Source organism: Mytilus galloprovincialis, chromosome 12 (genome assembly GCF_965363235.1).
Source record: "Mytilus galloprovincialis chromosome 12, xbMytGall1.hap1.1, whole genome shotgun sequence".
Classification (NCBI taxonomy): domain Eukaryota; kingdom Metazoa; phylum Mollusca; class Bivalvia; order Mytilida; family Mytilidae; genus Mytilus; species Mytilus galloprovincialis.
In genome coordinates, this window is record NC_134849.1 from 17,657,503 (window position 1) to 17,780,915 (window position 123,413).

The 123,413-nt window shown below is 34.2% G+C and overlaps 1 protein-coding gene across 10 annotated transcripts; it reads right to left on the reverse strand.

The window, feature by feature from the left end:
- Positions 1 to 65,054: 65,054 nt before the first annotated feature.
- On the reverse strand, positions 65,055 to 117,188 carry LOC143054852 (fringe glycosyltransferase-like). Of its 10 annotated transcripts, XM_076227911.1 has the most exons (16): positions 117,002 to 117,116; positions 111,672 to 111,792; positions 110,573 to 110,650; positions 103,686 to 104,995; positions 103,058 to 103,150; positions 101,212 to 101,277; positions 94,292 to 94,460; positions 90,331 to 90,379; positions 87,168 to 87,210; positions 83,333 to 83,392; positions 80,787 to 80,934; positions 80,376 to 80,461; positions 79,866 to 79,936; positions 73,167 to 73,261; positions 72,487 to 72,557; positions 65,055 to 66,876 (listed from the first exon to the last, which is right to left on the reverse strand). In XM_076227911.1, the coding sequence occupies exons 7-16, from the start codon at positions 94,316 to 94,318 to the stop codon at positions 66,810 to 66,812; spliced, it is 717 nt and encodes a 238-aa protein (XP_076084026.1). In that variant the 5' UTR covers positions 94,319 to 94,460; positions 101,212 to 101,277; positions 103,058 to 103,150; positions 103,686 to 104,995; positions 110,573 to 110,650; positions 111,672 to 111,792; positions 117,002 to 117,116; the 3' UTR covers positions 65,055 to 66,809. The 10 variants fall into 10 exon arrangements, with proteins under 10 accessions (XP_076084026.1, XP_076084022.1, XP_076084021.1 ...); XM_076227907.1 differs by lacking the exon at positions 94,292 to 94,460 and having other exon boundaries at positions 117,072 to 117,188; XM_076227906.1 differs by lacking the exon at positions 94,292 to 94,460.
- Between the last annotated feature and the right edge of the window lie 6,225 nt (positions 117,189 to 123,413).

Here is a 123,413-nt window from a genome sequence, read left to right on the forward strand (position 1 = left end):
TATATCATCTGACTGTGATAGATTGACTCTGACACTATGTATGTTGGCCACAGTACCACTAGTAGTACAGGATAAATCATCTGACTGTGATAGATTTACTCTGACGCCATTTCTATTGGTCAAGGTATCATTATTGTTACAGGATAAATCATCTGACTGTGATAGATTGACTCTGATACCATGCCTATAGGTAACAGTATCATTATTGTTACATGATAAATCATATGACTGTGATAGATTTACTCTGACGCCATTTCTATTGGTCAAGGTATCATTATTGTTACAGGATAAATCATATGACTGTGATAGATTGTCTCTGACATCATGTCTATAGGTGACCGTATCATTATTGTTACATGATAAATCATATGACTGTGATAGATTGACTCTGACGCCATGTCTATAGGTCACAGTATCATTATTGTTACATGATATATCATCTGACTGTGATAGATTGACTCTGACACTATGTCTATTGGCCACAGTACCACTAGTGGTACAGGATAGATCATCTGACTGTGATATATTTACTCTGACGCCTTTTCTTTTGTTCAAGGTATCATTATTGTTAACAGAATAAATCATCTGACTGTGATAGATTGACTCTGACACCATGTCTATAGGTCACAGTATCATTATTCATACGGGATAAATTATCTGACTGTGATAGATTGACTCTTACACCATGTCTATAGGTCACAGTTTCATTATTATTACGGGATAAATCATCTGATTGTGATGGATTGATTATGAGACCATGTCTATAGGCCACAGTACCATTTTTGTTACAGGATAAATCATCTGACTGCGATAGATTGACTCTGACACTATGTCTATAGGTCAAAGTATCATTATTGTTACAGGATAAATCATCTGACTGTGATAGATTGATTCTGACAACTATGTCTATGGGTCACATTATCATCATTGTTACAGGATAAATCGTCTGACTGTGATAGATTGACTCTAACATGATGTCTATAGGTGACAGTATCATTACCGTTACAGGATAAATCATCTGACTGTGATTGATTGACTCTGACACTATGTCTATTGGCCACAGTACCAATAGTGGTAAAGGATAAATCATCTGACTGTGACAGATTTACTCTGACGCCATTTCTATTGGTCAAGGTATAATTACTGTTATAGGATAAATCATCTGACTGTGATAGATTGACTCTGACACCATGTATATAGGTCACAGTATCATTATTGTTACGGGATAAATAATCTGACTGTGATGGATTGAGTCTGACACCATGTCTATAGGTCACAGTATCATTATTATTACGGGATAAATCATCTGACTGTGATAGATTGACTCTGACACCATTTCTATTGGTCAAGGTATCATTATTGTTACAGGATAAATCATCGGACTGTGATAGATTGATTCTGACACTATGTCTATAGGTCACAGTATCATTAGTGTTATATGATAAATCATCTGACTGTGATAGATTGTCTCTGACATCATGTGTGTAGGTGACAGCATCATAATTGTTACAGGATAAATCATCTGACTGTGATAGATTAACTCTGACACCATGTTTATAGGTCACAGTATCATTATTGTTACAGGATATATCATCTGACTGTGAAAGATTGACTCTGACACTATGTATGTTGGCCACAGTACCACTAGTAGTACAGGATAAATCATCTGACTGTGATAGATTTACTCTGACGCCATTTCTATTGGTCAAGGTATCATTATTGTTACAGGATAAATCATCTGACTGTGATAGATTGACTCTGATACCATGCCTATAGGTAACAGTATCATTATTGTTACGGGATAAATAATCTCACTGTGATAGATTGACTCTGACACTATGTCTATAGGCCACAGTATTCTTATTGTTACAGGAAAAATCATATGACTGTGATAGATTAACTCTGACACCACGTCTATAGGCCACAGTATCATTATTGTTACAGGATAAATCATCGGACTGTGATAGATTGATTCTGACACTATGTCTATAGGTCACAGTATCATTATTGTTACAGGATAAATCATATGACTGTGATAGATTGTCTCTGACATCATGTCTATAGGTGACCGTATCATTATTGTTACATGATATATCATCTGACTGTGATAGATTGACTCTGACACTATGTCTATTGGCCACAGTACCACTAGTGGTACAGGATAAATCATCTGACTGTGATATATTTCCTCTGACGCCTTTTCTTTTGTTCAAGGTATCATTATTGTTAACAGAATAAATCATCTGACTGTGATAGATTGACTCTGACACCATGTCTATAGGTCACAGTATCATTATTCATACGGGATAAATTATCTGACTGTGATAGATTGACTCTTACACCATGTCTATAGGTCACAGTTTCATTATTTTTACGGGATAAATCATCTGACTGTGATAAATTGACTCTGACACTATGTCTATAGGCCACAGTACCATTATTGCTACAGGATAAATCACCTGACTGTGATAGATTGACTCTGACACCACGTCTATAGGCCACAGTGCCATTTTTGTTACACGATAAATCATCTGATTGTGATGGATTGACTATGACACCATGTCTATAGGCCACAGTACCATTTTTGTTACAGGATAAATCATCTGACTGCGATAGATTGACTCTGACACTATGTCTATAGGTCAAAGTATCATTATTGTTACAGGATAAATCATCTGACTGTGATAGATTGATTCTGACAACTATGTCTATGGGTCACATTATCATCATTGTTACAGGATAAATCGTCTGACTGTGATAGATTGACTCTGACATCATGTCTATAGGTGACAGTATCATTACCGTTACAGGATAAATCATCTCACTGTGATTGATTGACTCTGACACTATGTCTATTGGCCACAGTACCAATAGTGGTAAAGGATAAATCATCTGACTGTGACAGATTTACTCTGACGCCATTTCTATTGGTCAAAGTATAATTACTGTTATAGGATAAATCATCTGACTGTGATAGATTGACTCTGACACCATGTATATAGGTCACAGTATCATTATTGTTACGGGATAAATAATCTGACTGTGATGGATTGAGTCTGACACCATGTCTATAGGTCACAGTATCATTATTATTACGGGATAAATCATCTGACTGTGATAGATTGACTCTGACACTATGTCTATAGGCCACAGTACCATTATTGCTACAGGATAAATCACCTGACTGTGATAGATTGACTCTGACACCACGTCTATAGGCCACAGTGCCATTTTTGTTACAGGATAAATCATCTGATTGTGATGGATTGACTATGACACCATGTCTATAGGCCACAGTACCATTTTTGTTACAGGATAAATCATCTGACTGCGATAGATTGACTCTGACACTATGTCTATAGGTCAAAGTATCATTATTGTTACAGGATAAATCATCTGACTGTGATAGATTGATTCTGACAACTATGTCTATGGGTCACATATTCATCATTGTTACAGCATAAATCGTCTGACTGTGATAGATTGACTCTGACATCATGTCTATAGGTGACAGTATCATTACCGTTACAGGATAAATCATCTGACTGTGATTGATTGACTCTGACACTATGTCTATTGGCCACAGTACCAATAGTGGTACAGGATAAATCATCTGACTGTGACAGATTTACTCTGACACCATGTATATAGGTCACAGTATCATTATTGTTACGGGATAAATAATCTGACTGTGATGGATTGAGTCTGACACCATGTCTATAGGTCACAGTATCATTATTATTACGGGATAAATCATCTGACTGTGATAGATTGACTCTGACACCATTTCTATTGGTCAAGGTATCATTATTGTTACAGGATAAATCATCGGACTGTGATAGATTGATTCTGACACTCTGTCTATAGGTCACAGTATCATTAGTGTTATATGATAAATCATCTGACTGTGATAGATTGTCTCTGACATCATGTGTGTAGGTGACAGCATCATAATTTTTACAGGATAAATCATCTGACTGTGATAGATTAACTCTGACACCATGTTTATAGGTCACAGTATCATTATTGTTACAGGATATATCATCTGACTGTGATAGATTGACTCTGACACTATGTATGTTGGCCACAGTACCACTAGTAGTACAGGATAAATCATCTGACTGTGATAGATTTACTCTGACGCCATTTCTATTGGTCAAGGTATCATTATTGTTACAGGATAAATCATCTGACTGTGATAGATTGACTCTGATACCATGCCTATAGGTAACAGTATCATTATTGTTACGGGATAAATAATCTCACTGTGATAGATTGACTCTGACACTATGTCTATAGGCCACAGTATTCTTATTGTTACAGGAAAAATCATCTGACTGTGATAGATTGACTCTGACACCACGTCTATAGGCCACAGTACCATTTTTGTTACAGGATAAATCATCTGACTGTGATATATTGACTCTGACACTATGTCTATAGGTCACAGTATCCTTATTGTTACAGAATAAATCATCTGGGTACAGATGCGCATTAGTTTTTCCATAGGCCGTAATGGTAACGTTTTCTTCTGTTGCTCAGTCCATATCGTTAACTTGGATATGTGTGATGGCTCGTTTCGAAGCTGAGACATTTTGACATATGTGGTTAAATTTTCGGGGTACGAAGTGAGATTACTTTTTCCGTAAATTAGCAAACCCCGAGTATCCTTTTGTGATGCGGCTCCTCATGGTAAATAATCCCATTTTTAACACAAAAAGTTCTTTGAAAATTTAATACTTTGAACACATTTAATAGCTCCATAGATTTTACACATTTATTCTGTGTTCCCCTACTTTCTAAATTAACTCAAATGGTTAAGCTCAGTCACTTGTTTATCATAGAAAAGTGTCAAATATCACTACACAGAGAATTTGTGTTTACACGTGACTTTTGAGTTCCTCATTTCAAGGCGCATTAGGGATCTTGTCCCATCTGACTGTTATAGATTGACTCTGACACTATGTCTATAGGCCACAGTATCCTTATTGTTACAGGAAAAATCATCTGACTGTGATAGATTGATTCTGACACTATGTCTTTAGTTCAAAGTATCATTATTGTTACAGGATAAATCATCTGACTGTGATAGATTGACACTGACACCACGTCTATAGGCCACAGTACCATTTTTGTTACAGGATAAATCATCTGACTGTGATAGATTGACTCTGACACTATGTCTATAGGTCACAGTATCCTTATTGTTACAGGATAAATCATCTGACTGTTATAGATTGACTCTGACACTATGTCTTTAGGCCACAGTATCCTTATTATTACAGGAAAAATCATCTGACTGTGATAGATTGATTCTGACACTATGTCTTTAGGTCAAAGTATCATTATTGTTACAGGATAAATCATCTGACTGTGATAGATTGACTCTGACAGTATGTCTATAGGTCACAGTATCATTATTGTTACAGGATAAATCATCTGAAAGTGATAGATTGACTCTGACAGTATGTATATTGAACAAAGTACCATTATTGGTACAGGATAAATCATCTGATTGTGATAGATTTACTCTGACACCATTTCTATTGGTCATAGTATCATTATTGTTACAGGATAAATCATCTGACTGTGATAGATTGACTCTGATACCATGCCTATAGGTAACAATATCATTATTGTTACAGGATAAATCATCTGACTGTAATAGATTAACTCTGACATCATGTCTATAGGTCACAGTATCATTATTGTTACAGAAGATATCATCTGTCTGTAATAGATTGACTCTGACACTATGTCTATTGGCCACAGTACCACTGGTGGTACAGGATAAATCATCTGACTGTAATAGGTTTACTCTGACGCCATTTCTTTTGATCAAGGCATCATTATTGTTACAGGATAAATCATCGGACTGTGATAGATTGACTCTGACACCATGTTTATAGGTCACGGTATCATTATTGTTACGGGATAAATCATCTGACAGTGATAGATTGACTCTGACACCATGTTTATAGGTCACAGTATCATCATTATTACGGGATAAATCATCTGACTGTGATAGATTGACTCTGACACCACGTCTATAGGCCACAGTACCATTTTTGTTACAGGATAAATCATCTGACTGTGATAGATTGACTCTGACACTATGTCTATAGGTCACGGTATCCTTATTGTTACAGGATAAATCATCTGACTGTGATATATTGACTCTGACAGTATGTCTATCGGTCACAGTATCATTATTGTTACAGGATAAATCAACTGACTGTGATAGATTGACTCTCACACTATGTATATTGGCCAAAGTACCATTATTGGTACAAGATAAATCATCTGACTGTGATAGATTTACTCTGACACCATTTCTATTGGTCAAGGTATCATTATTGTTACAGGATAAATCATCGGACTGTGATAGATTGATTCTGACACTATGTCTATAGGTCACAGTATCATTATTGTTACAGGATAAATCATCTGACTGTGATAGATTGACTCTGACACCATGTCTATAGGTCACAGTATCATTATTATTACGGGATAAATCATCTGACTGTGATAGATTGACTCTGACACCAAGTCTATAGGCCACAGTACCATTTTTGTTACAGGATAAATCATCTGACTGTGATAGATTGACTCTGACACTATGTCTATAGGTCACAGTATCCTTATTGTTACAGGATAAATCATCTGACTGTGATATATTGACTCTGACAGTATGTCTATAGGTCACAGTACCATTATTGGTACAAGATAAATCATCTGACTGTGATAGATTTACTCTGACACCATTTCTATTGGTCAAGGTATCATTATTGTTACAGGATAAATCATCGGACTGTGATAGATTGATTCTGACACTATGTCTATAGGTCACAGTATCATTATTGTTACAGGATAAATCGTATGACTGTGATAGATTGTCTCTGACATCATGTCAATAGGTGACAGTATCATTATTATTACATGATAAATCATATGACTGTGAGAGATTGACTCTTACACCATGTCTATTAGTCACAGTATCATTATTGTTACATGATATATCATCTGACTGTGATAGATTGACTCTGACACTATGTCTATTGGCCACAGTACCACTAGTGGTACAGGATAAATCATCTGACTGTGATATATTTAATCTGACGCCTTTTCTTTTGTTCAAGGTATCATTATTGTTACAGGATAAATCATCTGACTGTGATAGATTGACTCTGACACCATGTCTATAGGTCACAGTATCATTATTGATACGGGATAAATCATCTGACTGTGATAGATTGACTCTTACACCATGTCTATAGGTCACAGTTTCATTATTATAACGGGATAAATCATCTGACTGTGATAAATTGACTCTGACACTATGTCTATAGGCCACAGTACCATTATTGATACAGGATAAATAACCTGACTGTGATAGAATGACTCTGACACCACGTCTATAGGCCACAGTGCCATTTTTGTTACAGGATAAATCATCTGACTGTGATAGATTGACTCTTACACCATGTCTATAGGTCACAGTTTCATTATTATAACGGGATAAATCATCTGACTGTGATAGATTGACTCTGACACTATGTATATAGGTCAAAGTATCATTATTGTTACAGGATAAATCATCTGACTGTGATAAATTGATTCTGACAACTATGTCTATGGGTCACATTATCATCATTGTTACAGGATAAATCGTCTGACTGTGATAGATTGACTCTGACATGATGTCTATAGGTGACAGTATCATTACCGTTACAGGATAAATCATCTGACTGTGATTGATTGACTCTGACACTATGTCTATTGGCCACAGTACCACTAGTGGTACAGGATAAATCATCTGACTGTCACAGATTTACTCTGACGCCATTTCTATTGGTCAAGGTATCATTACTGTTATAGGATAAATCATCTGACTTTGATAGATTGACTCTGACACCATGTATATAGGTCACAGTATCATTATTGTTACGGGATAAATAATCTGACTGTGATGGATTGAGTCTGACACCATGTCTATAGGTCACAGTATCATTATTATTACGGGATAAATCATCTGACTGCGATAGATTGACTCTGACACCATTTCTATTGGTCAAGGTATCATTATTGTTACAGGATAAATCATCGGACTGTGATAGATTGATTCTGACACTATGTCTATAGGTCACAGTATCATTAGTGTTATATGATAAATCATCTGACTGTGATAGATTGTCTCTGACATCATGTCAATAGGTGACAGTATCCTTATTGTTACAGGATAAATCATCTGACTGTGAAAGATTGACTCTGACACTATGTCTATAGGTCACAGTATCCTTATTGTTACAGGATAAATCATCTGACTGTGATATATTGACTCTGACAGTATGTCTATAGGTCACAGTACCATTATTGGTACAAGATAAATCATCTGACTGTGATAGATTTACTCTGACACCATTTCTATTGGTCAAGGTATCATTATTGTTACAGGATAAATCATCGGACTGTGATAGATTGATTCTGACACTATGTCCATAGGTCACAGTATCATTATTGTTACAGGATAAATCGTATGACTGTGATAGATTGTCTCTGACATCATGTCAATAGGTGACAGTATCATTATTGTTACATGATAAATCATATGACTGTGAGAGATTGACTCTTACACCATGTCTATAGGTCACAGTATCATTATTGTTACATGATATATCATCTGACTGTGATAGATTGACTCTGACACTATGTCTATTGGCCACAGTACCAATAGTGGTACAGGATAAATCATCTGACTGCGATATATTTACTCTGACGCCTTTTCTTTTGTTCAAGGTATCATTATTGTTACAGGATAAATCATCTGACTGTGATAGATTGACTCTGACACCATGTCTATAGGTCACAGTATCATTATTGATACGGGATAAATCATCTGACTGTGATAGATTGACTCTTACACCATGTCTATAGGTCACAGTTTCATTATTATAACGGGATAAATCATCTGACTCTGATAAATTGACTTTGACACTATGTCTATAGGCCACAGTACCATTATTGCTACAGGATAAATCACCTGATTGTGATAGATTGACTCTGACACCACGTCTATAGGCCACAGTGCCATTTTTGTTACAGGATAAATCATCTGACTGCGATAGATTGACTCTGACACTATATATATAGGTCAAAGTATCATTATTGTTACAGGATAAATCATCTGACTGTGATAAATTGATTCTGACAACTATGTCTATGGGTCACATTATCATCATTGTTACAGGATAAATCGTCTGACTGTGATAGATTGACTCTGACATGATGTCTATAGGTGACAGTATCATTACCGTTACAGGATAAAGCATCTGACTGTGATTGATTGACTCTGACACTATGTCTATTGGCCACAGTACCACTAGTGGTACAGGATAAATCATCTGACTGTGACAGATTTACTCTGACGCCATTTCTATTGGTCAAGGTATCATTACTGTTATAGGATAAATCATCTGACTTTGATAGATTGACTCTGACACCATGTATATAGGTCACAGTATCATTATTGTTACGGGATAAATAATCTGACTGTGATGGATTGAGTCTGACACCATGTCTATAGGTCACAGTATCATTATTATTACGGGATAAATCATCTGACTGTGATAGATTGACTCTGACACCATTTCTATTGGTCAAGGTATCATTATTGTTACAGGATAAATCATCGGACTGTGATAGATTGATTCTGACACTATGTCTATAGGTCACAGTATCATTAGTGTTATATGATAAATCATCTGACTGTGATAGATTGTCTCTGACATCATGTGTGTAGGTGACAGCACCATAATTGTTACAGGATAAATCATCTGACTGTGATTGATTAACTCTGACACCATGTTTATAGGTCACAGTATCATTATTGTTACAGGATATATCATCTGACTGTGATAGATTGACTCTGACACTATGTATGTTGGCCACAGTACCACTAGTAGTACAGGATAAATCATCTGACTGTGATAGATTTACTCTGACGCCATTTCTATTGGTCAAGGTATCATTATTGTTACAGGATAAATCATCTGACTGTGATAGATTGACTCTGATACCATGACTATAGGTAACAGTATCATTATTGTTACGGGATAAATAATCTCACTGTGATAGATTGACTCTGACACTATGTCTATAGGCCACAGTATTCTTATTGTTACAGGAAAAATCATCTGAATGTGATAGATTGACTCTGACACCACGTCTATAGGCCACAGTACCATTTTTGTTACAGGATAAATCATCTGACTGTGATAGATTGACTCTGACACTGTGTCTATAGATCACAGTATCCTTATTGTTACAGAATAAATCATCTGACTGTTATAGATTGACTCTGACACTATGTCTATAGGCCACAGTATCCTTATTGTTACAGGAAAAATCATCTGACTGTGATAGATTGATTCTGACACTATGTCTTTAGCTCAAAGTATCATTATTGTTACAGGATAAATCATCAGACTGTGATAGATTGACACTGACACCACGTCTATTGGCCACAGTACCATTTTTGTTACAGGATAAATCATCTGACTGTGATAGATTGACTCTGACACTATGTCTATAGGTCACAGTATCATTATTGTTACGGGATAAATAATCTCACTGTGATAGATTGACTCTGACACTATGTCTATAGGCCACAGTATCCTTATTGTTACAGGAAAAATCATCTGACTGTGATAGATTGACTCTGACACCACGTCTATAGGCCACAGTACCATTTTTGTTACAGGATAAATCATCTGACTGTGATAGATTGACTCTGACACTCTGTCTATAGTTCACAGTATCCTTATTGTTACAGAATAAATCATCTGACTGTTATAGATTGACTCTGACACTATGTCTATAGGCCACAGTATCCTTATTGTTACAGGAAAAATCATCTGACTGTAATAGATTGACTCTGACATCATGTCTATAGGTGACAGTATCATTATTGTTACAGGATAAATCATCTGACTGTGATAGATTGACTCTGACACAATGTCTATTGGCCACAGTACCACTAGTGGTACAGGATAAATCATCTGACTGTGATAGATTTACTCTGACGCCATTTCTATTGGTCAAGGTATCATTATTGTTACAGGATAAATCATCTGACTGTGATAGATTGACTCTGACACCATGCCTATAGGTAACAGTATCATTATTGTTACAGGAAAAATCATCTGACTGTGATAGATTGATTCTGACACTATGTCAATAGGTCAAAGTATCATTATTATTATTACGGGATAAATCATCTGACTGTGATAGATTGACACTGACACCACGTCTATAGGCCACAGTACCATTTTTGTTACTGGATAAATCATCTGACTGTGATAGATTGACTCTGACACTATGTCTATAGGTCACAGTATCCTTATTATTACAGGAAAAATCATCTGACTGTGAAAGATTGATTCTGACACTATATTTTTAGGTCAAAGTACCATTTTTGTTACAGGATAAATCATCTGACTGTGATAGATTAACTCTGACACTACGTCTATAGGCCACAGTACCATTTTTGTTACTGGATAAATCATCTGACTGTGATAGATTGACTCTGACACTATGTCTATAGGTCACAGTATCCTTATTATTACAGGAAAAATCATCTGACTGTGAAAGATTGATTCTGACACTATATTTTTAGGTCAAAGTATCATTATTGTTATAGGATAAATCATCTGACTGTGATAGATTGACTCTGACGGTATGTCTGTAGGTCACAGTATCATTATTATTACAGGATAAATCATCTGACAGTGATAGATTGACTCTGACACTATGTATATTGGCCAAAGTACCATTATTGGTACAAGATAAATCATCTGACTGTGATAGATTTACTCTGACACCATTTCTATTGGTCAAGGTATCATTATTGTTACAGGATAAATCATCGGACTGTGATAGATTGATTCTGACACTATGTCTATAGGTCACAGTATCATTATTGTTACAGGAGAAATCATCTGACTGTGATAGATTGTCTTTGACATCATGTCTATAGGTGACAGTATCATTATTGTTACAGGATAAATCACATGACTGTGAAAGATTAACTCTGACATCATGTGTGTAGGTGACAGCATCATAATTGTTACAGGATAAATCATCTGACTGTGATAGATTAACTCTGACACCATGTTTATAGGTCACAGTATCATTATTATTACAGGATAAATCATCTGACAGTGATAGATTGACTCTGACACTATGTATATTGGCCAAAGTACCATTATTGGTACAAGATAAATCATCTGACTGTGATAGATTTACTCTGACACCATTTCTATTGGTCAAGGTATCATTATTGTTACAGGATAAATCATCGGACTGTGATAGATTGATTCTGACACTATGTCTATAGGTCACAGTATCATTATTGTTACAGGAGAAATCATCTGACTGTGATAGATTGTCTCTGACATCATGTCTATAGGTGACAGTATCATTATTGTTACAGGATAAATCACATGACTGTGAAAGATTAACTCTGACATCATGTCTATAGGTCACAGTATCATTATTGTTACAGGAGATATCATCTGACTGTAATAGATTGACTCTGACACTATGTCTATTGGCCACAGTACCACTGGTGGTACAGGATAAATCATCTGACTGTAATAGGTTTACTCTGACGCCATTTCTTTCGATCAAGGCATCATTATTGTTACAGGATAAATCATCGGACTGTGATAGATTGACTCTGACACCATGTCTATAGGTCACAGTATCATTATTGTTACGGGATAAATCATCTGACTGTGATAGATTGACTCTGACACCATGTCTATAGGTCACAGTATCATTATTATTACGGGATAAATCATCTGACTGTGATAGATTGACTCTGACACCACGTCTATAGGCCACAGTACCATTTTTGTTACAGGATAAATCATCTGACAGTGATAGATTGACTCTGACACTATGTCTATAGCTCACGGTATCCTTATTGTTACAGGATAAATCATCTGACTGTGATAGATTGACTCTGACAGTATGTCTATAGGTCACAGTATTATTATTGTTACAAGATAAATCATCTGACTGTGATAGATTGACTCTCACACTATGTATATTGGCCAAAGTACCATTATTGTTACAGGAGAAATCATCTGACTGTGATAGATTGACTCTGACGCCATTTCTATTGGTCAAGGTATCATTATTGTTACAGGATAAATCATCGGACTGTGATAGATTGATTCTGACACTATGTCTATAGGTCACAGTATCATTATTGTTACAGGAGAAATCATCTGACTGTGATAGATTGACTCTGACACCATGTCTATAGGTCACAGTATCATTATTATTACGGAATAAATCATCTGACTGTGATAGATTGACTCTGACACCAAGTCTATAGGCCACAGTACCATTTTTGTTACAGGATAAATCATCTGACTGTGATAGATTGATTCTGACACTATGTCTATAGGTCACAGTATCCTTATTGTGACAGGATAAATCATCTGACTGTGATATATTGACTCTGACAGTATGTCTATAGGTCACAGTATCATTATTGTTACAGGATAAATCATCTGACTGTGATAGATTGACTCTCACACTATGTATATTGGCCAAAGTACCATTATTGGTACAAGATAAATCATCTGACTGTGATAGATTTACTCTGACACCATTTCTATTGGTCAAAGTATCATTATTGTTTTAGGATAAATCATCGGACTGTGATAGATTGATTCTGACACTATGTCTATAGGTCACAGTATCATCATTGTTACAGGATAAATCATATGACTGTGATAGATTGTCTCTGACATCATGTCTATAGGTGACAGTATCATTATTGTTACATGATAAATCATATGACTGTGATAGATAGACTCTGACGCCATGTCTATAGGTCGCAGTATCATTATTGTTACATGATATATCATCTGACTGTGATAGATTGACTCTGACAATATGTCTATTGGCCACAGTACCACTAGTGGCACAGGATAAATCATCTGAATGTGATATATTTACTCTGACGCCTTTTCTTTTGTTCAAGGTATCATTATTGTTACAGGATAAATCATCTGACTGTGATAGATTGACTCTGACACTATGTCTATAGGTCACGGTATCCTTATTGTTACAGGATAAATCATCTGACTGTGATATATTGACTCTGACAGTATGTCTATAGGTCACAGTATCATTATTGTTACAGGATAAATCATCTGACTGTGATAGATTGACTCTCACACTATGTATATTGGCCAAAGTACCATTATTGGTAAAAGATAAATCATCTGACTGTGATAGATTTACTCTGACACCATTTCTATTGGTCAAGGTATCATTATTGTTACAGGATAAATCATCGGACTGTGATAGATTGATTCTGACACTATGTCTATAGGTCACAGTATCATTATTGTTACAGGATAAATCATCTGACTGTGATAGATTGACTCTGACACCATTTCTATAGGTCACAGTATCATTATTATTACGGGATAAATCATCTGACTGTGATAGATTGACTCTGACACCAAGTCTAAAGGCCACAGTACCATTTTTGTTACAGGATAAATCATCTGACTGTGATAGATTGACTCTGACAGTATGTCTATAGGTCACAGTATCCTTATTGTTACAGGATAAATCATCTGACTGTGATATATTGACTCTGACAGTATGTCTATAGGTCACAGTATCATTATTGTTACAGGATAAATCATCTGACTGTGATAGATTGACTCTCACACTATGTATATTGGCCAAAGTACCATTATTGGTACAAGATAAATCATCTGACTGTGATAGATTTACTCTGACACCATTTCTATTGGTCAAGGTATCATTATTGTTACAGGATAAATCATCGGACTGTGATAGATTGATTCTGACACTATGTCTATAGGTCACAGTATCATTATTGTTACAGGATAAATCATATGACTCTGATAGATTGTCTCTGACATCATGTCTATAGGTGACCGTATCATTATTGTTACATGATAAATCATATGACTGTGATAGATTGACTCTGACGCCATGTCTATAGGTCACAGTATCATTATTGTTACAGGATATATCATCTGACTGTGATAGATTGACTCTGACACTATGTCTATTGGCCACAGTACCACTAGTGGTACAGGATAAATCATCTGACTGTGATATATTTACTCTGACGCCTTTTCTTTTGTTCAAGGTATCATTATTGTTAACAGAATAAATCATCTGACTGTGATAGATTGACTCTGACACCATGTCTATAGGTCACAGTATCATTATTCATACGGGATAAATTATCTGACTGTGATAGATTGACTCTTACACCATGTCTATAGGTCACAGTTTCATTATTATTACGGGATAAATCATCTGACTGTGATAAATTGACTCTGACACTATGTCTATAGGCCACAGTACCATTATTGCTACAGGATAAATCACCTCACTGTGATAGATTGACTCTGACACCACGTCTCTAGGCCACAGTGCCATTTTTGTGACAGGATAAATCATCTGATTGTGATGGATTGACTATGACACCATGTCTATAGGCCACAGTACCATTTTTGTTACAGGATAAATCATCTGACTGCGATAGATTGACTCTGACACTATGTCTATAGGTCAAAGTATCATTATTGTTACAGGATAAATCATCTGACTGTGATAGATTGATTCTGACAACTATGTCTATGGGTCACATTATCATCATTGTTACAGGATAAATCGTCTGACTGTGATAGATTGACTCTGACATCATGTCTATAGGTGACAGTATCATTACCGTTACAGGATAAATCATCTGACTGTGATTAATTGACTCTGACACTATGTCTATTGGCCACAGTACCAATAGTGGTACAGGATAAATCATCTGACTGTGACAGATTTACTCTGACGCCATTTCTATTGGTCAAGGTATAATTACTGTTATAGCATAAATCATCTGACTGTGATAGATTGACTCTGACACCATGTATATAGGTCACAGTATCATTATTGTTACGAGATAAATAATCTGACTGTGATGGATTGAGTCTGACACCATGTCTATAGGTCACAGTATCATTATTATTACGGGATAAATCATCTGACTGTGATAGATTGACTCTGACACCATTTCTATTGGTCAAGGTATCATTATTGTTACAGGATAAATCATCGGACTGTGATAGATTGATTCTGACACTATGTCTATAGGTCACAGTATCATTAGTGTTATATGATAAATCATCTGACTGTGATAGATTGTCTCTGACATCATGTGTGTAGGTGACAGCATCATAATTGTTACAGGATAAATCATCTGACTGTGATAGATTAACTCTGACACCATGTTTATAGGTCACAGTATCATTATTGTTACAGGATATATCATCTGACTGTGATAGATTGACTCTGACACTATGTATGTTGGGCACAGTACCACTAGTAGTACAGGATAAATCATCTGACTGTGATAGATTTACTCTGACGCCATTTCTATTGGTCAAGGTATCATTATTTTTACAGGATAAATCATCTGACTGTGATAGATTGACTCTGATACCATGCCTATAGGTAACAGTATCATTATTGTTACATGATAAATCAGATGACTGTGATAGATTTACTCTGACGCCATTTCTATTGGTCAAGGTATCATTATTGTTACAGGATAAATCATATGACTGTGATAGATTGTCTCTGACATCATGTCTATAGGTGACCGTATCATTATTGTTACATGATAAATCATATGACTGTGATAGATTGACTCTGACGCCATGTCTATAGGTCACAGTATCATTATTGTTACATGATATATCATCTGACTGTGATAGATTGACTCTGACACTATGTCTATTGGCCACAGTACCACTAGTGGTACAGGATAAATCATCTGACTGTGATATATTTACTCTGACGCCTTTTCTTTTGTTCAAGGTATCATTATTGTTAACAGAATAAATCATCTGACTGTGATAGATTGACTCTGACACCATGTCTATAGGTCACAGTATCATTATTCATACGGGATAAATTATCTGACTGTGATAGATTGACTCTTACACCATGTCTATAGGTCACAGTTTCATTATTATTACGGGATAAATCATCTGACTGTGATAAATTGACTCTGACACTATGTCTATAGGCCACAGTACCATTATTGCTACAGGATAAATCACCTGACTGTGATAGATTGACTCTGACACCACGTCTATAGGCCACAGTGCCATTTTTGTTACAGGATAAATTATCTGATTGTGATGGATTGACTATGACACCATGTCTATAGGCCACAGTACCATTTTTGTTACAGGATAAATCATCTGACTGCGATAGATTGACTCTGACACTATGTCTATAGGTCAAAGTATCATTATTGTTACAGGATAAATCATCTGACTGTGATAGATTGATTCTGACAACTATGTCTATGGGTCACATTATCATCATTGTTACAGGATAAATCGTCTGACTGTGATAGATTGACTCTGACATCATGTCTATAGGTGACAGTATCATTACCGTTACAGGATAAATCATCTGACTGTGATTGATTGACTCTGACACTATGTCTATTGGCCACAGTACCAATAGTGGTAAAGGATAAATCATCTGACTGTGACAGATTTACTCTGACGCCATTTCTATTGGTCAAGGTATAATTACTGTTATAGGATAAATCATCTGACTGTGATAGATTGACTCTGACACCATGTATATAGGTCACAGTATCATTATTGTTACGGGATAAATAATCTGACTGTGATGGATTGAGTCTGACACCATGTCTATAGGTCACAGTATCATTATTATTACGGGATAAATCATCTGACTGTGATAGATTGACTCTGACACCATTTCTATTGGTCAAGGTATCATTATTGTTACAGGATCAATCATCGAACTGTGATAGATTGATTCTGACACTATGTATATAGGTCACAGTATCATTAGTGTTATATGATAAATCATCTGACTGTGATAGATTGTCTCTGACATCATGTGTGTAGGTGACAGCATCATAATTGTTACAGGATATATCATCTGACTGTGATAGATTGACTCTGACACTATGTATGTTGGCCACAGTACCACTAGTAGTACAGGATAAATCATCTGACTGTGATAGATTTACTCTGACGCCATTTCTATTGGTCAAGGTATCATTATTGTTACAGGATAAATCATCTGACTGTGATAGATTGACTCTGATACCATGCCTATAGGTAACAGTATCATTATTGTTACATGATAAATCATATGACTGTGATAGATTTACTCTGACGCCATTTCTATTGGTCAAGGTATCATTATTGTTACAGGATAAATCATATGACTGTGATAGATTGTCTCTGACATCATGTCTATAGGTGACCGTATCATTATTGTTACATGATAAATCATATGACTGTGATAGATTGACTCTGACGCCATGTCTATAGGTCACAGTATCATTATTGTTACATGATATATCATCTGACTGTGATAGATTGACTCTGACACTATGTCTATTGGCCACAGTACCACTAGTGGTACAGGATAGATCATCTGACTGTGATATATTTACTCTGACGCCTTTTCTTTTGTTCAAGGTATCATTATTGTTAACAGAATAAATCATCTGACTGTGATAGATTGACTCTGACACCATGTCTATAGGTCACAGTATCATTATTCATACGGGATAAATTATCTGACTGTGATAGATTGACTCTTACACCATGTCTATAGGTCACAGTTTCATTATTATTACGGGATAAATCATCTGATTGTGATGGATTGATTATGAGACCATGTCTATAGGCCACAGTACCATTTTTGTTACAGGATAAATCATCTGACTGCGATAGATTGACTCTGACACTATGTCTATAGGTCAAAGTATCATTATTGTTACAGGATAAATCATCTGACTGTGATAGATTGATTCTGACAACTATGTCTATGGGTCACATTATCATCATTGTTACAGGATAAATCGTCTGACTGTGATAGATTGACTCTAACATGATGTCTATAGGTGACAGTATCATTACCGTTACAGGATAAATCATCTGACTGTGATTGATTGACTCTGACACTATGTCTATTGGCCACAGTACCAATAGTGGTAAAGGATAAATCATCTGACTGTGACAGATTTACTCTGACGCCATTTCTATTGGTCAAGGTATAATTACTGTTATAGGATAAATCATCTGACTGTGATAGATTGACTCTGACACCATGTATATAGGTCACAGTATCATTATTGTTACGGGATAAATAATCTGACTGTGATGGATTGAGTCTGACACCATGTCTATAGGTCACAGTATCATTATTATTACGGGATAAATCATCTGACTGTGATAGATTGACTCTGACACCATTTCTATTGGTCAAGGTATCATTATTGTTACAGGATAAATCATCGGACTGTGATAGATTGATTCTGACACTATGTCTATAGGTCACAGTATCATTAGTGTTATATGATAAATCATCTGACTGTGATAGATTGTCTCTGACATCATGTGTGTAGGTGACAGCATCATAATTGTTACAGGATAAATCATCTGACTGTGATAGATTAACTCTGACACCATGTTTATAGGTCACAGTATCATTATTGTTACAGGATATATCATCTGACTGTGAAAGATTGACTCTGACACTATGTATGTTGGCCACAGTACCACTAGTAGTACAGGATAAATCATCTGACTGTGATAGATTTACTCTGACGCCATTTCTATTGGTCAAGGTATCATTATTGTTACAGGATAAATCATCTGACTGTGATAGATTGACTCTGATACCATGCCTATAGGTAACAGTATCATTATTGTTACGGGATAAATAATCTCACTGTGATAGATTGACTCTGACACTATGTCTATAGGCCACAGTATTCTTATTGTTACAGGAAAAATCATATGACTGTGATAGATTAACTCTGACACCACGTCTATAGGCCACAGTATCATTATTGTTACAGGATAAATCATCGGACTGTGATAGATTGATTCTGACACTATGTCTATAGGTCACAGTATCATTATTGTTACAGGATAAATCATATGACTGTGATAGATTGTCTCTGACATCATGTCTATAGGTGACCGTATCATTATTGTTACATGATATATCATCTGACTGTGATAGATTGACTCTGACACTATGTCTATTGGCCACAGTACCACTAGTGGTACAGGATAAATCATCTGACTGTGATATATTTCCTCTGACGCCTTTTCTTTTGTTCAAGGTATCATTATTGTTAACAGAATAAATCATCTGACTGTGATAGATTGACTCTGACACCATGTCTATAGGTCACAGTATCATTATTCATACGGGATAAATTATCTGACTGTGATAGATTGACTCTTACACCATGTCTATAGGTCACAGTTTCATTATTTTTACGGGATAAATCATCTGACTGTGATAAATTGACTCTGACACTATGTCTATAGGCCACAGTACCATTATTGCTACAGGATAAATCACCTGACTGTGATAGATTGACTCTGACACCACGTCTATAGGCCACAGTGCCATTTTTGTTACAGGATAAATCATCTGATTGTGATGGATTGACTATGACACCATGTCTATAGGCCACAGTACCATTTTTGTTACAGGATAAATCATCTGACTGCGATAGATTGACTCTGACACTATGTCTATAGGTCAAAGTATCATTATTGTTACAGGATAAATCATCTGACTGTGATAGATTGATTCTGACAACTATGTCTATGGGTCACATTATCATCATTGTTACAGGATAAATCGTCTGACTGTGATAGATTGACTCTGACATCATGTCTATAGGTGACAGTATCATTACCGTTACAGGATAAATCATCTCACTGTGATTGATTGACTCTGACACTATGTCTATTGGCCACAGTACCAATAGTGGTAAAGGATAAATCATCTGACTGTGACAGATTTACTCTGACGCCATTTCTATTGGTCAAAGTATAATTACTGTTATAGGATAAATCATCTGACTGTGATAGATTGACTCTGACACCATGTATATAGGTCACAGTATCATTATTGTTACGGGATAAATAATCTGACTGTGATGGATTGAGTCTGACACCATGTCTATAGGTCACAGTATCATTATTATTACGGGATAAATCATCTGACTGTGATAGATTGACTCTGACACTATGTCTATAGGCCACAGTACCATTATTGCTACAGGATAAATCACCTGACTGTGATAGATTGACTCTGACACCACGTCTATAGGCCACAGTGCCATTTTTGTTACAGGATAAATCATCTGATTGTGATGGATTGACTATGACACCATGTCTATAGGCCACAGTACCATTTTTGTTACAGGATAAATCATCTGACTGCGATAGATTGACTCTGACACTATGTCTATAGGTCAAAGTATCATTATTGTTACAGGATAAATCATCTGACTGTGATAGATTGATTCTGACAACTATGTCTATGGGTCACATATTCATCATTGTTACAGCATAAATCGTCTGACTGTGATAGATTGACTCTGACATCATGTCTATAGGTGACAGTATCATTACCGTTACAGGATAAATCATCTGACTGTGATTGATTGACTCTGACACTATGTCTATTGGCCACAGTACCAATAGTGGTACAGGATAAATCATCTGACTGTGACAGATTTACTCTGACACCATGTATATAGGTCACAGTATCATTATTGTTACGGGATAAATAATCTGACTGTGATGGATTGAGTCTGACACCATGTCTATAGGTCACAGTATCATTATTATTACGGGATAAATCATCTGACTGTGATAGATTGACTCTGACACCATTTCTATTGGTCAAGGTATCATTATTGTTACAGGATAAATCATCGGACTGTGATAGATTGATTCTGACACTCTGTCTATAGGTCACAGTATCATTAGTGTTATATGATAAATCATCTGACTGTGATAGATTGTCTCTGACATCATGTGTGTAGGTGACAGCATCATAATTTTTACAGGATAAATCATCTGACTGTGATAGATTAACTCTGACACCATGTTTATAGGTCACAGTATCATTATTGTTACAGGATATATCATCTGACTGTGATAGATTGACTCTGACACTATGTATGTTGGCCACAGTACCACTAGTAGTACAGGATAAATCATCTGACTGTGATAGATTTACTCTGACGCCATTTCTATTGGTCAAGGTATCATTATTGTTACAGGATAAATCATCTGACTGTGATAGATTGACTCTGATACCATGCCTATAGGTAACAGTATCATTATTGTTACGGGATAAATAATCTCACTGTGATAGATTGACTCTGACACTATGTCTATAGGCCACAGTATTCTTATTGTTACAGGAAAAATCATCTGACTGTGATAGATTGACTCTGACACCACGTCTATAGGCCACAGTACCATTTTTGTTACAGGATAAATCATCTGACTGTGATATATTGACTCTGACACTATGTCTATAGGTCACAGTATCCTTATTGTTACAGAATAAATCATCTGGGTACAGATGCGCATTAGTTTTTCCATAGGCCGTAATGGTAACGTTTTCTTCTGTTGCTCAGTCCATATCGTTAACTTGGATATGTGTGATGGCTCGTTTCGAAGCTGAGACATTTTGACATATGTGGTTAAATTTTCGGGGTACGAAGTGAGATTACTTTTTCCGTAAATTAGCAAACCCCGAGTATCCTTTTGTGATGCGGCTCCTCATGGTAAATAATCCCATTTTTAACACAAAAAGTTCTTTGAAAATTTAATACTTTGAACACATTTAATAGCTCCATAGATTTTACACATTTATTCTGTGTTCCCCTACTTTCTAAATTAACTCAAATGGTTAAGCTCAGTCACTTGTTTATCATAGAAAAGTGTCAAATATCACTACACAGAGAATTTGTGTTTACACGTGACTTTTGAGTTCCTCATTTCAAGGCGCATTAGGGATCTTGTCCCATCTGACTGTTATAGATTGACTCTGACACTATGTCTATAGGCCACAGTATCCTTATTGTTACAGGAAAAATCATCTGACTGTGATAGATTGATTCTGACACTATGTCTTTAGTTCAAAGTATCATTATTGTTACAGGATAAATCATCTGACTGTGATAGATTGACACTGACACCACGTCTATAGGCCACAGTACCATTTTTGTTACAGGATAAATCATCTGACTGTGATAGATTGACTCTGACACTATGTCTATAGGTCACAGTATCCTTATTGTTACAGGATAAATCATCTGACTGTTATAGATTGACTCTGACACTATGTCTTTAGGCCACAGTATCCTTATTATTACAGGAAAAATCATCTGACTGTGATAGATTGATTCTGACACTATGTCTTTAGGTCAAAGTATCATTATTGTTACAGGATAAATCATCTGACTGTGATAGATTGACTCTGACAGTATGTCTATAGGTCACAGTATCATTATTGTTACAGGATAAATCATCTGAAAGTGATAGATTGACTCTGACAGTATGTATATTGAACAAAGTACCATTATTGGTACAGGATAAATCATCTGATTGTGATAGATTTACTCTGACACCATTTCTATTGGTCATAGTATCATTATTGTTACAGGATAAATCATCTGACTGTGATAGATTGACTCTGATACCATGCCTATAGGTAACAATATCATTATTGTTACAGGATAAATCATCTGACTGTAATAGATTAACTCTGACATCATGTCTATAGGTCACAGTATCATTATTGTTACAGAAGATATCATCTGTCTGTAATAGATTGACTCTGACACTATGTCTATTGGCCACAGTACCACTGGTGGTACAGGATAAATCATCTGACTGTAATAGGTTTACTCTGACGCCATTTCTTTTGATCAAGGCATCATTATTGTTACAGGATAAATCATCGGACTGTGATAGATTGACTCTGACACCATGTTTATAGGTCACGGTATCATTATTGTTACGGGATAAATCATCTGACAGTGATAGATTGACTCTGACACCATGTTTATAGGTCACAGTATCATCATTATTACGGGATAAATCATCTGACTGTGATAGATTGACTCTGACACCACGTCTATAGGCCACAGTACCATTTTTGTTACAGGATAAATCATCTGACTGTGATAGATTGACTCTGACACTATGTCTATAGGTCACGGTATCCTTATTGTTACAGGATAAATCATCTGACTGTGATATATTGACTCTGACAGTATGTCTATCGGTCACAGTATCATTATTGTTACAGGATAAATCAACTGACTGTGATAGATTGACTCTCACACTATGTATATTGGCCAAAGTACCATTATTGGTACAAGATAAATCATCTGACTGTGATAGATTTACTCTGACACCATTTCTATTGGTCAAGGTATCATTATTGTTACAGGATAAATCATCGGACTGTGATAGATTGATTCTGACACTATGTCTATAGGTCACAGTATCATTATTGTTACAGGATAAATCATCTGACTGTGATAGATTGACTCTGACACCATGTCTATAGGTCACAGTATCATTATTATTACGGGATAAATCATCTGACTGTGATAGATTGACTCTGACACCAAGTCTATAGGCCACAGTACCATTTTTGTTACAGGATAAATCATCTGACTGTGATAGATTGACTCTGACACTATGTCTATAGGTCACAGTATCCTTATTGTTACAGGATAAATCATCTGACTGTGATATATTGACTCTGACAGTATGTCTATAGGTCACAGTACCATTATTGGTACAAGATAAATCATCTGACTGTGATAGATTTACTCTGACACCATTTCTATTGGTCAAGGTATCATTATTGTTACAGGATAAATCATCGGACTGTGATAGATTGATTCTGACACTATGTCTATAGGTCACAGTATCATTATTGTTACAGGATAAATCGTATGACTGTGATAGATTGTCTCTGACATCATGTCAATAGGTGACAGTATCATTATTATTACATGATAAATCATATGACTGTGAGAGATTGACTCTTACACCATGTCTATTAGTCACAGTATCATTATTGTTACATGATATATCATCTGACTGTGATAGATTGACTCTGACACTATGTCTATTGGCCACAGTACCACTAGTGGTACAGGATAAATCATCTGACTGTGATATATTTAATCTGACGCCTTTTCTTTTGTTCAAGGTATCATTATTGTTACAGGATAAATCATCTGACTGTGATAGATTGACTCTGACACCATGTCTATAGGTCACAGTATCATTATTGATACGGGATAAATCATCTGACTGTGATAGATTGACTCTTACACCATGTCTATAGGTCACAGTTTCATTATTATAACGGGATAAATCATCTGACTGTGATAAATTGACTCTGACACTATGTCTATAGGCCACAGTACCATTATTGATACAGGATAAATAACCTGACTGTGATAGAATGACTCTGACACCACGTCTATAGGCCACAGTGCCATTTTTGTTACAGGATAAATCATCTGACTGTGATAGATTGACTCTTACACCATGTCTATAGGTCACAGTTTCATTATTATAACGGGATAAATCATCTGACTGTGATAGATTGACTCTGACACTATGTATATAGGTCAAAGTATCATTATTGTTACAGGATAAATCATCTGACTGTGATAAATTGATTCTGACAACTATGTCTATGGGTCACATTATCATCATTGTTACAGGATAAATCGTCTGACTGTGATAGATTGACTCTGACATGATGTCTATAGGTGACAGTATCATTACCGTTACAGGATAAATCATCTGACTGTGATTGATTGACTCTGACACTATGTCTATTGGCCACAGTACCACTAGTGGTACAGGATAAATCATCTGACTGTCACAGATTTACTCTGACGCCATTTCTATTGGTCAAGGTATCATTACTGTTATAGGATAAATCATCTGACTTTGATAGATTGACTCTGACACCATGTATATAGGTCACAGTATCATTATTGTTACGGGATAAATAATCTGACTGTGATGGATTGAGTCTGACACCATGTCTATAGGTCACAGTATCATTATTATTACGGGATAAATCATCTGACTGCGATAGATTGACTCTGACACCATTTCTATTGGTCAAGGTATCATTATTGTTACAGGATAAATCATCGGACTGTGATAGATTGATTCTGACACTATGTCTATAGGTCACAGTATCATTAGTGTTATATGATAAATCATCTGACTGTGATAGATTGTCTCTGACATCATGTCAATAGGTGACAGTATCCTTATTGTTACAGGATAAATCATCTGACTGTGAAAGATTGACTCTGACACTATGTCTATAGGTCACAGTATCCTTATTGTTACAGGATAAATCATCTGACTGTGATATATTGACTCTGACAGTATGTCTATAGGTCACAGTACCATTATTGGTACAAGATAAATCATCTGACTGTGATAGATTTACTCTGACACCATTTCTATTGGTCAAGGTATCATTATTGTTACAGGATAAATCATCGGACTGTGATACATTGATTCTGACACTATGTCTATAGGTCACAGTATCATTATTGTTACAGGATAAATCGTATGACTGTGATAGATTGTCTCTGACATCATGTCAATAGGTGACAGTATCATTATTGTTACATGATAAATCATATGACTGTGAGAGATTGACTCTTACACCATGTCTATAGGTCACAGTATCATTATTGTTACATGATATATCATCTGACTGTGATAGATTGACTCTGACACTATGTCTATTGGCCACAGTACCAATAGTGGTACAGGATAAATCATCTGACTGCGATATATTTACTCTGACGCCTTTTCTTTTGTTCAAGGTATCATTATTGTTACAGGATAAATCATCTGACTGTGATAGATTGACTCTGACACCATGTCTATAGGTCACAGTATCATTATTGATACGGGATAAATCATCTGACTGTGATAGATTGACTCTTACACCATGTCTATAGGTCACAGTTTCATTATTATAACGGGATAAATCATCTGACTCTGATAAATTGACTCTGACACTATGTCTATAGGCCACAGTACCATTATTGCTACAGGATAAATCACCTGATTGTGATAGATTGACTCTGACACCACGTCTATAGGCCACAGTGCCATTTTTGTTACAGGATAAATCATCTGACTGCGATAGATTGACTCTGACACTATATATATAGGTCAAAGTATCATTATTGTTACAGGATAAATCATCTGACTGTGATAAATTGATTCTGACAACTATGTCTATGGGTCACATTATCATCATTGTTACAGGATAAATCGTCTGACTGTGATAGATTGACTCTGACATGATGTCTATAGGTGACAGTATCATTACCGTTACAGGATAAAGCATCTGACTGTGATTGATTGACTCTGACACTATGTCTATTGGCCACAGTACCACTAGTGGTACAGGATAAATCATCTGACTGTGACAGATTTACTCTGACGCCATTTCTATTGGTCAAGGTATCATTACTGTTATAGGATAAATCATCTGACTTTGATAGATTGACTCTGACACCATGTATATAGGTCACAGTATCATTATTGTTACGGGATAAATAATCTGACTGTGATGGATTGAGTCTGACACCATGTCTATAGGTCACAGTATCATTATTATTACGGGATAAATCATCTGACTGTGATAGATTGACTCTGACACCATTTCTATTGGTCAAGGTATCATTATTGTTACAGGATAAATCATCGGACTGTGATAGATTGATTCTGACACTATGTCTATAGGTCACAGTATCATTAGTGTTATATGATAAATCATCTGACTGTGATAGATTGTCTCTGACATCATGTGTGTAGGTGACAGCACCATAATTGTTACAGGATAAATCATCTGACTGTGATTGATTAACTCTGACACCATGTTTATAGGTCACAGTATCATTATTGTTACAGGATATATCATCTGACTGTGATAGATTGACTCTGACACTATGTATGTTGGCCACAGTACCACTAGTAGTACAGGATAAATCATCTGACTGTGATAGATTTACTCTGACGCCATTTCTATTGGTCAAGGTATCATTATTGTTACAGGATAAATCATCTGACTGTGATAGATTGACTCTGATACCATGACTATAGGTAACAGTATCATTATTGTTACGGGATAAATAATCTCACTGTGATAGATTGACTCTGACACTATGTCTATAGGCCACAGTATTCTTATTGTTACAGGAAAAATCATCTGAATGTGATAGATTGACTCTGACACCACGTCTATAGGCCACAGTACCATTTTTGTTACAGGATAAATCATCTGACTGTGATAGATTGACTCTGACACTGTGTCTATAGATCACAGTATCCTTATTGTTACAGAATAAATCATCTGACTGTTATAGATTGACTCTGACACTATGTCTATAGGCCACAGTATCCTTATTGTTACAGGAAAAATCATCTGACTGTGATAGATTGATTCTGACACTATGTCTTTAGCTCAAAGTATCATTATTGTTACAGGATAAATCATCAGACTGTGATAGATTGACACTGACACCACGTCTATTGGCCACAGTACCATTTTTGTTACAGGATAAATCATCTGACTGTGATAGATTGACTCTGACACTATGTCTATAGGTCACAGTATCATTATTGTTACGGGATAAATAATCTCACTGTGATAGATTGACTCTGACACTATGTCTATAGGCCACAGTATCCTTATTGTTACAGGAAAAATCATCTGACTGTGATAGATTGACTCTGACACCACGTCTATAGGCCACAGTACCATTTTTGTTACAGGATAAATCATCTGACTGTGATAGATTGACTCTGACACTCTGTCTATAGTTCACAGTATCCTTATTGTTACAGAATAAATCATCTGACTGTTATAGATTGACTCTGACACTATGTCTATAGGCCACAGTATCCTTATTGTTACAGGAAAAATCATCTGACTGTGATAGATTGATTCTGACACTATGTCTTTAGTTCAAAGTATCATTATTGTTACAGGATAAATCATCTGACTGTGATAGATTGACACTGACACCACGTCTATAGGCCACAGTACCATTTTTGTTACAGGATAAATCATCTGACTGTGATAGATTGACTCTGACACTATGTCTATAGGTCACAGTATCCTTATTGTTACAGGATAAATCATCTGACTGTTATAGATTGACTCTGACACTATGTCTTTAGGCCACAGTATCCTTATTATTACAGGAAAAATCATCTGACTGTGATAGATTGATTCTGACACTATGTCTTTAGGTCAAAGTATCATTATTGTTACAGGATAAATCATCTGACTGTGATAGATTGACTCTGACAGTATGTCTATAGGTCACAGTATCATTATTGTTACAGGATAAATCATCTGAAAGTGATAGATTGACTCTGACAGTATGTATATTGAACAAAGTACCATTATTGGTACAGGATAAATCATCTGACTGTGATAGATTGACTCTGACACTATGTCTATAGGTCACAGTATCCTTATTGTTACAGGATAAATCATCTGAAAGTGATATATTGACTCTGACAGTATGTCTATAGGTCACAGTACCATTATTGGTACAAGATAAATCATCTGACTGTGATAGATTTACTCTGACACCATTTCTATTGGTCAAGGTATCATTATTGTTACAGGATAAATCATCGGACTGTGATAGATTGATTCTGACACTATGTCTATAGGTCACAGCATCATTATTGTTACAGGATAAATCGTATGACTGTGATAGATTGTCTCTGACATCATGTCAATTGGTGACAGTATCATTATTGTTACATGATAAATCATATGACTGTAAGAGATTGACTCTTACACCATGTCTATAGGTCACAGTATCATTATTGTTACATGATATATCATCTGACTGTGATAGATTGACTCTGACACTATGTCTATTGGCCACAGTACCACTAGTGGTACAGGATAAATCATCTGACTGTGATATATTTACTCTGACGCCTTTTCTTTTGTTCACGGTATCATTATTGTTACAGGATAAATCATCTGACTGTGATAGATTGACTCTGACACCATGTCTATAGGTCACAGTATCATTATTGATACGGGATAAATCATCTGACTGTGATAGATTGACTCTTACACCATGTCTATAGGTCACAGTTTCATTATTATAGCGGGATAAATCATCTGACTCATCTGACTGTGATAGATTGACTCTGACACCATGTCTATAGGTCACAGTATCATTATTGATACGGGATAAATCATCTGACTGTGATAGATTGACTCTTACACCATGTCTATAGGTCACAGTTTCATTATTATAGCGGGATAAATCATCTGACTGTGATAAATTGACTCTGACACTATGTCTATAGGTCACAGTACCATTATTGTTACAGGATAAATCGTCTGACTGTGATAGATTGACTCTGACACTATGTCTATTGGCCACAGTACCACTAGTGGTACAGGATAAATCATCTGACTGTGATATATTTACTCTGACGCGTTTTCTTTTGTTCACGGTATCATTATTGTTACAGGATAAATCACCTGACTGTGATAGATTGACTCTGACACCACGTCTATAGGCCACAGTGCCATTTTTTTTACAGGATAAATCATCTGACTGCGATAGATTGACTCTGACACTATGTATATAGGTCAAAGTATCATTATGGTTACAGGATAAATCATCTGACTGTGATAAATTGATTCTGACAACTATGTCTATGGGTCACATTATCATCATTGTTACAGGATAAATCGTCTGACTGTGATAGATTGACTCTGACATGATGTCTATAGGTGACAGTATCATTACCGTTACAGGATAAATCATCTGACTGTGATTGATTGACTCTGACACTATGTCTATTGGCCACAGTACCACTAGTGGTACAGGATAAATCATCTGACTGTGACAGATTTACTCTGACGCCATTTCTATTGGTCAAGGTATCATTACTGTTATAGGATAAATCATCTGACTGTGATATATTGACTCTGACACCATGTATATAGGTCACAGTATCATTATTGTTACGGGATAAATAATCTGACTGTGATGGATTGAGTCTGACACCATGTCTATAGGTCACACTATCATTATTATTACGAGATAAATCATCTGACTGTTATAGATTGACTCTGACACCATTTCTATTGGTTCAGGTATCATTATTGTTACAGGATAAATCATCGGACTGTGATAGATTGATTCTGACACTATGTCTATAGGTCACAGTATCATTAGTGTTATATGATAAATCATCTGACTGTGATAGATTGTCTCTGACATCATGTGTGTAGGTGACAGTATCATTATTGTTACAGGATAAATCATCTGACTGTGATAGATTAACTCTGACACCATGTTTATAGGTCACAGTATCATTATTGTTACAGGATATATCATCTGACTGTGATAGATTGACTCTGACACTATGTCTGTTGGCCACAGTACCACTAGTAGTACATGATAAATCATCTGACTGTGATATATTTACTCTGACGCCATTTCTATTGGTCAAGGTATCATTATTGTTACAGGATAAATCATCTGACTGTGATAGATTGACTCTGATACCATGCCTATAGGTAACAGTATCATTATTGTTACGGGATAAATAATCTCACTGTGATAGATTGACTCTGACACTATGTCTATAGGCCACAGTATCCTTATTGTTACAGGAAAAATCATCTGACTTTGATAGATTGACTCTGACACTATGTCTTTAGGTCAAAGTATCATTATTATTACGGGGTAAATCATCTGACTGTGATAGATTGACTCTGACACCACGTCTATAGGCCACAGTATCATTTTTGTTACAGGATAAATCATCTGACTGTGATAGATTGACTCTGACACTATGTCTATAGGTCACAGTATCCTTATTGTTTCAGGATAAATCATCTCACTGTTATAGATTGACTCTGACACTATGTCTATAGGCCACAGTATCCTTATTGTTACAGGAAAAATCATCTGACTGTGATAGATTGATTCTGACACTATGTCTTTAGCTCAAAGTATCATTTTTGTTACAGGATAAATCTTCTGACTGTGATAGATTGACACTGACACCACGTCTATAGGCCACAGTACCATTTTTGTTACAGGATAAATCATCTGACTGTGATAGATTGACTCTCACACTATGTCTATAGGTCACAGTATCCTTATTGTTACAGGATAAATCATCTGACTGTTATAGATTGACTCTGACACTATGTCTTTAGGCCATAGTATCCTTATTATTACAGGAAAAATCATCTGACTGTAATAGATTGATTCTGACACTATGTCTTTATGTGAAAGTATCATTATTGTTACAGGATAAATCATCTGACAGTGATAGATTGACTCTGACACTATGTATATTGGCCAAAGTACCATTATTGGTACAAGATAAATCATCTGACTGTGATAGATTTACTCTGACACCATTTCTATTGGTCATAGTATCATTATTGTTACAGGGTAAATCATCTGACTGTGATAGATTGTCTCTGACATCATGTCTATAGGTTACAGTATCATTATTGTTACAGGATAAATCATCTGACTGTGATAGATTAACTCTGACATCATGTCTATAGGTCACAGTATCATTATTGTTACAGGAGATATCATCTGACTGTAATAGATTGACTCTGACACTATGTCTATTGGCCACAGTACCACTGGTGGTACAGGATAAATCATCTGACTGTAATAGGTTTACTCTGACGCCATTTCTTTTGATCAAGGCATCATTATTGTTACAGGATAAATCATCGGACTGTGATAGATTGACTCTCACACCATGTCTATAGGTCACAGTATCATTATTGTTACGGGATAAATCATCTGACTGTGATAGATTGACTCTGACACCATGTCTATAGGTCACAGTATCATTATTATTACGGGATAAATCATCTGACTGTGATAGATTGACTCTGACACCACGTCTATAGGCCATAGTACCATTTTTGTTACAGGATAAATCATCTGACAGTGATAGATTGACTCTGATACTATGTCTATAGGTCACGGTATCCTCATTGTTACAGGATAAATCATCTGACTGTGATATATTGACTCTGACAGTATGTCTATAGGTCACAGTATCATTATTGTTACAGGATAAATCATCTGACTGTGATAGATTGACTCTCACACTATGTATATTGGCTAAAGTACCATTATTGGTACAAGAAAAATCATCTGACTGTGATAGATTGATTCTGACACCATTTCTATTGGTCAACGTATCATTATTGTTACAGGATAAATCATCGGACTGTGATAGATTGATTCTGACACTATGTCTATAGGTCACAGTATCATTATTGTTACAGGATAAATCATCTGACTGTGATAGATTGACTCTGACACCATGTCTATAGGTCACAGTATCATTATTATTACGGGATAAATCATCTGACTGTGATAGATTGACTCTGACACCACGTCTATAGGCCATAGTACCATTTTTGTTACAGGATAAATCATCTGACAGTGATAGATTGACTCTGATACTATGTCTATAGGTCACGGTATCCTTATTGTTACAGGATAAATCATCTGACTGTTATAGATTGACTCTGACACTATGTCTTTAGGTCAAAGTATCATTATTATTACGGGGTAAATCATCTGACTGTGATAGATTGACTCTGACACCACGTCTATAGGCCACAGTATCATTTTTGTTACAGGATAAATCATCTGACTGTGATAGATTGACTCTGACACTATGTCTATAGGTCACAGTATCCTTATTGTTTCAGGATAAATCATCTCACTGTTATAGATTGACTCTGACACTATGTCTATAGGCCACAGTATCCTTATTGTTACAGGAAAAATCATCTGACTGTGATAGATTGATTCTGACACTATGTCTTTAGCTCAAAGTATCATTATTGTTACAGGATAAATCTTCTGACTGTGATAGATTGACACTGACACCACGTCTATAGGCCACAGTACCATTTTTGTTACAGGATAAATCATCTGACTGTGATAGATTGACTCTCACACTATGTCTATAGGTCACAGTATCCTTATTGTTACAGGATAAATCATCTGACTGTTATAGATTGACTCTGACACTATGTCTTTAGGCCATAGTATCCTTATTATTACAGGAAAAATCATCTGACTGTAATAGATTAATTCTGACACTATGTCTTTATGTCAAAGTATCATTATTGTTACAGGATAAATCATCTGACAGTGATAGATTGACTCTGACACTATGTATATTGGCCAAAGTACCATTATTGGTACAAGATAAATCATCTGACTGTGATAGATTTACTCTGACACCATTTCTATTGGTCATAGTATCATTATTGTTACAGGGTAAATCATCTGACTGTGATAGATTGTCTCTGACATCATGTCTATAGGTGACAGTATCATTATTGTTACAGGATAAATCATCTGACTGTGATAGATTAACTCTGACATCATGTCTATAGGTCACAGTATCATTATTGTTACAGGAGATGTCATCTGACTGTAATAGATTGACTCTGACACTATGTCTATTGGCCACAGTACCACTGGTGGTACAGGATAAGTCATCTGACTGTAATAGGTTTACTCTGACGCCATTTCTTTTGATCAAGGCATCATTATTGTTACAGGATAAATCATCGGACTGTGATAGATTGACTCTCACACCATGTCTATAGGTCACAGTATCATTATTGTTACGGGATAAATCATCTGACTGTGATAGATTGACTCTGACACCATGTCTATAGGTCACAGTATCATTATTATTACGGGATAAATCATCTGACTGTGATAGATTGACTCTGACACCACGTCTATAGGCCATAGTACCATTTTTGTTACAGGATAAATCATCTGACAGTGATAGATTGACTCTGATACTATGTCTATAGGTCACGGTATCCTTATTGTTACAGGATAAATCATCTGACTGTGATATATTGACTCTGACAGTATGTCTATAGGTCACAGTATCATTATTGTTACAGGATAAATCATCTGACTGTGATAGATTGACTCTCACACTATGTATATTGGCTAAAGTACCATTATTGGTACAAGAAAAATCATCTGACTGTGATAGATTGATTCTGACACCATTTCTATTGGTCAACGTATCATTATTGTTACAGGATAAATCATCGGACTGTGATAGATTGATTCTGACACTATGTCTATAGGTCACAGTATCATTATTGTTACAGGATAAATCATCTGACTGTGATAGATTGACTCTGACACCATGTCTATAGGTCACAGTATCATTATTATTACGGGATAAATCATCTGACTGTGATAGATTGACTCTGACACCAAGTATATAGGCCACAGTACCATTTTTGTTACAGCATAAATCATCTGACTGTGATAGATTGACTCTGACACTATGTCTATAGGTCACAGTATCCTTATTGTTACAGGATAAATCATCTGAATGTGATATATTGACTCTGACAGTATGTCTATAGGTCACAGTATCATTATTGTTACAGGATAAATCATCTGACTGTGATAGATTGACTCTCACACTATGTATATTGGCCAAAGTACCATTATTGGTACAAGATAAATCATCTGACTGTGATAGATTTACTCTGACACCATTTCTATTGGTCAAGGTATCATTATTGTTACAGGATAAATCATCGGACTGTGATAGATTGATTCTGACACTATGTCTATAGGTCACAGTATCATTAGTGTTAGATGATAAATCATCTGACTGTGATAGATTGTCTCTGACATCATTTGTGTAGGTGACAGTATCATTATTGTTACAGGATAAATCATCTGACTGTGATATATTAACTCTGACACCATGTTTATATGTCACAGTATCATTATTGTTACAGGATATATCATCTGACTGTGATAGATTGACTCTGACACTATGTCTGTTGGCCACAGTACCACTAGTGGTACAAGATAAATCATCTGACTGTGATATATTTATTCTGACGCCTTTTCTTTTGTTCAAGGTATCATTATTGTTACAGGATAAATCATCTGCCTGTGATAGATTGACTCTGACACCATGTCTATAGGTCACAGTATCATGATACCTTGAACAAAAGAAAAGTCGTCAGAGTAAATATATCACAGTCAGATGATTTATCCTGTAACTAGTGGTACTGTGGCCAATAGACATAGTGTCAGATTCAATCTATCACAGTCAGATGATATATCATGTAACAATAATGATACTGTGACCTATAGACATGGTGTAAGAGTCAATCTCTCACAGTCATATGATTTATCATGTAACAATAATGATACTGTCACCTATAGACATGATGTCAGAGACAATCTATCACAGTCATACGATTTATCCTGTAACAATAATGATACCGTGACCTATAGATATAGTGTCAGAATCAATCTATCACAGTTCGATGATTTATCCTGTAACAATAATGATACCTTGACCAATAGAAACGGTGTCAGAGTAAATCTATCACAGTCAGATGATTTATCTTGTACCAATAATGGTACTTTGGCCAATATTCATAGTGTCAGAGTCAATCTATCACAGTCAGATGATTTATCCTGTAACAATAATGATACTGTGACCTATAGACATACTGTCAGAGTCAATATATCACAGTCAGATGATTTATCCTGTAACAATAAGGATACTGTGACCTATAGACATAGTGTCAGAGTCAATCTATCACAGTCAGATGATTTATCCTCTAACAAAAATGGTACTGTGGCCTATAGACTTGGTGTCAGAGTCAATCTATCACAGTCAGATGATTTATCCCGTAATAATAATGATACTGTGACCTATAGACATGGTGTCAGAGTCAATCTATCACAGTCAGATGATTTATCCTGTAACAATAATGATACTGTGACCTATAGACATAGTGTCAGAATCAATCTATCACAGTCCGATGATTTATCCTGTAACAATAATGATACCTTGACCAATAGAAATGGTGTCAGAGTAAATCTATCACAGTGATATATCTGACTGTTATAGATTGACTCTGACACTATGTCTATAGGCCACAGTATCCTTATTGTTACAGGAAAAATCATCTGACTGTGATAGATTGATTCTGACACTATGTCTTTAGCTCAAAGTATCATTATTGTTACAGGATAAATCATCTGACTGTGATAGATTGTCACTGACACCACGTCTATAGGCCACAGTACCATTTTTGTTACAGGATAAATCATCTGACTGTGATAGATTGACTCTGACACTATGTCTATAGGTCACAGTATCCTTATTGTTAAAGGATAAATCATCTGACTGTTATAGATTGACTCTGACACTATGTCTTTAAGCCATAGTATCCTTATTATTACAGGAAAAATCATCTGACTGTGATAGATTGATTCTGACACTATGTCTTTAGGTCAAAGTATCATTATTGTTACAGGATAAATCATCTGACTGTGATATATTGACTCTGACAGTATGTCTATAGGTCACAGTATCATTATTGTTACAGGATAAATCATCTGACAGTGATAGATTGACTCTGACACTATGTATATTGGCCAAAGTACCATTATTGGTACAAGATAAATCATCTGACTGTGATAGATTTACTCTGACACCATTTCTATTGGTCACAGTATCATTATTGTTACAGGGTAAATCATTATTGTACCTTATGTGGACAAAACCTTTGCCACAGGGATTTTTTTTATAAATTAAAGAGGGGAAGTGGTAGGGTCACCCTATCCCAAATTGGCACCTCTATTAAAAACGTTAAAACACTTTACCCATCTTGGTCGTTGGGTCCAAACAACCTCTGTACTTATTGTTGACAAAAGCTTTGCCGTAGGGAACTTTTGATAAATTAAAGGAGGGAGGTGGTAGGGGCACACTACCTAAACTTTTAACCTCAATCAAAAACGTTTATAAACCTTACCCACCTTGGTCTTTGGGTCCAGACAACCTTAAACAAAATTTCTATCATTTGAACTAAGTGTGGACAAAACCTTTCCCGTAGGGATTTTTTTTATGAATTGCAGAATAGATGAGGTGGTGTCACCCTACCATAACTATTGTGTATTAAAGGGCATGAGTGGGGTGTTAGATGTATATATTATATATGAAGGTGTGATAGATACAATAGAATCATTATTACAAAGATATGATGTCTGTATGTATTATATAGTTGATTGTGTATGACTAGAATGTCACAAATGCCTGACTAGGGTGTTACAAGGGCATGCCTGGGGTGTTAGATGTAGACATTATAAATGAAGGTGTGATAGATAGTTGAGTGTGTACGACTAGGATATCACAAATGCCTGACTAGGGTGTTACAAGGGCATGACTTGGGTGTTAGATGAAGACATTATAAATGAAGGTGTGATAGATACAATAGAATCATTATTACAAAGATATGATGTCTGTATGTGTTATATAGTTGATTGTTTATGAATAGAATGTCACAAATGCCTGACTAGGGTGCTATGAGGGCATGACTGGGGTGTTAGATGAAGACATTATAAATGAAGGTGTGATAGATACAATAGAATAATTATTACAAAGATATGATGTCTGTATGTATTATATAATTCATTGTGTATGACTAGGATGTCACAAATGCCTGACTAGGGTGTTACAAGGGCATGACTTGGGTGTTAGATGAAGACATTATAAATGAAGGTGTGATAGATACAATAGAATAATTATTACAAAGATATGATGTCTGTATGTGTTATATAGTTGATTGTTTATGACTAGAATGTCACAAATGCCTGACTAGGGTGCTATGAGGGCATGACTGGGGTGTTAGATGAAGACATTATAAATGAAGGTGTGATAGATACAATAGAACAATTATTACAAAGATATGATGTCTGTATGTATTATAAAGTTGATTGTGTATGACTAGGATGTCACAAATGCCAGACTAGGGTGTTTCAAGGGCATGACTGGGGTGTTAGATGAAGACATTATAAATGAAGTTGTGATAGATACAATAGAACAGTTATTACAAAGATTTGATGTCTGTATGTACTGTATAGTTGATTGTGTATGACTGGGATGTCCCAAATGCCTGACTAGGGTGTTATGAGGGCATGACTGGGGTGTTAGATGTAGACCTTATATATGTAGGTGTGATAGATACGATAGAACTATTATTACAAAGATGTGATGTCTGTGTGTATTATATAGTTGATTGTGTATGACTGGGATGTCCCAAATGCCCGACTAGGGTGCTATGAGGGCATGACTGGGGTGTAAGATGAAGACATTATAAATTAAGGTGTGATAGATACAATAGAACAATTATTACAAAGATATGATGTCTATGTATTATATAGTTGATTGTGTATGACTGGGATGTCCCAAATGCCTGACTAGGTTACTATGAGGGCATGACTGGGGTGTTAGATGAAGACATTATAAATGAAGGTGTGATAGATACAATAGAATAATTATTACAAAGATATGATGTCTGTATGTATTATATAGTTGATTGCGTATGACTAGGATGTCACAAATGCCAGACTAGGGTGTTACAAGTGCATGACTGGGGTGTTAGATGAAGACATTATAAATGAAGGTGTGATAGATACAATAGAACAATTATTACAAAGATATGATGTCTGTATGTATTATATAGTTGATTGTGTATGACTAGGATGTCACAAATGCCTGACTAGGGTGTTACAAGGGCATGACTGGGTGTTAGATGTAGACCTTATATATGTAGGTGTGATAGATACAATAAAATAATTATTACAAAGATTTGATGTCTGTATGTATTATATAGTTGATTGTGTATGACTAGGATGTCACAAATGCCTGAGTAGGGTGTTACAAGGGCATGACTGGAGTGTTAGATAGGACACTATAAATAAGGGGTGATAGATACAATAGAACAATTCTTACAAAGAAATGATGTCTGTATGTATTATAAAGTTAATTGTGTATGACTAGGATGTCACAAATGCCAGACTAGGGTGTTTCAAGGGCATGACTGGGGTGTTAGATGAAGACATTATAAACGAAGGTGTGATAGATACAATAGAACAATTATTACAAAGATATGATGTCTGTATGTATTATATAGTTGATTGTGTATGACTAGGATGTCACAAATGCCTGACTAGGGTGTTACAAGGGCATGACTGGGTGTTAGATGTAGACCTTATATATGTAGGTGTGATAGATACAATAGAACAATTATTACAAAGATATGATGTCTGTATGTATTATAAAGTTGATTGTGTATGACTAGGATGTCACATATGCCAGACTAGGATGTTACAAGGGCATGACTGGGGTGTTAGATAGGACATTATAAATAAAGGTGTGATAGATACAATAGAACAATTCTTACAAAGATATGATGTCTGTATGTATTATAAAGTTTATTGTGTATGACTAGGATGTCACAAATGCCAGACTAGGGTGTTTCAAGGGCATGACTGGGGTGTTAGATGAAGACATTATAAATGAAGGTGTGATAGATACAATAGAACAATTATTACAAAGATTTGATGTCTGTATGTATTATATAGTTGATTGTGTATGACTAGGATGTCACAAATGCCTGACTAGGGTGTTACAAGGGCATGACTGGGGTGTTAGATGAAGACATTATAAATGAAGGTGTGATGGATACAATAGAACAATTATTACCAAGATATGATGTCTGTATGTATTATATACTAGTAGTTGATTGTGTATGACTGGGATGTCCCAAATGCCTGACTAGGATGCTATGAGGGTATGACTGGAGTGTTAGATGTAGACCTTATATATAAAGGTGTGATATATACAATAGAACAATTATTACAAGGATATGATGTCTGTATGTATTAAGTTGATTGTGTATGACTAGGATGTCACAAATGCCAGACTAGGATGTTACAAGGGCATGACTGGGGTGTTAGATGAAGACATTATAAATAAAGGTGTGATAGATACAATATAGAACAATTATAACAAAGATATGTTGTCTGTATGTATTATATAGTTGATTGTGTATGACTAGAATGTCATAAATGCCTGACTAGGGTGTTACAAGGGCATGACATGGGTGTTAGATAGGACATTATATATAAAGGTGTGATAGATACAATAAAACAATTATTACAAAGATATGATGTCTGTATGTATTATATAGTTGATTGTGTATGACTAGGATGTCACAAACGCCAGACTAGGGTGTTACAAGGGCATGACTGGGGTGTTAGATGAAGATATTATAAATGAAGATGTGATAGATACAATAGAACAATTATTACAAAGATATGATGTCTGTATGTATTATAAAGTTGATTGTGTATGACTAGGATGTCACAAATGCCTGACTAGGGTGTTACAAGGGCATGACTGGAGTGTTGGATGAAGACATTATAAATGAAGGTGTGATAGATACAATAGAACAATTATTACAAAGATATGATGTCTGTATGTATTATATAGTTGATTGTGTATGACTAGGATGTCACAAATGCCTGACTAGGGTGTTACAAGGGCATGACTGGGGTGTTAGATGAAGATATTATAAATGAAGGTGTGATGGATACAATAGAACAATTATTACCAAGATATGATGTCTGTATGTATTATATAGTTGATTGTGTATGACTGGGATGTCCCAAATGCCTGACTAGGGTGCTATGAGGGCATGACTGGGGTGTTAGATGAAGACATTATAAATGAAGGTGTGATAGATACAATAGAACAATTATTACAAAGATATGATGTCTGTATGTATTATATAGTTGATTGTGTATGACTAGGATGTCACAAATGCCTGACTAGGGTGTTACAAGGGCATGACTGGGGTGTTAGATGAAGATATTATAAATGAAGGTGTGATGGATACAATAGAACAATTATTACCAAGATATGATGTCTGTATGTATTATATAGTTGATTGTGTATGACTGGGATGTCCCAAATGCCTGACTAAGGTGCTATGAGGGCATGACTGGGGTGTTAGATGAAGACATTATAAATGAAGGTGTGATAGATACAATAGAACAATTATTACAAAGATATGATGTCTCTGTACGTATAATATAGTTGATGGTGTATGACTAGAATGTCACAAATGCCTGACTAGGATGTTATGAGGGCATGACTGGAGTGTTAGATGTAGACCTTATATATGTAGGTGTGATAGATACAATAGAACAATTATTACAAAGATATGATGTCTGTATGTATTAAGTTGATTGTGTATGACTAGGATGTCACAAACGAACGAATAATTAACAGGATATCAGTGTAGCGGTGAAACGGGTTCATATGCGCTAATAGGGGTTTTTCAACTCAGAGAACACATAATTACAACCAGAGACATGAACACAATTAAAAAACGATTTATTTCAAGGTGCAACGTAAATCACGCGTATTAAAAGCGATTAAGGAACGAATAAGTAACAGGATATAAACCGAGCGGGTCATTTCATCTCTAAGAACACATTTCATCTATAAGAACACATTGTTATCACCAGAGACATGGACACAATTGAAAATCCTTTTCTAAAAGGTGCAACGTACAACAAACGTATTATAAGTGAATAGGTACCGAATAGGTAACAGGGTATTAACCGAGAGCTGGAATGGTACATGCACGCTAATAGTGTCATTTCATCTCTAAGAACACATTGTTACCACCAGAGATATGAACACAATTTAAAAACGATTTATTTCAAGGTGCAACGTATATCCCGCGCATTAAAAGCGAATAAGGAACGAATAAGTAACAGGGTATTATCCGAGCGCTGGAACGAGTACACACGCGCTAATAGGGGTATTTCATCTATAAGAACACATTATTACAACCAGAGATATGAACTTAATTGAAAATCCTTTTCTAAAAGGTGAAACGTACATCAAACGTATTATAAATGAATAGGTAACGAATAGGTAACAGGGTATTAACCTAGCGCTGGAACGGGTACATGCACGCTAATAGGCTCATTTCATCTCTAAAAACACATTGTTACCACCAGAGACATGGACACAATTGAAAATCCTTTTCTAAAAGGTGAAACGTACAACAAACGTATTAAAAGTGAATAGGTAACGAATAGGGAACAAGGTATTAACCGAGCGCTGGAACGGGTACATACGCGCTAATAGGATAATTTCATCTCTAAAAACACATTGTTACCACCAGAGACATGAACACAATTAAAACACGATTTATTTTAAAGTGCAACGTATACCCTGCGCATTAAAAGCAAATAAGGAACGAATAAGTAACCGGATATTAGTCGAGCGCTGAAACGGGTACATATATTCTATAAGGGTAATTTCACCTCTAAGAACCGACAGTTACCACCAGAGACACAAAAATATTTCTTTTTTTAAAGTGTAACACATAAAACACGTTTTAAAAGCGAATAAGGAATGAATAAGTAACAGGGTATCAGTGTAGCGGTGAAACGGGTACATATGCGCTAATAGGGGATTTTTAACTCAGAGAACACATAATTACCACCAGAGACATGAAAGCAATCGATAATCGATTTATTTCAAGTTGCAACGTATACCACGTGTATTAAAAGCGAATAAGGAACGAATAAGTAACAGGGTATCAGTCGAGCGCTGAAACGGGTACATATGTTCTATTAGGGTAATATTTCACCTCTAAGAACCGACAGTTACCACCAGAGACACAAAAATATTTCTTTTTTTAAAGTGAAACGCATAACACACGTTTTATAAGCGAATAAGGAACGAATAAGTAACGGGGTATCGGTGTAGCGGTGAAACGGGTACATATGCGCAAATAGGGGATTTTTAACTGGCATGAAAATACGGATTTTTTGTGTTATTAAAATTTGCTGTTACAAAATATTATAAATTATTATAAATTAAGGAATGTATCTCCCTCATGCAAAGCTCTGATTCCTTTCACGGGTTTGGCTATACTTTTTGGACCTTTTGGATTATAGCTCTTCATCTTTTATATAAGCTTTGGATTTCAAAATTTTGGCCACGAGCATCACTGAAGAGACATGTATTGTCGAAATGCGCATCAGGTGCAAGAAAATTGGTACCGTTAATTTTATTAACTCAGAGAACACATAATTACCACCAGAGACATGAAAGCAATCGATAATCGATTTATTTCAAGTTGCAACGTATACCACGTGTATTAAAAGCGAATAAGGAACGAATAAGTAACAGGGTATCAGTCGAGCGCTGAAACGGGTACATATGTTCTATTATGGTTATTTCACCTCTAAGAACCGACAGCTACCACCAGAGACACAAACATATTTCTTTTTTTAAAGTGCAACGCATAACACACGTTTTATAAGCGAATAAAAAAACGAATAAGTAACAGGGTATCAGTGTTGCACTGAAACGAGTACATATGCGCTAATAGGTTTTTTTTTCACTTCAGAGAACACATAACTACCGCCAGAGACGTGAAAGCAATAGATAATCGATTTATTCCAAGGTGCAGCGTATACCACGCGTATTAAAAGCGAATAAGTAACGAATAAGTAAAAGGGTATCAGTCGAGCGTTGAAACGGGTACATATGTTCTATTAGGGTTATTTCACTTTTAATAAACCGACAATTACCACCAGAGACACAAAAATATTTCTTTTTTAAAGTGAAACGCATAACACACGTTTTAAAAGCGAATAAGGAACGAATAAGTAACAGGGTATCAGTGTTGCACTGAAACGAGTACATATGCGCTAATAGGTGTTTTTTTTCACTTCAGAGAACACATAATTACCGCCAGAGACGTGAAAGCAATAGATAATCGATTTATTCCAAGGTGCAGCGTATACCACGCGTATTAAAAGCGAATAAGGAACGAATAAGTAACAGGGTATCAGTCGAGCGCTGAAACGGGTACATATGTTCTATTAGGGTTATTTCACTTCTAAGAACCGACAGTTACCACCAGAGACACAAAAATATTTCTTTTTTAAAGTGTAACGCATAACACACGTTTTATAAGCGAATAAGGAACGAATAAGTAACAGGGTATCACTGAGTCGAGCGCTGAAACGGGAAGATATGTTCTATTAGGGTTATTTCACCTCTAAGAACCGAAATGGGTACATATGCGCTAATAGTTTTTTTTTCAACTCAAAGAACACATAATTACCACTAGAGACATGAACACAATTAAAAAACGATTTATTTCAAGGGCCAACGTAAACCACGCGTATTAAAAGCGATTAAGGAACGAATAAGTAAACCGAGCGGGTCATTTCATCTCTAAGAACACATTTCATCTCTAAGAACACATTGTTATAACCAGAGACATGGACACAATTGAAAATCCTTTTCTAAAAGGTGCAACGTACAACAAACGTATTATAAGTGAATAGGTAACGAATAGGTAACGAATAGGTAACAGGGTATTAACCGAGAGCTGGAACGGGTACATGCACGCTAATAGGGTCATTTCATCTCTAAGAACACATTGTGACCACCAGAGACATGGACACAATTGAAAATCCTTTTCTAAAAGGTGCAATGTACAACAAACGTATTATAAGTGATAGGTAACGAATAGGTAACGAATATGTAACGAATAGGTAACAGGGTATTAACCGAGAGCTGGAACGGGTACATGCACGCTAATAGGGTCATTTCATCTCTAAGAACACATTGTTACCACCAGAGAAATGAACACAATTAAAAAACGATTTATTTCAAGGTGCAACGTATACCCTGCGCATTAAAAGCGAATAAGGAACGAATAAGTAACAGGGTATTATCCGAGCGCTGGAACGAGTACATACGCGCTAATAGGGTTATTTCATCTATAAGAACACATTATTACAACCAGAGATATGAACTTAATTGAAAATCCTTTTCTAAAAGGTGTAACGTACAACAAACGTATTATAAGTGAATAGGTAACGAATAGGTAACGAATAGGTAACAGGGTATTAACCGAGCGCTGGATAGGGAACATGCACGCTAATAGGGTCATTTCATCTCTAAAAACACATTGTTACCACCAGAGACATGGACACAATTGAAAATCCTTTTTAAAAGGTGCAACGTACAACAAACATATTAAAAGTGAATAGGTAACGAATAGGTAACAGGGTATTAACCGAGCGCTGGAACGGGTACATGCGCGCTAATAGGGTCATTTCATCTCTAAGAACACATTGTTACCACCAGAGACATGGACACAATTGAAAATCTTTTCTAAAAGGTGCAATGTATAACAAACGTATTATAAGTGAATAGGTAACGAATAGGTAACAGGGTATTAACCGAGCGCTGGAACGGGTACATATGCGCTTATAGAGTCATATCACCTCTAAGAACCCAAACATACCACCAGAGACAACAAAACAATGGAAAATCATGTTTTAAAAGGTGCAACGTATGATACACGTATTATAAGCGAATTATAAGCGAGTAATGGAACGAATTACACAATGTAATAGCATGCTCCGAAACGATGTACACCCTGCTAACATGTTTAACCCCACCACATTATGTTAGTATGTGCCTGTCCCTAGACAAGAGCCTGAAATTAAGTAGTTATCGTTTGTTTTTGTGTTACATATTTGTTTTCCGTTTATTTTTTTGTGTATGAAATACGGCCGTTAGTTTTGTTGTTTGAATTGTTTGAGATTGTCAGGTCTGGGCCTTTTATAGGTTTGGGCTATGCTCATTGTTGAAGGCCGTACAGTGACCTATAGTTGATAATATCTGTGTCATTTTGGTCTATTGTGGGGTGTTGTCTCATTGGCAATTATTCCACATCTTCTTTTTTTATACAAGCGCTAACACGGTGATTTCATCCCTTCGAACCAAGATCCATCTTCAAACATACGGACATAAAGCAGTTAAAAGGTAGAAGGTATAAAAATCAAATAAGGAACAAATGAGTATCGAACATAAAGTAAAAGGATCGGTTGAGCACAAACACATATAAATAGGTCAAAAAAGGTCATTTTACCTCAACAAATTTAGAACTATTACCAGATATAAGAGTATAAACAATTAAAAAGGGGGAAGGCTATCAAAAATCGAATAAGTAACGAATAAGGAATAGGGAATAAGTAACGAATAGGTAACGATAGGGAATAGGGAATAAGTAACGAATAGGTAACGAATAGGGAATAGGGAATAGGTAACGAATATGGAATAGGTAACGAATAGGGAATAGGGAATAAGTAACGAATAGGTAACGATAGGGAATAGGGAACAAGTAACGAATAGGTAACGAATAGGGAATAGGGAATAGGTAATAGGTAACGAATAGGGAATAGGGAATAGGTAACGAATATGGAATAGGGAATAAGTAACCAACTTGACGTCCATATCAAAATATAAGTATACAAAATATAAAAACAAAGCAAGCAGACAAACCAAAGTGTTGATCTACATACAGTAGGAAATAATCTGTAAGTTTCAGTTAGATATCATTTCTCCTTAAGACAATTTGAAATGAAACAAATGACATACAAAAATGATCCTTTGTCATCATTTTATTTTTACTATAAGATTTTGTCAAATAAGCAGTGTAAAAAAATTCTAACTTCATTGCAGAGGCTTGTATAGGGTATATTGGGATACGGAATATTTGCCATTTTAATCTTAGGGATATGGGATATTTGTCCTAAAAGTAAATGGGATATGGGATATTGATGCATTTATAAGGATATTGAACTTTTAACATGAAAAAAAATATGTGGAATTTAAAAGTTAAGTACAGAAATATTTACATCTCACTTGATAGTCCTTGATAAAATTGCCCAAAAAAGTTTAATATTAAAGGTCATTTTAGTGCTTTGTTGATTTTAATTGAGTTTATGGTCGTTTTATTTAAAAGTCATCCAAACCCAAGCGAAAAGTATTGATTTATATGCTCATGCGTAATGATAACTTTAAAAGTATTTGTTTTGCTTTCCATACTTCGTTCCTTGTTGTTAATTTTCCTTTTTAGCTCACCTTTCCAAAAGGAAATGTGAGCTTTTGCCATCACTTGGCGTCCGCGTCGTCCGTCCGTCGTAAACTATTTCAAAGATCTTCTCCTCTGAAACTACTGAACCAATTCAAAAAAAACTTCATCTGATTGATTCCTAGGGTGTCTAGAATAAAGTTTGTGTTTTAATTCCCATTTCATCAAAAAACATGGCCGTCATGGCTAAAAATAGAACATAGGGGTAAAATGCAGTTTTTAGCTTATAACTGAAAAACCAAAGCATTTAGAGCAAATCTGACGGAGTAAAATTGTTTATCAGGTCAAGATCTATCTGCCCTGAAATTTTCAGATGAATCAGACAACCGCTTGTTAGGTTGCTGCCTCTGAATTGGTTATTTTAAGGAAATTTTGCTGTTTTTGGTTATTATCATGAATATTATTATAGATAGAGATAAACTGTAAGCAGCAAAAATGTTCAGCAAAGTAAGATGTACAAATAAGTCAACATGACCGAAATGGTCAGTTGACCCCTTTAGGAGTTATGGCCCTTTATAGTCAATTTTTAACCATTTTCTGTAAATCTTAGTTATCTTTTACAAAAATCTTCTCCTCTGAAACTACTGGGCCAAATTTAACCAAACATGGCCAAAATCATTATTAGGGTATCTAGTTTAAAAATTGTGTCCGGTGACCCGGCTAACCAACCAAGATGGCCGCCATGGCTAAAAATAGAACATAGGGGGTAAAATGCAGTTTTTAGCTTATAACTCAAAAACCAAAGCATTTGGAGCAAATCTGACATTGGGTAAAATTGTTTATCAGGTAAAAATCTATCTGCCCTGATGTTCCTTTGGTACTATCTTACGGTGTTTGTATATCACAACTCCTCCGCTTTGCCCGTGTCTGTTGTAACGTTTTGGATTTTAATGAACGAAATATATGTATTACTGGTAAATTATTAAGTCAGGGATTTCGTTACCACAAATCACTTAAAATCTTTACTAAATTCTAGATTTGGTTTTGAAGTTTGGTTCTACCTGTAGAAAACTTATTTCCAAAGGGATAGCACATCCTCATTTTTACGGAGATGTTGTTTACCGTGCTGCTGGATGTGTAATGATTGATAATTTAGTCTCAGATGTATTACTTTTTATTAGTTGTAATTGGCATTGAACTAGCTGTCAGTAACTGCGAGTACTCTCAGATCTGTACCGAGTGTCTTTTTTTATGGGATGTACAAGTACTCGGTCACGTCCACTCTCTGTTTTTGTTAGATGTATTTCTATTTGTATCTATCTGACGAGTTAAGCCTTTTTCAACTGATTTGTATAGTTCGTTCTTATGTTGTACTGTTACACCACTGTCCCAGGTTAAGGGGAGGGTTGGGATTCCGCTAACATGTTTAACCTCGCCACATTCTGTATGTATGTGCCTGTCCAAAGTCAGGAGTCTTTAATTCAGTGGTTGTCGTTTGTTGCTGCGTTACATATTTGTTTTTTGTTCATTTTTTTTATACATAAATTAGGCCGTTAGTTTTCTCGTTTGAAATGTTCTACATTTGTCATTTCAGGACCTTTTATAGCTAACTATGCGGTATGAGCTTTGCTCATTGTTGAAGGTCGTATGGTGACCTATAGTTGTTAATTTCTGTGTCACATGGTCTCTTGGCAATTGACAATCATACCACATCTTTTTTTTTTATATTATATGCTCATATGCATTGATAATTTTCTTGAAATAATCATAGATTTTTGTTAGATGTATCCATCTGATGAGTTAAGCCTTATTGTTGTCAATGTTTTTATTTGTTTTGATGCTTTATATGATTACAGGATATTTTCTACTGTTTTATAACATCCTCTTGTGTAACATCAACCCGGGTACATGTTGTATGTAAGGTGTATAACATCCTCTTGTGTTACACCAACCCGGGTACATGTTGTATATAAGGTGTATAACATCCTCCTGTGTTACATCAACCAGGGTACATGTGGTATATATAAGGTGTATAACATCCTCCTGTGTTATATCAACCAGGTTACATGTGGTATGTAAGGCCGTGTTCACATTGACCTAAATTCGGTGTTGTGTTAGTGTAACTCACACGTAAACTAAACACAATTGCGTTCCCATTGATAAAACTCAATGTTTACATGTAGTTTAAATCATGTTTTACCTACACACAGTCGATAGTCAATGTAGGCCTTGTGTAAGTTAAGTGTACACAAAACTAGGCATTTAGGACATTAGTTTTATCGTGTTTATATTTAAGGAGGAAACTATTTTTGAGTAAAATTGATATTTTTGATAATTATTAGTTGTCTAAATTTTACAGATTGTTTTTTTGTTAAAAAAACCCCGTACTTTATTAACCCCTAATCAAGACTCAAAGCAGCATCATTGCCAAATCCAAAAGGCAGCAACCAATTGAATTTCGGGGGGGGGGGGGGGGGCTTTTATAGTTGAGTATAAAACATAAAGGCAAGGGGGTGGGGGTGGTGAGCTTTGGATTTTGTTTTGGAAACAAAAAATGTTTCCATTTTTTGGCCCTGAAAAAAAATTTGTTTGTTTCACCCTCAGCTGCCACTATATATGATGCTAAAATTGATTTCGACTTGTCACCAAAATTTGCCCTGAAAAAAATCAATAGCTCACGCCCCCCTCCCCCTCCACAAAAAATGAAGTAAATAGTTGCTGCCTAGTTCATTTGAAAAGGTCTTCCCGAATCGACTTGACGTATACAGAAATATTCGCCACTGGTCTTTTCTCAAAAAACGATTCACACATAAATGCATGACTAAAAAAAGTGTGAGGTAAATGATATGTTTGTCTAGTATTTCAGATCCGTTAAATAACTCGTAAAATAAATTAAAAAAACCGTTACCCTATTCCTTTACCAAATACTCCTTGGAGAAGAAATACAATTTGAAACGAACAGAAAAGACAAAAATGTAGTGATCCCTAATATCTCTATCCTTTTTTTTCGGCTGTAAGCACGCTGTTGCAGCTAACGTTTTCTAATGCGTTATCGAGACATCTCTAGTATATTCAAACTACTGCAAATTATAAAAATGGCTTTCATAAAGTAGCAACCACTTAACTTAAAAAAAGGGGGAGGGTTATTTTTTTTTTATCTGAGTCAGATTTTTTTTCGCCCGTACGTTTTTATTCCTTTTTTTTCGATGCTGGTGATCAAATACTTTTTTTTTCAATATTTAACACTTTAATGTATGGGGAAACTCTTGATTCAGAATAATTTTTTTTATCATCTGTATGACCATTTTTTTTTATCAAATTGGGGATCGGAATATTTCCATTCCCATCCCCCACCCCACTTTTGAAGTCAAATGGTTGTTCCCTTACCGCTAGAAAAATTTTCCAAAAATTTTGAATTCAGTTCTACGTAATGAACATTTAAATGACATATAGTTTACAAGTGGGAACAAATCTTATGTACAGGTAGCTAAACAAGGTGTATAGATGTGAACAAATGTAATGTGAAACCAGTGTACACTACACTAAACTAATAGTAAACATGTTTACTCTACACGGCGTTTGGTGTGAACACGGCCTAAGGTGTATAACATCCTCCAGTGTTACATCCACCAGGGTACATGTGGTATATAAGGTGCATAACATCCTCCTATGTTACATCAACCGGGGTACATGTTGTATGTAAGGTGCATAACATCCTTCTGTGTTAAATCAACCCGGGTACATGTGGTATATAAGGTGTATAACATCCTCCAGTGTTATATCAACCAGGTTACATGTGGTATGCAAGGTGTATAACATCCTCCAGTGTTACATCCACCAGGGTACATGTGGCATATAAGGTGCATAACATCCTCCTATGTTACATCAACCCGGGTACATGTGGTATATAAGGTGTATAACATCCTCCTGTGGTAAATCAACCCGGATACATGTTGTATGTAAGGTGTATAACATCCTCCTGTGTTACTTCCACCAGGATACATGTGGTATATAAGGTGTATAACATCCTCCTGTGTTACATCGACCAGGATACATGTGGTATATAAGGTGTATAACATCCTCCTGTGTTACATCGACCCAGGTTGATGTTGTATGTAAGGTGTATAACATCCTCCTGTGTTACATCCACCAGGATACATGTAGTATATAAGGTGTATAACATCCTCCTGTGTTACATCGACCAGGATACATGTGGTATATAAGGTGTATAACATCCTCCTGTGTTACATCGACCCGGGTTGATGTTGTATGTAAGGTGTATAACATCCTCCTGTGTTACATCAACCAGGGTACATGTGGTATATAAGGTGTATAACATCCTCCGGTGTTATAACAACCAGGGTACATGTGGTATATAAGGTGTATAACATCCTCCTGTGTTACATCAACCGGGGTACATGTGGTATATAAGGTGTATAACATCCTCCTGTGTTACATCAACCGGGGTACATGTGGTATATAAGGTGTATAATATCCTCCTGTGTTACATCCACCAGGATACATGTGGTATATAGGGTGTATAACATCCTCTTGTGTTGCATAAACTAGGGTGCATGTGGTATATAAGGTGAATAACATCCTCCTGTGTTACATCCCCCAGAGTACATGTGGTATATTAGGTGTATAACATCCTCCTGTGTTACATCCACCAGGATACATGTGGTATATTAGGTGTATAACATCCTCCTGTGTTACATCCACCAGGATACATGTGGTATATTAGGTGTATAACATCCTCCTGTGTTACATCAACCAGGGTACATGTTGTATGTAAGGTGTATAACATCCTCCTGTGTTACATCCACCAGGATACATGTGGTATATTAGGTGTATAACATCATCCTGTGTTACATCAACCCGGGTACATGTGGTATATAAGGTGCATAACATCCTCCTGTGTTACATCAACCAGAGTACATGTGGTATATAGGGTGTATAACATCCTCCTGTGTTACATCAACCCGGGTACATGTTGTATGTAAGGTGTATAACATCCTCCTGTGTTACATCAACCCGGGTACATGTGGTATATAGGGTGTATAACATCCTCCCGTGTTACATCAACCCGGGTACATGTTGTATGTAAGGTGTATAACATCCTCCTGTGTTACATCAACCCGGGTACATGTTGTTTGTAAGGTGTATAACATCCTCCTGTGTTACATCAACCAGGGTACATGTGGTATATAAGGTGCATAACATCATCCTGTGTTACATCAACCAGGGAACATGTGGTATATTAGGTGTATAACATCCTCTTGTGTTACATCAACCCGGGTACATGTGGTATTTAAGGTGTATAACATCCTCCTGTGTTACATCAACCAGGGTACAAGTTGTATGTAAGGTGTATAACATCCTCCTGTGTTACATCAACCCGGGTACATGTTGTATGTAAGGTGTATAACATCCTCCTGTGTTACATCCACCAGGATACATGTGGTATATAAGGTGCATAACATCCTTCTGTGTTACATCAACCCGGATACATCTTGGATGTAAGGTGTATAACATCCTCCTGTGTTACATCTTCCAGAGTACATGTGGTATATTAGGTGTATAACATCCTCTTGTGTTACATCATCCCGGGTACATGTTGTATGTAAGGTGTATAACATCCTCCTGTGTTACATCCCCCAGAGTACATGTGGTATATTAGGTGTATAACATCCTCTTGTGTTATATCATCCCGGGTATATGTTGTATGTAAGGTGTATAACATCCTCTTGTGTTACATCCTCCAGGGTACATGTTGTATGTAAGGTGTATAACATCCTCTTGTGTTACATCAACACGGGTACATGTGGTATATAGGGTGCATAACAACCTTCTGTGTTACATCAACACGGGTACATGTTGTATGTAAGGTGTATAACATCCTCCTGTGTTACATCTACCAGGGTACATGTGGTATATAAGGTGTATAACATCATCCTGTGTTACATCAACCAGGATACATGTTGTATATAAGGTGTATAACATCCTCCTGTGTTACATCAACCAGGGTACATGTGGTATATAAGGTGTATAACATCCTCCTGTGTTACATCCACCAGAGTACATGTGGTATATAGGGTGTATAACATCCTCCTGTGTTGCATAAACTAGAGTACATGTTGTATATAAGGTGTATAACATCCTCCTGTGTTACATCAACCAGGGTACATGTGGTATATAGGGTGTATAACATCCTCTTGTGTTGCATACACCAGGATATATGTGGTATATAGGGTGTATAACATCCTCCTGTGTTACATCAACCAGGGTACATGTGGTATATAAGGTGTATAACATCCTTCTGTGTTACATCAACCCGGGTTCATGTTGGATGTAAGGTGTATAACATCCTCCTGTGTTACATCCACCAGGATACATGTGGTATATAGGGTGTATAACATCCTCTTGTGTTACATCATCCCGGGTACATGTTGTATGTAAGGTGTATAACATCCTCCTGTGTTACATCCCCCAGAGTACATGTGGTATATTAGGTGTATAACATCCTCTTGTGTTATATCATCCCGGGTATATGTTGTATGTAAGGTGTATAACATCCTCTTGTGTTACATCCTCCAGGGTACATGTTGTATGTAAGGTGTATAACATCCTCTTGTGTTACATCAACACGGGTACATGTGGTATATAGGGTGCATAACAACCTTCTGTGTTACATCAACACGGGTACATGTTGTATGTAAGGTGTATAACATCCTCCTGTGTTACATCTACCAGGGTACATGTGGTATATAAGGTGTATAACATCATCCTGTGTTACATCAACCAGGATACATGTTGTATATAAGGTGTATAACATCCTCCTGTGTTACATCAACCAGGGTACATGTGGTATACAAGGTGTATAACATCCTCCTGTGTTACATCCACCAGAGTACATGTGGTATATAGGGTGTATAACATCCTCCTGTGTTGCATAAACTAGAGTACATGTTGTATATAAGGTGTATAACATCCTCCTGTGTTACATCAACCAGGGTACATGTGGTATATAGGGTGTATAACATCCTCTTGTGTTGCATACACCAGGATATATGTGGTATATAGGGTGTATAACATCCTCCTGTGTTACATCAACCAGGGTACATGTGGTATATAAGGTGTATAACATCCTTCTGTGTTACATCAACCCGGGTACATGTTGGATGTAAGGTGTATAACATCCTCCTGTGTTACATCCACCAGGATACATGTGGTATATAGGGTGTATAACATCCTCCTGTGTTACATCAACCAGGGTACATGTGGTATATAAGGTGTATAACATCCTTCTGTGTTACATCAACCCGGGTACATGTTGGATGTAAGGTGTATAACATCCTCCTGTGTTACATCCACCAGGATACATGTGGTATATAAGGTGTATAACATCCTCCTGTGTTACATCCACCAGGATACATGTGGTATATAAGGTGTATAACATCCTCCTGTGTTGCATAAACTAGGGTACATGTGGTATATAAGGTGTATAACATCCTCCTGTGTTACATCAACCAGAGTACATGTGGTATATTAGGTGTATAACATCCTCCTGTGTTACATCCACCAGGATACATGTGGTATATAAGGTGCATAACATCCTTCTGTGTTTCATCCACCAGAGTACATGTGGTATATTAGGTGTATAACATCCTTCTGTGTTACATCATCCCGGGTACATGTTGTATGTAAGGTGTATAACATCCTCCTGTGTTACATCCACCAGAGTACATGTGGTATATTAGGTGTATAACATCCTCCTGTGTTACATCAACACGGGTACATGTGGTATGAAAGGTGTATAACATCCTCCAGTGTTACATCAACCCGGGTACATGTTGGATGTAAGGTGTATAACATCCGCTTGTGTTACATCAACCCGGGTACATGTTGGATGTAAGGTGTATAACATCCTCTTGTGTTACATCAACCAGGTTACATGTGGTATATAGGGTGTATAACATCCTCCTGTGTTACATCAACCGGGGTACATGTGGTATATAAGGTGCATAACATCCTCCAGTGTTATATCAACCAGGGTACATGTGGTATATAGGGTGTATAACATCCTCCTGTGTTACATCAACCCGGGTACATGTTGTATGTAAGGTGTATAACATCCTCCTGTGTTACATCCACCAGGACACATGTGGTATATAAGGTGCATAACATCCTTCTGTGTTACATCAACCCGGGTACATCTTGGATGTAAGGTGTATAACATCCTCCTGTGTTACATCTTCCAGAGTACATGTGGTATATTAGGTGTATAACATCCTCTTGTGTTACATCATCCCGGGTACATGTTGTATGTAAGGTGTATAACATCCTCCTGTGTTACATCCCCCAGAGTACATGTGGTATATTAGGTGTATAACATCCTCTTCTGTTATATCATCCCGGGTACATGTTGTATGTAAGGTGTATAACATCCTCTTGTGTTACATCCTCCAGGGTACATGTTGTATGTAAGATGTATAACATCCTCTTGTGTTACATCAACACGGGTACATGTGGTATATAGGGTGCATAACAACCTTCTGTGTTACATCAACACGGGTACATGATGTATGTAAGGTGTATAACATCCTCTTGTATTGCATACACCAGGATATATGTGGTATATAGGGTGTATAACATCCTCCTGTGTTACATCAACCAGGGTACATGTGGTATATAAGGTGTATAACATCCTCCTGTGTTACATCCACCAGGACACATGTGGTATATAAGGTGTATAACATCCTCCTGTGTTACATCCACCAGGACACATGTGGTATATAGGGTGTATAACATCCTCCTGTGTTACATCCACCAGGATACATGTGGTATATAAGGTGTATAACATCCTCCTGTGTTACATCAACCCGGGTACATGTTGTATGTAAGGTGTATAACATCCTCCTGTGTTACATCAACCCGGGTACATGTTGTTTGTAAGGTGTATAACATCCTCCTGTGTTACATCAACCAGGGTACATGTGGTATATAAGGTGCATAACATCATCCTGTGTTACATCAACCAGGGAACATGTGGTATATTAGGTGTATAACATCCTCTTGTGTTACATCAACCCGGGTACATGTGGTATTTAAGGTGTATAACATCCTCCTGTGTTACATCAACCAGGGTACAAGTTGTATGTAAGGTGTATAACATCCTCCTGTGTTACATCAACCCGGGTACATGTTGTATGTAAGGTGTATAACATCCTCCTGTGTTACATCCACCAGGATACATGTGGTATATAAGGTGCATAACATCCTTCTGTGTTACATCAACCCGGATACATCTTGGATGTAAGGTGTATAACATCCTCCTGTGTTACATCTTCCAGAGTACATGTGGTATATTAGGTGTATAACATCCTCTTGTGTTACATCATCCCGGGTACATGTTGTATGTAAGGTGTATAACATCCTCCTGTGTTACATCCCCCAGAGTACATGTGGTATATTAGGTGTATAACATCCTCTTGTGTTATATCATCCCGGGTACATGTTGTATGTAAGGTGTATAACATCCTCTTGTGTTACATCCTCCAGGGTACATGTTGTATGTAAGGTGTATAACATCCTCTTGTGTTACATCAACACGGGTACATGTGGTATATAGGGTGCATAACAACCTTCTGTGTTACATCAACACGGGTACATGTTGTATGTAAGGTGTATAACATCCTCCTGTGTTACATCCACCAGGGTACATGTGGTATATAAGGTGTATAACATCATCCTGTGTTACATCAACCAGGATACATGTTGTATATAAGGTGTATAACATCCTCCTGTGTTACATCAACCAGGGTACATGTGGTATATAAGGTGTATAACATCCTCCTGTGTTACATCCACCAGAGTACATGTGGTATATAGGGTGTATAACATCCTCCTGTGTTGCATAAACTAGAGTACATGTTGTATATAAGGTGTATAACATCCTCCTGTGTTACATCAACCAGGGTACATGTGGTATATAGGGTGTATAACATCCTCTTGTGTTGCATACACCAGGATATATGTGGTATATAGGGTGTATAACATCCTCCTGTGTTACATCAACCAGGGTACATGTGGTATATAAGGTGTATAACATCCTTCTGTGTTACATCCACCAGGATACATGTGGTATATAGGGTGTATAACATCCTCCTGTGTTACATCAACCAGGGTACATGTGGTATATAAGGTGTATAACATCCTTCTGTGTTACATCAACCCGGGTACATGTTGGATGTAAGGTGTATAACATCCTCCTGTGTTACATCCACCAGGATACATGTGGTATATAAGGTGTATAACATCCTCCTGTGTTACATCGACCCGGGTTGATGTTGTATGTAAGGTGTATAACATCCTCCTGTGTTACATCAACCAGGGTACATGTGGTATATAAGGTGTATAACATCCTTCTGTGTTACATCAACCCGGGTACATGTTGGATGTAAGGTGTATAACATCCTCCTGTGTTACATCCACCAGGATACATGTGGTATATAGGGTGTATAACATCCTCCTGTGTTACATCAACCAGGGTACATGTGGTATATAAGGTGTATAACATCCTCCGGTGTTATAACAACCAGGGTACATGTGGTATATAAGGTGTATAACATCCTCCTGTGTTACATCAACCGGGGTACATGTGGTATATAAGGTGTATAACATCCTCCTGTGTTACATCAACCGGGGTACATGTGGTATATAAGGTGTATAATATCCTCCTGTGTTACATCCACCAGGATACATGTGGTATATAGGGTGTATAACATCCTCTTGTGTTGCATAAACTAGGGTGCATGTGGTATATAAGGTGTATAACATCCTCCTGTGTTACATCCCCCAGAGTACATGTGGTATATTAGGTGTATAACATCCTCCTGTGTTACATCCACCAGGATACATGTGGTATATTAGGTGTATAACATCCTCCTGTGTTACATCCACCAGGATACATGTGGTATATTAGGTGTATAACATCCTCCTGTGTTAGATCAACCAGGGTACATGTTGTATGTAAGGTGTATAACATCCTCCTGTGTTACATCCACCAGGATACATGTGGTATATTAGGTGTATAACATCATCCTGTGTTACATCAACCCGGGTACATGTGGTATATAAGGTGCATAACATCCTCCTGTGTTACATCAACCAGAGTACATGTGGTATATAGGGTGTATAACATCCTCCTGTGTTACATCAACCCGGGTACATGTTGTATGTAAGGTGTATAACATCCTCCTGTGTTACATCAACCCGGGTACATGTGGTATATAGGGTGTATAACATCCTCCCGTGTTACATCAACCCGGGTACATGTTGTATGTAAGGTGTATAACATCCTCCTGTGTTACATCAACCCGGGTACATGTTGTTTGTAAGGTGTATAACATCCTCCTGTGTTACATCAACCAGGGTACATGTGGTATATAAGGTGCATAACATCATCCTGTGTTACATCAACCAGGGAACATGTGGTATATTAGGTGTATAACATCCTCTTGTGTTACATCAACCCGGGTACATGTGGTATTTAAGGTGTATAACATCCTCCTGTGTTACATCAACCAGGGTACATGTTGTATGTAAGGTGTATAACATCCTCCTGTGTTACATCAACCCGGGTACATGTTGTATGTAAGGTGTATAACATCCTCCTGTGTTACATCCACCAGGATACATGTGGTATATAAGGTGCATAACATCCTTCTGTGTTACATCAACCCGGATACATCTTGGATGTAAGGTGTATAACATCCTGTTGTGTTACATCTTCCAGAGTACATGTGGTATATTAGGTGTATAACATCCTCTTGTGTTACATCATCCCGGGTACATGTTGTATGTAAGGTGTATAACATCCTCCTGTGTTACATCCCCCAGAGTACATGTGGTATATTAGGTGTATAACATCCTCTTGTGTTATATCATCCCGGGTATATGTTGTATGTAAGGTGTATAACATCCTCTTGTGTTACATCCTCCAGGGTACATGTTGTATGTAAGGTGTATAACATCCTCTTGTGTTACATCAACACGGGTACATGTGGTATATAGGGTGCATAACAACCTTCTGTGTTACATCAACACGGGTACATGTTGTATGTAAGGTGTATAACATCCTCCTGTGTTACATCTACCAGGGTACATGTGGTATATAAGGTGTATAACATCATCCTGTGTTACATCAACCAGGATACATGTTGTATATAAGGTGTATAACATCCTCCTGTGTTACATCAACCAGGGTACATGTGGTATATAAGGTGTATAACATCCTCCTGTGTTACATCCACCAGAGTACATGTGGTATATAGGGTGTATAACATCCTCCTGTGTTGCATAAACTAGAGTACATGTTGTATATAAGGTGTATAACATCCTCCTGTGTTACATCAACCAGGGTACATGTGGTATATAGGGTGTATAACATCCTCTTGTGTTGCATACACCAGGATATATGTGGTATATAGGGTGTATAACATCCTCCTGTGTTACATCAACCAGGGTACATGTGGTATATAAGGTGTATAACATCCTTCTGTGTTACATCAACCCGGGTACATGTTGGATGTAAGGTGTATAACATCCTCCTGTGTTACATCCACCAGGATACATGTGGTATATAGGGTGTATAACATCCTCCTGTGTTACATCAACCAGGGTACATGTGGTATATAAGGTGTATAACATCCTTCTGTGTTACATCAACCCGGGTACATGTTGGATGTAAGGTGTATAACATCCTCCTGTGTTACATCCACCAGGATACATGTGGTATATAAGGTGTATAACATCCTCCTGTGTTACATCCACCAGGATACATGTGGTATATAAGGTGTATAACATCCTCCTGTGTTGCATAAACTAGGGTACATGTGGTATATAAGGTGTATAACATCCTCCTGTGTTACATCCACCAGAGTACATGTGGTATATTAGGTGTATAACATCCTCCTGTGTTACATCCACCAGGATACATGTGGTATATAAGGTGCATAACATCCTTCTGTGTTTCATCCACCAGAGTACATGTGGTATATTAGGTGTATAACATCCTCCTGTGTTACATCATCCCGGGTACATGTTGTATGTAAGGTGTATAACATCCTCCTGTGTTACATCCACCAGAGTACATGTGGTATATTAGGTGTATAACATCCTCCTGTGTTACATCAACACGGATACATGTGGTATGAAAGGTGTATAACATCCTCCAGTGTTACATCAACCCGGGTACATGTTGGATGTAAGGTGTATAACATCCTCTTGTGTTACATCAACCCGGGTACATGTTGGATGTAAGGTGTATAACATCCTCTTGTGTTACATCAACCAGGTTACATGTGGTATATAGGGTGTATAACATCCTCCTGTGTTACATCAACCGGGGTACATGTGGTATATAAGGTGCATAACATCCTCCAGTGTTATATCAACCAGGGTACATGTGGTATATAGGGTGTATAACATCCTCCTGTGTTACATCAACCCGGGTACATGTTGTATGTAAGGTGTATAACATCCTCCTGTGTTACATCCACCAGGACACATGTGGTATATAAGGTGCATAACATCCTTCTGTGTTACATCAACCCGGGTACATCTTGGATGTAAGGTGTATAACATCCTCCTGTGTTACATCTTCCAGAGTACATGTGGTATATTAGGTGTATAACATCCTCTTGTGTTACATCATCCCGGGTACATGTTGTATGTAAGGTGTATAACATCCTCCTGTGTTACATCCCCCAGAGTACATGTGGTATATTAGGTGTATAACATCCTCTTCTGTTATATCATCCCGGGTACATGTTGTATGTAAGGTGTATAACATCCTCTTGTGTTACATCCTCCAGGGTACATGTTGTATGTAAGATGTATAACATCCTCTTGTGTTACATCAACACGGGTACATGTGGTATATAGGGTGCATAACAACCTTCTGTGTTACATCAACACGGGTACATGATGTATGTAAGGTGGATAACATCCTCCTGTGTTACATCCACCAGGGTACATGTGGTATATAAGGTGTATAACATCATCCTGTGTTACATCAACCAGGATACATGTGGTATATAAGGTGTATAACATCCTCCTGTGTTACATCAACCAGGGTACATGTGGTATATAAGGTGTATAACATCCTCCTGTGTTACATCCACCAGAGTACATGTGGTATATAGGGTGTATAACATCCTCCTGTGTTGCATAAACTAGAGTACATGTTGTATATAAGGTGTATAACATCCTCCTGTGTTACATCAACCAGGGTACATGTGGTATATAGGGTGTATAACATCCTCTTGTGTTGCATACACCAGGATATATGTGGTATATAGGGTGTATAACATCCTCCTGTGTTACATCAACCAGGGTACATGTGGTATATAAGGTGTATAACATCCTCCTGTGTTACATCCACCAGGACACATGTGGTATATAAGGTGTATAACATCCTCCTGTGTTACATCCACCAGGACACATGTGGTATATAGGGTGTATAACATCCTCCTGTGTTACATCCACCAGGATACATGTGGTATATAAGGTGTATAACATCCTCCTGTGTTACATCAACCCGGGTACATGTTGGATGTAAGGTGTATAACATCCTCCAGTGTTACATCAACCAGGGTACATGTTGTATATAAGGTGTATAACATCCTCCTGTTGTACATCAACCAGGATACATGTGGTATATAAGGTGTATAACATCCTCCTGTGTTACATCCACCAGGACACATGTGGTATATAAGGTGTATAATATCCTCCTGTGTTACATCAACCGGGGTACATGTGGTATATAAGGTGTATAACATCCTCCTGTGTTACATCCACCAGGACACATGTGGTATATAGGGTGTATAACATCCTCCTGTGTTACATCCACCAGGACACATGTGGTATATAGGGTGTATAACATCCTCCTGTTGTACATCAACCCGGGTACATGTGGTATATAAGGTGTATAACATCCTCCTGTGTTACATCAACCGGGGTACATGTGGTATATAAGGTGTATAACATCCTCCTGTGTTACATCCACCAGGACACATGTGGTATATAGGGTGTATAACATCCTTCTGTGTTACATCCACCAGGATACATGTGGTATATAAGGTGTATAACATCCTCCAGTGTTACATCAACCCGGGTACATGTGGTATATAGGGTGTATAACATCCTTCTATGTTACATCAACCATTGCATTGACTTAAGACTCAGGTGATTTAATTTATGAAACTTTATAAATTGACTTCCAAAAATGGGGTAGACTTACTTTCCAATCCCCCTTCTTTAATTCATAAAAAAATCCTACCGTTAGCCTTTGTCCATACCAGGTAAGAATGATAGGCAATTGCCCAAGGTTGCCTGGACCCAAAGACCCAGGTTGTTAAATTATGGAACGTTTTTAATTGATGTCTAAAGTTAGGGTAGGGAGACTCTACCACCTCCATTCTTGAGTTCATTCAAGATTTTCTACGGCTAAGCTTTTGTCCACACTAGGTACAAATGATAGGCATTACCATAAGGTTGCCTGACCTTTAGACTCAGGTGTTTACATGCCACATTTTTTTTATTTGGTATCATATGGCTTTGAAACTTTGTAAACTGTTTTATAATATACTAAGCTTAAATCATGCCAAGTTTTATCAGAATTGGTCAAGTTTTAGGCCCCTAAGAGGTGCATTTCAGCAAATTTTGAATTTTTACTTTAACAGCTTCTCTGAATGATCTATTGGTAATAATTTGTCAAACTACATGAGAAAAAATGATTTTCACTTTCATTTGATAGAAATTTTGTGAAAAAGTCACTTTTCAGGTTAAATGACCAAAATGTAGCTTTTTCACTTTTTTCAATATTTTTGCAAAAACAGCATGCTCAATTTCTCTCTGACAGGTTTTTTCTGATATCTATTTGTGTTTGTGGTATTTATTTCAGTTGTTTTACTCATTTGTGAACTCTGAACACAAAAAAAGGCAGATAAAAACATAAAAAGAGTGCAAAATGTGCTGTTTTAATAGTCTAAGTCTAACGGTCAGTATACACAGCAGGTGAAATGTGAAGTTCTATGCACTTAAAAGTTGTATTCCTAAATAGATTGCACTGAATCTATACCAGAAACACTTATTACTGGTTGTTAACCATTTCTGTTTAACAGACTACCTTTATTTTCTTCTGTTGGATAGCTAGTGGTTAAAATATTGGCCTTTTGAAGCTGAAATTTCATTCAGGTTTTAAACAGTAAAGTTAATAAACTTTGCATCAGACCATACTGTCTACATATATAGTTGATAGTGACAGTCTTGTTACATCCAGGCTCCATGTTTTGTCATATCTAAGCATAGATTTAAGCAAAAAGAAGCATATCTCCATCTCCCACATCATTTATATGCTTTTTAATATGCAAATGCGGGGAATGGCCTAAATTGACAACCTGTTTTTTTAAGCTTGACATTGCTAAAGACTTTTTTATCCACATGTGTTATGCTATTTGAAACTTATATTTCCATTAAAAATACATTTATAATATGTTAAAGTTTTTTTGATAACTTAACAACTTCAGAAAATTGTGGTTAGTGAAAAATATTACATTTGATATAAGACCTCACTTTATTTGAAAACCTCTATTTTTTGGCACAGGCTCATATAAAATGAACTTCTGGCCATTTTTCATAAGTCTGATACATGAAGTACCCCTACAGAAAAAAAAGTTGAGGGCCAGTTGATGGCCATGTGGCGGACAGTTGAGGGTGAGCTGTTCTAAACAAAATAGTTGAGGGCTAGGTGTTGAGCATCTTAGCTCAACTCAAACCTGGCCAAGCACTGTATGTTTAATAGATGTCGCTGAACTGGCCCTCAACTGAAGCTTGCCATTAAGTTGAGGAATAAGTTGAGCAATTGATCTTTGGTTTTCATATAGTTAAGCAAAAGTTGAGCATTCAGACTTTGAAATTTTTGTAGTTGAGGAAAAGTTGAGCATTCAGACTTTGAAATTTTTGTAGTTGAGCAAAAGTTGAGCAATTAGAAATATGACCTGGTGATATGAATGTTATGTGCCATCTGTTTTATCTGTCTTTAGTGCAAATGGACAGGAAGTATTATTATTAAATGTACACAAAGTTTGAGGCAAAATTAAGGGAAGCACATGTATTTATACATTTTTCTGTATTTTAACTTTTAATAACTAAATCTTTTACATAAAGATAAAAAACAAACAGTATTTCTTTTATTATAATTAAAATATATCAAATATTCAAGAAAATATTACATGTTTTTCGTCTTCTATGTCATCATTACACATGAAACACATTCTTTCGTCTACATTATACAAACAAAACATTACTTAATTACATTGTTTACAGAAGCTCCCATATCGCCTTAGTTATTTCTGTGTACCTGAAAATTTGTACTAAGGCAAACTGGGATTAATTTTATATAATTATTTTGACAGCTAAGGCGAAATGAGAATAAACCATCAGATGATGAATTTTCAGTTTATATATATTAAGTACGAAAATGTCAAATTATAGTGTAATGAGATTTTGAGCCATCTCATTGATCAGTATGCTACATAGTGCCCCCAAATGACCAGTATAAAACTATCCAGCAAGAGAGAAAAGGGATAGGTCAATATAAGAAACCTTAGTAACAAGGCAACTTCAGTTCAATTTCAAATGTCAGAGGGAATATCTTTTTAAATGTGGTAGGAGTACCAAAGAGACAACTCTCCATCAAGACACAGCGTAGTTAAAGTAAGCAATAATAGGTTATAAAACAGCCTTCAACACAAAGGCCTGGCTCACATTGGACAGCATCCTACTAAGGGCTCTCTTTAGACCCAAAACACTGTTATAAAACAATTTAAACAGGAAAAAACAAATAAGGTTCACGTATTGCATTTCTGAAATACAAATAATAATTAATTGATTAAATTTCTTCACAATTGCATTTGAACTTCTAGATTGACTTTTAAACAAACTTTATCTTGCTTTCAATAATCTGCATAAAGAGTTATTTCAGACCGGTCATCCTTTTTTCATGATATTCCAATAGCAAAATCAGGGGAAAGCAAGAAAATTTTACTTTAAAATTTAATTTTGAACAATGGAGGACTGAAATAAAACAAACCATGTGCTGATTACAAAAAAATAATCAACTGGTAGAGGAAATCATAAATCAGCTATTAGTTAATAAAGTGTTAACTGTCATGGAAATTATAATGAAAAATAAAATAAAGGACAAATTCACAATAAAAATATTGTATTTTCTCATTATAAAACTTTAGTCACAACTTTATTTTGATGAATGTGATATGAAATTTTACATAAAATTTAAAAATTTAAATGAGATCAGAACACAACCAACTTATCAATCAATTGCACTTCACATGTAAGCACCAAACATCTATTCTGAAATTCTTTTTTTATCATTTGTTGTATCAGCAATTTTGCAAAACATAAAACCTTAAGAGCTCAGTTTTACAACTATAAAATACAGTTGTCTAAAAAATTATTTGGGTTTAATTTAACTTGGATTTACATAATTATCTCCCTTGAATAACATAAATTCAGTGGGACTTTTTTTCCAAAACAAATAACATAACAAAAAAAGATACTTGCAACACTTTTGAAACATAGTTACAAAATCAATAATTTTCATTAATTCAAGTTATAAAAATATAATCTACTACAACCATTTCATGCCAATATCACAGATTATAAAATTTATCATTTACAAATGTATCAAAAAGTTTTCATCTTTTGTTGATCTCGTTGAAATTGTTCTGCTTGTGCATGATACATTTACAAAAAGATTTGAATCTATAGTATAAATATAAAGTCTTGCAGCAGCATTTCAGCAACAGCACTATAGTTATATCTGAAGCAAGTAGGTATAGGTGAACACTATATAATACTGGTCACCATCTTGGCATGTCTACACACTGAGAAAGGTAGGGATACAGATGACAGTGAACTGTTTTAAATCTGAAAAGAAATGAGAATAAGAACACAATCTCGAGATATACTAGAAAATTTCAAAATATTGCTGAAACTATTATTGGTGTTTTTCATCATTTCTGTTTTTAACAAGTAAATGAGATGCACAGACCCTTTTGTGCTTTTTTTGTTTTTGAATTTACCATTACCTATATATATTATTATGCTTTTTCAACTGATAATGTTGTTTTCTTCCATTTTTATTAAATTTTAATTATTTCTAATACTGTTGATGTCATTTTCATGATAACTGTAAGATCAAAAAATTATTGCGTTCAGTTTTTATTGTAAATTGAAACGAAAGGACAAAACTAAACATTAAATATAAATCAATTGCTTTTAAAAAGCAATTGTAAACGGTCTTTCCCCCCTTTGAAACATGATTGTTTGTTATGTGTGTGCGTGTTTGTTTGTTTGTTTGTTTCTGTAAGGGGTCTATATTATTCTGGGGAAGTTTCATGTTTAGTTCGGAAAGTTTTTATTTTATTTCAGGTCCAGCGCGCGACTTCTCGCACCAGATTGAGGAGACATCACGTGACGTGGGTTTATAATAACGAAAACTTAGTATATTTATTCCTTTTTAGGTGGGGACGTTGAATAGACAACATGTATAGATACGGAATGTACACAATGTCATTTCTTTTGTCATTGTAGGAAATTGACATTTTGATCACAGTTCACCAGCAGTGCATATTTTGGATTTAATTGATCCGGTGTAACTTTAATACACATTTAAGGATTATTTTCTGATAATGTACATTTTTCAGCACCTGTTTGTAACACAGATTAGTATTTCAATCTAGGAGCGGACATTTTATTGTAGGATTTCACTGAGATGTACGGACCTAGCAAGCGATTTTTACGGCATTGCAATTTCTTTTCTCTAGGAAAAGTCTTGAGAGATATCTGCACCACGTTGTTTTATAAACTTTTAGTACATGTATGCCCTGCTGAATGCAAATTTTGGGGTCCATTAGACTTGTAGTTTCAGAGTATAACTGATAACAAACATGTGGATTTTTTTTTCAGAAGAGATGTAAGAACAATATTAACCAGGTGCTCCGCAGGGCGCAGCTTTATACGACCGCAGAGGTCGAACCCTGAACAGTTGGGGCAAGTATGGACAAAACATTCAAGCGTGATACAGCTCTGAATTTGGATTGTGATCAAATTTTTGACATTACATGGTTTTTTTTACACAAAACAAATGTCAAGATTTTACAAATCAATTAAAGATTTCTTCTTATTTAAATCTAAAATTAAATAGTTGACACAGCATAGGTTTCTGACACAGAATGAATGTGGTCTAATGAACTTAAAAGTTTTTTTTTGCCTTTGAGCAATTCACTATGCTGTTGAATATTAATCCTCTCAAAAAAATGTTTGAAGAAATTTTCTTTTTATTTATGAAATCTGAAATGAGAAAAATTTAAACACCCCCCCCTTTTTTCACATCCCCGTTTCCCTTTTTCCAAAACTGATATCAATTCAAATTTCTAATGGAGTTTGTAACAATAACTACTCTTTTAAATACATCATAAAATATTAAAATGTAAAATAAAGTGCTTGTTATCACTGAATGGTAAAGATTGGTTGGTAGTAAAAGTGAATATACATTGTTTATTGTATAAAACAATAAAAAAAACTTCATCAGTAACATTTTATATTGGCAAATTTCCAATGAAGTTATTTACATAAAGTTATTGGCAAATAAAAATAGAAAATGACATCATAGTCATGTCTGGCAAATTTCCAACATACATTATCTAAAACATTTTAGATAAGATAAGGAAAAAAAGCTTCATCAGCAACATTTTATATTGGCAAATTTCCAATGAAGTTATTTACATAAAGTTATTGGCAAATAAAAATAGAAAATGACATCATAGTCATGTCTGGCAAATTTCCAACATATATTATCAACTACTATTCTATACAAAGAAAGATAACTCCAATTGAAAATTAATTGCTATTGCACAATATTGTTCAATTAGATATTTCTTGCTATTGTGCAATACTGTGCAATTGAAAATTTCTTGCTATTGCACAATACTTGATACGGAATCCAGATTTGGACCAACTTGAAAACTGGGCCAATAATCAAAAATCAAAGTACATATTTAGATAAAGCATATCAAATAAGCCCAAGAATTTATTTTTTGTTAAAATCAAACTTAATTTAATTTTGGACCCTTTGGACCTTAATGTAGACCAATTTGAAAACTGGACCAAAAATTAAGAATCTACATACACAGTTAGATTTGGCATATCAAAGAACCCATTTATTCAATTTTTGATGAAATCAAACAAAGTTTAATTTTGGACCCCCATTTGGACCAACTTGAAAACTAGGCCAATAATTAAAAATCTAAGTACATTTTTAAATTCAGCATATCAAAGAACCCCAAGGATTCAATTTTTGTTAAAATCAAACTAAGTTTAATTTTGGACCCTTTGGACCTTAATGTAGACCAATTTGAAAACGGGACCAAAAATTAAGAATCTACATACATAGTTAGATTCGGCATATCAAAGGACACCAATTATTCAATTTTTGATGAAATCACACAAAGTTCAATTTTGGACCCTTTGGGCCCCTTATTCCTAAACTGTTAGGACCAAAACTCCCAAAATCAAACCCAACCTTCCTTTTATGGTCATAAACCTTGTGTTTAAATTTCATAGATTTCTATTCACTTATACTAAAGTTATTGTGCGAAAACCAAGAATAATGCTTATTTGGGCCCTTTTTTGGCCCTTAATTCCTAAACTGTTGGAACCAAAACCCCCAAAATCAATCCCAACCTTCCTTTTGTGGTCATAAACCTTGTGTCAAAATTTCATAGATTTCTATTTACTTATACTAAAGTTATTGTGCGAAAACCAAGAATAATGCTTATTTGGGCCCTTTTTTGGCCCTTAATTCCTAAACTGTTGGAACCAAAACCCCCAAAATCAATCCCAACCTTCCTTTTGTGGTCATAAACCTTGTGTCAAAATTTCATAGATTTCTATTCACTTAAACTAAAGTTATAGTGCGAAAACCAAGAAAATGCTTATTTGGGCCCTTTTTGGCCCCTAATTCCTAAAATGTTGGGACAAAAACTTCCAAAATCAATACCAACCTTCCTTTTGTGGTCATAAACCTTGTGTTAAAATTTCATAGATTTCCATTCACTTTTAGTAAAGTTAGAGTGCGAAAACTAAAAGTATTCGGACGACGGACGACGACGACGACGCCGACGCCAACGTGATAGCAATATACGACGAAAAATTTTTCAAATTTTGCGGTCGTATAAAAACCAATTGTTCAGAGAACCATTGATGGTCTTTCCACTAGTAAAGATCTTTTTTATATGAAAATATTAAAATTCGGTTTTAAATGTCAATTTTAGCGTCAAATGACAGCTTATTGAACACTGATTCCAAAAATGTATGGTTTCTATACAAAAAGATATAAATAAGGAGATCATTTTTTACTTCCGGTTTAAAAGATGTTACTTTCGGTATGTTTTGATAGTTTACTTGACACTGATTCCAAAAATAGATGGTTCTATGTACTTTTACATTAAATTAGTACAAAAAAACGGCTACTTCCGGTTTACAAAAGGTCACTTCCGGTTGGATTTTTCAAGGTCACATTGCTTGCAACCTTTTGCCAAAAGTCCCATGGCTTTATATGTATATATAAGAGGAAAAAAGCAAAGGTCAAAATCTAGAACGTTAAATTTACCTATGACCTTGAGCTCAATTTCAAGGTCATCAACCAAGGACCTTAAATCAAAAGACTCTAGGCCTCTACTTTATATTGTTAATGAGTTAATGAGTTATATTACCATACAACTAATATTAGATATAAAAGGGGGCAAAACTCGCATTAAATGTTACGTAAGTAAAATTTACATGTTACGAAATAAGAGATAACAAGCCAAAATCAAAAATTTGATCATGAACTTGACCTTTGACCTTGACCTCATTTTCATACTTTTTGACCAAGGGCCTCAAATCAAAAGACCCTAGGCCTCTATCACTTATGGTTTTCCAGTTACAAATTTATTTCACTTATTTCAATACAAAAGGGGAAATTACTCTCATATGGGGTATTCGTAAAGCTTCGGTCAAAATAAAACGTAACATCCTGAGGATATAACGAGCAATTTTGAAAAATAAATTTGTCGCTTTCTTTTACAGTTGCGGAGGAGATCTGATAACAAGAAAAACAGTGTTTGGGGAGATAACTCTTACAAAGAAAAGTGTTTGGTTAAACAGGGTGAGTTTCAAAAGCGTATAGACTGTATGATCTCATATACAAAAATAAACAGCTGCGCCATGAGCGCATGATACGCCCGATGTCTTATGTGGAAGTCTTATGCAATAATCATAAATAGTTTATGAGAAAGTTTTAAGCAATAACCATATATTGTTTTAGAGACACGGCGGGACATGTGAAACCCCCCCACCCTGTTTTTTTTTTTACAAAAACTAAATATTACCAAAATAAAATTTTGAATCAAAACCAAAAAGTATACAGATCTTTAGATTAATATATCAAAGAAGTGAGTAAAGTTTTAAGCAATAATCATAACTTATTTTTGAGATACGGCGCGACATGTAAAAAGCCGTTTTACAAAATACTCAATAACTCAAAAATGAAATTTTGAATCATCACCAAAAAGTATACAGATATTGAGATTAATATAACAAAGACATGTGTAAAGTTTTAAGCAATAATCATAAATAGTTTTTGAGATATGGCGCGACATGTAAAAAAACCCTCCCCCTTTTTTACAAAATACTCAATAACTCAAAAATGAAATTTTGAATCATCACCAAAAAGTATACAGATATTGAGATTAAAATACTAAGAAGTGTTTAAAGTTTTAAGTCATAATCAAGAATCGTTTTTGAGATACAGTGCGACATGTGAAAAAAACACACCCCTGTTTTAGTTATAAAGTGCCGTAACTCAAAAAGTTTAAATCTTATTTTCACCAAAAAGTATACAGATCATTTGACCATCATAACATTAATATTAAGTTTCATGAAATTTGGATAAGTCGTTCTCAAGTTACGGTGCGACGTGTTGACGCCGGACAGACGGACGGACACTGGACATTTGTATATCATAATACGTCCCGTCAAAATTTTGACGGGCGTATAAAAACTAAGCGATATCTTTTGAAACATTTTTACACCGCAAGAAAAAATTAGGCGGAAGAAAAAAAAAAAAAAAAATAATCAGAACAAAATCAATAGGTCTTTCCACACGTAAAGGTGGAAAGACCTAATTATTGCAATTTTAAATGAACGGACAAAAATGCAACATTGATTATTGCAATTTCAGGAAACGCTGCATACAGATATATGTAGCAGATATTAAAATGTTAGTTATTACTATTGTGATACTCCCCCAATTGCATTATTCAAAACCTCATTTCTGAATTCAAAGTATCAATATATCTCATTATATTGAAAAGTTCAGAAAAAGTTTCAAAGGGAGATAATTATATAACTCATATACAAATATAAAACTTGATACTACATCGAGGCACAGTAACCATATTTTGTAAATATTGTAGAAACTGATTTTATGTTTACCTTGTTGGATCGTTTTCATGGCTGTACCCTTTTACATCTATCACATTACTGTTAAAATAACTTAAAGTCAGCTGAAAGAAAAATACAACTGCTGCTATTGACTATGAATAATTTGTCATTGTATAATGGCAAAATTTGTTTACAATGACAGAACAGTTCAATTATTCCTAATTAGCTGTATTGCTCATCATAAAATTAAATCAAATTCATTGAAAAATAAAAATAAAAATATGATTTTGATTGACAACTCCTTATTTTCTATAGAATTTCTGTTGTTAATGTTAGAGATCTTTGATAGTCTCTGATAATTTAATCACAACTTTTCACCAAGACTTTGCACTTTAAGTTCTGATTGATTTAAGCAATTTCAATTGATAGTTCATAGAGTGTCTTTTAATGTTGTAATATTACACAACTGTCTTAGGTAGTGTGAAGGTTTTCATAAATTGTAACTTTGATGGAGAGATGTTTTATTGGCACTCATACCACATCTTCTTATTTAGAAGTACTGACAGTAATGCAACTTTATAGAAAATTTCATTGATCTATCACCAGATGTTCTAATTTAACTACCTTAAGCAACAAACTCAACAATTATTGACACTGCTAAGGATGACGACGCTGCTGCAAGAAAAGCAACGAGTGTGTATGATTGCTGTCAGTGACTTTGGTGTACATACCTGATCAGAGAGTTGATGCTGAGGAATCCTATGTAGTCCCTCTAAGTGGGAATGAAATTCTTTAATTTTTGTTAATGGCACTTTCAATAGATGATCTGAAAAATAAGATGATATTTTTTTTAATTATTTAATTTTGCATGTTTGAATACTTCAGAAATCACCATACTAGACATCAATATTATCTTGCAACTAAGCAAAACTATACAGAAAAGACAATTTTGAATTCAACAGCTAGTCTAGCAATGTATATATTTAGCTTATTTCTGTAATATTCTGTAATTATTAGCAAAAATGTAAAGGTAATGGAAGAAACATAGATATTGCATTCTGGTCTCATGTTAAAAAATAATAATACTGTAAGTTATGGAAAAAATACCATAAATAAAATACATGAATATATGCTCATTATACAAATAACGAAGTACTTAAATCTGTTTTTATTGAAATTGATTTATATTTTAACATAAATTTAATTTCAGTAATCTTTTGAAGAAGAAAAAATCATTATATATATGCATTACACATGTTACAAGTTATGGTTGTTGAAATTCAAAAAGAAAAAAGAAAAAAGAAAAAGAATTTCAAAATTTCAGAACTGTTAGATCATGTTTAATTAAATGGAGTTTAGCAAAGAAAACATGATAATCAGTTTAAATTATTAATTATAGATGGAAAAAACACCACTTATGTTAACTAGAGGCTCTTAAGAGTCTGTGTCCCTCACCTTGGTCTATGTGCATATTAAACAAAGGACACGGATGGATTCATGACAAAATTGTGTTTTAGTGATGGTGATGTGTTTGTAGATCTTACTTTACTGAACATCCTTGCAACTTACAATTTTCTCTATCTATAATAAACTTGGCCCTTTAGTTACAAAAGATAATATTTTGTAAAAATTCACAAAAATTTGCTAAACATTATTGCTGTTTACAGTTTATCTCTATCTATAATAGTCTTCAAGATAATAACCAAAAACGGCAAAATTTCTTTAAAAATTACCAATTTGGGGGCAGCAACCCATCAACCTGTTGTCCAATTCATTTGAAAATTTCAGGGCAGATAGATATTGACTTGATAAACAATTTAATCCCTGTCAGATTTGCTCTTAATGCTTTGGTTTCAGAGTTTCAAGCCAAAATCTACATTTTACCCCTATGTTCTATTTTTAGCCATGTTGGCCATATTGGTTGGTTGGCTGGGTTACCGCACACATTTTTTAAATAAGATACCCTAATAATGATTGTGACTAAGTTTGGTTATATTGGTCCAGAAGTTTCAGGAGAAGATTTTTGTAAAAGATTACAAAATCGTATAACCAGGTGCTCCGCAGGGCGCAGCTTTATACGACCGCAGAGGTCGAACCCTGAACAGTTGGGGCAAGTATGGACAAAACATTCAAGCGTGATACAGCTCTGAATTTGGATTGTGATCAAATTTTTGACATTACATGGTTTTTTTTTACACAAAACAAATGTCAAGATTTTACAAATCAATTAAAAATTTCTTCTTCAAACTTTTTAAATCTAAAATTAAATAGTTGACACAGCATAGGTTTCTGACACAGAATGAATGTGGTTTAATGAACTTAAAAGTTTTTTTTGCCTTTGAGCAATTCACTATGCTGTTGAATATTAATCCTCTCAAAAAAATGTTTGAAGAAATTCTTTTTATTTATGAAATCTGAAATGACAAAAATTAAACCCCCCCTCCTTTTTTTCACATCCCCGTTTCCCTTTTTCCAAAACTGATATCAATTCAAATTTCTAATGGAGTTTGCAACAATAACTACTCTTTTAAATACATCATAAAATATTAAAATGTAAAATAAAGTGCTTGTTATCACTGAATGGTAAAGATTGGTTGGTAGTAAAAGTGAATATACATTGTTTATTGTATAAAACAATAAAAAAAACTTCATCAGCAACATTTTATATTGGCAAATTTCCAATGAAGTTATTTACATAAAGTTATTGGCAAATAAAAATAGAAAATGACATCATAGTCATGTCTGGCAAATGTCCAACATACATTATCTAAAAACATTTTAGATAAGATAAGGAAAAAAAGCTTCATCAGCAACATTTTATATTGGCAAATTTCCAATGAAGTTATTTACATAAAGTTATTGGCAAATGAAAATATAAAATGACATCATAGTCATGTCTGGCAAATTTCCAACATATATTATCAACTACTATTCTATACAAAGAAAGATAACTCCAATTGAAAATTAATTGCTATTGCACAATATTGTGCAATTAGATATTTCTTGCTATTGTGCAATACTGTGCAATTGAAAATATCTTGCTATTGCACAATACTTGATATGGAATCCTGATTTGGACCAACTTGAAAACTGGGCCCATAATCAAAAATCAAAGTACATATTTAGATAAAGCATATATCAAATAAGCCCAAGAATTTAATTTTTGTTAAAATCAAACTTAGTTTAATTTTGGACCCTTTGGACCTTAATGTAGACCAATTTGAAAACTGGACCAAAAATTAAGAATCTACATACACAGTTAGATTTGGTATATCAAAGAACCCCATTTATTCAATTTTTGATGAAATCAAACAAAGTTTAATTTTGGACCCCGATTTGGACCAACTTGAAAACTGGGCCAATAATCAAGAATCTAAGTACATTTTTAGATTCAGCATATCAAAGAACCTAACTGATTCATTTTTTGTCAAAATCAAACTAAGTTTAATTTTGGACCCTTTGGACCTTAATGTAGACCAATTTGAAAACGGGACCAAAAGTTAAGAATCTACATACACAGTCATGACAGTTAGATTCGGCATATCAAAGAACCCCAATTATTCAATTTGGATGAAATCAAACAAAGTTTAATTTTGGACCCTTTGGGCCCCTTATTCTGTTGTGACCAAAACTCCCAAAATCAATACCAACCTTCCTTTTATGGTCATAAACCTTGTGTTTAAATTTCATAGATTTCTATTTACTTATACTAACGTTATGGTGCGAAAACCAAGAAAAATGCTTATTTGGGTCCCTTTTTGGCCCCTAATTCCTAAACTGTTGGGACCTAAACTCCCAAAATCAATACCAACCTTCCTTTTGTAGTCATTAACATTGTGTTTAAATTTCATTGATTTCTATTTACTTAAACTAAAGTTATTGTGCTAAAACCAAGAATAATGCTAATTTGGGCCCTTTTTTGGCCCCTAATTCCTAAACTGTTGAAACCAAAACTCCCAAAATCAATCCCAACCGTTCTTTTGTGGTCATAAACCTTGTGTCAAAATTTCATAGATTTCTATTAACTTAAACTTAAGTTATAGTGCGAAAACCAAGAAAATGCTTATTTGGGCCCTTTTTGGCCCCTAATTCCTAAAATGTTGGGACCAAAACTCCCAAAATCAATACCAATCTTCCTTTTGTGGTCATAAACCTTGTGTTAAAATTTCATAGATTTCCATTCACTTTTACTAAAGTTAGAGTGCGAAAACTAAAAGTATTCGGACGCAGGACGACGACGACGACGACGACGACGACGACGCCGACGCCAACGTGATAGCAATATACGACGAAAATTTTTCAAATTTTGCGGTCGTATAAAAAATTATTAAAAATTGACTTTAAAGGGCAATAACTACTTATGGGGTCGACTGATAATTTTAGTCATGTTAATTTATTTGTAGATCTTACTTTGCTGAACATTATTACTGTTTACAGTTTATCTCTATCTATAATAATATTCAAGATAATAACCAAAACAGCAAACTTTCCTTAAAATTACCAATTTAGGGGCAGCAACCCATCAACTGGTTGTCCGATTCCTCTGAGAATTTGAGGTCACATAGATCTTGACTTGATAAACACTTTCACCCCATGTCAGATTTGCTCTTAATGCTTTGGTTTCAGAGTTATAAGCCAAACTCTACATTTTACCCCTATGTTCTATTTTTAGCCATGGGGGCCATCTTGGTTGGTTGGCTGGGTCACCGCACACATTTTTTAAACTAGAAACCCAAATGATGATAGTGGCCAAGTTTGATTAAATTTGGCCCAGTAGTTTCAGAAAAGATTTTTGTAAAAATAAACGAAAATGAGGACGACTGACGACGACGACGGACGCCAAGTGATGAGAAAAGCTCACTTGGCCCTGTGGGCCAGGTGAGCTAAAATTAACATAATCATAAAGTCATTAGAATGAAACCAACTGAAAAAAGCATGTATCAAAAACTTTGAAATCATTCTTTTTCATTCAAATATACACAAGTGTTTCTTCTTAACCATGTTAACCTAATAAAACTAAATACTTTCACTATTCAAGCCTAATAAAATTGACAATATTAAACTGAATTTGAGGGCAGATATATCTTGACCTGATAAATACTTTCACCCCATGTCAGATTTGCTCTAAATGCTTTGGTTATAAGCCAAACTCTACATTTTACCCCTATGTTCTATTTTTAGCCATGGCGGCCTTCTTGGTTAGTTGGCCCGGTCACAGGACACATTTTTAAAACTAGATACCCCAATGATGATTGTGGCCAAGTTTGGTTAAATTTGGCCCAGAGGAGAAGATTTTTGTAAAAGTTTACCGAAGCCGGAAGACGACTGAAGCCAAGTGATGGGAAAAGCTCACTTGACCTTTCAGGTCAGGTGAGCTAAAAAGTAAAAAAAACAACATTCCCCAAACATCATTTATATCTAAAAGAAGCAACTGATTTTTACAATTGATGCAAAATATGATGGCATATTTTTCTTGTGGTGTACAAACATAGATAAATGTAAAATTCTTTAAAAGTATAGATTATTTAGATGGTGTTGAAACATACAGAATTCTTGGATTTCCTGTTTAGCAAATTGGAAAATATGTGTAAATGGATTGTCGATTAAAAGATTTATAAACAGGTAATTTTTTTATAAATGAGTGCAAGTGAGTATTAGAATCTACTGGTACCCTATTCAAATTATTCTACCACCAACTGTACCAAGGATTTCAACTGGAGTGTTTACAAAATGCAATCATAATAAAAGTATTAAAACCTTTTCCAAAGTTAAAAGACAAAAAGATCCAAAATAAAAGAAAAGCAGTCCCACTTAAGTTGAAAGAAGAAAGGATCCTCTCAAAACAGGTTGTAGAGTAAAAATAAGACATTTCAATATTATTAATCATATACCCCTTAGCTTTACATCTAGACTGGGATCATATTCTGGTATCAAATTCTCCTGTTGCACACATAAAATATATTTCATTAAAATATGTAGTAGTTTTCAATTTTAGTCATGACTTCCCTATCTGTTCAATGATGATTATTTTAGAATGATGAAATACATGTAATGATAAAAAAAGATAATGTTAAAGCAAATCACTCAGGTACTATAGAAACATTTATTTTTGTGGATACCAATTTTCGTGGATTGAAAGAAACTTTGCCTTTTTTTTCATTATATTCAATTTTGTGGTTATTGCTCAATTCTGCATAAAAGCCTAAAGAAAATGTTTATATCTTTAACTTCAGGTTAACCTGTATCAATGAAATCCACAAAAAATGGTAAACCACTTAAAATAATGAATTCACAGTAACTAAATCATGTAAATAGTCAAAGTATGAGACACTGCAGAATAATAAACAAGATTTCAGTTGAAACTATTAAAAAAAATAAACAACAAATGAACAACATGCAGTAAACTGAAAATAAAGCAAACATTAAATTTACAGACATAAAACACATGATAAACAACAGCAAACAACTTCACTGTCAGCAGACTTACTATTCCTTTTCCTGTTCTAATAAATTCAATAACACATTTATATTTAAATTCATATTTAGACAATATAAATATTTAAATTAGAAAAGTGTCCAAGAAGTTTGTACAGTATCACAGTGTCTATACAAACAAATTTTGTATGGTTTAGATGAAGAATTTCTGATGAATTTGTGTTTAAAAGTTTCATTCGTCCTGTGTTGATGTTTGTGCCTTTTCTTAGTTAAAGGTATAATAGGAACTTTAAGCTGAAGAACAGCATTAAATACATGTGCATGTCATTATGTTCATAATCAAACTTGCCAAATTTCTGTTTTAGAACTGGTAATTTAACCTAATTGCTATTATTTTGCAATTGAGTGTCAGATAGAATTGAGAAATGTAAGTGATATTTTCTGAAGATAGCAAGTGTATTTCAATTTTAAAGTATTATTTAACAACTTAATAGACAATTAGTTTTTAAAATTGATCGGTTATCATATAAACAATGATAATTTGCAAGCAAGCTTCAAAGCTATTCTAGATTGCAATATGCAGCGTTTTCATCCTAAATTGAAAATTATTTTGAAATGAAAAAAGAATGTGTCACGAATGCCCCATTCATGCTTTACAATTTTCCAATTTAAAAGGAGGCATTTCTTTAGAATGGCAAATGACTCACTACCTAAAATTTGTGTTTTTGTTCTTAGCATTGTGTAAGAGTTTCAGAAAAATTGATGAGACAAACTAAAGTCAGATAGCATATTGTCATGGAAAGCATAAAGGACATAAACGGTTAAAAGGGAAGATTCAACTGATGGTGCATTCATAGGCTTCACAGGCCAACATTATTTTCCTTGTATTTTAAATCTGTTAGAGTATTTTTTTATTTTTTTTTGTACTTTTAATATATGTCATCATGGTCATGTATGTACAGAAATGAGAATTATTGATTTTTTGAGACACTTACTTATGATATATCCCACAGTACAGTCATCTGGTAACCTTATGATGTCTCCTGTTGTCATTATCCTTCCTCCTCTGAAAATATAAAGTTAAAATTAAACATACTAAGAATGAATATCTTTTTTATGGTGATCATTTAGTCAAATCGACGATCTATGTTAGAAAATATTTTATAGATACAAGTCTTAGTCAAATAGGTAGTAGAACGTCAATGGAACAAGATTTGTCACAATGTTTGACATGAGTATATGAAGCTTGGTGCTATATATATATATATGTGAAAGCATGACTTAAAGTTGTTCATAAAATGACAGAAATGTGTCATATAGAGGTAAATCTGAGTATCATATTCCTTTGAAACAGCAGTAAAATGATAAATGTACTTTAGTCTGGTTACTGTCACAATGATCTTCAAACATCTTTAAGAATCTCACCACTGAAAAATTCTTATTCCAATTTTTGATGGTCCTAAAAATTGATCCATACAAATAATATTTAAAGGTATATATCTTACCCAGCATGTGGTACCATTTTATCAGCTAGACCTCTGCTTATACAGAAACCTGCACCTCCAGTTGCAAACCAAAATGCCAACTTTTGCTGTAATATAAAGGTTTTATAAATAATCTACCATACAGGACATATAGACTATACATGATGATAATCATCCATATATTTCTGTTTTTAAAATGTTGGATTGCTTAAAGCTTTGTAAAGCTTTCCCAATTTAATAAACAAAATACTGATTTTTTTATTAGATTTCACATAGATCTAATTTACTACACATAAGGCTAGATTTCAAGTCTAAAAATATGCGTGATTTTCATAGTCATTCTTGGTTTTAGTCAACTAACGTCAATACAAGTTCAAACTAAATTTTAAATCCAAGCAATTCAAAAGAATATAAAAGTGGCAATATAATTACTCCTGGGTTAGCTCTGTCTAGTACTTCCATTGGATGACTTATACTTGGTCTGCCTAAATACCAGTCATCACTGTGGTTATACTGCTGCAGAAACCCAACTAAAGCTGGTACATTCACATAGTTATCATCATCTACATGACAAAACCACCTGCAAAATTTTTAATAAAGTGTTAGCATATTGTGTTGTAGATAATAGTTACAAAATGCTTTATTTGTTGTAGAATCATTTACATGACAAAACCACCTGCAAAATGTTTAATAAGTGTTCATATTGTGTTGTAGATATGTTACAAACTGCTTTATTTGTTGTAGATGTGTTATGTGTTGTAAATAAAAGCTACACAATTCTAATGATGTGTTATATGTGATGTAGATAAAGGTTATACAATGTGTAATGTGATATGTGTTGTAGATAAAAGATACACAATGTGTTATGTGTTGTACAAAGTTACACAATGTGTTACTGTACATGTACATGTTGTATTAAAGTTAAAGGTTGCACAATGTGTTGTGTACATGTTATCTGTTAAAAGTTACACAATGTGTTGTGTACATGTTATCTGTTAAAAGTTACACAATGTGTTGTGTACATGTTATCTGTTAAAAGTTACACAATGTGTCAGTGTATAAACTATACACAATTTGTCACATGTTGAAGATACAAGTTACACAATGTGTTCTGTTTACAAAATGTCTCACTTGTTGTAGAAGAAATTTAAGTCATACATTATGTGGAATATTTTCTTTTTTTCTTCCAAGGTATTAATTGTCTGTGCATTTTGGTTATCCCTGTTCTCCTTTTTGTCGAGCCTTCGACTTTAGTCGAAAAAGCTAGACTAAGCGATCCTACATTCCGTCGTGGTCGGTGTCGTCGGCGGCGTCCACAAATATTCACTCTGTGGTTAAAGTTTTTGAAATTTTAATAACTTTCTTAAACCATACTGGATTTCTACCAAACTTGGACAGAAGCTTGTTTATGATTATAAGATAGTATCCAGAAGTAAATTTTGTGAAAATAAAATTCCATTTTTTCCGTATTTTACTTATAATTGGACTTAGTTTTTCTGCGGGAAAACATTACATACACTCTGTGGTTAAAGTTTTTAAAATTTAAATAACTTTCTTAAACTATCTTGGATTTCTATCAAACTTCGACAGAAGCTTATTTATGATCATAAGACAGTATCAAGAAGTAAATTTTCCGTATTTTACTTATAAATGCACTTAGTTTTTCTGCGGGAAAACATTACATCACTCTGTGGTTGTAGTTTTTAAAATTTTAATAACTTTCTTAAACTATCCTTGGTTTGTACCAAACTTGGACAGAAGCTTGTTTATGATCATAAGATAGTATCCAGAAGTAAATTCTGTAAAATGACAAATCCATTTTTTCCATAATATTTTACTTTAAATGGACTTTTTTTCTGCCAGGAAACAACACATTCACTCTGTGGTTAAATTTTTTTAAATTTTGATAACTTTCTTATACTATTTTTTATTTGTACCAAACTAAGACAGAAGCTTGTTTATGATCAAAAGCTAGTATCTAGAAGGACATTTTTTTAATATTTTGTACCTGTGTATCTGTATTTTACTTATAAATGGACTTAGTTTTTCTTCCAGTTAACATTACATCCAGTCTGCAGTTAAAGTTTTTAAAACATTTATTAGATTCATAAACTATCCAGGATTTTTTATGGAACTTGGACAGAAGCTTCCTACAATCCAAACATGGTATCAAGCAGAATATTTTTATTGATTTTTTCCCTCATTTTTGTTGATCCTGCAATTTACAGCAAAAGTAGGCGAGACACTGGGTTCCGCGGAACCCTTACAAATTTTTATGTATATTTAGCAGAATTTATCAAGTTGAAATGTGAGCTTTAAGTAATTGGTAAACATGGAATTGATGACTGATTGACTTCAAAATGTATCATATGCATGGTACCACAAGCTCACATGATTGATTTAATTTTTGTTGCTTAATATTCAGTGGCAAATATTTCATTCATGTTCACGACGAGAAGAGATTAACAATTAATACAATCGGGTTCTGTTAAGAATGATGTCTGGGATGAAGGTGAGTGAAATTTGGGCTATCACTGGAAAATGCAGGTATATGTAAATTGATTAGGGACAGATATTTTGCGCAGGCTAAAGGACACCCAACTCTGGCAAGCCTTGAAGGGTTGTACCGCTTGTCAGAAGAAGACCCAAGTGACCGTATTCCTATCCCCCATCCAACCTTAGGGTCAAACAAGTTCACATGAAGCTTGATATCAAATTTAAGGGAAATGATAGATAGTTCTTGAGTAAAATATGATGATGATGTCATACATGGCAATAAATATTATCTTCATATAGTCCTAAAATTGGCAGTTTATAATGTTAATTCAATAAACAAAACATTCTTGGAAATAGAATGTTTCAGGTTAGGTCAGTGTAGATGAAACAAATTAATCTTGATTTGCTGTTAATCATTTAGAAAGTTATCAACTTATTTCATCAACTGCATGTCTTAATTATTTCTTTTTTAATTAATATACCTTTTTTCACTTTCCATGAAGATGTCATATTCTCTAGCCATCTTACAGCACAATCCTTGTCTAAAATAGAAAAAAGAATATTGGATCATTTTTGTGGATAGAGTACATGGAGTTCTGCAAATCGTCATGTGGGTTATCTTTTCCCACCCTGATTCAATATATAATACATGATGGTAGACGGTTATTTTCATATGTTTTTGTGCTCAACCCAGTATTTATGACTTGTGAATTTCCTGTAAAATTAAACAATGCACAACAATTGAAAATATTTTCACATTACACTCTTCCTCTAACAGGGAGGTAACTTGATAACCAAAAATGATAAGTTACTAATTATATATAACCGGCAATATGCAAAGTTCAGTGATAGTAAGTTTCTCAGGGTCCTTTCTTGTTTTAAAGAAATTAGTCACACGATATTATCAGAAAGTAAGGAACTATACATCATTTGCATGAATTATCAGTAAAATTTTAGGTAAACAAAAATTCACATGACCCTAAGATTTCAGAAATGTAATGAATAAGAAGGTGAAAATTAGAAAAGTGTATTCTAAGTGCAAACCTAAATGTATTAGTCTTTCCTTCCACATCGTTTGACTTCAGCAATACAAGGCAGATGCAAAGGAAAATATCAATGTTACATAATTTAACTTAGTAAATTGATTGGTGTTGAACACAACTTTCAGCACTTTATTGCTATCGGGTGATGGTCAGATTTTATCGGTGAAGGAAGCCAGTGCCTAGAGAGAACCATGCCACCAACCTTTGGTAGGAAAACTTACAATCCTAGTAATGTGGGACTAGACCTTACAACATCAGTAATCTGACAAGCTAATAGTACAGTAGTATTACTACTTAGACCACTCAGCCGGCGTTTTGCATTTGCGCCGATTTTTTCTTTCATTTGCGCCAATTTTTTTTTTTCAATTGCGCCGATATTTTTACAGGTAAATTACAGGTGAACAGATATAAGAAGATGTGGTATGAGTGCCAATGAGAGAACTCTCCATCCAAGTCATGTTATTTTTCATTTATCATTATAGACCTCTTCCGTTAGCCACTTGTACAAATTTAATGAATCACCATGGGGAGGTGGAAAAAGGCCTACAAGATACATTTCCAGACTTTTTCCTTGACCGTACCCATAGTTCTTTAGCCTCCGTGTCTTTTGGACATCTGCCACATGATTATGCTCGTTCTGTGTTTTGACAATAGAATCTGTGGTGACTCTGGCTTTACACGATTTTATGGTACATTTGTAGGATATGTTGTTATGTTTCAGGACATTAACTAACCTTCCAATACGTATGGCCCTCTTTTGGCTCGTTTCAGTGTGCAATATGTCCATCATGTTACAACGAAGTTCCAGAACAATATGAATCAAAGTTAACATAAATGAACCAGATTTTACCAGTGGTATCATATAGTATAGTACATGTACAAGTATTAACGTACCTGTAAATCTAATTACAGTGGCATAGCTAGGTCATATTTACGTGTACGCCCGAACCTTGGCGAGGAATTCAAGATACCAAAACGGGTAAATGTCAAACAATTGCTGTAGTGGGTTAGAACTAGGGAGCGAACCGGAATCTAAAGATATACCATTTCTGTCATTAAAAACTCATCAGTAGCAGCATACCTTAGAATCTTAATGGTTTATTTGTTATGTTAAATATTCATGTTGTTTTTTTAAATATATTGGCTATTGGATTTAGAAAAAATGTCAAAACCAGTAACTTTAAAAATATATTCAAAAAGAGCTGTGGGAGTAAAGCACTCAACCAACAAACCCACATATTTTATGTCCAAATTTCGTAAAAGAGGGACGAAAGATACCAGAGGGACAGTCACATTTTAAATCGAACACAGAAAACTAAAAAATAAACAACAAGAACCCAACAAAAAACTAAGGGTGATCCTAGATGCTCCGGAAGGATACGCAGATCCTGCTCCACATGTGGCACCCGTGGTGTTGCTCATGTTCGGTAAATAGTCTTATTCGGTAGGTCACATTCATGAAAGGGAAGGAGATTGTAGTTACGGTGTAAGGACATATCCGATATCATTATTGAAACGGTTATTTCATAACAGTCAAACAACTCGCGATGACGTCCGTAAAATTTACGAAGGGATTATTTCATTTCACCATTTGGAACTCTTGGTTTAATAGCTTCCTTGTGAGCAGCAATCCTCTACCAAGAAAATCATGATAGGAAATCATGTGAATTGGGAGATATATACCCCGCATGCAGGTGCTGTTGGAATGTTGCAACTTAGAAATGGAAAGTTCATAAATTGAACATGTAATAATTCATATTCAGAGATATTCAGGTGCAATATTTGATATCGTAAAAGTTTCTGTTGGACACTGGTTCTCGTCTGGAATGTTCATCGCAAAAGTTTATCAGTCCATGACTGGATTTAGACAAAGTTTTGACAAAGAAATTGAGCTGATGTGCTTCTTACAAGTTCTTTCTATTTTCTGTAGATTTTTTTTTATCAAATTCAAGTGTACGCCCGGGCGTTTTGACGTAAACGTAGCTACGCGCCTGAATTAGGAGCAAACATAAAATCGGCGCAAATGAAAAAATGAAATCGGCCCAAATGAAAGAATGAATATTTTCTAAATCGGCGCAAATGTCATACGCCCCACTCAGCCAAGTGCTACCACCCCCATGATTTCATCAACCGCCCTTTTTAATGATGCTGAAACAACAACTTTCTCGAAAATCCTATTTCACTAAACAAAATACTCTAAGAATCTGCGGCTCTTTTTGCACTTCCATAATAGAGAAATATCTTTGTTGCATTATATGTACATTCCTAAATGCAGGTCCTGGGATTCTGAACTAAGTGATGGTTTGTACAGTAATACACTATGAAAAATCTCCCTAGATATTAAACGGTAATATACCAGTGTTGTTATCTCAAATCACCAGAAAATGAGTAACCATCTGTGTTATTGTAATTTACTCTAAACCCAAAGGGGTGAATTTTACTGAATCATCCTGTGCGTATTGCACAAGTTATATGTGGGTCAACTGGGATTCAATGACACATAAATAAAATGCATATAAAAGCAGTTTTTGTATCACTGGTTTATTGTTTCAGTTTGAAGACAAATATTTATCATTATCAAATAATTTACCAAAATCTGATTAAGACATAATTGAAATAAAATGACTATTTCAAATGATGAGACTGTCATTAAAGTGAGAGGGTTAGCGCTATACTATCAGGTTTAATCCACCATTTTCTACATTTGAAAATGCCTGTACCAAGTCAGGAATATGACAGTTCTTGTCCATTCGTTTTTGATGTGCTTTGTTATTTGATTTTGCCATGTGATTATCATGATTATAGACTTTCCGAATTGATTTTCCTCTAAGTTCAGTATTTTTGTGATTTTACTTTTTCAAAAAGATTTATAAAGAGATTGAAAAATAATTACAGGCTGCAAGCTACATTTTGTCCAACATTATAGACTAAAATTAAGAAAATTTTAATTCATGACCAACATTCTGACTAAAAAATGTAACAAAATCATCTTCATTTGAGGGGAATAAGTTTAACTATAACGAATGGGCTGACAATATACACAACTTATTTGTAAATCTTGTCATGCTACCCTAAACCTTGGAATAATTCTAAATTTCAGATAAAAAATTTCACACTTTTTTTTCTGAAAACTTGACATCTGTAACTATTGCAATTTCAACTATTTTCCAAGAAGAAAGAAATTGAAATTGTGTTCTCAAATTGCATAAAGAATGTTGATATAATGTAGTTGACATTTCTCTGATCATATTTACATTTCAATCTAAGTACTTACCTGTAATGTGAATCTGCACAAAACGTGTTGATGAAATGATCAGCTTAAAAAAAGAAAATAGAAAGATTATGCTAATAATTCTTTTTTTCTTCAGACATGTCAGATTTTTATTCTAAATTCAAGTTGGTCTAAATAAAATTATAAGGACAGATATCCCATCAAAGTATACTGTGGATTCAGTATAATCATGATAATTCAAGAGATACACTTTCATTGGATTACATCAGTAAAAGTAACAAGTTTAAATGTTCAACATTGTCTATCGATTTGTATGCAGATGTTGACAAACCACCAGATTGAAATACCCCAAAAAATAAATGAATCCACAGTTCTAAGATCTTTATCAGGTTTATATTGAATAATCTTAAATTTAAGTTACCATATGATTACATATATGATAAAAGAAAATCTCGTCATTTTAATTGATATACTAGACCACACCTGTGATATCGCGGGTTCGTGACTGAATTAAAATATATAACTATGTGTAAGCCTTATTTTTAAAGTATTGGTATTGTCATCTGATAAAGTCATGCCGATTATAAGATACACAGTTTTCTCTGCTTTCAAAATTTTTCTGTTTGAACCCGTCGACCTGGGACTTATCAATTATTGGTAATATTAATTATTAGGAAAACAAAAGGTCCTGGAATGGAGTATTTTTCAATCAACAGCATTGTAAATAAAGTTGAATTCTTTTATTTGCTGTTTTACGTCATGCCCGCTAACAAATTAAAAACTGTACCTGTACGCCTTATTTTAGGTCCAGATTTTTAGTATTCGTATTGTTATCTTAGAAAGTCTTACTGATTAAAATACTACACTAGGGAACAATTTGACAATGATTGAATTTAGTAGTGTCAACCCTGTGATTATAACCTGTATATATAGCAAAATCCTAAATACACTGTTTGGTGGTGCGCCTGTAAAATGCGGAACGTACACATAAGGTAATAGGTAACAGGTGAATATACTATTGGTATCGGCATTGGATTCGACGCGGAACTTGTTAATTATTGGCAATATTAATTGTGGAAAACAAAAGGGTCTGGAGTGGTGTAATTTTTAATCTACACCATTGTCCTATATAAGTTATATATAAAGTTGAATTCTTTGAATTGTCGTTTTTACCCAATGACGGCTGACAATAGATAAGTATCTTTGTTCAATATAGAATAACTAATCTTGTACTATCATTAGACTATACAATTTAAGGGAGCTACCATTTGATTTTTATGGGGGGGGGGCTAGGATGAAATTTGAAAAAAATAGGCAGGACAGGAGTTTTGAGTAAAAAAAAAAGCAGGATGAGACAATTGCAAAAAAAAAAAGTCAGGACGACAATTTAGGTAAAAAAAAGTCAGGATAAACTAAAAAAAAAAAAGCAGGACCAAACAGAGTGAAAAATAAAAAGGCAGGACAGAGATTACAGCTAAAAAATGCAGGACAAAATTTTTCATCCTAGCCCCCCCATAAAAATCAAATGGTAGCTCCCTAAGAATGGTTAATTTGCATTTATTGAAATTAAAACAAAGGGTATCTGAAAGATTAATCAAATACAACACTTAAAAGGATGTACCTGTTTATAATTCAGCATAAATTTAAACACATGCATAGGATGTTGTACAATAGTAGAACTTTCCTCAATACAAGGGGGGCTAACATACATGTGTATGAAGTGAAATATCATTGATTCATTGATATACCACAATGATTACGAGTCTGACCTTAAGCTATAACAATCAGACATAAATTTAAAGGGAAGATGGCATTAATCCAATTTGAATGATGAGGAACAAAATGATCAGACAAGAGGTTATCTCCCCTTAGGACAAAGATGTACTTTAAAGAGAGTTTATATGTTCTATTACAGTCAGGAAAGTGACGAGACGGCATTCTTGTCTGACTGGAAAAATGTACTGAAGTTAAACTTCTTTCATGATCATCATTAAACCTCTAACATGCTGACATATCATATCAAACCTCTAACGTATTGACCCAACAGACATTAACAGCGGGTAATTTCTCTGAAAATTGAAGCTGTAAGCAAATTCTAAGGTTTCTTTCAATTAGCATGAATAGTGTTTTAATTTAAAAGTCTTTGAAGTTGATTTGTTGATAAACCTTTAACTTTAAAGTATTTACAAACATGATAAATTTAAGGGAAACAAGTGAAACTGCGAGCTACTGCTCACTGATGATACCCCCGCTGCAAGTGGATAATATTAATAGTGTAAAAATATGCAAGTGTTAGGTAAACAGGAAGTTGTCGAGTGATGAATCTGTAAACGCATCACACGGTATAGCTGACTTATATAAATCCTGAAACCAAATTTCAGAAATCCTTGTATTGTAGTTCCTGAGAAAAATGTGACGAAAATTTTCAACTTGGCTATCACGTGTAAAATCATACAAGTGTTCGGAAACAGGAAGTTGTCAAGTGATCAATCTGAAATCGCATCACACGGTATACATGTAGCTGACTTAGATAAACCCTGAAACCAAATTTCAAAAATCCTTGAATTGTAGTTCCTGAGAAAAATGTGACGAAAATTTTCAACTTGGCTATCATGTGTAAAATCATACAAGTGTTCGGTAAACAGGAAGTTGTCAAGTGATCAATCTGAAAACGCATCACACGGTATAGCTGACTTAGATAAACCCTGACAGCAAATTTCAGAAATCCTTGTATTGTAGTTCCTGAGAAAAATATGACGAAAATTTTCAACTTGGCTATCATGTGTAAAATCATACAAGTGTTCGGTAAACAGGAAGTTGTCAAGTGATCAATCTGAAAACGCATCACACGGTATAGCTGACTTAGATAAACCCTGAAACCAAATTTCAGAAATCCTTGTATTGTAGTTCCTGAGAAAAATGCGACGAAAAATATTCATGGGACGGACGGACTGACTGACAGAAGGACAGACAGAGGTAAAACAGTATGCCCCCCCTTTTTTAAAGCGGGGGTATAAAAAGCATTTTGCTTAAGAATAAATTACATTTGGTATGTTATTGTTTATCAGCATACATGTACTTCATTGTATCCCAAAATAATTTGTAAAAAAAAAGATAAAAAAATTACAGTAATTTTTAACTCAAACTTCATGCATGTAACATTAACATGTATATACCATGTATACCTGACTATAGAAAAACTTACCATGAACATTTTCTGGAATGGGTGAATCATTATCTGTAAATATATAGGTCTGAAAAGGAGAATATATAGAACTGTTATCATGTACTAGAATGAAACAATACATTTTGTTCATGACATAAAAGCTGGATGTATTTTGCACATCTAGCATATATATACAATGACTTTTATTATTATGTAAAAATTATTATGTAAAACTATATTGATTATAATTTAAAATTAAATCTACAAAGGAGTAGGTTCAGTAAGACCCCTTTTTGGCCCCAAAATATAGCAGTTTTACAAAATTGTTAAAATGTAAACCTTTAGTTATTTATTGGACAGTAGAATGCTTCTGCTACATAAATATGGGCTGTTTTTTGACAATACAATGCACATATATCCGGTACTAGCACCATTAAGTCATGCTAAATTACTGAAATCCTCATAATTCTAGCATTTTAGTTAAATTTTAGACGGTTTTCGTGTAAAACAAAAGTGGCCGCATTCGTGTTCATCCTTAATATTGAAATGTAAGTTGTATTTTATGATATAACATAACATATATAAAGGTTGAGGATGAACACGGATGCGGCCACTTTCATTTTTACCAAAAACCATCTGAAAAGTGACATTTTTCAGCATATTAGGTAGATTTTTCATATTTGAGCTTGAATCGGATCGTTTTTAATGACTAAATCTGTTATAATCTTTCACATAAACTAATTAATTCAAATAAAATAGACACTTAAGTGTTTAAAAAGTGGTCAAAATCTTTCGTCAGATGAACCTGAAATTTGAGGCCAAAATCGGTCCTTACCGGACCTTCTCCTTTAATAATTTTCCTATACTTCAAAGATATTCATGTAACTTCATTATCTGTTTTCTGTATAAATTCATATTTTTTTCATTTTCTGTTTATACATGAATTTGTGTTTCTTTCATTTTCTGATTCATTTTAATAAATTTTGAACATTTACCAGGCATGTACATCATTCATGTCATTCAGAATTTCTGTTTATAGTGCCTAACAAGATTTTGTGAGGTAGACGAAATTGACTTTAAAACGATCGTATTGACTTTTGATGTGCAGAAATAGGCAGATCGGACATATTTTGACTTTAGTTACTTACTTCTTAAGTTTGGGATTAATTGTAATCGACATATTCCAATGAGACTGAAAAATGCTTTTTTTTATTATGATAAATAATAATTTTACCTGCCGTAGTCGTGCGTAAAATATATTTCGGTATTTCTCTTACGAAAATGACTTGTTTAATGGAACAAAACATATTATTTGTAAACTTTCTCTTTACTCTTCACAATAGGCTTTTAAAAAATAACCTTTCCAACTGTATATTCCAAAAATTTTGTGAAAATCGAATAAGTGGCAATTCTTACCTTTCATACCTTAACTTTCATTGATAAAACATAATATTGACTCGTCCAGTGTCCAGTTTGAAGGTCATTTTAGTTACCGGTTACATTCATGCACATTCTAATTAATCAATAGTCATGTATGAAAAGCATAAACAAGTTTGAAGGTAAACTAATAACAACTTAATCCAATCAAATTGCCTACGATTCAATAACAATGACCAGTCCACATCATAAAAATGTATAGGGGTAAACTGGGTAGGGAGAAAATGTCAGATATATTAAGTTCATTATTTTGCAATAACGAGTAAAAATTTGTTAACCGATAGATTTGTTACAATTTCATAATCATGTCGTTATGTATTGGTATAACTTTTGGATCTTTCATTAGCGTATTTAAGGCTGTAGAAAGTTTGGCCTTCAAAAGTCAACATAATCATTGACTTTATAAAGAAAATTCGCCTTTTTAAAACATTGAATGTTTCACAAATAATACGCGACAACAAAGCAAAATCATTTCTTAAAACACTGCAAAAAAAATAATTCTGATTGATGCAGTGGTATTGTCATAAATTGCACTGGAGTGAACATAGGTACATCAAACGTCGAATTCCCTCACACAATGTTATCACACACTATAGCATCACAAAATTTTGTATCAAGCTTGAGTTGTCATTGATATCATCATGATCAAACTAATTTATAAAATCTTACACATGTAATTAACAATTCAAGTATAAAGGGCAACGTTCGTCATACCTTCAACATCGACTTCAATCAAATGCTTTGAATCTCTAAATGCAAGTGTTCATGCCAAACACTCACATGATACCACATGGACTTAACCTTATACAGGGAAGATAAAACCCGTGGATTCCGGTAAAAAAGTTTTGAGCGGGAAATACAAATATAAGATTTTCGGTAGGAACGAAAAATAATTAAAATAAAATATTGCTGGTAAATACAAATAAAAGATTTTCAGTCGGAACGAATTTATAGGTTCGGTCGGTAAAGGGCAAACAAACAATATTTTAATTTAAGCCTAACCAGTGTAATTTTTCTGACAAAACAGTTGGTTCAAAATTTTTTAAAATTTTTATATTTTTGTTAAAGGGTCAAAGTAAATGCATTGGCAAAGTTTTATGAAAATTAAACAAGCCAAATTAATTTAAGTGAAAGTGTTGGGTACCACCTTAAGACAAAAAAAAAATTAAAACTAGTATCTCAATTGTTTGTAAAACAATTGAAAGGTCTTTCCTGTAAAAGTGATGTTTTCGTAATGTACCTTGTACGACCTTTCGTTTGATATACGACAAGCATACCTTCTGAAACTTTCCACTTTTAACACTTAATGACCTCATACGCCTACATTTTTGAGATCGGAATTATGATATAAATAACATAGAGTAGATGAGCTTTCATTTGATATGCAACAACTCTATGTTCTAGAAAGTTTGATTTTTGCACTTAATAACCCTATCCAACTAATTTTTGGAGGTCGGGATTTGATATTTCCAATGTACACATCATGACCTTTCATTTAATATACAACAACCCTATCTTAAAAGAAAATTTATTTTTTGCACTCAATGACCCCATCCAACCCATTTTTGGGAGACGTCAATTTTAAATTTGAAATGTACCTTTATGTTCTTTCATTTGATATGCGACAACCTTACCATCTGAGAAATTTGAATGTTTGCACTAAATGAACCCACTCGTCCTCCTGGGATGAAAAGGGGGTTTAAAATTTTCATTTTTAAGTAGAGTTTATTTAGACCTTCAATTTGATATATCAGATGACCCCATTTGATAAAGTGCAAAAAATGATGCAATATCAACTATATAAATAGAAGTTATGAAACTTACAAAGTCAATGCAAAACTTGAAAATTTCAAATTGAATTTTTGGCGTTTTTTCCATGGAATGTTTTTGGTATTTGGACAAACATAGAACTATGTTAACCTCTTCAATTTCTAAAACATTTTAAGAGGTACGCTCTTGTTGATTCAGAAATACATGCCTCCGCTGGCAAAACTTCAAACTGCATTATCTCTACAGCAACAATAGATATCTCAAATCTGTTAAATGATAAATGATCTACAGTTGAAGGACAACATTATAGAAAAAGAATTGGGACAATTTCAAAGTTCACCAAGGTCACAATTAATCATCAAATATATGATGCAATACCAAACTTAAGAACCGGAAGTCGTAGAGACACGGGACTAGCACCACTTGTGCTCAACCTGTTCAGACAGTATCGAGAAGGAAATTTTTATTGATGTTTTTCCTCATTTTGTTGAGTCTGCGATTAACAGCAAAAGTAGGCGAGACACTGGGTTCCGCGGAACCCTTACAAATTTTTTTTACTATTAGCATTTGATTAAAAGCTGACGTTAATAGAGTTAACTCCCTTTAGTGTTAATGAGTAATATGCCATAAAGGGATTTTAGTCAACATACCTCAATTATTTCCAATAATATGCCATAAAGGGATTTTAGTCAACATACCACAATTATTTCCTCTATCAGTTTTTTATAAATTTTTGTCTCATAAAAAAAATTTGCACAGAGCAGATAGTTTAAAAAACATTTTTTACGCCTACCTTTTCCATGATCAATCGCCATTTCATATCTTCTGCTACTTAAATATCAAGTCCTGAAGCCACACATGTTTTAATTTTTGTTCACAAATGGGCAAATGGGCAATCTTAGCATTGCAATATGACTTCCCAATTTAAGGTCCAAAATAACAGTAGGTTAAAATCTGAATTCCTAAAAAGGATAAGATGACAATTTACAATTTGTATTTCCTATCATCATATTTATTTACTGAAGCATTTTTAAATGTGTTGTGTACCTGCTGATATAGTCCAGGCAATTACTGAAAACAGTAATATTACTTTTTTATATAATATTACAAGTAAAAGTAATATTACAAAAAATAGTACTATAGTAGCATTTTCCATCTCCATATTTGGTTGCTCTGGCGTCTCTATCTGATTTTGCAGAAGTGATGAAACTGATTTTGATCCATCTTTTATTTACCATGTAATTTGATACTAAAACTATGTCATGATGTCTCCAGCCTCGAGTTAAAGGCAGCATTAGTGATTTTTAGCCTTATGTTACAGTTCTATGTAATATAGGCATTTTCTAGTAATATTACTGTTTTATTTAGTTAGAGACTATATTTCACATTTCAGTAATATAACAATATTACAGTTTTTAGTAATACAAGAATTATATTACTATTTTTTGTAATATTACTTTTACTTGTAATATTATATAAAAAAGTAATATTACAGTTTTCAGTAATTGCCTGGACTGTGATAACAGCAAAATAAAATTTCATGTAGACAAGAAAAGATACCAAAGAAGACATCATAAGTCTTAACTTGTGTCTCATTCCCTTTGATGATTACAAATAAAATATGTTTATATTAAGGGGGCTCTCCAGTATAAATCTTTTTTTTCTTTCTAATATATGATTTCTTTATATTTTTCTATAAACATGATAAATGAACTTTATCATATACTTAATAGAACAAGAGGCTCTCAAGAGCCTGAATCGCTCACCTGGTAAACAATGCCTTATTGAACATATTGAACCATGCCAGGCAAACATGTACAGCTAACAATTCTTCAATATTAGAAATACAAGTTCTACCATGTTTACATGTTTCCTTCTAATATAATATGCATACAAGAAGAGGGGCAGGACGTTATTTTTATTACATTATAGTTACAATAAAAGAATTTTAACAATAAAATTGTTATTGTTACATTATTAAATTGTTATTCTTTCGAATTTCTTCATTCATGATTTGGATTTATTCCACTGCTGAGAAGGGGCAAGGGGCTCCAATAACAGCAAAACAGTTAAATGATTTCATTAATAACAGTTAGGCATGGACCATTTAACTTGTAGGGGGACATGGTTTTTTTTTCTGGTCAGAATATTTTCTATTTTTTGGAAGTAGCACAACAAATTATTTTTTTTGCAAATTGCAAATTGAAAATTTCAGGACAGGTAGACCTTGACCTAATAAATATGTTAACTTCTAGTCTTATTTGCTCTAAATGCTGGAGTTTTTTTAGATATAAGCCAAAAACTGCATTTTACCCTGTGTTCTATTTTTAGCCATGACGGCCATGTTTTTAGACAAAATAGAAAATAAAACACAAACTTTATTTTATACACCCTACTGATCATTCAGTTGAAGTTTGGTTGAATTTGGTTGAGTAGTTTTAGAGGAGAAGATTTTTTAAAGTTAGCAAATATGATGAACAAATTGTGAAAAAATTGTCATTAAAGGACAATAACCCCTTAAGGGGTCAATTGACAATTTTGGTCATATTTAACTTATTTGTAGATCTTACTTTGCTGATCATTTTTGCTGTTTACAGCTTATCTTTATCTATAATGATATTCAAGATAATGACCAACCAGATGCTCCGCAGGGCATAGCTTTATACGACCGCAGAGGTTGAACCCTGAACGGTTGGGGAAAGTATGGACACAACATTCAAGCTGGATTCAGCTCTAAATTTGGATTGTGATTAAATAGTTGACACAGCATAGGTTTCTGACACACAATGAATGTGTTCTAATGAACTTAAAATTTTTGTTTTCTCTTAGAGCAATTCACTATGCTGTTGAATATTAATCCTCTCAAAAAAATGTTTGAAGAAATTTTCTTTTTTATTTATGAAATTTCAAATGAGAAAAATTGAACCCAATTTTTTTAATCACATCCCCCTTTCCCTTATTCCAAAACTAATCTCAATTAAAATTTCTAATGGAGTTTGCAACAATAACTACTCATTTAAATACATCATAAAATATTAAGATGTAAAAAAACTGCTTGTTATCACTGAATGGTAAAGATTATTTTAATTTATCAGTTGGTAGTAAAAAGTGAATATACATTGTATATTGTATATAACAAAGATTTAAGTTGATTCTGGACAAAGAAAGATAACTCCAATTAAAAAAAAATCTTGCTATTGCACAATATTTTGCAATTAGATATTTCTTGCTTACTATTCTGGACAAAGAAAGATAACTCTAATTAAAAAAAAATTTGCTATTTCACAATATTGTGCAATTAGATATTTCTTGCCATTGCGCAATACTGTGCAATTGAAAAGACTTGCTATTGCACAATACTTAATATAATAATTTTAGATCCTGATTTGGACCAACTTGAAAACTGGGCCCATAATAAAAAATCTAAGTACATTTTTGGATTCAGCATATCAAAGAACCCCAAGATTTCAATTTTTGTTAAAATCAGACTAAGTTTAATTTTGGACCCTTTGGACTTTAGTGTAGACCAATTTGAAAACAGGACCAAAAATGAAGAATCTACATACACAGTTAGATTTGGTATATCAAAGAACCCCATTTATTCAATTTTTGATGAAGTCAAACAAAGTTTAATTTTGGACCCCGATTTGGACCAACTTGAAAACTGGGCCAATAATCAAGAATCTAAGTACATTTTTAGATTCAGCATATCAAAGAACCTAACTGATTCATTTTTTGTCAAAATCAAACTAAGTTTAATTTTGGACCCTTTGGACCTTAATGTAGACCAATTTGAAAACGGGACCAAAAGTTAAGAATCTACATACACAGTCATGACAGTTAGATTCGGCATATCAAAGAACCCCAATTATTCAATTTTGATGAAATCAAACAAAGTTTAATTTTGGACCCTTTGGGCCCCTTATTCTGTTGGGACCAAAACTCCCAAAATCAATACCAACCTTCCTTTTACGGTCATAAACCTTGTGTTTAAATTTCATAGATTTCTATTTACTTATACTAACGTTATGGTGCGAAAACCAAGAAATATGCTTATTTGGGTCCCTTTTTGGCCCCTAATTCCTAAACTGTTGGGACCTAAACTCCCAAAATCAATACCAACCTTCCTTTTGTAGTCATTAACATTGTGTTTAAATTTCATTGATTTCTATTTACTTAAACTAAAGTTATTGTGCGAAAACCAAGAATAATGCTTATTTGGGCCCTTTTTCCTAAACTGTTAGAACCAAAACTCCCAAAATCAATCCCAACCTTCCTTTTGTGGTCATAAACCTTGTGTCAAAATTTCATAGATTTCTATTTACTTAAACTTAAGTTATTGTGCGAAAACCAAGAAAATGCTTTTTTGGGCCCTTTTTGGCCCCTAATTCCTAAAATGTTGGGACCAAAACTCCCAAAATCAATACCAACCTTCCTTTTGTGGTCATAAACCTTGTGTTAAAATTTCATAGATTTCCATTCACTTTTACTAAAGTTAGAGTGCGAAAACTAAAAGTATTCGGATGACGACGACGACGACGCCAACGTGATAGCAATATACGACGAAAAATTTTTCAAATTTTGCGGTCGTATAAAAACTGCAAAATTTCCTTAAAATTACCAATTAAGTGGCAGCAACCCAACAATGGTTTGTTTGATTCGTCTGAAAATTTCAGGGCTGATAGATCTTGACCTAATGAACATTTTTACCCCCATGTCAGATTTGCTCTAAATGCTTTCGTTTTTGAGATATAAGCCAAAAACTGCATTTGACCCCTATGTTCTATTTAAAGTAAGGGCGGCCATGTTTTTTGACGGATCAAAAATCAAAGTACACACTTTGTGCAGGATAATCTAAGGAACTATCATGCTAAGTTTCATCCAAATCCATTCAGTAGTTTCAGAGGAGAAGATGTTTGAAAAATTGTTAACAACAACAGACGACGACGACGGACGCCAAGTGATGAGAAAAGCTCACATGGCCTTTTAGGCCAGGTGAGCTAAAAATGAAATAAAAAAATTGGGTCACCGTTCATTTACGCTAACAATCTGCCTCTGAAAGAAGCATAATTTTTTGTTAATGTCCTTATTTACTGTTGAACTAATAGGAGAAAAAGAGGTAATATCGAAATAAAAAAAGAACTAAATTACAGAAATCGCTTAAATTTTACAAGTATTTAGTTTATGTACAGCTTTTTGAAAACAATAATAAAAAATATAGGTCATCGATGATTTAAAAAAGATATTTCAACTTTAATGCCAAAAAAATGTATTTTTGCATCAAAGGGAGATAATTTGGAGCTTTTTCAATGCTATAAACATATTAAAAGTCACCTGGGGGGCAAACAAAATTGATTTTTTTAGTTGATTTTTGTGAAAGGGAAAATCGTCAATATCAAATTTGACCTCCATTTTGTCATCAGTATCAACATATTAAAATTAGAAAAGCTTAGATTGAATGGTTCATGAGTAAATGCAATAAAGTGAATGGAAACGCCATTTTACGATCTTTCAAGAACCATAACTCCTGAACGGTAAAAGTCAAAATCGTCATTATTGAACATGTTGAACTTGACCTCTATTTTGTCATCAGTAACAACATATAAAAATTTCAAAAGCTTTGGTTGAATGGTTCATGAGAAAATGCACGGACATGACTGGAAACACCATTTTTCAATCTTTCAAGAACCATAACTCCTGAACGGTAAAAGTCAAAATCGTCATTATTGAACTTGACCTCCATTTTGTCATCAGTAACAACATATTAAAATTTGGGAAGCTTTGGTAGAACAGTTCATGTGTAAATACACGGACACGACTGGAAACTCCATTTTTCAGTCTTTCAAGAACCATAACTCCTGAACGGTAAAAGTCAAAATCGCCATTATTGAACTTGACCTTCATTTAGTTGTCAGTAACAACATATTAAAATTTTAAAAGCTTTGGTTGAACGGTTCATGAGTTAATGCACGGACAACATTTGATTGACGCCCGAAAAATACTGAAAAAATGAATTTAATTTTTTACAAAATTAAGTTCTGGATACTATCTTATGATCATAAACAAGCTTCTGTCCAAGTTTGGTACAAACCCAGGATAGTTTAAGAAAGTTAAAGTTAAAAAACTACCTTGATCAAAAACTTTAACCTGAACTTTGCTCTATCATTTTCTATGTTCAGTGGACCATGAAACTTGGGTCAAAACTATAATTTGGCATTAAAATTAGAAAGATCATATCATGGGGAACATGTGTACTAAGCTGAATGGACTTCAAATTCTTCAAAAACTACCTTGACCAAAAACTTAAACCTGAAGCGAACGGACACACAGATGGACGAACTAACGAACGAACGAACGGAGGCACAGACCAGAAAACATAATGCCTCTCTACTATCGTAGGTGGGGCAATCGTAGGTGGGGCATAAAAATGAAATCACATTTAAACTTTTTTTTTACACCAGAAATCAGGGACGTTCTCTGAAAGCAGGAAATATATTTCCTGACTTGTGCTCAACCTGTTCAGACGTCTCAGACTATTTTTACTCAAAAGATTTTATCCTTTAAACAGGAACAGAGGTTAAAGACAAATCCAATCAAGGTGCACTCAGTGGGTTAAAAGATGCTTCAGATTTAAGATCCCCCTTGCACACAACACAAATCATGTGGCAAGGCATTATGTTTGTTTTCCTTGATTTCAAATCATATAGAAGCTTCAAAGCAAAAAAGCTTTGATTTAAAACGTTGGATGACTGCAGCATCAGAAAGGTATAAAAAAAAAACCAACGCATCGGAAAGATATCACTAAAAACCATCATAGAAAAAAAAAAATTTGGACAAGAATTGCCGATAAAAATTTTCGTGTTGCAGTGATTTTACAGGGTTAGTCGTGGAAAGGGAAACAAACAATAATTAATTTTTGGGCTACATAGCTAGTTGACACACAATGAATGTTGTGTTAGAACTTAAAAAAATTAAATTGGACATTTACCTGCTATGGTCCAATATACAAAATCTAAATACATGATTTGATTCAGCATATTTTAAAAAGAACCCCAACAATTCAATTTTTGATGAAATCAAAGAAAGTTCAATTTTGGAACCTCTAGAACTCAATGTGGACCAATTTGATAAAGGGGCCCAGACATCACAAATCTAAATAAACGATTAGAATCGGCATATCAAAGAACCCCAATAGTTCAATTTTTGATGAAATCAAACAAAGTTTAATTTTGGACCCTTTTGGCCCCTCATTCCTAAACTGTTGGAACCAAAACTCTAAAAATCAATCCCAATCTTCCTTTTGTGGTCATAGATTTCTATTTACTTATACATACTAAAGTTATTATCCCGAAATCATTGGTCTTGGATGACGCTCAACAAGGCAGATGACAACAACGTATAACAAATATCAACTAAATTTTTTTTAATTATTTTTGCGGTTGTATCAAACGGACATATAAACCCATAATGTTAAAAGTGAATGTACCCAAATTCATGCTTCATTAAAAATTTGTGTGAATAAGCATTGTGTATACATTTTTTATATTATTTGGTTGATGCAAACTTCAGTTAGAGAATGGAAACAGAAAATTCAGCATTGTTTCCATAATTGTAAAGAAATATTTAACTTAAATGGAAATTAAGACCTCATTTAACACAAAATTAAAAATAAAAGGTTGAAAAATAAAAGGCAAAGCTACAATATTTACAAACCTTTCGGCTCACTAATGCCATGAATTGATAGCCATACCACAGTGGTAACATCCTGTGTTATCTGATCTAGAAAAGAAAAAAAATACAAAAATAAATATGTAGTAAATATATATACTGTCTTAAGTGTTGAGGTACAATATCCAATAAAGAAAAATAAATCTAACATTAAGACGAAGTTGCAAGTGTTGAATTAATATTTCTGAATGCAGTTGTTTGCCAGCCCAGAATTCCATCAATTGAGGGCAGTATGTTTATTATACTAAGTGCTTGCAGAAATTAATCCTAACTACATAAGGCAAGGTTGTTTATAATTATTAGGATTTTAAATAGCATGAAACATAACCAGTGCTTAACAATTGTAAAGTATTGTGTAACTTATATTCAGAACTGTTAACGTTGGATTATGTTGCTTGATGAATTTGGTGATTAGATTTTGTCAGTTGTCATGGTTGTTGTAGGATTTTTCTTGGATTTCAGTATTTCTGTTATTCTACTTTTTTTGTTATGTATAACAGCACTTACAAAAAGATTTTAATCATTTTAATTAGCCAAACATCATGTAGTCGCCAGAAATATGGTCATTGTATCAAAGCACATGTGAATGGTTCCAGTATGAAAAGAAGATAATTACACTTTTGCGAGATATGAACAAAGAAATGTTTAGCAACATTTTGAAAGCATATATTTCATGCTATTTTCATTGCATGAAGTTTTAGAAGAACAATAATGTATACAAAATCATACATGTACATGTATTATTGGGGAAAAAAAATAAAAGCAAAGGAAGGGTGCTTTGGCTGTTGTCTTTCATTCTAAGGTCATGGTCAAATGGTGAGTACCCTGATTTAACATAAGTGAATTTCTTTGTTAGTGTGAGTAACCCTGCAAAGACGCCATTGGCATTGCAACAATTAATAAAAGTATATTTCAGGTGTAAGTAGGATGACAAAAGTATCTCTTATATTTGGAACTTGTAGCTTAACAGTGGAAAAGGTGTTTTCTAGAATTGATGCCACAGTAAACCAATCTTATTTCTCGGATTTAAACAAATGAGTAAAGGTTCTGTGCTACAAGAAAAAAAAGTATCATAAGTATAATGTGTACATACATTTTGAAGTTATTTTGCATTTTTTACAAAAAATATTTACATGGTAATAATGAGAAGTTCTGTTAATATTCACATGCAAATTTCAAAAACGCACACATGACATAGAGGGAATAAAAAGCCATATCTAGTTGTTACAATGGTCAACAAATATGGTCATAATTTAACTTAGGACTCAATAAAAACCAGCGCATCCCAGCTGGAGAAAACTCTGCAAATTTTGTTTGTTTTTGGATTTGCAAATTTTAAATTCTTCTTCTTGTCTTTATCATGTTTATGTGTTTACAGATTTTTTTACATCATTTATTAATCTCCCACATTCATGACATTTGAATCAAATGATTGATGATTTGAAACAATCACATGGTCACAGTGTGCCCACATATAACACATCCAAAGACGATTGTGTAAGATTTATTTTAATTCATTCAGAAGTTATATTATAACTTGCTTATTTATAAAAATCTGACATTTTTTTTTTTTAATATTGCAATGTATTATAATGAAAGAAAAAATAGTGTATCGTAATTTTCTGTCGATAAACACATCTACATATTTTGTTCTTGTTATCTACAGAGTTTTATAAAATTCTGTTGAGTGGTTTCAGAGGAGTTGGGATGACTAGAACAGGACTGATGGACAAAGTCAAAAACATTATACCCTACAGAACTTTGATCCATGGGTTATAATTAATGTACATGAAATAAAAATCTCAGACATAAGAGATTTTATTTTACTTACACACAATTTTCCATTAGGATCCCCCATGATGCAAACTGTCACATGTCAGTTCTTACCATGCTGACCAAACCAATCACTCTGTTTTTCTCGATACTGTAACAAAAAAGAAAGATACATGTATAACAAAGGTATATGTTCCATACTCCAAGGTATATCTAAAAGTAAATGTCCATAAAAACTGTCAATACAAAATCCCACTATCATATCACTATTAGGTAAAAATACCATTTTTTTTTTAATCATTGTTAATGTTCCATTTTCTGTTCATCGTTCCAGAGTTTTATTTTTTTTACACTATCTACATGTATAGTATATAAATACAAATGGTGTTGTGATGTAAACAAATGACACCATAATGACATTTATGTGGTGAAAACAGATACTTTTGCAGTATAAGCTATTTATTTGTCTAGCAAATATGAATAATTGCATACAATTCACATTTTGTATCATAATCCTTCATGCTTAACAAATAAATTATATACATGTACATGTAATCTGGCATATTTGACTGTAAACACTGAATTTGACTGAGAATGTGTATGTATGCATTGAAAGAAGTGAGCTCCTTCTTCATGTGTTCATCAGAAAAAAAATCTAAATTTTATGCATTTGAATAGTTATATACCTTTTATGGCAGGAATTTCATTGCAAACTCCATGATTATTAAAATCTGCTGAGGCTTGAGGTCCTTTAGGATATCCAGTTGTGATTGGTCTTAGTTGATTGTTCAGACTATATGTCTCTTCCAGACATGCATCTGATCCATGGTTTGATACAGTTAATTTTCTCTCCTGAATCTTCACAGAACTGAGCACACTGTAACATTTTCAACATCTAGAATCAGCTGACACTGCTCATGATCACATGCTGAGTATAATTCTAGCCTTTTTGGGTAACTGAGAAGTCAAGTAATGCAATGGTCTGCACGTCTACTCTGAGATGCACAATGTACATGACGTAGTTTAAAATCAATTTTAAGGCACTGCTTTGCTGCAGAAAGCTTATTCTTACAAAACTTGGGCTGTTCATTTGACATACATGTGGATCCCTTATTATGAAGCTCTTCAATCATCTCTTCAAGTCGTGTAAATGTGTCATTTTCATCTGCTGCAATATTGTCTAGACCTTGTAAACTTGTTCTTTTTGAAGCTGCATATGTTTGTAAGATTCTATACAAGGATGATTTTCTTAATGGAGTAAAGTCAGTTTTTTCACAATAAGAAAGATATATATCATATATATATTAACCATCTGTGAAAGACATACTGTTCTGACTACATCTGGAATACTTAGACTTTTGCCACAGAGTCCAATTTCATATCTGGTGTTTCATACATTTAACTAACTGATTGAACAAAACAGGAGTCAGTTAAGAATGCCATAGAATGTTTTAATTTGACAGTGTTCATCCTTTGTCTGGGGTATTTTTCTTTGACCATGTCAACTAATCCTGTGGTTTCAATATCTAATATTTAGACTGATAATACACGTAGCTTGAAATGTTAGGTATGTATCTGTTTATATCTGATTTTGTGTATTTTTTGGACAGAACAGCCAGCAGTTGCTACTTTAATACATTGTTTTCAGTCTGTATGTTCATCTTAAATAATGTTAATATAAATCCTTCAGGTAATGAAGTTGTAATTCCAGAAGATAGTATTGCTTTCTTTTAAATTCATCAGACTGGCCAGGTGCAATTCAAATATGTGTGATACTACTTCCTCAGTTTTTCGTGTATAGTATCTTTTGGTGCAGTCTGATGTACTATTCCAAGTTGTTTTAGTTGCAATTTTAAGGAACTCACAGTATTATTTGAGATCAGTGTCAAACAGTTATTAACATTACCAAGTTGATGATCAGTACATGTACTTCCCTGTGCCACAAAAATTCTGACGTCTGACTCCAATTTGATATCTGTGAATCTGTAATAGATCCCTGAAATAAAAGAATACAATTAACAGATATCTATGAACATGATACATTAATAATTCTTATAATAATATGATTTGCATATATCAATAAATAATTGAACGGGATTGGTCAATTTCATTATTCCCCCTTGGTTTACACTTCAATAAATATAAAAAAGAAGATGTGGTATGATTGCCAATGAGACAACTATCCACAAAAGACCAAAATGATACAGACATTAACAACTATAGGTCACTGTACGGCCTTCAACAATGATCAAAGCCCATACCGCATAGTCAGCTATAATAGGCCCCGATAAGACAATGTAAAACAATTCAAACGAGAAAATGATACATTAATAATTCTTATAATAATATGATTTGCATATATCAATAAATACTTGAACAGGATTGGTCAATTTCATTATTCCCCCTTGGTTTACACTCCAATAAATATAAAAAAGATGTGGTATGATTGCCAATGAGACAACTATCCACAAAAGACCAAAATGACACAGACATTAACAACTATAGGTCACTGTACGGCCTTCAACAATGATCAAAGCCCATACCCCATAGTCAGCTATAATAGGCCCTGATAAGACAATGTAAACAATTCAAACGAGAAAACTAACGGTCTATTTATTAACATTTATTTGTATCCTGCCAATATCACAAGAACCATAACTGAACCACGGTGAAAATGAAAATCGTCAATATCAAATTTGACCTCCATTTTAAAATTTGAAAAGCTTAGGTTGAATGGTTCATGAGTAAATGCACGGACACAACTGGAAAAGCCATTTTTCAATCTTTCAAGAACCATAACTCCTGAACGGTAAAATTCAAAATCGTCATTATTGAACTTGACCTCCATTTTGTCATCAGTAACAACATATTAAAATTTGAGAAGCTTTGGTTGAACAGTTCATGTGTAAATGCACGGACACAACTGGAAATGCCATTTTTCAGTCTTTCAAGAACCATAACTCCTGAACGGCAAAAGTCAAAATCGTCATTATTGAACTTGACCTCCATTTTGTCATCAGTAACAACATATTAAAATTTGAAAAGCTTTGGTTGAACAGTTCATGGGTAAATGCACGGACACGACTGGAAAAGCCATTTTTCAATCTTTCAAGAACCATAACTCCTGAACGGTAAAAGTCAAAATCATCATTATTGGACTTGACCTTCATTTTGTTGTCTGTAACAACATATTAAAATTTGAAAAGCTTTGGTTGAACGGTTCATGAGTAAATGCATGGACAATATTTAGTTGCTGCCCGGCCGCCCGCCCAAACGGTTGCCCGCTGTACATCCCCAAATCAATAACCGACATTTTTGTCACAAAAATCCGGTTAAAAATGAACGAACAACAAATATGTAACACATAAACAAACGTAAAACCACTGAATTACAGGCTCCTGATTTCATGTTTCTGAAACCACTTTCATAAACTTCAGTGATCTATTCATGCGCAATACACATGCATAAAAGGATCCCAGGATTTTCATCAAATTGAGATTGAAAAACAAATAAACATAACAGTAGACTTTTTTCTATTTAATGCACATATAACAGAAAAAAACAAGAATGTGTCCATATATCGTACACGGATGCCCCACTCGCACTATCATTTTACATGTTCACTGGACCGTGAAATTGGGGTCAATACTTTAATTTGGCATTAAAATTGGAAAGATCATATCATAGTTAATATGTGTACTAAGTTTCAAGTTGATTGGACTTCAACTTCATCAAAAACTACCTTGACCAAAAACTTTAACCTGAGCTTCACACTATCTTCTTCTTTGTTCAGTGGACCATGAAATTGGGGTCAATACTTTAATTTGACATTAAAATTAGAAAGATCATATCATAGGGAACATGTGTACTAAGTTACAAATTGATTGGACTTCAACTTCATCAAAAACTACCTCAACCAAAAACTTTAACCTTAAGTCTTTCCACTTTTCTGTGGAAAGACTTATTGTTTTTGTTCTGATTAGTATTATTATTAGGTCTTTCCACTTTTCTGTGGAAAGAACTATATTGTATTTGTTCTGATTATTATTATTATTATTATATTTTTTTTTCCGCCAAATTTTGTTCTTGCGATAAATGTTTGTTTCGCAATATGTCGCTTAAATATTTCTCATAATGTATCGTATAGTTTATGCGCTTTTAAATTTCACCCTGCTAAGCCGAACCATTTTCTTTGTAAAAGTTATCTCCCTATTCACTGTTTTTCATCTGTGTGCATCTCCTTCGTAACAAAAAAAGATATCGACAAAATTCTTTTTACAAATTGTTCGTTACATCCTCAGTAATTTTTGGCTTATTTGGATCGAAGCGATCATTTATGTTCATTTAACTCATAAACAGTTAACCGTATAACCCTGGAATGTTTTTATTTGAGTCCCCTAGGTCCTAACTTAGAAAATGAGGTCAAGGTCAAAGGTCAAGGTCAAGTTCTCAATTGTGACTTTTGCTTGTTTTTGCATTTTCTCCGACACTTTGAAAGATACATACTAAAGAACAAGTGCAAAATGTCTGCTTTATTGTAATGAAGATATGCTACATTTAGTCTTATACAATTTAATGGCATCTTATAGGAGTTGTTGCCCCTCAAATGTCTTGATATGAGGTTATTTGATTATGACTTCAACTAAGTTCATTATAAAGGCATTTGACCTTGTACAAAAGATTAGGTGACAAATGACCTTGAAAAATGACTACCGGAAGTGACCTTGAGAAAACCGGAAGTAGCCTTTTTTGCAATTTTTTCATCTCAAAGTACCCAGAATCAATATATTTTGTCATATAGATACATAAACTGATTACTGGAGACGAAACATGACTTCCAACAAACCGGAAGTGGCCAATTATTTCCCCTTCTACATACAATAGTATATGGAAACTATATATTTTTGGAATCAGTGTGAAATAAGCTATCATATGAGACCGGAAGTGACATTTATTTCACCGGAAGTAGCATATTATCTCCCTTTTATCACTCAAAAACATAATTAAACCATTATTTATCTCATCAGTATGAAGAAACTATCTTCTTATCAAAATTTCTTTGATGTGGAAAGACTTTCAATTGTTCTCTGAACAATTGGTTTTTAATTGTATTTGTTCTGATTATTATTATTTTTTTTTTTTCCGCCACATTCTAAAATTTTTGTTTCGCAATATGTCGCTTATGTTGGCCAATAATCAAAAATCTAAGTACATTTTTAGATTCAGCATATCAAGGTGTAATACCACCATTGATTTTCCCCTATTAGTCTTTGTTAAATTTGCACTTTTCAAAAAAATGTGCAGAATTTATCTTTGTTTCAAATAAAGAAATACTTGGCATGAGTAAAGTTTTATCCTGTCCAGTACTATAGAAAAAAATTCACATAACATTTAATTACATATAAGAAAATAACCATCATTGGAAGTTAATCAATCAAATGTCTCCCCTTATTTTATCTGTGTACAAGGTTTAGTCACCATGTAACCTCAAGATTACAAAATTTTCTATAGAAATCCAAAATAAAAAATAATGGTGTTTTGAAATACCCAAGACATATGTTTATGACACAGAAATGTTTTTACTGCAATAAAATGTAGGATTAATTACCTACAACTGTCAAATTCAAGGGAATATTTTTTTAGACCTACTTTCATATACAACCGGATGTGACGTACATTTTTGGTGGTATTACACCTAGAACCCCAAGGATTCAATTTTTGTTAAAATCAAACTAAGTTTAATTTTGGACCCTTTGGACCTTAATGTAGACCAATTTGAACACGGGACCAAAAATTAAGAATCTACATACACAGTAACATTTTTTGTAGATTCGGCATATCAAAGAACCCCAATTATTCAATTTTTGATGAAATCAAACAAAGTTTAATTTTGGACCCTTTGGACCCCTTATTCCTGAACTGTTGGGACCAAAACTCAATCCCAACCTTCCTTTCATGGTCATAAACCTTGTGTTTAAATTTCATAAATTTCTATTAACTTATACTAAAGTTATGGTACGAAAACCAAGAAAAATGCTTATTTGGGCCCCTTTTTTTACCCTAATTCCTAAACAGTTGGAACCAAAACACCCAAAATCAATCCCAACCTTCCTTTTGTGGTCATAAACTTTGTGTCAAAATATCATTGATTTCTATTCACTTAAACTAAAGTTATAGTGCGAAAACCTAGAAAATGCTTATTTGGGCCCTTTTTGGCCCCTAATTCCTAAACTGATGGGACCAAAACTTTCAAAATCAATCCCAACTTCCTTTTATGGTCATAAACCTTGTGTTTGAATTTCAAAGATTTCTATTTACTTAAACTAAAGTTTTAGTGCGAAAACCAAAAGTATTCGGACGACGACAACGACGCTGACCCCAACGTGATACCAATAAACGACCAAAAAATTTTCAATTTTTGCCATCGTATAAAAAGTAGTGTTTAGTGTTTCTTCATTACAATTTACAATGTAAACTAAAAGATGAGTTTGAGAATAATCATAGACAACAATAGGGCAAACTCATTTTGGTTGGGGGAGGGGGGGGAAGATAGAAAGAAGGGAAATTTCAAACAAACAGTATATTTATGATACTTGGCGAATAAAATAATAAAGTGGCGAAAAATATATTGTTCTGGCGAAAGAGGTGGCAAAATTAATAATTGACCCAGGGGAAACCCTGCTCACAAACTTGACATATATATACAAATCTGAATATTTAGTTTGTGAGTTAATCGCCCCGGTTTACACAGCCATTACAGCAATAACCTCTAGAAAAAATGTGTTTAATCCTATAATGTTCATGATGTTTGCAAGTATTGAAGGTATATAAAACTCTATGTTTTAAATTTCTCAAATAAACCAATATTAAGGTATAATCTTAGGCTACATGAACATGCTAATTGTCATCATATTCATGATATTGGATGGCTGTGAGACTTACTGTATCTATCCTAAATTTCTAATCAATAATAATTTTATAAAAATTTAAATTATATAAAATTATATTAAAATTGGATTGTGATTAAATATTTGACACATCAAAAGTTCCTGACTTAAAGAATTTGATCAAAGAACTAATATATGACATGTATGACATTACATTACCTTCTGTATTACTCAATATTCTAAATCTAAATACACATGGTTAGATTCAGCATATCAGAAACCCCAAGAATTAAATTTTTGATAAAATCAAACAAAGCTTAATTTGAACATAAATTTGGACCAATTTGATACAAAGGCTCAAAATCAAAATCTAAATATAGCCAATATGATTAATTTTTATTGAAATCGAACGAAATTTAATTGGTCTCTGAAATTTAAGAAAATTTGAAAACTGGACACAAACACTAAAATATGGATACAAATTTCATTTTTTCTTCTTATTAAAATCAAACAAAGTTTAATTTTGGACCCTTTATATATGTACTTCTTATTGGCTATTCAGTTTGAGAGGAGAAGATTGAAAGATGTAATTTGAAGAACAGCAGATGTAAAAATGCCAGCTGCCACTCATCCAACAAGAGCTCACAAAGCAGTTGAAGTTATTATCCATCATTGTCCATAATTACCTTATCACTGGTTTGAGATGCATAAACATATTTTTTTTTCCTAGTATTGTAATGACTCTCTGGATCAAATTGATTTTCCTGCAAAAATTATGAAATTTTAACAAGAAGGCATGCAATGTCATATTACAAATACCAATTATCCCCCTTGTAGTTCCAATTTTCTGCTTACAGGCAGTACATGTACATTGTGTAGGTGTTTGATAGATCTGAAAAGTGCTCAAATATTACAAGTTATCACTGTGAAGCTCATACATAAAATAGTCAGTATAAGAAGTAGTTTCAGAGAAACATGTGACTGAAATTGAGTCACTGAATTTTTTAGGACCAACTGGCCAAGGACAAATGGAGTGACACAATATAGCTCCTACTTTTAGAGTTAACACAGTTCTATTTACAGATCATTACATAAAAAAAAATTTAAAAATCATTTGAAGTCCTTTTCATGCTTTTCGGGCAGATCATTACATATTTTTTTTTTTTCAATTTCATTTTAAGTCCTTTTCGGCCAAGTTTTCATTTATGCCAATCAAGGTTACTTTTTTTTTTTTAATTTTTGATCATTTCCAGATCATTAACAAATTAAAACATGAATATTTAATCAAAGCATGCAAAGTATTAACAAGAATGTGTCCATAGTACACGGATGCCCCACTCGCATTATCATTTTCTATGTTCAGTAGACCATGAAATTGGAGTCAAAACTCTAATTTGGCAATTAAATTAGAAAGATCATATCATAGGGAACATGTGTACTAAGTTTGAAGTTGATTGGACTTCAACTTCATCAAAAACTACCTTGACCAAAAACTTTAACCTGAACGAACAGACAGACAGACGGAAGGACGGACGGTCGGAAGGACGGACAGACGCACAGACCAGAAAACATTATTCCCCTCTACTATCGTAGGTAGTAGACCATAAAAATGTAAGAACTTTACATTTTTGATATATTAGATTTTTTTCATGACTTACATGTACTGGACTAGACAATCATAATGAACTACATGTACATGTATAAAGTATACATTACATGTACATGTTTATAGCTACATGAACTAAGAACATTTTTTTTAAAAGTTTTGTTTGTACATGTACATACATCTATTAATGGCTCCGGTGGTACTTGTAGCTGAGCTGGTAAATTTTCTTCCTCAGTCATACATGTAGCATTCTTTTGACTGCATCTCTTGTATATATGTTGTAGCAGACTATACATAATCCTGTGCAAATTGAAGAAAAAAATCATATGTCATAAGCTGTCCATGTTATGCAAACATTTGAAAATCATAATAAACAATGATAAACTGCAGCTAATATTTTCCACCTGAAGTAGAAATTAAAAAAAAATATATCTATCATGTTCAGTTCATCAAAAAATGTTTTACCCATGTGCATATATACTACATACATGAACATGTATGTATATGTGTATACATGTATATTGTCATGATTGTGTTCAATACTATAAAATTGTGATAGGAGTAAATCGGTAAAAAGATTGTGAACAGCTGGATTCATATTTATGATTAAAACAACATTAACAATAGTTTTTTTTTCACTATTATATTATGAAGAAATAGCTACATTTGTAGTACAATTATTTATGGATCTCAGAAAGGCTGATCCTGAAGTCCCTTTCTTACAAGTGCAGTGTTATCCCCAGAAGATAGCATCCCATTTGGCGTAAAAAAAAAATTAAATGTGTCATTTGTCGCGTCTCAGCGATGCTCTATTTCCATTGATTTCCTTTATGTTATACATGTTTATGTTTATACTGTTCAATTCATTACTGAGAATACAATTAGACTAATCACTAATACCATGAATACAGTTGTTTCAGTTTGTTTTATTTATTCATTTATAGTTACAGAATTATTTTTTGCCTCTTGTGCCAAATAAAAATATATATATGTGGTTTCAGTTACTATAAGTCATGAACATGATGAAAGTAAAATGAATGAATGATTTATCATAGTGCAACTTGTATATATATACAATGATAAACATATAAATATCTAGTACAAAAAAGGAACCTTTTTTTTTTATATCAAAAGAGTAAAGAAAGTGTTATAAATAGCAAAAAAATCTCAATTTAAAAACTTTTTTCTTCATCATGTCTATGAAATTCATTGTTTTGGGCCAATGATTTAGTTCCAGTTGTTTCTAATCTTTACATCAAAATGATATATATATTTTTGACAAAGTTTTCAGAAAAATAGTCTTTTTATGCGTAGTTCTCTATCGTGAAAATGCGGATTTTTGTCATATCTGGTCCGGTTCCGAACCGTAGTGTGCAATGGCAGCCAAAATTTTTTTTAACAAAAATGAGTCCAACAATAAACAATGTTTGACAAGAGATTGGGAATGAATGACGCTTTTAATGGATTAAATGGATTAAACATAAACTAAAGCCAATTATGATCACTTTATGAAGAAGCATAAAATGTATTAAGCTCAAAATCAAACTGTTCGCTCTCAATAGAAAAGTAGTACCGGAAGAGACAGAAAGTATATTTTGGAAAGTTGTAAAAATAAACCAACAAACCTTTTTTAAGAGAAAAATGGTTTCAATCTAAGATTTTCGTAATACAAAACGTAGATTTCAATAAATGCGACGAAAATATTCATGGGACTGACGGACTGACGGAAGGACAGACAGAGGTAAAACAGTATACCCCCCCCCTTTTTTAAAGCGGGGGTATAATAAGGAATGGGTTGTCCAGAAATTTTTCAGTATTTACGCAAGAAGAGTTAATTAAGGAAGAGGTTGTCTAGAGATATTCACTTAATTTTATTCACATTTTTTGGGGGTTGATGTAAATATTTTTTTCTCTCATATAAACTAAATGTGTATTTTTAATTATGTATAAGAGGTAATGGATATTTTTTATACATTTTTTAACCAGTTGAACATTTTGCAGGATTGTTGGTTTAAAGGGAAACTTCGCAAAAAAATCAAAAATTGATATTATGTCCATTCTGTATAAAAATGCTCAAATTTATAGATATTAAAGTTTTATTCTTCTAGATAAGAGATCACCATCGATTTTAAATTTTGAGTATCAATTGTCTGCATTCCGCTATTTTGTCATCTTCTCCGATAAAAAAATCATGATATGTCTATAAACCACAAAGATTTGAAGAAAGTAGAAATCTATTTACATATTTTTTCCAAGGGTTTATTTGGAAAAATGTAATATATACTCGTTGTCAATAGTAAAGGACAGATTGGAACATACCAGATATCGATTTAAAAAATGTACGCACTTGTTGTCGATTCGTTTATACGCCTGGATAGAAAGTTACTGAACTATAGCGTAATTTAAAATATATACATGTATACATTGAACATAAGAAAGGAACATACATTTTGTGTAAATTTGGGTAAAAGTTTTGTAAATAGACTAGTCAACGTATGCCAACGGTATGTAATCAACGAATTCGATAGACTTTTGTATACCAAAAGAAGAAGAAGAAGACAGTCAGGGATATAACTCTATAAGGTTATTACAGGAAAATAACATACATTTGTTATTGTGGACTAAAAAATCAAAGAACTGTGATAACATATGTATGTTACATGTTTGAAAGGGACAATATACATCATAAGTTTAGTTAAAATGTATACAAGTTCTATTAATATTACTATTGTCTTTATGTATACTTAACTATTGAAAGATGTAGCAGTTCATAGTATTCCAATTTTCAATAGTACACCTATATGTTATTACAGAAAAAATATGCCTGTAATAACTAAAGGGTGTTATCACAGCTTCTCTATATCACTTCAAAACATTTGCTCAGACATAAATCATGCTTAATTACAATGTATTTAGATTTATTGTAAGAAATAATGACCAGAGCATGTAATGAGGTTCTGCGCAAGTTTCTCAGTAATTCCCAAGTGTCTTATATAATAAGTTACATTCCTTTAATAACTAAGCCTTGTTATCACAGCTAAGTTAATTCCTTAATAGCCTTGTCTCATTGATTAACCATGGATAATCAAAAATGTATTAATTCAATTTAAAAATAAATTATCAAGGCTATGCATTTAGTTTCTGCGCAAAGTCTCAATTGTTCCCTAGAGTCCACTATAGATTAACTAATTTTACAAATAACAAACATATGTTATAACAGATTTAGAAAATTTAAGGAAAAGTATCTGTAATAACACACACAAGTTATTTTCTGTAATAACCCTATAGAGTTATATCTCTGACTGGAAGAAGAGAACCAATTTGATTTAAATACAGGTCGATATATAACTTGCTTTGGTTCATCAAAGTTATGAACATAGTAAAATCACAGATTTATATATCAAATAGATTGTTCTCGAATAAAGGAAGAAATTCGTCATCATCACAATTGTTCCGACATTCATGTAATATATATATGCAACTGGAGGTACACTGATAATCCCCAAGGGATGTGAATATTTTCTAGGAAAACTATTAAGTATTACGTACAGTTTCAAATCAATTTCGGAATTTATTTTCTTTCTTGATATTCAATGACAGCAACTTAAAGAATAAACTGCTTGTCCGCTTTAGGGGTATTCTTGCCAGTTGAACAGACTTATAATTACATTCAAAAATAGGGAAAGATGACATTAAATTCGTTGTCTGTTGTTTTTAAGTAAAAGTTAATTGAATCATCAAAGTTAATATCCTTTGGTCTCGAATGTATGTTAACTAATTAATGTGTTTTTATAGGCTAGCTCAAATCCTCATCCAAATAATATAATCTATATGTAATAATCCCTTCCTTCCACACAGAGATTTAATGCCAAGCAGTAGACATATAGGTACTAATTAAGTAATTAAATGAACAATAGATAACAATAATTAATCATAAATGTGCAAAGATGTGAAAACAAAAGTATTCGTAGATATTATATTCCGCTTCGGTAGAGTTATCTTCAGATAGTTTCAGATATTAATTAATACATGGCTTTCAAAAGTCTAACTCGTACATTTTTTTGCCTAATTAAGACAATCAAAATGCTTTGGTTAAGCTATTTCTAATTTCTAAGTTCCCCTTTTTTATGAGACATAAATCAAGGACAAGCGGTGTATATCATTTCATTCTGACACATGAATTAGGTTTCCCGTCTTTAACGAAAATTGTTTATTTCTTAGTAAACTAACTTATTTGAATTCAAATAAATAATCATGATAATAGCACCAAATATAATTAAATAATTCCACGGCGATCTATTTTTATTCGTCACCAACTTGAGTATGTACTTTAAATGTGTGTATTAAATGCTCCCTTGTTTTATAATCCACTGATCCGAATAGACAGTCACACCTGGCAAGGTGTGCCCTAGAGGCGTGGTTAAATACTGAAGTGCAAATAACAACTTACCTTTCAACAAGCCAACTACGAGTATTGCCACAGAACCGTGAATACACACACAGTCATAGCAGAGGTAGTAAAAGGTCAATCAATAAGAGTACACCAACATATTGTCTTAACAGATTATTGTACGTTAATTTATTCACTTAATTAGTCCGAAAATGCATTAATTAAAAATAAATTTATAACTTTTTGTGTTGTCTACAAAAATAATTCAAATATATACGTTTTACACAGAAAATTTATCTCATGAATGTGTACAATTGCACGTCTGTGTGTTTTATCTTCTTATTATCAGATGGTTATTAGATAAAGCATAAGTCATTGGTGAGCTTACAATTACGTTAAAATATGATTAAAAGCCAAGACTTTTAATGATTGTATTTTAAATCCCAGTATGCAAAAACCAGGCGAAAACGTCACGACCTACAGGAAGTAGTTAATATTTTTTCATTAATTATTGCAGGGCTTCGTTGTTTCTTATGAAGTTTTTGAAGTAACTATGTTATTAATTACCTGAAAAGAAAAATTATCAAAACGTCAGTCATAGAATGTTGGGAAAACTTTAGATAATAAACTTTTGCATTCTAGCTGCTTGATGCATTTTAATGCATGCTAAAATCTAGTCCAAATAATTATGACGTCTGGCAAGGCTATTTTATTTTTTTTCTGGGACGACTTTCTAAAATTAGGTGTCAAAGTTCCCCCCAAAATTTGCTCTCAAACTCCAGATGTAAAAAATGGCTTCAGCGTTATGAGGTCGTAGGAAGGCGTCCCAGAAAAAAATTAAAATAGCCTTGCCAGACGTCATAATTATTTGGACTAGCTAAAATCCAACCCCCATAATAGATCATGAATTTATACATTTTTAGAATTATTTATATTTATTTTATCAAATATTATAGGATGCCGAATTGACTTTAAATAGGTGCTGATTTGACTAGTTCCGATTTAACAAGGTGCCGATTTGTAGGTACGGAAAGTGATTTTTTTTAAATCAAATGATCTTAGACAACTTAACCTCATTTTAACCATTTGACCAGGTGCCGATTTGACTTGAAGTTGTACCCATTATAAATTGCCTTCCGACAGAATTTCGGCTGTAAAATCTCGTCTCTGTCCACATTTCAGTCCTAACCTTTTGAAATGTGATGTAACATCCCCCTGGCAATCAAACAACTTTGCTAAATGTGTGCCATGAAGATGTAAACATAAAACATAAATTGATAATGTTACAGCAACCATGTTGTATACAGCGCCATCTATAAATAGTTCTAAAGGGAGATAAGGTAAACTTCTTCTTCTTCTTCCAAATTTTCACATCCTTTGTAGGACAACCACACCGTTACGGCGTGTAGAACAAAACCCACCACCATGAATGTAGGAATATAATATGTACACTATATATTGAATAATGATATCCTCCACTAATATATACAGGATCACTTTCTAGTTGCACAGAACGGGCAGATTTAATACTGCTGTTCCTCAATCCCAATCTTAACCAGCGCATACCAAATTTAAAGCACAGAGAACTTGAGAAAATACGTCGAGGAAAACGCACCAGAGAGGAAAACTGCACATTGGGACAATTCGTGCCAACAGGCCATAAGATTGAGGATTGAGGACGTATAGAAGAGGGACGAAAGATACCAAAGGGACAGTCAAACTCATAAATCTAAAACAAACTGACAACGCCATGGCTAAAAATGAAAAATACTAACAGACAAACAAAAGTATACATGACACAACATAGAAAACTAAAGAAAAAACAACACGAACCCCACCAAAAACTAGGGGTGATCTCAGGTGCTACGGAAGGGTAAGCAGATCCTGCTCCACATTTGGCACCCGTCGTGTTGCGTATGAGATAACAAATCCAGTAAATAGTCTAATTCGGTAGGTCACATAGCTTGTAGTATGCATTCTTAGTTGCGTTAAAAATTGTTAGGCTAGTTACCGGACATATATACAGGGGGGATTACAGTGGCGGATCCAGAACTTTTCATAAGGGGGCCCGTTGACTGACCTAAGGGGGGCTCCAGTCATGCGTCAGTGATTCCTTATATAAGCAACCAATTTTTCCCACACAAAAGGCGGGCGAGCCCCCAGGCCCCCCTGGATCCGCCTATGGGTTATATATGTTTACGTAGTAAAATAGTAAAAGATAAATGTTGTAAAATAAATTACTTCACTCACATTCACACTGGTAAAAAGAATAACAAGCTTGCAGCATTTAAATCTAAAAATAGTTCGCTTTTCACAATATAGACTAAGGATCTAAAAGCTGAAATGACAACTTTATTGCACCTACGCCTACGCAGGTCAATTCAGTTCAATGATGCACCGTCTAATAGTTCTCGCACTTATATCATTAGCAACGCCAAAGTAAATACATCAATTGAGTGAAACATTTATATGCAACAGTTTTATCAAAAGGTGCGAAAAGATGTAATTTAGTATTATGATTTGTATTTTTATATGTTGAATTTATATGTAGTAGTTTTAGACAAAACCGATTGAAAATCTGATTGAAAAAAATACCATTTACCTGAATGGTCTCAAATATTAGATAGTATCAGATAGTAGAGAAACAACAGTCGTATCACATCCCATATATATGATAATAAGAGATGTTTCTGGAATTACGTATATCAAAATATTTAAGTTTAGTGCTTTTCGGTAAAATCCTATTTATTACAGAAATGCAATCTAAAACAAAGACCAAAGGCATCTTTTTAAATAACAAGATACCCAAGTCGGAAGAATTAATATTTTAATTAATGATTAAAAAAAGGAAGCTGAAAGTATCTATTAAAGGTCTTTCATAACAGCGGTATTTGTTAAAGGGACTGAAACGATTAGACGCGTGCTCAAAATCAGCATGCATGATGAGTTGGTTACCGTTATGTGGTTAAAAGCTTGATAAGTGAAATGACAACTTTATTGCACCTACGCCTACGCAGGTCAATTCAGTTCAATGATGCACCGTCTAATAGTTCTCGCACTTATATCATTAGCAACGCCAAAGTAAATACATCAATTGAGTGAAACATTTATATGCAACAGTTTTATCAAAAGGTGCGAAAAGATGTAATTTAGTATTATGTTTGTATTTTTTTAAAACTTTACATCAGTAGGATACAGTCCTGCATGATCTTAGCCGTGGAGATTTTTTTCTCAGTTATAAAAAGGCAAAATAAAGCTATTAATCTGTTATGGCATGCAGATAATAACATGCTAAAACAACAAGTTCTAAGGTTTTGGGATTTTCTAATAACCACTCAAAGATAGAAAAATATAGTACATGTTCTAGAAATGGGATAACTTTGACAGATTATCTATACACATACATTTAATGCATTAAAAAGAATGAAGGAAATTGAAAAGAAACTTCAGTTTTACATATAATATTAGGTTTACATGCATTTAATAATCTAACCATACTCATTTTTTTCTAATAACCTATAATGAGACTTAATTAATTAATTAACTTAATTAATTTTTGTTGTTTTGTTTTTTTCAATGTAATAATGTCAAACTGTAACCAACACAAGAATGACGTTAAGATTTATACCGAAAACATGAATTTGGATGGTTTCGTTTTCCTGCGTTATGATATAATAGACCAAACATCAAAAACAATATATGGATATAAGTTGTTTGCTTCACGTCCAATGGACAATATTTCATGATATTCAGGACGATACTAATTAACAAAAACACTCAGTTGTATTAGCATTAGCAAAACTCATATCCGTGATTCAAGATTCAAGATTCAAAGTTTTATTTAGAGTCGATATTCAATAAACTACATAACACAAGCTCTAGTGAGCTTTTCAAATCGACTTAATAACAAAATACAATACACACATACACAATACAATACACACATACAAAAGTCATGAAAAACAACACAACTTTAAACATATAATGCATAGTAAGATACCATAAATGACATATATAAGTTAAAAGCATATAGTACACTTAAAACATAGCACAAGTTAATAATAAGATTGCACAAATCATATAGTCACACAAAAAATAAAAGCAAAATAAAACAGGCATAAACACTATATGCATGCACTCCACTGGCATGAGCTATATTATGAATATTATATGAATGCATGGTCGACTTTGAAACTTTTGCTTATATATTATATATACTTTCTATGTTGAAGTTTGTGATGGAATGTCTGTCAATCAAAGATGGACCCATATAAAGCTGCTCAGTCTTAATATTTGGTATGCAGGTGTAATAATATTAGAACATCTCATTTCTTTGCCGCAGAGTACATGGCCCAGCAGGGGCGGATCCAACCATTTTAAAAAGGGGGGGGGGGTTCCTAACCCAGGACAAAGGGGGGGATCCTAACCCAGGACAAAGGGGGGGGGGTTCAATTACATGTCCCCATTCAAATGCATTGATCGTCCAAAAAAAAAGGGGGGGTTCCAACCCCCGGAACCCCCCTCTGGATCCGCGCCTGCCCAGTCGCCACAGTCCGCATAATGGACTGTTCACCGACTGGAACTTTTCTTCTATGGTACTGGCACGATTTAATTTATGATTATCATGATTATAGGTCCCTTATATTAATGATATATAGTACGCAATTGAATTAACATCGACATATCTCAATTCACTGAGATAATTTTACTCTACAATCAATGAAGTTTTTCACCAGTTATTTAATCGTGTAATCTTTCGGGGTTTCCCTTACAAAAAATGCTTAACTAGTATATTTATATATATAAATATAGGAAGATTTGGTATGATTGCCAATGAGACAAATCTCCACATGGTCAGAGAACAAATGCACAAGAATTATACAACTATTAGTTAACGTACGGTCTTCAAAAATGAGCAAAACCCAAACCACATATAGCAAGCTATGAAAGGCCTCAAATGACAAATATAAAACAACTAACGGCCTGACTTATGTACAACAACAGCGGAAAAATATTATGATATATAGCAATAAATGCAAGCATACATATTTATACAGGCTACTAACTTGCTACATGCACATTTAGAATGACGCGGATTTAAACTAGTTTGCTGCCTCAAGAACTCCCTGATAACCTGGGACAGTGCATGGTGAACTAGTACATAGAACATAAGAACAAACTATAAAAAAAATCATTGAAAAGGGCTTAACTCATCAGATTGATCGAAAGCACAAAACAACTAACAGAACACATCCTGGACGTGCCAGGGATTTATTCAACCCCACAACAACAACAGACACATAACGTTACTCGCAGTTACTAACAGTTAGTTCAAAGTCAATAACAAATAATTAAAAAAATATCTAATACAGATCTTATCAAAACGGGAAGCTCCCTTTCTGAATTGTATTGAAAATAGGTTAAAGGTTCCCCATATTAAGTTTTTTCTGGTGCAATTGAATACCTATAAACTGGTATCAATATAAAAATTAATACATGGTATGATTGCCAATGAGACAACTCTCTACAAGAGACCAAATGACACAGAAATTTACAGATATACATTAGGTCGCCACGTGCGCACGGGCTTCAAGAATGAGTAAAACCCATACCGTATAGTCAACTATTAAAGGCTTCAAAATGACAAATGAAAAAAATGAAATATGTACTAAAACAATGAACGGAAAACAAATATGATATACAGCAACAAATGACAACCTCTGGTTTACAGGCTCCTAAGTAGGAACAGGCATATATATTTATATATATATACATAATGTGACAGGGTTAAATCATGTTAAAGGCGCCAAGCATTCATGACCTTGGAAAATGGTGTAACGATTGGAATATTCGATTAAAAAAAAATAAAATAATTAAAAATGAGCTTTCCAAAATTTTCTGTACTTGTAAAACGAAGATGTGGTACGATTACCGATGAGACAACTCTCCACAAGAGACAAAATTACACAGAAATCAACAGAACAGTATAATCAATGATCGAGATCTTCATTTGTACTTGTGAGAGAACGAAACGGATGCAATCAACTGAAAACCAAGATATCTTATCCTAATCAATTAATAAATCAATATGTCTACGACATCTTTAGAATTTCACTCATTTCAAGTGTCTATTTCATCGCATGTTATTTAAAGCAAATGTCTAAACTTCTTGAGATAGCGGATAACTGCAAGCTATTTTCTTCTAACTAGAGTATTAATATAGAAAAACATGTATGAGAAATCTGATAAGGACAGAACAGCCCATCTCCGAACCGTAACCACCAACAGAAGTTTCATCTTTAAAGACATTTATGAAGCAACATAATAATGAGAAAATGTAGTAAAATTGCCAACGAAACAATAAGTACAGACGAGAGTCAGATTTTGAACTTTTGTTTAATTTTGTAGACTGGGTATCTCAAATATTTTTATCTAAAAAAAAACGAAATGCCTTTAGTGGGAACTCTCGAGCTGAAACCTACACTATTCAGGCTAGCTGGGACAATATACTTTGTTATTTAGTTTTGTCATTTTTGTGCATGGGATCGTTAAAGAGACTGTCAGTGGTTTAAAGCATTGCTTGTCAAAGACATAACATTGAGAATGGAAATGGAGAATGTGTCAAAGCGACAACAACCCGACCATAGAGCGGACAACAGTCGAAGGCCACCAATGGGTCTTCAATGTAGCGAGAAACTTCCACACACGGAGGTGTCATTTAGCCGGTCCCTTAACAAGATGTATACTAGTTCAGTGATAATGGACGTCATACTAAAATCCGAATTATACACAAGAAACTAATACTAAAAATCATAAAAGACTAACAGAGGCCAGAGGTCCCTGACTTGGGACAGGGGCAAATTGCGGCGGGGTTAAACATGTTTTTAGAGATATCAACCCTCCAAACATGCTCCCTTTGAATAGCGACTGCTCTCTTTATTCTCAGAATTACTCTTTTCTATTGGAAATAGATATTCTACATTATTAGGTGTCGACTTTAAGTAAGGAATGTAACCTTATCCTTGGAAATGTTATATATCTTCTCATTACTTATTGTTTTCCATTAAGGTAGCTGACACAATATTAAGATAGTTTTGCTTTAAAATTATCTATTCCACTAGTTGTTCAAAATTATTAGAGTTTGAGCTTTTTCATATCCAGCGGCACATATTACAGTGTAATCCGGATTCACTATTAAACGATTCGGGGAAATTTCTATTGTCAAATTCAATTTCAAATAATAATATTTATGTTTAACAAAACTATGATCTGTTTGTGAAACGTGAAGGATATATAATGATTGGTGTGTTCATTGTTGGTCTTTAACGCCACTTTTATCATTATTCGCTATTTCATGGCATGTAGAGAAAAACTGGGACGCCTGGAGAGAGACACTGACCTTCGACATGGAATCTGTCCATCCTTGTCAACTACGAATGAAGTGAAACTAAGCACCAAGTGTTCAAACTCTGAAATAAGTAATGAAGCAGTATTTTTCGAATTCACTAATGAAAGAAAATTCAGTTTTCGT

What these genes read in the sequence shown, in the direction of transcription:
- LOC143054852 (XM_076227907.1), bottom strand. Translation starts at nt 101,262, where the DNA reads ATGTTACCACTGTGGTATGGCTATCAATTCATGGCATTAGTGAGCCGA. An exon ending in TAGACAGAGCTAACCCAGGA is followed by an intron (nt 80,462 to 80,786) that starts GTAATTATATTG and finishes TTTATATTACAG; the next exon opens with CAAAAGTTGGCATTTTGGTT. An exon ending in CATGAAAACGATCCAACAAG is followed by an intron (nt 66,877 to 72,486) that starts GTAAACATAAAA and finishes ATTTCTTTTCAG; the next exon opens with ATTTAAAACAGTTCACTGTC.